Here is a 144,179-nt window from a genome sequence, read left to right on the forward strand (position 1 = left end):
CTGCACGGCTGAGGTTATGGGGCAAGTGATGCTGCTTTTCCACAATTTCAGGCCGTGCACATCGGTGGAAGCACTCTATGTAGAAGTCCAGGCTGTTTATTCCCCCCCGCCCCCGGCATTGTTCCTCAGACGTTCTTGTCAACTGCTGGAAATGGCCCACCTTGATTATCACTACAAAAGGTTTTCCTGCCCCCCCCCACTCTGTATCAGTTCCACTGGGACTTCATCTTCTCCTGACTGCACTGGGGGCTCTGCCTGTCTCTAGCATTCCAGACCCTCAGCTTCCACCACCACCTGGGAACCCCGACCGGTTCAAGCTTCTCAGAGTGGTGAGAAGCCAACTCTCTCTCTCTCTGTTTTTCTTCCCCTAGTATAAACTTTTTAACTCTGACTTGTGTGATCGGGTATAGTTTTCTAAACCTGACTTTTGTAACCAAATTTAAGCTAGATTTAATATTGTAACTGTTTGTTATTACCTGACAATAAATAACTTTTATGGTTAGGCTGGTTGCCTCCCTCCCTCCCTCCCTTTTTTGTGTTTTTGGCTCCTCTTACCTAAGCTAAAGATCCCAGCAGCGCCCAAAAATCCTGTGGGGTTTGCTCATCAAGTGGGTTACTACCAGAACAATTGTAACATGACAGTGGGTATAGGGACGTGCTGAACCTGTGGCATAGGAGGGTGGCAGCTTGGAAGTGCTGTTCAACTCAGCCTGCTGAGTCCAGGGACCTATAAGGGGTCAGCTTGGGAGTGCTGATTGACCTGGTCCATTCAGACGCGCTCTGTCAACATACGTGTGTGCGCGCGCGCGCATCTGATTCCGGGGCTGAAGGAACCCAGCCCCGGGGCACCTACATCCTGCAGGATAGCTCCATTGAGAGGGAACTTGCAGAAGGGAGAAGTAGAGCTCCGTATGAAAACACAAGTGACACAAGCAGTTCATTGATAGAATTACAGCACCCCGCCCCTCAGAACAGTAACCCTAACAAGTGAGCATACCCCAAAGTAACAGGTAAATCTGGTAACATGCCTATGATCATGGTGATACTGAAATGTGTACATTATACGGTTTCTTTATTTCAGATTCTTCAGAACTGTAGAAAACTATTTTCTCCAAAAGCGCTGTACTAGGCAAAAAATTAACTTTACTACAAATCATTATGGCAGGTAAGGAGAGGGTTTCCATATCTGTTCTGTTGTTTTCTGAACACATCATCTTCAAGCACCCCGGCTGGTGGGTTTTGATCTTGTAGGTGATTATCTCAAACGACATTTGATCTACATCGATCTACTACAGCCAGATTTTGTAAACCACAAATACATCAAAATTATGCACATAGCTCCAATTTACTTATGTCTCTCTTGTGATTGGCCTATGAATAGAACATAAGAATATAAGAATAGCCATACTGTGTCAGACCAAAGGTCCATGAAGCCCGGTATCCTGTCCTTTGACATTGGCCAATGGCCGGTGCCCCAAAGGGAATGAACAGACAAGTTATCATCAAGTGATCCATGCCCTGTCACCCAATCCCAGCTTCTGGCAAACAGAGGCTAGGGACACCATTCCTGCCCATCCTGGCTACTAGCCATTGATGGACCTCTTGTTGATTTTGGCTTACCCTGTTTATATGTCTGCAATGTATATGTCACAGCTACTAACTGAAATGTGATTATTATATGGATTGAAACTACATGTTTGCACTTACATAACTGTTTTCTTCTGTGAACGATACTCAGGGAAATCTTTTGAGGAAAAAATTGCAAAATGTTTTTCCATAGATGAAGAGTAACACATATCCTGAAGGAATGAATAAAGCAGGCAGACTGAACCTGCATCGATTTGCTGTCAACTTTTCTTTGGAAGGCAAGGAATTTTTTTTTTTCATATAATACAGATACATTACACTGGAATCTTCAGTATATAAATGATGGTCCGAATGTCCCAACACTGGAGTGTAAACCTTACCTTCAATGGAACCGGGATTAGGATCACTGGTTTTATTCAAATTTTCCAGAAAATCTCCTTTGCTACCTATGTAGGTGGTGCAACAAACGAATTTGTCAGTTATATGAGAAATGAGTATAAATTATAAATGTTACCAAAAACCCCTATGATTTTGCTTCGTTTCTCAAGCAGCAACAACAATCACTATATGTTCACTGAGCAATGATTTCTACTTTTTTTTTTTTTTAAAAAACAACAACATCTAGTTCTAACCATACACTGAAATTCCCCCCCTTGTACTCAAGACATTCTGACCCTTACAGTATACAGATAACTTTGATATGCTTATGCCTTATAATTAATCAATGGCTTGGAAAGTAACTGGTAATACCGTAAGTGCAACACTTGATTTCATCATCACGTTTCCCTCAGTGCCATCAACATTAGGTGCTGAAAGCAGATCAGAGGAAAACACTGAAATGGAAATTGCTGTGGGTGACACTGAAAAAAAACCACCCTCAGAAGAGATTGGAAAAATGGGTGGTGATGTATCTCACAAGTCTCATGACAGCACAGTGATAAACATGGAGGTCAGAGCAATGGAAGAAGAGGAGTGCATAGAAGAAGAAGTTGAAAGCAACGATCCAGGTGATGTTGATGACATGCTTATGGAGGATGGGGAAGACAAAGAACGGTTTCCGAAAGGTAAGTGCTTACCACACCTTGTTTAAAAAAAAACAAAACAGTTTGTCAACATACTTCCATTTTTGAAATGTTAAAGGTTTCATGTAAAAAGCGGCAGCATTCACAACAGTAAAACAGAGAAAAAGGAAACTGTATTACCATGCATGTAATATGTGTTACTTTTTTTTCTAGTCAAATTTGTAATGACTCCCAAACACAAAAAGAGACTGGAGGCTAAAGTGAGAAAAATCGAATTGTATGGCTCTTTATTTTGTCGCCTGAAACCAAGAGTATGGCTGAGTGATGAGGTGCATTTAAGTAGCAGTAAACATGGATGGTGACTGGATTGATTCATCAAATATTATTTAAATTGTACCCATTCTTTCATCATGTGTTGTAGGTTATTGATGAGTATTTGAGCTGTGTGGTCAAGAAAGCAGGTGGAAAGATAGGCCACTTATTATGATGGTACATGAAAGTATCAATTATATCAGTAAGTAAACCATCCGATGAATATGTGGTACAACATATTGAAGTCTGAATAGTCTTGAAATGTCAATATAAACCTGTAATTGCAACATTTCACTGTATTTGCTGCTGCCAAACATGTATTGAAACATATTTTGAGGTGACTCAAACTCATAACTGACACAATCCTTGACATGTTGAGGGCCACACTAGTTTTGCTATATAGTTCAGTGGGGCCATGACTTAAACACAAGTATGTGCACAGGTTAGTCAGTTTTTAAAGCAAGAAAGACAAAGCACATGAACTCTTAAAAAAAACATAAAGGTGTGTAATCCATCTTACAGATCTTATTTGTAACACTAAGGATCCCTTTTATGTATGTATATATGAACTGCATTGTGTTTTTTATGTGCCAGAACGATTAATCCATTAAAAACTTGCTTGACTGTCAACACGTACAAGCGGTCTTGTCGGCAGTTTCCACTGTCATTCTGGCGGACAGAGCAACACAAACGAAAGTGAAGAAGGTAAATGCTAACAAGCTTTTATACCGAACATGGGCAAAGCACATTTTCATTCAGTCAGTTAAACACAGTGTGAAACAGCAAATACAATGCTATGTTCGGTGGGAAAGGAGTAATATTAATCATGTAATGACATTGGGAAATACAGTATAATCTACATTGCATGGTTTGCTTCACTGGCAACTATAACTGCATTTCTACATTTTTTTCCTGATGAACACAGTGTAGATTTCTGCAACGTGATATATTATTGCTTCCTTACAACGTACCAGGTCATTGGGCTATTGTGGTAAGATGTTTTCAATTGTACTTTGGGATTGTGGGCACTAAATGTGGCATTACATAACAGTTTCAAACACAGCTGCGTAGCAGTGATATAATTTCCTGTATTGTGGGTTTTCAGTAAGTTCAATGCACAGAAAGGGAAATGGAATTTTAATGTAACTCTTGACATTTTGAGGTCTGGGTTTTAAAAAATAAAATGCTAGTGTGAAGACTATTATGTTGTTAATTTAAATTTGAAGAATATAGTCTAGTGATTTGATCAAGGAATTCACAATATGCTTTTCTCTTGTGTGTTAGTGAGACATTACAAATTAATGGAATGTTTTGAGAAATCATATAAAATTGTTGAAATCATCATATTACCAATAATATTTGTATATATATTTACTCTTGCAGATAGCATTGATGGATACAAAAGAATTGTTAATAATTGACCCTTGTGTTGTGAGATGACATATGAAAGAAAATTCCTGAGGAACTGGAGGTGATTTTTTAGATACTTATTTTTCCAGTTTACTTGTAGTGTTACTGTGAAACTATATTCAATAGATGTAACAATAATGAGGCAAATACATTCCTGATTGCTACCAAGAAAAATGGAAACAGCATGTACTTGTACTGACTATACTTACTAATGGACATTGAGTGAACTTGTGTGATTTGAGCATGGCTAAGTACTTCATAGAATGTGGACACAAAACAGCAAGATGTAGCATGAGTGAGAAGGTGTTATTAGCAACACAGGACAGCAAATCAGGTGATATCTAGCGGAAGAGTGAGAAAATAATATCAAACCAAGTGTATATATATGAGCACTAAGTCGTTGCAACCATTAATTAAATAGAGAAGGAAAGGATTACTAAACATGCTCAGAAACTGTAAGAAAAAGCAGAAACCCATTTATACGATCAGCTACTGTACTCCCTACAAATTTCATATCCTTCATCTCCCGAGTAACTGGAAAATCCACAAAGTGTTGGAGAACTAAAATTGTTGAACACAAGAGACAAACTGATGGCCACAATTGCAGACCACTCATCTTAAAGGTACTGAATACCAAACTGTCATTATCGTTTGTTACTTATGTGTAATTATGATGCGTTTTCTGAAGAGAAGTTTGCAGAAACATATTTGCAGCATAAAGACATCAGTACTGTGGAAACCACACAAGACGCTATGACTTTGTCCCATATACTATGGGTTCATTAGTACGTGAAGATAACAGGAAGAGTGGAATTATGTCACATAACAAATCATAGATAGTTATCTTAATACCCCTACAGTGGGGTATGTCACAGGTTTGGTTCAGTAAGGGCAACTCTGTATGAATAATGTCTAAGTATAAAAAAAATGTGAATGGGTTGAATGGGTGCTATTAATAGCGTAATGAGATGAAATTAGATATTTTTATATCCAGCAGCAGTAAAGTAAAAGTTTGAGAAACATAGTCTGCGGTACCCAGTATAATTTAAAATATGACCCACAAAAAGAAAAAACATTTACAAACCAGTAACTGAACTGAAATAATTGACAGTAATTAATAAATCAAGATTTCTGTTTAGAGATTTGGTCATAACGTAATCCTCATTTGAGTACATTATACTGATTTTTCAGAGAGCGCGGAAGAGTACTGCATATACTGCAACTTTGTCACTTGTGCAAAAAAGTGAAGATTGCATGATGGCATGAAACACAGAATTGTATCAGAAACACACACCGTATGTTGGAGCAGATAAGCAAGCAGAATATGCTTGTGTGTAGTAAAAAGAACAAAAGTCACAGCCCAACATCTAGCCAGTTGAATACAGATCCAATGCAATAACCTGCCTAAGGATCAGGATTCTTGTAATAACTCCACAGCAGTAAACATTTTCACTAATGCTGATAGTCAAATCTTAGGTAATGCTTAATGTGGCAGGAATAGCATTTTATAAATGTTATCAGTGAATAAAAATTATGTGTAGCATTATTAATTCTGTGATTTCATTTTCTCATCTGTTACTTGTAAGAGGTGGGCACATATTCCCTGCATTCCAGATGGGACAAATGAAGAAAAAATAACTGATGAGGAGAAAGCATAAGTGCAAAAAGTGTGCATAGTTTACAAAAAATTTACATTGGGTTATGGTTTTCAAAAATATTTTTGTTTTTCCTGGAATAACACAGCTGGAATATAAATGAGTAATCGAGAAGTTAAATTTTACTGTCCATTTCGGTACAGACAAAAAGGGGTTCATAACTCTGTATCTATACATACGTTTAGATGCTTGTTTTTGAAAACATCTCGAAACAAAAAGCAAACTGTTTCTGTTCATATGCCAGCTTAAAATAATAAAGTTTTAAAAATGTTTTAAAATACCTCTCTCTATTGGTGCCCAGGGGTATACAGCGTACACCACGAGCTATCCAAAAGCAGAGGGCTCACAGCACAGCGTTACCGGCAAATCGGTAGCCCCTGGAAGACCTGGAGCAGAAGAGGCGAAAGGAAGGTCCAGGGGCAGCAAATCGTGACACCCCCGCCCCTCAGACGTCGCTACCCCGGGCCCGGAGGCTGCCACAGGTACCCCGGGCCCGGAAGACGCGACAGGCGCTTGAGACGCGCCGACAAGCGGAGCGAGAGAGCGGGGCCTACCGGGGCCCGGCTGGGTTCCGGCGCACGCGGCGCGGCCGCTCTTGCAGCGCCCCCTGGCGGCACGTTGCGGGCGCACCGCGGCCTGCGAGCCTCTCAGCGCCGGCGGCCGGGCGCGCCGTGGCCTGGTGGGAGGGGGCGAGTCTCGCGAGAGGCCCGGCGTCAGCCAGAGGCGGCGGGGCCCTCGGAGGCTGGATCAGGCAGCGGTTGAGGCACGTGACTGGGGCCGGCGGTTTGGTCCGAGGGTGAGGAGAGGGCCCGGTGCGAGGCGGGGGAGTTGGGGTGCAGATCTGGCTCATGACGGGGGGGCTAAAGGGTTCCCGCCCCTCTGCGGGCTAGAGGGGGCTTGGGAGGTTCTGGGTCAGGTGGGGGCGGGAGTTTGGGGGAGAGGGATTGCGGCTCAGGAGGTGGCCGGGGGGAGGGGGGGTTCTGGGTCAGGTGGGGATAAGTTAAGATGAGTTGGGGTTGGGCACCTGCTGCATGGTTCCAGGTCTGTCACTGGAGTTGGATGTTGTTCTTAGTTTCTGAACAGAGAAGTGGGAGGTTTTAAACATTAGTCCAATGGGGAGCAGATAAGCAAGGCTAAATGTTGATATTTTGCCCATAATCACAGTTTACCATTATTTCTTAGGTTCGATGTTCTGAGGTATCTACAGGGCTTCAGATATTTACCAGAACATCTACTGTTTGGAGAACTAAACCTACTAGTCAGAGGTAAATATAAAAGCTATAGGTGATATGTGAGGGTCTCCACCAGATTAGTCCAGGGATATAATCCTAGTCTGTTACTCCTGGTGATTACCACTATATTCCTCCTTTAGCTATGGCAGTCATCCTATCTTCCTTTTTTTGATCACCTTATCCAGTGAATAATTTCAGTGCCTGCCTCTTCTGCTCAGAGCTTTCCAGGGCAGCAAACGTGAAAATGCATCATTACTCACAGCGTCACTGTTGTCAAGAAGTTTCTTAGAAAGATCTTGCAAAACTAACTAGATACTTGCTAATTTCACTCTATTGCTGTTGCTTATAGCTTTACCTAACAGCAGAAGTGTTGAAGGTGTCTTTCAGCACGTTATACGTGGTTCATGTTTGTGATGTTACATTTGCATGCATAAGGGCTGAAAACTTATCTTAAACAATTCTACAAAAATTGAAGACGTAGCCATAACCCGCACATTCCCCAGGAAAGGCTTCCCGCTCACAAGTGTATTTTTAAGCCCCATTTATGTACTCACTTTTAAAATATTCATCTTTATAACATCTAGGATGATCTTAGGACCATGGACCCAATATTATATGAGACCTGAACAAAAACAATGCATCTGTATTACATAAAATTGTGGTACAAAGTACACATAATGTAGAGAACCCATAGGAAATTTACTTTTACTATCCCTCTCCCTTAATCTGATTATTTGGGAAGGAGAGAAGAGAAATCAAATCTCATGGAGCAAAACCCCTTCCACACAATGAGATCTGAGCCTGGCTAATCTCTCTTTTCTGTCCTACTAGTTTTTGTGTACTACACTACTGTCTTCTTTCTTGGTCTCTGTCCAGTATGAAGGGTACGCATATGCCATAAGGTCCCTCATTCAAAGTCTTCAGATGAAGAAAATCCAAAAGGTAATTCTCATTTTGCCCCACTCCATCATAGGCTGTCATTTCTCGTCTTAGGCTGTGCCCTTGGTACACACATTCAGCCTCTCCGGCAGTAGCATATACTTACCTTTCTGTTTTGTAGTTGCTTCAGCCTTTAGGTTGCTCCTTTTATGAGACATCTTACAAATTAATTAGTTTTAAAAAATTATATCTTCTAAACGCCAATAAACAAGAACACCTGCTAATGTGAATTATATCACAAAAGGGGAAAGATTGAGGACTGCTAATCAAAGTAAAGATACTTCATGAATTCAAGAATATAAAATAGTTTGCTACAGTTGAGATACTATAGGTTCAGAGCATTGTTCTCTTGATAGTGTTTCCAAAATAGAGATGTGCAGCAGTAAAAATTAAATGTATTTGTTTCTTACAACTTCAGCAGTTTGCTTTGACTTAGTTTTTTAATCTGTAGAACCTCTAGCAGCCTCTGTGCAGTTTCAGATGCATCACTTTTGGCACAAGTCTTGACTTGTTGCTTTTTCATTAATGAATGGAGCAGGTGCTACGGTGCCAAGTAATTACTGAAGTCTAATACTACATAAGAACAGCCACACTGGGTCAGACTAATCCATTTAGCCCAGTATCCTGTCTTCCGACAGCAGCCAATGCCAGGTGCTTCAGAGGCAATGAATAGAACAGCTTCTGGCAGTCAGAGACTAGGAACACTTAAAGCATGGAGTTGCATCCCTGATGATCTTGTTCTTTTTTGAACCCAGTTATGATTTTGATCTTCACAGCATCCCCTGGCAATGAGTTCACAGGTTGACTCTGTGTTGTGGAAGAAGTACTTCCTTTTGTTTTAAAGCTGTTGCCTATTAATTTAATTGGTGATTTCTGAATGTAAAGATTTTTTTAAAAGTGGTACTGAGCTGGTGTGAAACAGGCTCTAAATCTCTTAAAACATTAGGAAAAGTACTGAGAAACACAGATCTGTTGCAATAGAAAGAGTTTGACTTGCACGCCCAAGAGAGGCACTTTTTAAAGACTGTTCACTTTGGGTATCTTTAAAATATTAACTAGTAGTTTCCTCTTTTTTCTTATTCATAGCTGAAGTGTCAAAACACAGAGAAAAGCATCAAAATGTCAGTTACTCAGGCCAGGGGTGGATCAGTCCGTAAAGCAAAGAAAATTACTGTAAAAACATCTTTAAATAACCCATATGATATCAAGTGGAATACCCTAGAAGGAGATGATATGCACTTTATACTCCAGACCTTGGAAGAAAGGATTAAACATATTGGACTTAAAAAGATTGAGACTCGAAGGAGGAAAAAGCGTTCTATTGCAAAAAGGCAAATTAAAGAAAAATGTGATGCTAGTGATTGTATTGTACTTCCACAGGAGAAGGAAACAGACCATATTCAACAAGAACAAGGATGGACTGACTTAAACATCAGGAATCAGCTTGCTATTGGAATTAATGAGGTTACTAGATCTTTGGAAAAAAATGAACTACTTCTAGTGCTGGTGTGTAAATCTGCAAAACCTACTATGATCACCATGCACCTTATTCAGCTCAGTGCCAGTCGAGCAATCCCAGCTGGCCAGGTTCCACGTCTTAGTGAAAGCATAGCACCTATGCTTGGCTTAACATCTGTTCTAGCACTGGGTTTTAAAAAGAATTCTGATACTTTTACTGAAGTAGTAGAAGCTATAATTCCACGGATACCTAGCTTGGATGTGCCCTGGATTCACCATAGAAGTGAGCAACCTATGGCGGAGGCATATACTGATCCTTTGGAAATTCAAGATACCGAGCTTATGGAGACCTCAGTGGAGGAGTTCTCCCAAAGCCATAAGTGGAAATGTACTGAAAGCAATAAGTCGGATTCTTCAAATGTAACTTTACAAGCTCTCAGAATTAAAAAGCTTGTTCCAAATCCAAATAAGATACGGAAACCCCCCAAAAAGAAAAAAGCTGCTTCAAAATAACTTAGTTTAGTACAGGTCTTTACAGTGGAGTAAAGTGATTATTATGCAGTATTGGAAACTGCCCGATGTAACTAAGTTAGATGCTTTTAAATGTCATGGCTTCACATGTAAAGCCAATTGACCAACAGAAGATGAACTCAGATTTGTTTTATTCTGACATTAAAGCATGCAGTCTATAAAAGTGTGCATAAGTGTAACCACTTTCCTAAGATGTGCTTAATTAGTGTTTAGAGAGCCTGGGCTTAAAAGTATGTGGTATAGTTCTAGAATGTGCACCTGCTATTAATGAAAAGCATCAAGCAAATTCTTTTGTTTTTAGGGAATGAATATACTTAGAACAAAACTCTAAAATTAAATGTAACTATTCAAACAAATGAATATCAAAATTGAAAGTTTATTCAAACAAGTGTCCATGCTGGTATAAACTTTGTTTTTAAAAGCTGGTCGTCTATAAGATGTTTCAAGCAAACATCTAACTGGTAGGCACACACACAGGCTCTGTTTTTGAATGTCAATACTCTGCTCTACGAGGTTGGTTTTGGTCAAGAGATGCAAGCTAAACTGGTTTCCAGATATATTTGGTCTCTGATATGCTAAAGGAAAACATTAGTCTTGATCATCATCATGAATAATTAAATACTTCTGTTGCAGGAAAAAATGCATTTTAAAAAAAGACTGCTGTATGCAAACCGTGACATTCTCTCACAGAATCCACATAATACAAAGTCGAAGTTAAGTGTCAAAACTATTTCATAAAGGGAGAGTTTAGAAACTATTTCCAATAACTTCAGATATATTTTATGTACTGTTGTATGTAAAATGGCAGGTAAGAATTGTAATCATACAATCATAGAATATCAGGTTTGGAAGGGACCTCAGGAAGTCATCTAGTCCAACCCCCTGCTCAAAGCAGGACCAATCCCCAACTAAATCATCCCAGCCAGGGCTTTGTCAAGCCTGACCTTAAAGTAATAATTCCAAGTAGCTGAAAATGGTATGATACTTAACTCTTGAAGGGAAATGCACTTTAAGAAACTGCCATAGTAAACAGTAGAATTTAATGAGTGCACACACCAGATATTTTGCAGGAAATTGTGTAAGGATGTTTAGAAGCAGGGAACAGTGAAGCAGCTCAGACTCCAATAAAAAAAAGTGTATAACTAATCTCAACAAAATAAAATAGTTTACTTAGAGCTCACATTTTACTCAAAAGCTACTCCTGTCCTTCAGGAAGAAAGCTAGCAAAAACCTCTTTCTTTAAGTGAGCCTGTGTTTATTTTTTTTAAATAGGGGAGAAACTTCCATGTTCCAGGTCAAAGATTATCTAGGCTACCTGTATTCTGGATTCCGCTTCTCCCTCCACTCATGTACAAGTTAAGGGAACAAATTAAAAAGGTCAAAAGCAGTGATTCCATCGTAATGAGGCTATCGGAAGGTTAAATGTAGCAGAGGCTTCTAATAGCAAAATGCCCACAGGCCCCTGCCTGGAAAAAAAAAAAGGCAGATACTAATTTTTAGCTTTGCTATGTGTGTTCTTGGGGCTTGTCACTCAGGAAAGTTAAGATGAATCAACTATATTAAAGCACATTACCACCCTTCCACCAATAGCTGTTCTCATTCAGGAATAAAATGGCCTTGTAGTTTAAGATCGTGTTTCCCAAGCAGTGGGTTGCCATGTCCAGGGTCAGAATAACCCATTGCTGAGCCCAGACTTAGGCTAATATACACTTTTCCCAGTTTGGTGCAGATGGGAGGCCCCAATATGGTAGGGGTGTTGGAGAGAAAACCTGCCCAGCTCTCGTCCTGTGGGACTTGGTCCAGTTCCCCATGCTGGGTGTTGCAACTTGATCCTTGTGGTTACAGTGGCACTCAAGTTTGGTGCAGCTACTCTATCATGATAGAGGAGTAGAAGGGCCAAACATGAGTGGCATTGCAACCCTGTGTGCCATGATGCAGTGCCACTCAAATTTGCTTGCCTACCCAAGTGGTACTGCAACCCCTTCACTCAAATTTAGCTTGGCCATCCCTGTCAAACTTGGGGGGCATGCAAACCTGAGTGGTGCTGCATCCTCATGCACCACATTGCAATGCTCACAGCTGGGGCCAACCCTCCTCCTCCCCACCCCCCCTGCCCCCAGGACAGGAGCTGCCACTGTGGGGTGAGTCTAGGGTGAGCTCAACTCTCCAAACCCTCCCCCCACCTCCTCTGGACCTAGATGGGATATAGGGTTGCAGTGCTGGGGCTGAGGGTAATGGTAGGTCCAAAAAAAGACAAAATGCAGTTTGTGGCTCACATTAATAAGTTCAGGAACCACTGGTTTAATCCTCAGTCTTTAGCAGAGAATTAAACTAGCAGATTAAGGCTGCTTTATTCTTGCATGAGAGCATCTATGTGAGTGGTTAATAGGCTTTAACTTATGCACATCAATGCAAGGTTAAGTTGATTTGTCAACTTTCTGGGATGTGCCTGTGCAGACAGCCTTGTGTTCTTCAGGCCAGCAATAGGCCCTCACTGACTCTAAGGTACAAACTATTTTAGCTTTAACAACATAAGTGGCCAATAAAATCTTACTATAGATAATTGGAAGCTAACTATGGGGTGTTGGAATGTACTACCTTTCAAAGTCTAATGTAGACAAGGGCAGTGTGCTTAACTTGAGCACATATTGAAGCAGACTGCACTGTGCACACTAGAGTAACTGTGTATTAGTATGGGTTAGAACACATTTAGCTAGCAATATACCTTTAAATCACAGTTTAGACAAAGCCTGAGAGCCTGTTACCCCTGTACATATGGGGTAGAGTCCCCTTCCATTATAAAAGAATGACTTTTGTGAAATAAGCTGCCATACAAGACATGTTAAGTCCAGTGATAAAGAGGTACAACTAAATATCTCTATCTACATTGCTAATTTCAGACAGCTCCTAAAGTTGAGCAAAATTTGATCTCACATTTAGAATTATGGGGGTGTTAAAGCCAGGTTTATCCATAAATATTTCACCAAATATTCAAGTAATGTCCAAAATACCTGCACAGCATGTAACCTTCACCAGTATTTGGCACTTTCAGCTAGAACTGTAGATTTTGCTCCTCATGTGACTGTAGCATACCTAAACTCTTAAGAACTGCCATCACAGTTTAAGCTGTGAGTATGGCATTATGGAGTGTATACCAAATGCTTCTGGTTGCAGAGCATTCAGGAGGAAATAAAAATCAGGTTGTTGCATTTAAGTTAAGGCCAGTACAATAGTCTTTCCAGGGGAGAAGGAGAAGCATGTATCTCTCTCGATTACTGGCACTATGTACAGTGAAACCTGTTGTTCAAAATTCAGGATAAAAACACTACCAGTAACAATTTATGAATACTTATTTACACAAGATATTTTTCGTTAGAATTACAGACTTCAAAGTAAACAAAGGAATATGTGCAATTTTGCAGAAGCATTGAAAACATTCAAAATTATAAATATTTTGATAGCATTACCAAAATTCTTAGTTTTACACACAGGCTGATGTTGATCTACTGAGGAAAAACTAAGGTTTTGTGCCACAACTATAAATTAAGTACAGTAATTTATAATCATTCTGGCAACATAGGTATCTGCACTGAACAGTGCAATACTACTGAATCAATCCACTGATCTATTGAAGATCAAAGTACAAATCTGTATTTTTATTGATTTGGCAGCGTTGCTTATGGAGAAACAAATGCACTAGTCAAACCAGCACATTTTCATACTGCGCCAGTTACAAAAACATCCAAGACTTTCATATTAGCTACAAATGTATCATAACTCCATTATTTTACCCCGAATGATGACATCCATGTGAATTTTATAAGCAAAGATACTCCGTTTGGATCCTTCATTCTGTTACACTGACAAACATACACCACCACTTAATAAATAGAAATGCAGCAGTTCATTCACATAATAGCAAGATTTTCGTACCCTAATCCACCACTGCAGTTCAGTTTGTACAAAACAGTCTTTTCTACAGAGTGGAAAAAATACCTTCTTTTTATCAAGGTGCGAGCTAAGCTTTGAAAATTAAATGAATGTGCTTTTATTCTTTTTATGGACAATAAAAGTTTCATGAACTTTTTCCATTCTATCTGAAAATGTGTAAAAGGTCAGATATGGATTTCTTCATTATTTTAGTTTTGATGGATTATTTCAATTTCACTGACGTTGTGCTTGTACTCCTCTTGAACAATACTGTTCCAAGAACGGTTATGTAGATTAAATCAATCCAAATGACAACTTCAGAGTTCTAGAAACACCAGGGTCCTCCTTATTGTAATACAAGACCAACCTAAAGGAAGGGGCAAAATGCACTAGTTAATGCAAGTATAGCAACAAATACTGGCTTTTTGAACTTAATTATGAATCTTAGATGTTCAATTTAAAAGTTTTGTCTGTTTTGACATTCTTAAGTTAATTTATTTTTATTAAGTGTGCACAGCAGCTCTTTTTTCTCTTACCTTTTCGGATTCCATACCAGGACACCGCCAGTTGTACAAATAATACTGCAAGTTCCCATCTCCTATCCCAAACTTGAGTTTTTCCAGGAATGTTTTGTTTTCCATCAAGTCTAGTGCATTGAACACATCAAATCCTTTCTGGAAATATCAAAACGTTTTTGAAATATTATTTTGATTTTCAAATGATACTTTATATATACACATAATGGGTATAAATGTGTCCAAGTGTCTAACAATTTTCACTACATAGACATTAGATCTGATCCTGCATTCTGATATGCATGCAAAATAGAAGATTTTTCCAATAGGAAGTAATTCTGTCTGCATATCACACAGAGGAATTTAGACTGAAGGTTATATCTCTAGAACAGTGGTTCTTAACCTATTTACCACTGTGGGCCACATATAGCTCTCTCTGTGTTACGTGGGCCCCATCCACAACAGGGATTCTCAAACTTCTTTGCATCGAGACCCCCTTCTGACAACAAAAATTACTACACGACCCCAGCTGGGGGACAGACACCTGAGCCCCCCCCGCAAGCCCTGCTGCCCTGGGCAGGGGGGCCACAGCATAAACCCTGCTGCCCCGGGTGGGTGTGAAGCTAAATGGAAGCTGAAGCTTAATGGAAGCCAAAGCTCAGGCTTCAGCTTCAGCCCCACGACCCAGCAAGTTTAACACCAGCCCTGGTGACCCCATTAAAACAGGGTTGTGACCCACTTTGGGGTCCCGACCCACAGTTTGAGAACTGCTGCAATACAGCTACCAAGAAAAAAAAAGATTTAGTATTTGTTATATGACAGCAATACAATTCAAATCAATTTAGCACCTTTCATTTCAATACTGGCAAATGTCTACCAAGAGCATTTCAAATTAGCAAAATAAGTCAAAACATTAACTTATAATTAATTTATTGGAGGGGTGGCATGACATGACACGCTGCTGCTGGTGGTGTGGCTGGGCTTGGTACCTGGAGAGCATGGCTGTGGAGCCCTGCCCGGTGTGGGGTGCTCACCCCAGCCAGGGACTGTCCTCCAGGCACCCAGCCCCACCACCCAGGGAATACCCCCCTATCACTGTCTCCCCAGCATCCAGGACCCCCCCCCCCCAAAACACTGGTCTGGCACATGTGCCTGCCCTGCAGAGACAGGGTGCCTGGTCCAGAGCAGAACAGCACCCCAGGGGCTGCCCCCTCCAGCATCCAGTCCTCCACCCAGAGACTCCCCCACCAGTATCTTCTCCCAGCCCTCAACCCCTCCATCCAGGGACTGCCACCAGTCCACACACCTACAGTCTGTCCCCCATACACTGGCTGCACCCGCCTTCCCACGCCCCAGCCCCCTGCACCCCCTCCCTAGGGCCCTAGCCCCCAGAACCCCACTTCCCTTGCCCACTGGTCTCCTACCTTGGTTACACATAGCTTAGCCATGCAGCCTGCCCTGCCCGCCTGCAGTCCTAGTGCCAGGGAGCCGGCTCCAGCTAGGGTCACTGGACCCATGGGGTCAGGGTGGGGTGGGGGGAGGGGCACTGAGCACCCTGGTTTCCTGCTGATGCTGCTAGGCCTGATCCTGTGCTGCCCCATTTTTGCACCCCCCTGCTGGCTCTGTGCCTGGGGCATATGCTCCTGCCATAGTTAGAGCCCTGAGAATGTCACAACATGGGCCGCAGCTGTGTGCTGATTGGTCTTCAAGTGGCCCACGGGGTGAGAACCACTGCTCTAGGAGGTAGGACACTGTCAGGTGACATTCCGGGGTAAAACATCAAAATAATCCTAATGCAGTTTCAATGTTATAGGTTTGTTTCTTTGCACAATAGTCAAGATTGATCTTAGTTTTTAGTCTACATTAAACTGCATTTGAGCACGCACAGTACTAGCTGCTATAATTGAGGCTGCATAAACATATCAATCCTAACTTGTTTTCAGTCATTTATATATTTTATATTTTCAGGATTTAATTTGTTCAAGTTTGGTCCCTTCCTAAAAGCAATGCAAGAATTTGATCTCCGTCTATGTCTTCATTGCATGTGCGCCTCTCTTGCTCACTTGCCCTCTGCCAACTGTCCCCTCCCTCCCTCCCTCCCCCAAATCCACTGCCATTACAGAAGTCTCTTTAATATCAAGATGCCACAGAAACTGAGTAGTCTTGAGTTTCTACTGTAAAACTGGCCTTTTCACATCCCCATCCACCCAATTCCTTTCCACTCTTCGTTAAACTGACTCATTATTATTATTTGTATTACTGTAGTGCCTAGGAGCCATAGTCTTTAATTAGGCTCCGATATTCCAATTTGTCACACACTTGCTGCACTTTTGTCATGCTCCACTGAATTCACTGGGGCTCCCCTCTGTGTGAGTGGAGCACACCATTAGGCACAACTGTAATACAACTTATTAGTAACAGCAAGAACAATGTTCTGCTGTTTGAGCAAGAAGAGACTGAAGCCCCCCCCCCCCCCCAAAACCCATTTCCCCATTATAAAGAAAGTGATTAAAAAAACAAAACAAAACAGATTAATGCTGGAATAGCAGGAAGCATAAAGCTGAAATTTGGCATGCAAACAGACTTCTGCCATAATAAGTACCTTTAAATATTTTGGTGAAAATATTTTTGTTTTGACCAAGTTACTGCCCCTTTAAAAAAAAACCAGACACACACCATATGTACATTTTGCACAGATTTCTCACTACGTTATGCTACTAAAGAAGTTCTTGCCATGCATACATGTCTAAGTTAGATGTGCTGTGAAAAAATGTACAGGAAGTACACAAAAAAAGAGGCAAGGCCTCTGCATCAGGGAAAGTAAAAGCTGAACTACTTCAAAATTAGCAGTACAGAGCCTTTCTCCTGCAGAAATTTCATCAGAACTAAGAGAAAAGAACAGTAAAGTTGCACAGTTAAGCTCTCAAAAGTCAGGAAATGACGAAGTTAAATCTGCACATACAACCTTAACTCTGCACCCTACACTGTAATCTAATTATCACATCATTTCACAAGATATAGAATTTTCTTTATAATTTTAGATACACACATGTAGCAACTTGTAATTCTTCATTCTTGAATATGTATACCATTTTTATTAGAATTATGTATAGTCCAGTATATTTTTGTTGATTTAAGCCACTGACTTCAATAGAAGCTGAAAAGTGCTCTGTACCTCTGAAAAAGTCTGGCCACTTGCTTAAACATAGATTTAGGTATTTAACTTTACACATCCAAGTTTGAAGCTCCTGGTCTACATGAATATATGTCTTTAGAACAATTCATATTAAAACCACTGTTAAATGAACACAGAACTTACAATTTTGAAAGTCTCATGCCATTTAATAAAGAGCTGCACTTCCTGTACCACAAATTACCGACAAAAGGACAGCTTCCTGTTTTCCTTTTATTTAAGAGTGATTTTTGTTGTAATTAGCTCGTGATTAGCTGATATTTTACATTCCCGCTCTCCCCCTTCATCTAAAACACTGGGGACCAGATTTGTAAAGGTATTTAGGCACCTAAAGATGCAGATAGACACCTAGTGGGATTTTCAAAATTGCCCGGGAATCAACTCTCAATGGGATCTGGACACCTAGATGCTTTTGAAAGTCACATTAGGCACCTATCTGAATCCTCAGGTGCTTAAATACTTTTGAAAATCTGACCCTGAACCTCCAGTAGCATGCTGGCCCCTGAACACCATGCTGGGACATACAGTATTGACTTGGATCATAAACACTACTTCCTGCATCTGATGGGTATCTCCCATTCAAGTTCCAACCCAGCCCAGTCCTGTTTAGTTTAAGAAATCCATCAGGACCATGTTCAAGGTATAATACCTCATATGATTAAAAAATATTAGAATGATCATGATACATAGTTAGTCCTTCTGTTACCATAAATCTGTCTTTGTGAGTTGTTTCTGATTTATATACACAATGTAAAATATTAAGTAACTGTACATACTGCTGGAGACCTCTGTCTTAGCTTCAAGTAAATAAAGGTACTTCACTTGCATATATATCTATATAACATTCTATTTTAAGAAGGTACTAAGTGTTTTTCTGAATGAGTATAATTTACAAAACTAAAGCAAGTTTACCCACTTTGTTCATTAAATGTGCCACTGGCTTCTCAGCAGAAATATTTGCATGTTTCAAGGAAGTTTATCATCAGTCTCTACAAAGGAACATATTATACAGTGCTCAATACTTATCTACAGCTTTTCCCCCCTTTCTTTTGCTGTCAGCAATTTGAACAGGGCACTAATTAAAACCAGACCATCTGTTCTTTGAAAAGGTATATATATAAGTTGTTAAATTTCCATTTCACTTTTCACCTTAGCCAACCTTATTTTGTTATGGTCTTCATGCATGGAAGAAGAGCAAAAATACTACACATTGCTTTCAGTTCACAGGGCTGATTTGTACTCTATATTACTTCTGAATTGTTCACCTTTTTAAAAATGAAAGTAAGTATGTGTGTATTGATTCTGTAGGTCTATATCACCAGATACATCTATATCAATCACTTACAAACATTTTACAAGGGTAATGCACGGTGTCTACTACTTTTAGTGCTAGATGGCATTGAACCCATGAGACTATGTTAAATTTACTTCTGAAAGTAATTTGTAATGGCTTCCCCTCCATTTTCCCAAACTGCGTCATTAATGTTTTTCTCTCTGTATGAGAAAGTGTGTTTAAAAATTAGAATTTGAAAATACATTATGTAAACACTTCACATCTTTTCTTTGCTTCCACTTTTGTAGCTTTAAAAGGCAAAAACTGTTAATTACTAGCTGTAATTTCAACTAATTCCCAACACAAAATAAACCCTTCCATTTTACTAAACAAATCCAAACTAAATTATTTCTGCAAACCTTGATAAGTTGTCCAAGCCCATCAATGAGTCACCATTTTAATTATACTATACACTCATCTAACATTGAATATCCAGTGCTTACTGTTAATTTGGATACTAAGGGCCAGATTTTCACTAGTATGCTCCAGATCAGTGGTGGGCAACCTGCGGCCCACTCGCAGCCTGTCAGGGTAATCCGCTGGCGGGCCGCCAGACAGTTTGTTTACATTTCCACGCAGCCCGCAGCTCCCAGTGGCTGTGGTTTGCTGTTCCTGGACAATGGGAGATGCGGGAAGCGGCACAGGCTGCAGGGACGTGCTGGCTGCCGCTTCCCACAGGTTCCACTGGCCGGGAACGGCTAACCACGGACACTGGGAGCTGCGGACGGCCATGCAAATGTAAACAAACTGACTAGCAGCCCTCCAGTGGATTATCCTGACAGGCCGCAGGTTGCCTACCACTGCTCCAGATGCTTTGCATGGCTTTAGCAACACTCAAACTGTGGGTTTCAGTTATCACATTACCAAAGAGGGTAATAAACCACTTGCTTTGAACTTACTGATAACAGAACATTGTTCAAAATTAGTGCTGTCAAGTGATTTAAAAATTAATCGTGATTAATCGCGTGATTAAAAAAATTAATTGTGATTAATCGTGCGATTAATTGCACTGCTAAACAATAATAGAATACCACTTATTTAAATATTTTGGATGTTTCTTACATTTTCAAATATATTGATTTCAATTACAAACACAGAATGCAAAGTGTACAGCACACAGTTTTATATATTTTTTTAATTCCAAATATTTGCACTGTAAAAAAAACAAAAGAAATAGTATTTTTCAATTCACCTAATACAAATACTGCAGTGTAATCTCTTTATCATGAAAGTTGAACTTACAAATGTAGAATTATGTACCAAAAAAACCCCTGCATTCAAAAATAAAACAATGTAAAACTTTAGAGCCTAAAAGTCCAATGAGTCCTACTTCTTGTTCAGCCAATAGCTCAGACAAACAAGTTTGTTTACGTTTTCAGAAGATAATGCTGCCTGCTTCTTGTTACAATGTCATCTGAAAGTGAGAACAGGCATTCAGATGGCACTGTTGTAGCTGGTATCACAAGACATTTACATGCCAGGTGCACTAAAGATTCAAATGTCCCTCGATGCTTCAACCACCATTCCAGAGGACATGCATCCATGCTGATGATGGGTTCTGCTCAATAACGATCCAACGCAGTGCGCACCAATGCATGTTAATTTTCATCATCTGAGTCAGATGCCACGAGCAGAAGACTGATTTTCTTTTTTAGTGGTACTGGTTCTGTAGTTTCCACATCAGAGTGTTGCTCTTTTAAGATGTCTGAAAGCATGCTCCACACCTCGTCCCTCTCAGATTTTGGAAGGCACTTCAGATTCTTAAATCTTGGGTCGAGTGCTGTAGCTATCTTTAGAAATTTCACATTGGCATCTTCTTTGCATTTTGTCAAATTTGCAGTGACAGTGTTCTTAAAACAAACAACGTGTGCTGGATCATCATCGGAGACTGCTATAACATGAAATATATGGCAGAATGCAGGTAAACAGGAGACACAGAATTCTCCCCCAAGGAGTTTAGTTACAAATTTAATTAATGCATTAATTTTTTAACCAGCGTCATCTACATGGAAGCATGTCCTTGGGAACAATGGCTGAAGCATGAAGAGGCAGATGAATCTTTAGAACATCTGGCACGTAAATATCTTGAGACGCCAGCTACAACAGTGCCATGCGAATGCCTGTTCTTGCTTTCAGGTGACATTGTAATTAAGAAATGGGCAGCCTTATGTCCCATAAATATAAACAAACTTGTTTCTCTTAGCAACTGGCTGAACAAGAAGTAGTGGGCTTGTAGGCTCTAAAGTTGAACTTGTAGATGCTAAAGTTTTACATTGTTTTGTTTTTGAATGCAGTTATGTAACAAAAAAAATTTGTAAGTTGCACTTTCATGACAAAGAGATTGCATTATGGTACTTCTATGAGGTGAATTGAAAAATACTACTTCTTTTGTTATCATTTTTACAGTGCAAATATTTGTAATAAAAATAATATAAAGTGAGCACTGTACACGTATTCTGTGTTGTAATTGAAATCAATATATTTGAAAATGTAGAAAAGCATCAAAAATATTTAATAAATTTAAATTGGTATTCTATTGTTTAACAGTGCAATTTATCGTGATTAATTTTTTTGAGTTAATCACATGAGTTAACTGTAATTAATCAACAGCACTATTCAAAATATATTTTGTAAAAATAGTGCAGGCTTATGGGAATTTTTTCCTTCTTCTCTAGTAATGTTCAAAGTGAAGAGAAAAGCTAGTATAGATTTTTTTAAGTTCTGCAAGTGCCTTAAAAATCCCTTTAAAAGTAAAAGAAAATGGAATGTTACACATTAAATACTTCCTTTCATTTTTTTTTTTAATTAACCTACTTTTCTCAGAAAAGTAGACAGGGAAAGTAAGTTACTTACCAATTTAGCTATAATGAGTGCATCATTCATTAGATCCAAGAGAGGAGTCTCTGTATGAATATTGTAGAAGGAATAGGCAGCTTTGAGGCTTTTATGTACAGGATGATGCATAACTGTTGAAGGTAACGTGTAGAAACTCAGGAAATCAGTTAAAATGCCATTTGAACTCTGGGGAAGAAAAAAGTCATTGAATGAAGAATCAACTTGTAATTAATTAGCTACAGTTTTAGCCATCTCCCTGCACAGCAGATATTTTGGGAAATTACAAATACTAGCTGCCAGAAGCCTACCCTTCAAGTGGGCATGGCTATCAGCACTGGTCTCTATACAGCGCATTCATCACAACTTCAAAAATGGTTAAAATCTTGGTTAAAATCAGATGCACAGAATTGATGCCCTCGGAACATCTTAATTTCATAAACAGAAAGGCAGGGCTGGAGGGGACCTTGAGAGGTCATCTACTCCATCCCCCCCATACTAATGCAGGACCGACCAAGTATGCCTCGATCTTCCCTTGCAGGTTTTTGTCTAACCTGTTCTTAAAAACCTTCAATGATGGGGATTCCACAACCTCCCTTGGTAATCTGTTCCAGTACTGAACTACCCTTGTAGTTAGAAAGTTTTTCTAATATCTAATCTAAATATTACCTGCTGCAAATAAAGACAATTACTTCTTGTCCTACCTTCCTCCGAACAACTGATCACTGTCTTCTTTTGTAACAGCCCTTAACATATCTGAAGACTTATCAGTCCCCCCTCAGTCTTTTTTTCTCAACATTTTTCCAGTTCTTTGGAAAAGGAAATTTTTTGCTTTTTGACAGCAATTTTTTTGTGGAAAATATGTAGCATATTTAGATCAGCTCTAGTGATTCACGTTAAACGAGTATACCAAATTGCAACATAGTAGCTCAAAAGGGCACTTGAAGTGTGATAAAGGGGATGTCTTTTTTAAGGACCTCTGATGTAAAGTTCAAATATCAAATATGAGGATGTCTCTGCTGAGCTCTGTATCACAGAGGTGAATTAATTATGGACCTTAAGAAAACACCTCCAATGACTCTGCACGTTCACTATTAAGGATGCTAGAAATGTTAACTCAGTGATTATGAGCTTTATTAAGGTCTCCCCTTTCATTTTGCTATGGTCTTTAGTACCAACATTTTGAATTGAAAACAAAACAAAGCCTTTGGCCATTTGTGCTGTGAAGGCAGCCTTCTTAATGTAATTGCAATCTAACTTTTCTGTAGTTTCTTTCATCCTAAAAGGATTTCTAAGCACGAGCAAACAAATTTAATATAGTGACTAGCAGCTTTCAATGGAACGTAGGTTCCTAAGCTACATGGGTCATTTTTAAAATTTTACCCACAAATAATAGCACCAAGAGGTGTGAACTTAAACTATTAAATTGAGTATCAGATTACATTTGAAGCAGATTTATCCAATACTGGGACTCTCCACATAAATAGGTGCACCTGAAACCAGTTAAGCGGGATTTAAATTTTGTGCTGGCCTGCTGTGGAGTTCCTATTTGACATCTGAAGGAATGACATCAGACCCCAATCAGATTCTCATTTCCTCATGTCAGTCATTTTAGCAGCTCCTTTCTTTCTGGAAAAGCAGATTCAAATATTAATACTTGTAATCAAATTGGTTTTTTCCAAAAAGGGGTGGTGAAAAGCAAACAAGATTTTTAAAAATGTAGAGTGCCTCCCAGATGGTCATCACTTTCAGAGTTTTAGAATTCTTATTTAATCAACTTGTTACATTACCACTGCAGTCCATACAGACTCCAAAAATAAGTGTTTTCTTATCATGCGATTAGATTATTAGAATGTACAATAATGTTTACCGTTCTCTGTTTAATATAAAGAACAAAATGGAGAAACTATGTCAAGCTCCACAAATGCTACAATGCAAGGTTAAGTATAGATCATGGCTCTGAGTGCACTAGAAAGCCCTCTTGCTTCTCATGGAAGTTATCTTGATGCCATCAAAACCCTAATGTCAATATAGCCTTACACTGAATTACTTGTGTAATATTACTGGGGAGGCAAGGGTGGAATTTACATATATCTTATTTACATTGTTAACCAATGTTTTTACCTCAACTACAAAGGTGTCAATAATATGATCCTGAGGCAGGAACCAGTGGGCTACCTCTTCTTCATCCATTACAGGAGCAAGATTAAATTGCTTCAAGTAACTGTTGATCAGTTCTTGCACTGCTTTAATGTCTTTTTGTTCCATTGGTCTCAAACCTGAAGTCTTTGTGGCCTTGTTATAACAAAAAGAAAAAAAAAAGATGTTGAAAGGAAGAATTTATTTACAAAATATGTGAAAGTAGGTTACAAAGTGCACTCCATAGAATATTCATTATTAGCCTACTTTACTCTAGCATTATAATTCATTATGCCACTTTACAAACTGCCTTCAATCAATATTTCCTACCTTCTAATTACTGAGACAGTCTGGGGCACTTCAAGCTTTACGTACTAATACTACTTCATTTCTCCAGGGAATCAGACACTGTTGCCTGTAGCCTAGACTTCAAACATTGTGTGTTCCTTTTTTAATTTGATCATTTCTTTTCTTCTAAATTACTTAGGGCCCAGAAAAAACCCTGATCATCAGAAACTGACCAGAAGACAAAAATATGTTGGATACGAGAAAGTGATTTTTACTTGGTGTGTGTTTATATTTGGTCAGCAAATATTTAACATGAAAATTTCCAGCTACTTTTACCCCTCCAAACTAGCTTGTTGTCTAAATTTTCTATGCAGACATAACCATTTTTCTATTCATGAGAAAGCCCCTCTCATATAAATTAAGGCCACCCTGGAATTACTAAGCTACAATATATTTTAGAAAATAACATATTTTACAGAGGGACTTTATACAATGGAGAAAAAATATTTCTAATATATTGTAATTAACGTTTAGATATGTGGAAAGCAACTGAATCTTATTTTCTCCAACAAATTTTTGTTGATTATCCAATATATTTCTTCATTAAACAAAGGTTCATTCTCTTTCGGAGCTTATCTGCTTCATCATTCAATGAAGTCATATAATGAATTTGTTTAACATGTTAGTCATTTTCATGGTAATGTGGCAAGGTCAAATACAGGGGTCCCCAATTTTCAGGCTGGCTCTGACAGCTTTGCCCAATTCAAGCAAAGCAGTCAGAAAACTAGCTTACCGGATCCCTGAGGATGCCCCTTGTGGAAGATGGATCACTGGGTGGTGTAGAACTAGTGCAGCTGCCCATATAGGGAGTGTGGCTGGGGGGAAGGAAGCCTGGCTGGGGCATCCTTAAGTCCCAGAAATCCTGAGCTGCCAGAATAGCCTGAGGCAGTTTGGACATGCTGGGGAACAGTCCAGTACACAGCCAACTCCAGGACTAGGGAACAATTTCTGGCTTAAAGCCACTTGCCTCCTACCCCAATCAAGCTGCTCTGAGCGTATCCCAGGTCAAGCAGCAGCTCTAGCCCAGGATTTTGATCTCCTGGCAGGATCAGGCAGAAGAATGTATGAAAACAAATGTCTGAAACAACAACAGATTGGCAAGATACGTTCCTTTTGGTATACTTTTTCCTCAGTTAAATTTGTCTTAAAAGTCCCCTATTAAGTAACTATATACTTGGAAAGTGAAAAATACCCAAGAAGCTTTGTTCAGAGTAACATTTTGTTAATATAATCACAATATTCTTATATGATTTCAAATAGATCTTCAGAGTAGACAGCAAAAAATTTCAAGAGTTGTGTTGCTAACTATGCTGAGGTCCAGGCCACCACCACATCTTCACCGCTCATTTTAGCTGCACTAGTTAGATTAAAGCTAGTGCTAGACCTATCTGAGCTGCAATCAGATGTCCAATTACAGCATAGACATACACCTTTAGGTACAAGGATCTTAAGTTCTCTTGACTTTCTGAGAGACATAGGCTCCTAAGTGCTTCTGTCACTTAGGTGCTTTGGAAATTTTACTCAGAAGTTATTGTGTACAGTGCTGCATACAAGTCCTACTCTCTTCCTAGGTGTGTTTCTGGGGCTTATTTTCCCCCTCCCCATACTTTATTTTTCTTCTACTGTAGTCTGTAACTTATGAATTAGCAAAGATTGGTTAGAATAAGAGTTGTATATTTTCTAATAAACCCGGTTCATTTATGAACCTTGTGCTTTAAATCGTACTAGGTAGAGACGGCAAATTTTCTTTTCCTGTATTGGCTCTATGAGACAGAACAGAACCCTATATCTGAATTATCTACTAGATTTTTAGGATCTAAAAATTATTTCAAATTTGATTAAAGTTAGACTTAGTTTTTTGGGCCTAAAAATTAAATTAATTTAGTTATTCATTTTAGGCTCTGCCAACTACTGCACAGTATACAAGTGAGAGAGCATGTGTGTGCAGCATGGGAAGTGGGTCACACTGATAGCATTTCGTACTGAGACGCAAACAATGGACTGTGCTGTGCAGGGGAGCATCTAGTATGGTGTTGAAGCTATAAAGGTAACGAGCATCTGAGACATCAGACCAAACAACGATGGCAGACATAACTGTCCAAAGGCAGGTAAGTCATTATGGAAAAACTTGAAGGGAGGGAAGGGGGGGCAGATTTTTATCTGAATAAAAGACATGCACAGTACATAGCATTTCCTGAGTTACAATTTGCTGAAGCAGGTCACCGTATGGAGAAAACGTTCTCTGGCAGACTGGGTTAAAATGCTTCTCGGCATTGCCTTATCAACATTTTAGGATGCCTTCTTTGTAAGAAAGGTCATAAACTGTGAATTTCCTACTCCATTAAAAATGATACATTAATTGGATGAAAAATTAACTGTATACAATTGTAAAAAGTGTCTCTCTTCAGTTTGTGGTTGAATGGGATTGAGTTGAAGTTTACTTGGGGAGTTTTGTGAGTTTTTTAAGGTCTCTGGTATTTCTAAATAAACTCATCTACACTCTTGTAATCCCCTTCCCAATCAACAAATATGTTTTTACATCGTGTAAATGCTTTCCTTCCAAAATGAAAAGCTTGCCTCGTCAGAGACAGATGGAAGGGTATTTTGGGCCTCACAATAACTGTGAGGGTTCTCTAGGAAGATACATTGCTTACATCGGGAAGTCTGTAGAGCTTCATTGTTCTTTGTAAAGTCATATTTCTACTCAAATGTGAAAATTTCACCTCTACCAATTTTCTGGGGTTCAGTGATCGATGCCAATACCTGGAAATACAATTTAAAATACATTAATATAATTACTAATTTCAATAATATATGTTTTATAAATATTTCATCCAATCCCTGCCTCCCAAAATTAAATAATTGCATCTAAGGAGCAATCCTATACTGCTATCTATAGGGGGCTTGAGCAGTAGCTAAACAGGCCAATAAAATGTTGACACTACACCTTTTAAATTTGTTACTGACTATGGTATGGTTGGCTATCATAGTTTGTACCCACACACATTTTTAATATTGAGATTAGTAATCAGAGCAACTGTACTTCACCCTTGTCATAGCCTTGGCTGTCTTCACAACACTCATTTTGCTATACGGACAAGACCCTCTGCTTGTCTGTGTAAATAGTTTTTTGGGACGGCCTTCTCCTGCCAGCTGTCTCTGTGATAGAACATCCTTGGATACCCAGCATTAAAGGAGGGAAAATTATGGTGAGGGATAGAAAAACCTATACCTACTCTTCCCCCGAAAAAGACTCATGGTATTTCTGATGTCCATAAACTGCAAACAAGATTTCAGCTTTTAATATTTAATCCAAAGATTCAGAGAACTGCACAGAGCTTGGTTATCTACCAGAAGGATTAAGGGCTGAACCAACCCTACAGTGATTTGAACTTGTGGCAGCATAAGCAATATTGAATCCACTCCACGCAAACAAATTTATACTGAACTTCACACAAAACTTTTCTGACAGTACAGTTTTCCCATCACTATAAGATGCACAACAAACCTCCCTTTCTGCAGAGAACAGACCCTACAGAAGGTGTTTAAAAAGTAGTACCATATTATTCCCAGAAACTCTGTTCACCCCACCAGTCAAGAAATAGGTCACTTGAAAAATGTATGTACCTAAGTATACAACCTTGTCAATGCTAGCACAGTGCAGGCAGTGCCCCAAACAGAACTACATGTTACTGCAAAAAATGTCTTTGTCCAAGGCATCACAAAGAAGTTGGTCATGTCCTCTGCATTAGAATCAAGTCCACAATGTTTACCAGAAGTTTACAGCAGAAAAATGAACATTTTTATTAGCTAGTTTGTGAAAATGACAAGGAATCCTCTTTAAAATGATCATTCTTGGAAGCAATGTTACTATGAATACCACCTAGGTTACCTGCATGTGGCCACAGGCTTGGGGAGTACCACTCCTGCAGTGTAAACTGCCTGAAAAATCCCTTCCAGGTTTACTCTTCTGGTTATTTCCCGAATCAGTACAGGTGCTACTCGTTTAGATCTCAATTTCTTGTGGACACAAAGAAAATTGATTTCTACCATTTTCTTCACACTAAAAGCAATTTAAATAACAAAACAATTAGAAAACCCACTAAAACGTAGTATAGTCTTATTTATATAGTTTTATTTTCCATGTTGATAGTAGAATTTCAGGTTATACAAGATAGCTTCTCAAAAACATAAATAACGCTCATTTTAAAGTCTTCAGCAGAAGGACTCAATTATGTAACAAAGGACTCAGATAAATCATTGAGATTTCTTATCCAGTGTTGGTATACGCTCTTTGTATTTTACATACTTCTAAGCATATAGATCCAAATTTTTAACCTGGCTGCCTTAAGTTGCATCCTCAAAGTATACAACAAATGTCAATATTCTGTACTGCATCTGGCAAGATGCCTAGGTTGGAGAAATTGCTTTTAATACCCTTTAGATCCGCACCATGACCTGAATTGTGGCCTGGATTTAAGAGCCTGGAAAGCAATCAAAGCAGGAGGAAAGAGGTATCAAAAGGTTCCACAGCTCATATTCACTGATTAATTATTCCAGTGCTCCAACCCTACTGAGAGAGCCCTGGTAACCAGTCTAACTGACTGAACATCCACTTTACACTTTCCAATAGGCCAGATAACATCAAGCAGCTCTCCACACCTTCTATCAATAGAATGTTTCTGAGGTGGACATTTGATTGCCATTAGTTTTAATTGGAAACTTCCAAAAGCCTTGTGAAAAATTTCGGACCCGTGTAAGGTTTCTTCTCCCTCTACGGTCAATGAGGCCTAGCACTCAACTCTTCAATCAGATAATCCCCACCACGAAAGGCAGTTCAATATTTATCATTTGTTTTTATTTATCTTTATATTTATCTATTTATATTTACCTGTCATAAATCCGAATGTGTGCAGGGATGGCGCTTATGAACCCTACCAGTTTTTTGTTTGAAGTTACTCTAACTCCACAGTGCCACTGGGGTAGCCAGCCTGGAGGACGTAGTGCCCTAGAATCAGTGGCAGAAACAATTACAGATTAGTGCCCAAAAGAATGTGATCAAAACACCCTTCTTTGCAATCCAGCGCAGAAATTGCTACTCACCACATAAGAAACTCAGGTGAGTAGTCAAACCTAAACATGTTATCATCATCTTCTACGTAATTCTCATTTAATAACGTGTACAGTTCCTTTAGCTGAAAACACACATCAAAAAAGGAAGAATTTTATCTCACACATATCAGCCAGAATGTTTCATCAAGGACTGTGCGTACACACACACACGGTTTTACTTACAACTTCAGCATTGCTCAGGTCCAAAGTGTCCCACATAAAACCCTGTGGCAAAGAGTATGGCTCTAGGCGGACATTGTCCTTATCTGGTTCAATTGCACCATGAGAAGTTATAACCTCATCTGTTATAGAAAGGGAGAAAAAAATTACATTGCTAGCTAATTTTAAAATTAATAATTTTTGAAGTCACTTTACACAAGGTGTAATGTACAATTATGAAATCAGAATCTGAAGCCTTTTTAAAGTGTTGAAAATAAGCTTTTGTTTGCTTACATTATTTTTCTGTTTTACAACTCACTCAAGTCAGCTAATACTTCAGCAGAGCTATTGTACAGAGGCTCAGAGCTATTCTACTGCAGTTTATATCTTAACATTTCATAACAGAGCACAACTGAATAGCACATTATCAGCATGTATGTATCACTTAATCAACTACTGAAAGCTATGTCTGGGGAGGAGTTCTGCAGTTCAGCAGTGAGATTCACAAGCTATGGTGCTGATCTTGCAAACACTGACTTATATGAACTCAATGGCACAACTCACATGCATCAGCGTCTGCAGGATCAGGGCATTTTACAGAATGGCTGCTGATGAAACGAAAAAACTTTTATTTGTAAATTTTAAATTAAAATTGTGGTTACATCTATAGTTCTAGACTCGCTGTTGGGTAATCTTGTCTTTCTTCACAACTTCAGAAGCAGGTAGACTAAAGATACTTTTAAAAATATAAACAGGAGCCACTCTTCCTCTGTTGGACGGCTATTACACAGCAGCCAACCAGCTCCAAAAGAGGATTCCAAAGCTGAACAACATTAGGAAATATATTAGAACATGTTAATCATGTTTGCACAAATTATTGATAGCATGTCAAGACTATTGCAATCTTAGTTCTCATTAATACACCTGAATGACCAGTAGGGTGCACTATGCAGCTTCTTTTGCAGAAAGAGCTTCTGCCAGGAGATTGCTCAATAGTGGTAAAAAGAACAGGAGTACTTGTGGCATCTTAGAGACGCTACAGCCCACTTCATCGGATGCATAGAATGGAACACATAGATATAGATACATATATACAGATAAGTTGGAAGTTACCATACAAACTGTGAGAGGCTAATTAGTTAAGATGAGCTATTGTCAGCAGGAGAAAAAAACTTTTGTAGTGATAATCAATCCACACACGCAGTCTATTTCCTGGACACTACTGTGCTAATAAGCGATGGTCACATAAACACCACCCTATATTGGAAACCTACTGACCGCTATACTTACCTACATGCCTCCAGATTCCATCCAGGACACACCACATGATCCATTGTCTATAGCCAAGCTCTAAGATACAACCGCATTTGCTCCAATCCCTCAGACAGAGACAAACACCTACAAGATCTCTATCAAGCATTCTTAAAACTACAATACCCACTTGCTAAAGTGAAAAAACAGATTGACAGAGCCAGAAGAGTACCCAGAAGTCACCTACTACAGGACAGGCCCATCAAAGAAAATAACAGAATGCCACTAGCTGTCACCTTCAGCCCCCAACTAAAACCTCTCCAGCATATCATCAAAGATTTACAACCTATCCTGAAAAATGATCCCTCACTCTCACAGATCTTGGGAGACAGACCAGTCCTCGCTTACAGACAGCCCCCCAACCTGAAGCAAATACTCTCCTGCAACCACACAACAAAAACACTAACCCAGAAACCTATCCTTTCAACAAAGCCCGATGCCAACTCAGTCCACATATTTATTCAAGTGACACAATCATAGGACCTAATCACATTAGCCACGCCATCAGGGGCTCGTTCACCTGCACATCTACCAATGTGATATATGCCATCATTTCCCAGCAATGCCCCTCTGCCATGTACATTGGCCAAACCGGACAGTCTCTACGCAAAAGAATAAATGGACACAAATCTGACATCAGGAATCATAACATTCAAAAACCAGAAGGAGAACACTTCAACCTGTCTGGCCACTCAGTAAAAGATTTAAGGGTAGCAATATTGCAACCGAAAAGCTTCAAAAACAGACTCCAATGAGAAACTGCTGAGCTTGAATTAATATGCAAACTAGATACCATTAACTTGGGTTTGAATAGAGACTGGGAGCGGCTGGGTCATTACACATATTGAATCTATTTCCTTAAGTTAAGTATCCTCACACCTTCTTGTCAACTGTCTAAATGGGCCTTCTTGATTATCACTACAAAAGTTTTTTCTCCTGATAATAGCTCATCTTAACTAATTAGCCTCTCACAGGTTGTATGGTAACTTCCAACTTATCTGTATGTGTGTGAAAAATATATATAATCTATCTCTTACTATATGTTCCATTCTATGCATCCAATGAAGTGGGCTGTAGCCCATGAAAGCTTATGCTCTAATAAATTTGTTAGTCTCTAAGGTACCACAAATACTCCTGTTCTTTTTGCGGCTACAGACGAACACGGCTACTACTCTGAAACCTGTCAATAGTGGTAAGTTAGTATTGCCTGCTGTCCAGGTTGGAAGGCCAAAATCACCAGCAGCTCCATGAAGACTCTGGGTACAGAGAACCCTCCAGCTACCATTGCTACAAAATAATAGTCTTGATCCATTATGGTATACTACCTATAGGACTGCTGCTGGCAGTCTCGTACAAGGAGGGAAAATTTTGAAGTTTATGAACGCAAAGATTCCTGCAACTATTTCCTGAAGCAGAAAGACTAAATGCTTCTATCTGAAGTCATAATCTTCAACACATTGAAGAAAGAGCTTCCTTCCCCAGTCCACTCACTCAGCACCTCAGGAGGAAGCTGAAAAATGTAAAGGTGTAGGCCATTTCCACTTCTCACAAATAGGAAGTAGAAATGATTCAGACAGGCTGCTTAACAGAATATTCAAACACCACTTATATTCTACAAACCCTATTTCTATTAAGCAGCCGTTCAGAATCTCTTCTAGATTCTATTTGTTGGTAGTTGCCCACACATTTTTTTCCTCATCCTCCTAGACTGGTGAGTGACAGGACCAGCAAGCTCTCCTCTCTCAGCTGGTGCTGAAGGACGGTCAAGGTATGACCTCACTAATTGCTGCCTAGCAAAATACGTTCCCGTGGCGCATGTAGAGTAAAAGGACTACTAGTTTGAGGTGTTCTGAAAAGATGGCTAAAATTCCAAAGGCTGGATTTAGAGTCCCTTGGGGAACAATGCTGTGACACTATTTTGTTAAGTTCTCAAGAATGCTGGAGAGCTTTACATACGCTACTTGGAGCCATCAAACAGCACTTTGGGGATGAAGTCTATGGACTTGTCTACACTACAGAATTAAGTTGACCAAAGTTATGTCGACATAGAGCCACCACAGTAATTATTGTAGTTTTTCCATGTCCATACTAGCTCCTTCTGTCGGCGGTATGCATCATCACCATTTGCGCTTCCACTGAGTGAAGTGGGGCATTGACAGCTGGAGCCTCCCCACCACCATGGCTGACAGCCCAGAGTCCTGCCACTGCGTCTTGTGGGGGATGGAGAGAGGAAGGAGAGCCTGATACTGCTCCCCCGGTAAGGGATTGGGGTAGAGGTGGGGGGGAAGGAGAGCCTGATCTTGGCCACCTCCTGGTTATTGATGGGGGCAGGAGGAGAGCCTGAGCTCAGCTGCCTCTTGGTGAGGGATTGGGGGAAAGGAGGAGGGGAGGTGAGCCCAGGCCCGGCTGCCTTCCAGTGAGGGGAGAGGCCAGGGAGAAGAGCCCAGGCCTAGACGGTGGCCAGGCTCAGGCTCTTCCCCTTCTCAATCCTTCACTGGGAGGCAGCAGCAGGACTCTGGGCTGTCAGTCCCGTGCAGGTCTTACAGACAACAGGCGATATCAGTAACACAGTGTCTACACAGATACTGCATCACCCTAACTACATTGACCTAAGTGTGACGCCTTTTGCAGAGGTGGAGTTATTAGGTCGATGTAGTGGGTGTCTGACATTGGTGGGAACACTATTATAGTGTAAACAACTACAGTGTTAGGTCAACGTAAGCTACCTTACATCAACCTAATTCTGTAGTGTAGACAAGGCCTATAACCAGCTCCCTAAGTAAGCTATTAGTTTAACCTGGAAAGTGCAGTGAATTTTGTATTGTCACATGGATAATCATAAATAAAAGAGTTCCTGGGTGTTTCTTCACCTTTCCTGATTCTATCCTTAACTTCCCATTTTTGGAGTGCACAACTTGAGCAGACCATGAGAGCAGGTGTTTGGACTGTGGCTATTGGGGCCAAGAGGCTCAGAGGCCATTGGAGACTAATTCAAAGCCTTATTTTCTTAACAGTAAATTTTTTTTTGCTCACAACCATCTAGAGTTAAGCACCAGAAAGGAGGAACTGAGCTTGAGGACAGGAAAGAGTTTGTCAGCTTTGCTTTAGTGCAGTGTTTTTTGATGCTCTGCTACTTAGATGTTTGTGACCACCATGAGTCCATGTGGAGTAGACTATTTTCTCAAAGGACTCAGATGTTATGATGCTTCATCCTGAGTAGATTTTTCTTAGTCTGAGGGCAAACAAATTCTTCAAATCTCTATGGTAGTGTGGACCAGGTCAATTTAACACATCCATTTTACTGGAGTTAAAATGTCTTCCTAAGTCGTGTGATTCTGGGAGATTTTGCCCTTCTTAATGGATGAGGCACCCCTGGTATGCTAGAGGTGGCCCCACAGAGGAGTGGGATTCCTAAAGGATGGTGATGTAGCCTCTTGACATTTCTAGTTTCTGTTGGATTAATTTTTCCTGGGTGCAGCAGCAGGGAGGAGAGAGGTGCTTGGTTCCTTCTCCAACTGTGAGGTGACTTCCCTGGATCGCAGTCTGTGATGAGAGATCCTAAAAACTCTGTTTGGGAAGGAGACTCATTCAGTGTAAGAAGTCTAGAAAATTCTGTTTAGGTTTATGAGGGAGATGTTATCCCAAAGAAGAAAGGTCTTCCATACTTCCTAGGATCCAAGGCCTCCGAAGTCAGACATGGTGCTAGATTAAAGATTCAAATATTTGAGTCCTTTTAGTCTGTGTACATTTTGGGTCCGTGCCCGTGTGTTCCTACTGTGTGTTCTGTACACCATGTAGCTCATTTCTGGGTGGTACTGTAATATAAGTGTGACACAGGGTCCCACTGGTTACACTACTCTGCGTCAGCAACTCTTCTCAGGCTTGACATACTCACTACACCTAACACACTGTTGTCATGATATATACCCAAAAGATGGCCTGTAGTATATCACTGGAAATCAAACAACTCACTGATCATTAATATACTTGCATGATGTCTTTACAAGGTGTGAACAAAGAGTTATAAACATGTAGTAGAATTACGTTCTTAAAACGTGTTTGGCAAGCAATGAATAAGCCCAGTCTGCCCTACACAAACGGATGTATACTTGCTTATCTGAACAGCCTGGTTGTCAGGCAGAAACAATGAAGATATATTTACATAAAAGATAAACAAAGCCATCAAACTAGCAACTGGGGAAGATAGCCTCTTAACTATAAAGACAGGAGAACTGAATCTCAAAAAATAAGCAACTGAATTAGCTGATTGTTTATAATATTACTATATTATAAAAGTGTATCGAGGAAGGTCTTTTGTGAAAGCCTGTGACACACTGGTGATTAATAACATTGTGAAATGTATGCATTAATACTATATGAGCAATTATGGGTACTCACTGATACTACACTTTAAAGTTGGTGACGAAACACAGGGAGAAAAAGGTTTTCACCAAGACAGGAGTGAAGGTAACTATCTACCTGTCTCCAGTGTAAATTAAACAGTGTGGAATCAAAACAATGGAAGTCCCATTTACATATGAATCAGCAGGAGAATAGAGACTGCACTCCCAGGAAGCATTCCTGCCTCTGAAAGGAGGGTCAATGAACATTGGAAAGACAGCATGGCATCTACATGCCAGCAGGAGCGAGAAGTTTTATCTAGGCTTACTTTTCACAGAATACATTTCAAAGGTTTACTGGACTAAAAAAAAGAAAGAGGAGAGAACCCCATAGTTGTCTATCACTTGGGGGATTCAGAGGGCTGGAGCTCTTGAAATCACAGAATGTTGGATCCTTCAGTCAAGGGTGTTGAAATCTCTGGGAATTGAATATAGGAGAGAAACCTGCTTAGACAAAGATTATAACTTGCTGACATTAAATACATCTTTGAAGTGTATTTTTACTTTTGTTTGCTTGTAACCTTTTCTGTCTTTACTACTTATTCTTGGTATCACTTAATCCTACATCCTTTTGTTAAATAAACTTGTTTCAGCTTTATTATAAAATCAGTTTAGTGCTGTGATTGAAATAAGAATGTTTGTCAAACCCCAGTTAAATGAATACATTGCTGTTACTGTCTCCTTAAAGGAGTAGAGAACATAATTTCTGTGAGTGTTCCATGAGAAGGATGGACACTGCAGGGAGACATCTCTGGCAAGATCAGAAGACGGGGTTCACTGTTGTTTACCTGCAAGGCAAGGTTTGGACTGGCAGAGTCATGAGGAGTTTACCGGCAAGGTAGACAACCTAGTATGTCAGGGCAATTGTCACACAGCTTAGCAGTAACAAAACTCTCACTTGCAGAGGCGGGGGGGGAGAGGGGGGGGACACAATAAAAAACAGTTACCCACCTTTTCGTAACTCTTGCTCTTTGAGATGTGCTGCTCATGTCCATTTCGTTCTAGGTGTGTGCACGCCCATGTGCACGGTCATTGGAGATTTTTGCCTTAGCGGTATCCATAGGCCCAGTTGTGGTGCCCCCTTGAGTGCCACGCTCATGCACTGGTATATCAGGCACTGTTGGCCCTACAATCTCTCAGTTCCTTCTTGCCGACAACTCTGACAGAGGGGCAGGAGGGCGAGTAATGGAATGGACATGAGCAACACATCTCGAAGAACAGTTACGAAAAAGGTGGGTAACCATTTTTTCTTCTTAGATTGCTTCTCATGTCGATTCCATTCTAGGTGATTCACAAGCAGTATCAATGGAGGTGGGCTCAGAGTTCACGGTCTTGCAGCTTGCAGCACTGCTCTGCCAAAGCCAGCGTTGTCTCGAGCTTGCTGGGTAAGCGCATAATGAGACGCCAACATGTGGACAGATGACCAGGTAGCGGCTCTACAGATCTCTTGGATTGGTACCTGTGCCAGGAAGAATGCCGATGACGCTTGTGCCCTAGTCGAGTATGCCATCATGATCACCGGCAGAGGCACTTTCGCCAGCTCATAGCAATAGTGGATGCAAGCCGTGATCCAAGACGACATCCTCTGAGCAGACACTGGGCGACCTTTCATTCTGTCTGACACTGCAACGAACAACTGCACTGACTTATGGAATGGCCTTGTTCTATCTCTGTAGAAGGCCAGCACCCTCCTGACATCCAGGGTGCATAGCCTGCGCTCCTCATCTGATGCACGAGGCTTTGGAAAGAAGACGGGCAAGTATATGTCTTGGACAGTATGAAACTGGGAAACAACCTTGGGCAGAAACGCTGGGTGTAGTCGCAGCTGGACCTTATCCTTGTAGAAAACTGTATAGGGTGGCTCTGAAGTAAGCGCCCTGATCTCGGACACCCTGTGGGCCGACGTTATCGCGACCAGGAATGAGACCTTCCAGGAGAGAAGCAGGAGAGAGAAGAAAGCCAGAGGCTCAAATGGAGACCCCATGTGCCTCGACAACACGAGATTCAGGTCCAGGGAGAGGAGAGGGGGAAAATGGGATCTCGGATGTGCGGGTAGAGACGCTTTCAAAAACTGTGCCGTCATGTCGTTAGAGAATATTGACCTGCCTTGGAACGTAGGAGGAAAAGTGGAGGTAGTGACCAGGTGGACCTTGATAGATGACAGGGACAAACCTTGGAGTTTGAGATGCAGTAGATAATCCAGGATATCCTGCAGCGGGGCCTGCTCAGCCTGAATACACTACTCCGAGGCCCAGCACGTGAATCTTTTCCATTTGGCCAGGTAAGTCGCTACCCAGCAAGACCTGCTGGACACGGGCTGAGCATGCCCATTCATACGCGCTTAGCCATGCAGCAGCCAAGCCGTCAAGTCCAGTGCCGCCAGGTTCGGATGCAAAAGGCTGCCATGGTTCTGTGAGAGCAATCTGGCCAGAGAGGCAGCTATCGAAAGGCTCAGCAACGTGCCAAACCAGTGCTGGCCAGGCCATGCGGGGGCTATTAGCATAACTTTCATCCCATCTTACCTGATCTTCACAAGGACTCTGTGAATCAGCGGCACTGGTGGGAAGACATACGTCAGCGCCCCCAACCATGGAATGAGAAAGGCGTCTGACAGGGAGCCCCAGTCCACTCCCCGGATCAAACAGAACACGTGGCATTTTCTGTTCTGCCTGGATGCAAACTGGTCCACCTGGGGAGTCTCCCACCTCTGGAAGATTATGCTGACCACCTCCGGATGGAGCGATCACTTGTGGCGAGAGGAGAAAGTCCTGCTGTGGTTCTCGACCTCTTGAACGAGGAGTTGCTTGTGAAAAGGGTCCCTGAAAAGGGATGGGAAAGAGGGGTGGGTGAGAGGGAGGGATGGCTGAAAATTGAAGGGTATAGCCCCGAGATACTATGTCCAGCACCCAGCGGTCCAAGGCGACCCGCAACCAGGCCGAACAGTAGGGCTGAAGACGGTCGAGGAAAGGACAGGGTGGATCCGGGGAATTGACTAGGGCGTTGCTCTCGAGTGCACCTGCAAAATGAGCGCTTCTGGCTCCCGGGATGCTTCGCCGGGCTGGGCTGCACATGTGAGTGAGAGGAGCCTTTTCAGCCCTTTTGGAAGTGGGAGGGATGGAAGACGGGGTTTGCCAGAGGGCCTAGGCAATTTTGAGGACCCCGTCATGCACTGGTAGTGCCTCATGGGCCAGGGTAGAGTCCAAGAGAACATTGAACAAGGTGTCCACCTGCTCAGCTATCTCCTCCACCTCTAGGCCCAAGTTCTTGGCCACCTATTGAAGCAGGGCCTGGTGTTCTTTAAAATCATCCGGTGGGCTGGAACCTCAAGGGTCCCGCGGCCGCCTCATCCGGGGATGAAGACAACAACTGGACCACCGGGGGAGGCCCCAGGGCATCGTCCTCTGTGGGGGAGGGAGGTTTGCTCCGTTGCTCTGAGGCAGCGACAGATGAGCAGTGTGAAGGGGGCATCATCATGGCTGGCATGCCCCACGCTCTCCAATAAGGCCACTGCGCTGTCCACTGGACATGCTGCCAAGGCAGTGCCATCAATGTTGACACGGCCTCAGGAGCCCAATCGTGCCAGTGGAGTCCGGGTGAGGGGCTGAACTGCCCTTCCGTGCCGGAGGAATCCCCTTCTGGTGACCACGGTGGGGCCGTCAATGCCTGCGTCTGCCCGCTGACCGTTGCCGCTGGAGACGGATTCCTGGAGTGAGAGGATCAGTGCTGGTATCGAGAGGACCAGTGCCGGGGCTGGGAGGACTGGATTAGTGATGGGGAACGCACCCACGGGGTGGCGACTGAGATCTGCGCCAAGAAGATGACTGGCGGGAGGGCGAACAGTGCCGGCAACATGGACACCAGCGCCTCCCCTTAGGAGATCCACGTAGAGATGGTGGGGATCGTGATTGTGGTGTCGGTGATCAAGAGCAAGCCCCAGAGGATCTGGGTTTCGACTCTGGAGATCTGCGGCATGGAGGAGAGAGCTGCCTTGTCTTGGGGGATCGGCAGCGCTCCATTGCCCCCGAGGGATCTTAGCGGATGGCTTGCCCCCATGGGGAGCCTTTGCCATTTCCTGCAGCACATCAGTGGTGCCGGGGAAGGCCTCTGCTCTCTCGGCACTGGGGGAGCTTGGGAAGGTGTCGATGCTGCCAGGAGTTTGGGTCCCCTAATACTCCCAGGAGTCAGTGGTAGATCTTTTAGGGGGCTAAGGGCCCAGACCAGGGAGGTATGTCCACATGGCTCTGGAGTGGCCGGGTGGCCCAAACTGGATCCTTTGCCCAATGTCCCATGGCCCTTGTTGCTTGGTGCTGGGGAGCCATGCTTCTTAGTTTTCTTTTTGGGCATCGGTGCCAGGGGTGCGCTGTGCAGCGAGGCTGAAGTACTAGGCGAATCTTGGCGGGACGGCTTGGAAGCCAGATAAAGGGCAGCCTCCATGAGGAAAGCCTGCAAACTAATATCCCTTTCTTTCTGAGTCCTGGGTTGAAAATTTTTACAAATACAACACTTGTGCACATGTGATTCTCCCAAGCACTTGAGGCAGCTACTGTGGGGGTCACTTATAGGTATAGGCCTGTTATAGTCCGCACAAAGTGTAAACCCCGGAGACCGAGGCATGCCCTGCCTGGGGCAAAGTCCCCTCTGGGACTCTAACTTCTAACTACACTTAAAAACTACTTACCACTAACTACAATAAACAAACTATTTACAAGGCCCTAAGTCTCAAAGTCAGAAGAGACGAAACCTCTAGACCTTGCTATTCAAGGAGAGGCGCTCCAGCTAAACACCACAAGTGGTAAGAAGGAACTGAGAGGGCATAGGGCCAGCAGTGCCTGATATACCGATGCATGAGTGTGGCATTCAAGGGGACGCCACAGCTGGCCCTATGGATACCACTAAGGCAAATATCTCCAATGACCGCGCACATGGACGCGCATGCACCTAGAATGGAATTGACATGAGCAAGTGCTCGAAGAAGAACTCACAATTCTGGGAACCTCTGCAGATTGTCCAATTGGCTGACAGTTTTGGAGAAATTTAGGACTGGAAGGATGTTGGGTTCACTCTGCAAAAAAGTAACTGGGTGGCAGAAGCCAGGGTGTGACCTGCATGCTTGTAAGGCTGGCTGGTGGTGTCAGGACTCTGAGACACAGCAGCATAGCATTTAAGGCATGCAGAGTTGCAGGGCAGGCAGTGATACAACCCCTTACTGGTCTGGGTTGAACCCCTAAGTGTTACAATAAGTAGTAATTTTAAGAGGGGTCTTCTGCATCATGCCATTCGGAAGGAGAAAAGGGTCAAAATACCAGTCAAAATAACAAGGCTATTGAAATAATGAACTGTTGGGGAAGAGGGAGAACAGTGTGTGAGGAGAACTCATTTAACCTGTAGCATAGGGGTTAGAGAAAAAACCCTTCCTGCCTCAGGCACTAACCTTTTTGCTGGGCTTCCACTCCATGCCTGTGGGAGCCTGGTAGCCAGGACTGGTGACATTAACTTACTGCACTGCTGCCTAGAGGGGATCTGGCTGGAGAGGTGCTGAGGTGGTGCAGTTCAATCCCTCAAGAGCGCTGGAATGGGGAACCAGGCTCAAGAGCAGGAAAATAGTCAGTGGAAACCACTGCTGAAAGAGATGGTAGGGACTGCTTCACTTGCAAGGTCCCCAAGCTTCCCTCGCGCTGAAGAGTTCCTGGTATTACCAGTATTGTCTTACAGGAGACTAATGAAATAGAGCTTTCCTCCAAGGGTGGAGGAGTCAGCAACTGCACTCACCCACGGCAGCATTGAGTGGGTGCTGGAGATAGGCAAAACCTGTGCAGAAGACAGACACTGGATCAGTTTAAAGAAGTCTTCAAACTGTCTCCAAAACCATGAGGAAGGGAAACACTGTCATATATAGGATGGACTACGGATAAGAATTGTATGCACTGGAGGAACGCATGAATTGTATGCAGTGGAGGAAGCGGGTGAACAAATAGGAACAAAAATAGTTATGCATGGGAGAGATGTGTAATTAGCATCAATTTATGCAAAAACAGTGCATCTCACACCAGCATAGTGTGGGTCTTTGTTCCTCTCGGACACCTGGCTCATAACAGTTTAAAAGTCTACTACTGCTACCAACTAATGAAGTTATCCCTTTCACTGAAGTGGTAGAGACCTTTCTTCCCTGTAGTTCTCACGTTCAAACCCCAGTTAGCCCAAGTGGGATCATTGTAATAGCACATTTCCTGTTTTCATACATGAAACTCATTCTGATATTTCATTTCATGACATACCCTTTTTTCCCCCAAACCACCCACCTCAGTAGTTTATCAGTAATTTCAGATGGCTGCAAAGAACAGAAGTGACTACTGAATCCTAACACATTTTGAGAAAGAATATATCCAAGCAGTCCAATTTATATCTCTGTTACAGAACACTCAGTAAAATGTCAACATGCTCCTTTTAGCTACTGTTAAGGTCAATTTTGTACATAGGCCCAGTTAAACTTACTAAGTTTGGGTACAGGTTGCGTATCCCAAAACTGGTATTTACGTTTGGTCGCTTCATCAATGTTCTTTGCTGGTCCCTGGCATGCAGACAGCAGCTCCATAGCTCTCTGAATGTCTTGCAGCTTCTGCATTGGAATGGCTGGATTCTGTACAGAGAGACAATAGGGGAAAGAGGCTTGTTTACTACATGCACACTGAAAAAGTAGTGCATACACCATATTCACGTCACTTGCTTCAACGATATTTTGATAGTATTTTGTATATTTGCTCCCACCTTAAGCAAGGCACTGCCAGGGAGTTCAGGCCCAACATGTAGGTTTTGTTGGGGGAAAAACAGTTTTATAAACTTCCACTGTTTTAAAAGTAGTTTAATTATTTTTAAACTTCCTCAAAATAGTTTGTTTACATTTAATAATGAACTTGCAGTGTTTGTAACACAAATACTGCATCATTACGCTACTGTAGGAGGACCACAGCGTGAAGCTAACCATTCTTTTTTCCCCGCTGCTCCATCTGAACAAAGCTGAAATGGTAAAACAGAGTAAACCGCTAAAAGCAAAGATGACTTTTAAAATTCCTTCAGGTTTAAACAATCTAAGGTGTTATTAGTAATGCACATAAGGGTATTTAAAGTATATATAGATATAGATGTATAAAATACATACTGTAAAACATCACTTTAAAAAGTCAGCACTATTCCATATTTGTTATGCTATTTTGCTACATATTGCGATGTTTACTGAAGTTCTATCAGATGTTGTTTTTATTAATTCTTGCTTTACTTTTCAGTGTACAGAAAATGCACGTGTTATAAGTCCATTCTGCCAAGTGCTACAGCTAATGTTGTTTTCCAGATGTTAGCAAAGTTTCAAAATGAAGAGAGCATTTAAGAGTAAAGATAAAATAAGCTAAAATTCTACTTAAAGAGGAAAGAGACTTTTACAGAACCATCTCCCCATCCAGACAGCCTAAAAGTTAGGGCTAAACTTTCCCAACTTTGGTGGCTAAAGGTAGGCACCTAAACCCTCATTTCAGAGATAAAGCTGAGCACCCACAGCTTCAATAAGAATTTTGCCTGTGTAGTGTATACAGACTGCAAACCAGTGATAGGCACAGTGAGTCATAAATCTGAAGGGATATTTCTATTTTTGTTTCTTAAGAAAAGTCCCATCCTGGAGCAGATTTGGGAGTTTTGCCATCAACTTCAGGAGGCCAGGATTTCACCCTAGGTTTTCTCCAAAGCAACAGATACATTCTTTAGACTACATTATATTACATATATTATTTAAAGTGTTCTATCCCAACTGTTGAATACACAAGCTCCCTGCTTCTCAGTTCCATATTAATTTGTCATCCTTTGATTATTTCACTTCCTTTCTAGGACTCATCTAGAGAAAACACCACAAACTACAGCTAATATGGACAAGCAGCAGGCTTCAGTACCATCCATCTCAAAGGCAGATCTACTGCATGTAGTTTAAGAACTTTCAACTTCAAAGAAGCCTGCACGTCTTATCATTTATATATATTTTTATTCTCTAAACATTATGCAGTTTCTCTAGTTAACTAAAGTATTGCAAGATTTCCCTATAAAAATAATACTATGAACATATTAATAAAACTGTTCTCTGGCCTGAGAGGTCAGTGCATTAACATTTATTTACTTATGGGCTTTGGTTCACCCAGTTATGTCAACACTGTTACAGCAAGAAAAAAAACAGCCTATTTCTAGATCCAAATCATAGTGACACGGGTCAGTGTTCTCAACTAAAAATCAATATATATAGTTCCCATTGGTCTAGTATGAAGGTTTCTAAGGAAGTAGAGAGATTTTTAATGCTTACCAGTACATGGACTAATCAAATATTAATTCTGATGTGTCAATACTAGTATTTTGGATATTTTTAATTTTAGCAGTGTAAGCAGTTCCACTCACCACTGTAGCACCCCTTTGGTAACAGAAACTGCTACTGTGTGCAGTGGCGGCCTCCTCTTAACCACTGCTTTAGCCTTGTGATGGCCTAGCTCTGTGGCCAGGTGATCTCTTAAGTTCAGTTCTGTCCCATTATGGGGTAATAAAGTCCAACTACAGAATCTACACCATTATCCAAGCAAAAGATCCTCCTGCTCCCCTCAGGCTACACTGAAGTTCCCTGGTCTTCACCTGTACTCCTGGGGACTGCAGATTTCTTTCTTTGCTCCTTTGGCTGAGCACTGCCTCCCAGGTCTCTTCACCGGGAAGCCCTTCTTCCTAGCCCTTCCCCTCTGCTTCCCTTCCTACTCTAGCAGCTTCTTTCAGGGTCTTCCCTGCTTCTTACAAGCTCTATCTCAGGGCCTCTCACAGAAATCTAACCTGCTCCTCATGGTTTTCTCCAGCCTGCCTTCATTAGGCCCTTTCCAGAAAGAGGGGGTTCCCCAGGATCCTCTCTCCTGGGTTTCTTCTTTCACTGAGTTCTCATCCCTCTCTGCGTAGTTCTCTCTGAGCCTTTCACAGCTTAGATCTCTAATTGTAATTGAGCCACCAGATCAGGATCAGCGGGGGGTGAACTGCTAAAGTCACAGGCAAGGCTGAGCCCAACTCCTCTTGACAGGCTAGCCAGCCTGTGAATAGGGGATCAAAATATTATTCTATTTCTATGCCAATAACAAATGACCATTATAAATAAAGCATCTGTCCACATAATATAGAAGAGAAGGGGAAAAGGTATATATTATTCCGACGTTAACCATGACTAGTCTATGGATGATGGTCCTTCTTCCTGAGGGAGAAGGGTTCTTCATTCCTTGCAACTAATTCAGAGATAGGTATGTGGTATGAAATTTGTTTTCAGTTCCTTTTTATTTCTCCAAAAAGAGGAGGAAAATTTTCTGAAGAAACACACGTAAGCTGGAAAGCAATATTTGCTTTCTCAATTTAGAGTGAGTTCCTGCAGTTAAGAGGGACTGGCTAAACCCTCTGGAGGAATGGCACAAAGACTGAAAGAATAAAAGAAAATGTACAATTTTATGTGCTCCAAGGGAAATTTATCTGATGTATAGAGGGAGCTGGTGGCCTTTTCTGCATAAAGTGAAGCTTTGTCAGTACCTAGAGTCCTCTCTTATGTCACAGGAGGAGTTGTGGAGGAAGTTCATTCTGTTACATGTGCAGATACGCTGAACAGATGAGGGACTAGTTGGAAAGAATAGGGAACCAGAGACATTTTAAAGAATATTGATATCACACTTCCTTTTGATCCGTAATGGCTTTTTTTGGCGAGACTGTTACCAGGGGGAAGTTTATGCATTATCCAAAATCCAAGTAGCCACCTGTCATTGATGGAATAAATGGGCCAAAATTGGAAGAGGGCTACCACAAGGCAGCTGTAACCATAAGTTCAGTTACCTGACTATTCAATTTAAGGTGTTCCATCATTTAGAAAAGGCCTCTAACTACTTACTATCTAGATAGTTGTTCAAATGCCATTATCCTCAAGTCTGACATTTTAAAACACAGAAAACAGCTGTGGAAATGTCTGTGATTAGAACAAACACTGATAATACTTTAAGACAAACAGATTAAGACAAAGACCATCCTGGACTAGAACATGGACAGGGCTTACTTACAGCAAAGAGACTATGTCCAATTTTGCTTGGCAAGTGAAGACAGAACAAAGATGTAGACCATGGAGTGGAATTACCAATACAGAATATACACACTATACTTTACGTTTACACTTCAAAACAGACATTTTTGTTTTTTTGCCTTTGCTCACACATGTATTAGTTCTTTGTGGCTCTCCATTTGTCTGTTGGGGGGAAGGGGGAAAAGACTGCCTTTTGCCATGCTCCCTGTCTGTGTTCTATGATATTTCCTCCTGCTGCTTTGTTTCTATGTGTTCGCACATACTGCAGACTGAAAAATAAAAGACTACAAAGTTAATTTCACATTGTAGCCTGCAACAGACACAGAGTACAAGGATAGACACACTGTTTGTAGGTTAGAGAGGCAAAATGCAAAGATGAGATTTCAGAAAGCAAGGCGAGCTGTGTAAGGATTGCTACATATATGTCTAGACAGCAACTGCTGGGAAAATGTCTCTGCTGTACAAAAGTTCCCGGATGGAACTGACAATATTCTGTCAATGCAGAGAGTTTGAAAACTGAGTTTCATGCACACATGCCCTTTCCTGTTTGTATTTGCACCAATAGGATATTAAACAAGATATTTTCCACGTCACATAGTTGTTTACAGAATTAATTCATACTACAAATGAGAGACCAGAGCATTCAAAAATATTTACAAACACAGACTGTCTCAAACGTCAAGATATAACCTAATCATTAGCTGCCTGGGGTTAGGAAGAAACTCACCCCACAGGCATGTTATTGCTTAATTATCCAGTTATAGGGGTTTTATACTTTCCTCTTCAACATTTTCGTCAATGATCTGGAAGTAAATGTAAAAATCACTGCTGATTAATACTTGTGGACGATGCATAGATTGGTGGAGTGGTAAATAATGATGAGGATAGGGCAGTCATACCAAGTGCTCCAGTTTTCTCTGTAAATTGGACAAAACACATTTTTAATATTAATAGTAATTATTTTCAGGGAGTTCTATGGCCTTGTGTTACACAAGAGGTCAGACTACATGATCACAATGGGCCCTTCTGGCGTTGGAATCTATGGGCATGGCTACACTTGCAGGTGTAGAGCGCTGGGAGTTAAACCAGCCGTCGGAGACCGCAGCAGGGAAAACGCTGCACTGGCATGGCCACATTAGCAGTTCTTGCAACGCCACAAAAAGAGCAGTGCGTTGTAGTAGCTATCCCAGTGTGCAAGTGGCTGCAAAGTGCTTTTCAAATGGGAGTGGGGGGGTGGAGTGTGACAGGGAGCGTGTTGTGTGTATGTGGGGGGGGAGAGAGAGTGGGTTTTTGGAGGGCTGAGAGCATGTCAGCATGCTTTCTTGTAAGTTAAGACAGCAGCAGGACCTCCCCCCCCGCCCCTCAAAACAATGTGGCCACTTGACTTCAGGGGATTATGGGACATTTCCGGAGGCGAATCACAGCGCAGTAATGCAACACCTCATTCACACTGACGTCCGGGAGTTTCAGCCAGGGCGCAGCAAGCTTTATGGTTGTCTTGGAGGTGGATTACCAGGAGCGCTCCAGCTGCAGAGTCCAGGCACTCTACGCGCCTTGCTAGTGTGGACACATTGGGAGTTAGGGTACCCAGGGAGGCTTTCATGTGCTCTAACTTGCAAGTGTAGCCAACCCCTTCGAATATAGCCAAATGCAAAGTTATACATCTAGGAACAAGGAATGCAGGCCATACCTACAGAATGGGGAAGGGGGAACTGTATCACAGAAAATTGTGACTCTGAAAAGGATTTAGAGGTCACAGTGGACATGCAACTTAACATGAGCTCCCAGTGTGATGCTGTACAAAAAGGGCTAATGTAATCCTTGGGTCTATAAACAGGGAACTAGTAAGTAGGGATAGGGAGGTTATATTACCTCTGTTTACAGCACTGGTGAGACTGATAATACAAAACTGCATATAGTTCTGGTGCCCATATTTTAAAAGGGAGGTTGAAAAGTTGGAAAGGGTGTAGAAAAGAGCTGCAAAAATTATGCCTGGGTCTGAGACTTGGTGCTGCAGGTTTTCTGGTTTTTTTGCAATGCAGACATACCCCAAGAGTCCCAAAGTCCCAGTGAAATAAAATAATGCCAGATCCACCACATATTTTACTTAGGCAAATCCTCAACTAAAACCAGTCAGAGCTTCACCTAAGAAGTTATGCAAGATCAGTTCAGAACTCAGAAACTTAATTCTCATTATAGGACAGGAAAGAGTTTTCTGATTTTGGGGAAAACTGGCAGCAATGTCTTCGCTTCTGTCATACATAATCTAGATTGTACTGATTAGACCTATTCAGAATTGCTGTTAGCTCCACATAAATTATATTATTTGCTCTTAAAAGCCATGGTCCATGCCGGTAGCTCAATAATCTCAGTCTGTCTTCAAGTCCCCCTTGGCTGTAGCTGTCTTTGTATTCATGTATTCACAAATACAAATGCCTAGCAGAATAGGATTCCTGTAAATGTCAACACCCTGTTTGCTCATGAGAACAGCGAAGGCAGGCACAGTGAGAGTGAACAGGGAAGTGCTATATGTATACTTTAGGTCACAAAAAACTAATACAATGGGGGGGGGGAGGAGTTATTTTGGTTTTACTAGTTTCACCTGAAGTCTAATTTTTAAATGTAGACGATGTTGCAACCCTTGCACAGTTCAAGAGGACAATCTGCATGTTAATCTGCAATTTTTAAGTAGTATATTAAAATTGAAGCCATCTGTATCTCTGGTCCTTTAAACTTTTAAAGTTCACTGGAATATTTATTAATGCATTTATAAAACAGGGAGAATGGAAGGAGAAATCTGAGTAACTGCAGTTTATCCCCCTGTGATTATGGGACACCAACCATCAGACACAATTACTTAATCTAAACGTTTTTCCAAGTTAAAAATGACAGCAGTACCTTCCTGTAAGTGAAAAAACATGACAGTTCTAAGATAATGGTACTTCTCAGATCCTAGAAATGGCCATCAGCTTCATTACATGCCTGAGATGAGTAGTTATATCATGACCACATGCCTTGCTATGCATTATTCCCTACATAAAGAATGTACTGAATTCAAGAACCTGCATGTACTGATATTCAAAGCATATTCACATTTATTTTCAGGCAGAAAATTTCAAACGCACCTATGGGAGTTAGGCACCCACCTTCAATAGAAAACCAATGTGAGTTGGGCACCTAAATGTTGCCAGCCTCAAACATGTTACTACTGCCAATCATTACTGGTGGGAACCCACCTGCATCAAAATGTTCAAAAGGTCAAATGTGTCAGTCAAAAGAGGAAAAAAAGTCATAGGAGACTCAGAAGTCTTGTATTCCTGTGGTCTCCTGACAGCTGAAGCTGCTTACATCGCTGTCCCACCTCATCATCCACCTTCAGCCCCCACCGTCATCTACACCCAACAGCACTCTCAGATGATCCTGTATGTTTACCTTCGAGGAAAGACACACAATACCCATCTCAGCTAAAATACCTGCAAACTCCCTTCACTTAAGAGTGAAACAAATGCCAAAGGTCACAGTATAATTTATAAAACTCAAGAATCACAAATAAGGAGAAACACACATTTTCCATGACTAGTAAAGAAAATTAATATTGCTCAGCACTTGACCAGCTTGACAGTCCAAAACAGCTCAGAAATCTAGTTAGAAAAGCTCCATTTACTTAGTACTTGTGTGGACAGGAACAGAGCTGGTGAATGCAAAGGCAAGTGAACTGGGTACCTGTATGTTGAATCTGAAATTAAGGCCTCTTGTTTTAATCACTAGAGGTTTGGAGAGGGGCTTTTTATTAGCATATATATTTAAATAAAAATAAAATCTCACATGTGAGCTACAATAAAAATGGCTACAAACATAGTGGAATTAGCGAGGCTTTGTGCCTGTGGTGACCATCATATCATCAGGTGTTTCAGTGAGCATAAGTAAACAACATATGACAGAGGTGTGCATATCACACCTGCAGTATAATGTGACCCTGTTACATTTGCCAGAAAAAGTGTGCATACAAAACTGCAAATGCTGAGCACCCCCAATTCCCATGAACTTCAAGAAAAGTTGAGGGTATTCATCAGCACTTTGCATGATCCATCCAGTTCTCTGGTGAATAGTGAGCAAACATAATTCTTGGCAGAAAGGCAATTATCCACTTTCCCTGGCCATCATACACAGGGCTTAACTGTGCTTGCTACTGATATAAACCAATTTGTGAAACATGGTGCTACAGATTTGATGGACACCTAGCATCTGGCTATTCTGATTAAAGTTAGTTTCCCTAGAAAGTGGAACGAGAATCTATGTAACATGAGGTCAAAGGCCAACTACTTCCTGACATCCTAAAAGTGAGGCTGCCAAGATTAGTGAATTTACAGAATCTTTATTTTATAGTTTAACAAACGAATTCTGATCCATGGGTTATAGTGTCAATGACAACTCATACTCCCTGGTTTTGAATCAGATTACTCTCCCCAATATCATTTTATTATAAAAAAAGTGTTAAATCTTTCAGTTACTTCTGTGCTATCCATTTCCCCATTTGAGGTAGAGAGCAATTTTTACTTAGTTGACATTTAAAAAATATTTTGTATGCACTGAAATGTACTTAAAATAGTTTTAAAGGAAGATGCTCCTGGAAGAGTCAACGGAATGAGAAAAAATAAAGCATTTTCACATTAACACAACCATTAAACCCTGCTTGGAGTAGCTGAAAAATTAACAGCTGGCCAGACTTACCAAAATAGGAGTATTAATGACTGGCTAGAGATTCTCTTTCTTGAGGGGAAAAAAGTCTATACATTAATTTGGATTAACGAAGTATTATTGTAATTCATCAAAAAGGGATTTAAAACTTTATGTATTTTAAAATACACAGTTCAAAACATAATAAAAAGGAACTACATCTTTACTTCAGAAAGGTAGTAAAAATTCTAACATCCTTTTAGCTGACCTTACTATAAGCAACTAACTTCAAATCTGTTTACTGTCTATTATATTGCAGATCCATGCCAAATAGCCCATATTCTTTAAAGAAAAGCAAAATTAAAGAGCATGAGAAGTCTAAAAAGTGATCACTCTTGGTCATACTGTATGTTCTTGCTACACATTTAAAAACGTGACCTAATGCAAAAGCAGTACACACATAGCACTGGAGGTGACACTGAAAAAGCCCTAGGCCAGGGGTTCTCAAACTTCATTGCACCACGACCCCCTTATAACAATACAAATTACTACATGACCCCAGAAGGGGGAACTGAAGCCTGAGCCCAAGGGCTTCAGCCCCAGTCAGTGGGCTTTGGCCTGGACAGTGGGGCTTAGGCGTCAGCTTGGCCCTGGGCTTCAGCTCAGCCCCAGGCTTCAGCTCTGGGCCCCAGAAAGTCTAAGCCAGACCCGGCAACCCAATTAAAATGGGGTGGGGACCCACTTTGGGGTCCCGACCCAGAGTTTGAGAACCACTGCCCTAGAGAGCGGATAATACATAATGTATCAGCATGCCAGCAAAACAGAACACAATTTCTCCCCTGAAATAAACAGATTACACTATTACACTTGACAGATCTTACAGGGGGACTAATGGCATGAGGATGAGTTTCTCTGCATTAATCAGATGAGACAACCTCCCTACTTGGGCACAATCAATGGTCGTGCTATGAAGCTCACTCCTCAGCGTAAGGTTTCTAAGTTGTATCACTTGGAATTCTTGACTGAAGCCACATATTTTTAAGAGTCATGTTTTTCCCTGTTTACTTAGAATAAGGTGGTCAAAGCATGGTCGATAGCCCAAATGTGCCTCACAGCCAATATCATATTTAACAAAGAGCGTCTGGAGGATACATATCCCATTGTGTGACGGGACATTCTGATTTAAAGCAGAAGCCTTTCAGGTGAAAATGGACCATCACATCAGAGGCGGATTAAGATGTATTGGGGCCCTGGACACAAACAACATTTGGTGCCCCATACCCTGGGGGCCTAGGAGTGCCAGAACTGGGAACTTTTTAAAAATGGGAGGGCCATGCCTGCCCACTTTTTAACATCGGCATAGTAGCCTCGGGCAGGCGTGGCATGGCAGCGGCATGGGCGCAGTTTGGGAAGGGCAGGAGGGCACTGCCCCCCCCAAACTGCAAGCCTTGGGCCAGACACAATAGGAGGAGCAGTGCCACACATGATTGCTGCCTTGGGCTCAAAGCCCAGGTGGCTGCAGGGGCAACCTGCCACCGGAAGCAGGAGGAAAGCAACAGGAGCAGCCTGGCATTGGGAAGGGAGGGGGCAGGAGGCCAGACCAGAGTCCCTTCCTCTGGGTCCCACCGGCAGCAGCGTGCCCTGGAGGGTGGGGACACAGGCTGGGAGCTGCTCTTGGGTACCCTGGGCCCGACACAGAGCAGGTGGAGGATCCAGGGTTCCCCCTACAGCAGCCCAGGCTCCCTGGAAGGCTCCTACCACTGTCCAGCACTGGCTTCCGGCCTGGCCAGGGGCAGTGGCCCGGGGGAAGAGGAGGAGCAGGGGGCAGGGCCACAGTTACAGCACCGGTGGCCCCCACACTTCTACCCAAGTTACGGGCTCCTGCAGGGGGCCCCCAAATTGGGCCCCAGGCACAGATCTGGATGGATCTGGAGCCTCCCCAGACAGTATCTTAGTACTAAAGAGGACAGGTGCAACTCGCTCCATTTTACGCCAATTAGGTGTGGACTTCAAGGCAACAGGCTCCTTGTTTCCACACCTGAGGCTTGCATTATCAAAGTGTGGATGCCCATGACACAGAAGTTTCCTCAGACCTTTTGTTTGGTATTTCCTCTCAAAAATAAAATCATAGAATCATAAGACTGGAAGACACCTTGAGAGGTCATCTAGTGCAGTCCCCTGCACTCATGGCAGGGCTAAGTATTATCTAGACCATCCCTGACAGGTGTTTGTCTAACCTGCTCTTAAAAATCTCCAATTATGGAGATTCCACAACCTCTTCAGCAGCAGCTGCTGAAGACAGATCCAATTCAAAGTGCAGCAGTCAGCATAGACTTGCCTCCCTGCTCTGAAATCCACTACCAGATGGCACTGTACTGTTCAATAAATTGGGTATAAATCCGGACAAGTTAGAATGAGACTAAATTAGAGGCAATTTATCAAACACAAAATATGCTACTAAAACATTACAAGTGCAGATTAAAATTCTCTGCTACAAGGCCACCACCAACCTGAATGTTAACCGACTGAAAAAGCTGTCCCCTCCTCCCTCCACAGAACACTGGTATCACCAGCATATCAAAGGCAGATTTTTAAAGGCTGCCAACTACTGAATGTATTTACCTTCTCACATAGTTCCTTGTCCTTTCGTTTCTAATCATGACAATAACCCAAACTACCCATGCCCGATTCAAATGAGTGTTAAGGCAGCACTACCCACTTTCACAGGAAACCACAGAAGTTAAAATAAAATAAGGCTCTCACTTTTGAAGGCTGTTGAATTTTAATCTCCTGGGAGTCAGATGCAGAATCTGATTTGGTGCCACCGGAGTTTGGTTTCTCCTTTTTTCTCTTCTGTTTCTTTTTCTTCTTTTTAGCTCCCAAATCCCCTCCAGGACTTCTGTCAGGAAATTCAGAGAAGGTAAAATGAGAAAAATCAATACCACAAAGCTTGAAGTACATGAAAGTTAAATTTAGAAAAACTACTATTCCTACATATGAAAACTAACAACAGTCTGACATGACACAAGGAGGGGAAAAAAATCAGGACAAACAAAGGAGTAAATTGCAGAAAAGTTCTCTATGTTAACTTGATCATTTGCTTTCCATTCAGTCCCCTAATTTACAGGGCATTTGGGCACCATATAACAGTCAATGCCATCCCCATGGCTTTTATTTCGCAGAAACATGAAGTGGCAGTTTTTACATATACAGCAGAAGTTGTAATGTCTCGCTGAACAATTTTATTTAGCAGGAGTCATTTTGCAGAAAGAAAGGGGCAAGAGACTTCAGGGAGGAAGAGAAATATAGTACTGTAATGCACTAGAGCTAAAACTTGCCTTATGTATGTCTGCAGAAGTAATAATTGAAATTTCAGAATATAACTCTGCATTGAACTAGAAACAAACACTACATGAACATTTCTGATATTTCCAGCAATGAATCATGGGTGGGATTTTCTAAAGTGCCTTTGGGATTTAGGCGCACAGGCTACACTGAAAGTCAATGGGACTTTGTTCCTAAATACCTTAAATGCTTTTGAAAATCTTTCCCCATGACCTCAGATACTCTTGATGTTTATCAATGGCCCACAAAAGGATTTGGGAAGAATGAATTAGAGGGAAGGTTCCAACCAGAAAACACTCTGTGCAATTTTTCAGGGAACTTTGTTTTTAACATATGATATGTATCTTGCTCAAATCTCACTGAGTAAAAGGAGAGTTACTATCAATGACTATTACTGGATCAAGTTTAATGGAAAACACATAAAACCCAACCAACTGCACCCTACACTTGCTGACTCCAAACATTTTAGCTGATGACACCGTGAACCCTTTTTTCCTTAAGTAAAGGGAGCAGTCAATTAGCAAATGACCAAATACAAGAGTAGAGCCTGTAGATATTAAGGGAGAGCTCACCATTGGATGGTAGTAACAGCCAGCAGACAAACAGGAAAAAAAACAAAGAGAGAGACTCTAGAACACAAGCTGAATACTCTCCAAGAGAAGTTAACAGTCAGGAAAAACCATATGTACATCATGGGCTCCACAGCAGATGTTAGATGCTTTTTTGCACTGGGCAAAATAAAAACTTTGCTTATTTTATTTCTACACGAGAAACAGCTTTGATCATGAGGGACATTGACAAGCATACAAGAGACATCATTTGGCTATTCTAGCAAAGTCAGGTCATGGGAACAAGTGGATTAGCATAGAGAGTTGCAACCATCATGAATCCTTATGAAAAATATATCTATAAAATCCATTGTCATCTTTATTGCACTCTAATTTCAAAGGTTATAGTGTCCACAGTCTTGGCAATTGCATTGCTGGTCAATTCTTGAGTCCCCAAAGCCTGAGAAAGCTCCACATGCCCAAATTGAATGCTGAAAGCCTGTGTTTAAGCAAGTACCAACCAGTCACTGTAAACACTCATCTCTATGGTAATATCATTGTTCTCTAAATCCATCCTTATATGAAAGATCAATGCTGAGAAGCACTGAACCCTACAACTCCACAGGAGTTCAATGGAAGTTGCAACAGAAGAAGAGAAGGAAGGAGTACAGGGGTGGTGCTCAGCACCCTCTATGGATTAGGTCTCAACAACTATGACAGACATAGGCATAGAGAGCTGGGAGAAAAGGGGGAGATGAGAGAAGGTGGAATGTTTCCTTGAGCTCTGCAAATGAAACAGTTATTTACTTTAACTGTGGTTCTTTGAGATGTGATACAGATGTGTATTCCTCTTATGATGCGCTGGACACACATATACCTAGCTGGAGAATTTTGCATAGCAGTACTTGTAGAGGGACAGAGCTTGCACTTCGTGGCCATAACCCCTTCTCCTGAGGCTGCACCACCCTGACCCCCCCCTCAATCCCTTCACACCGAACCACCAGAGACTAGACACCAATGCAGAAGCGACAAAGGTCAGGTCTTGGAATATGTCTGCATCACATCTTGAAGAACCAATTACAGTAAGTAACCATTTCTTCTTCTTCTTCTTCTTGTAGATGCAGCCGTGTATTCCACTTAGGTGATTCGTAAGCAATACTCACAGGAGGTGGGGCTCAAAGTCTATTTAAATAAGGACTACAGGACGGCTTCCCAAAGTTTGCATCTGCTTTGCATGCCACAGTAACTGCATAATGGTTTGTGAACATATGTATCTATGACCACATGGCTGCCCTGCAAATACTCAATATTGAGACATCATTTAAGAACGCTATTGATGTAGCTTGCACTCTCGTAGAATGAGCTCAAACCTGTAGAGGAGGTGTAGCCAAAGCTGTTTCGTATGCAGTCTTGATGCAGGAAGTGACGTACTTAGAGATCATCTGTGAAGAGACTGCCTGTCCCTTCATACACTCTGCATACAAGACAAACAGACAAGGCAAAGCCTAAAAAGGCTTAGTCCTGTCCAGATAAAAGGCCAGACATTGTCTGATGTCCAACACATAAAGACACTTCTCCTCTAGAGAGGAATGAGGCTTAGGAAAATATACAGATAAATATACTGCCTTGTTTAAATGAAACCGAGAGACCACTTTAGACATACATTTCAGGTGGGGCTGCAATATCACTTTGTCTTTGGAGAATTGTGTGTAAGGAGGCTCTGCCATCAGAGCCTGCAGCACTCACACTCATCTTGAAGATATTATCACCACAAGGAATGCAGTTTTTTTTTTTTTTTTTTTTTTAAAACAGAGGAAAAGGGCAGGATGGAGGTCCCATGTGAGCCACTAAGACTGTGTTAAGGTCCCAATCTCTGGTTCCCACACCGGAGGCTGGAGACAAAGGGTTCCTTTCAAGGATCTCACCATCATGGCATTGGAAAACACCAGTCTTCCATGAATGGGTCGACACATGAGACTGCCACTAGATGCACCCTCAACCAGCTAAGCATAAGGCCCGATGATTGAAGATGCAGCAAATACTCCAAGATGTTTCAGATACTAGCTAGTGTGGGTTGACCTCCGTGGGCCAATGACCACACTAAAAAATGCTTCCACTTGCTGAATAGGCCATCCCAGTAAAGGGTTTTCTACTAGTGAGTAGGACCCATCAAACAGCTGCCGAACATCACTCTGCATCATTCAACCATGGAGCAACCACGCTGTGAGATGCAGGGAGCTGAGTGCGAGGTGCAAAGTACGTCTGTGATTCTGTGTGAGCTGGTTGGGATGGAGAGAAAGTGATATGGGAGGTTGAACTGACAGCACAAAAAAGGTCAGAAAGCCAACCCTCCTTCAGCCATGCTGGGGCAACGAGGATGAGTTTTCAGCTTGAGGATGATCTGGGGAATGATCAGGATCAGAGGAAAAAGCGTACAGGAAAACCGACTGCGAGCCAAGATGGAAGGCATCAGTCAGGGAGCCTGGACTGAAGCCCTCTTGAGAGCAGAAGAGATGGCATTTCCTGTTGTCCCATATAGTGAACAGGTTGATCATTGGGACGCACCACGCTGCAAAGATGACTTGCAGAATGCTGGGCATCAGAGACCATTTGTGGCTCAGCGAAAAATTCCTGCTAGGTGGCCCACGAGATGATTCTGGATCCTGGCAAGTGAATGGCTATTGGAGTGATACTCTAGTCAATGACAGGTTTCAGAGTAGCAGCGTGTTAGTCTGTATGCGCAAAAAGAAAAGGAGTATTGTGCACCTTAGAGACTAACAAATTTATCTGAGCATAAGCTTTCGTGAGCTACAGCTCACTTCATCGGATGCATTCAGTGGAAAATACTCTCGTCAATGAAGAGCTGCCACAACCTGATCGCTTCTTGGCAGAGATCCCTGAGCATGCTCGCCCTTTCCTGTTCACATAATAGATTATGGTGGTACTGTTGGTAAATATGTGAACTACCAACCCCTTGATGTGGTCTATGAAAGTGAAACAGGCATTATGGATGCCTCAAAACTCCAGGACACTGATATACAGTGGAGCTTCCTGCTCTGACCACAGGCCCTGAACTTTCAGTGACCCCATATGTGCTCCTCAGCCTATCAGGGAGGCATTGGTGACAAGTCCTGGTTGGTAAGGGCTGGGCAAAGGGAACACCTTGATATACATTGCCCTGAACCAGGCACCACTGCAAGGAGTCCAGGATCAATGGAGGAAGGCAGACCAACTTGTCTAGGGGGTGAAGAGTTGGACAGTGAACAGTCCTGAGCCACATATGAAGAGGGCAAAAGTGTAAACTCGTGAACTGAACCACCTGCATACATGTAGATATGTGGCCTAAGAGCCTCAGGCATATGCAAACTGTCATGGAAGGTTGAGACAAAGACAGCAGACCGAGACAAAGACAGCAAGATGTCTGGAAATGGTCGGCTGGCAGAAACGCTCTCTAACTCGTAGAGTCTATTAGGGCCCCAATGAGCTCAATTTTCTGAATGGGTACTTTCTGGAATTTAGGATGAGACCCAGATGGTTGAATAAAGACAGTGTAATGCATAAACAAGAAAGGACTTCTTCCCTGGGCCTACCCTTGAGTAGCCAGTCGTCCAGATCTGGGAAGACATGGATTCCATTCTTCCTGAGGTACGCAGTCACCATGACCATGCATTTGGGAAAAACCCAGTAGGCACAAGACAGACAGAAGGGAAGGTCTGCCTCCTGAAAATGACAGTCTGCCACAACGAACTGGAGAAATCTTCTGTGGCTTAGGTGAATCACTGCATAGAAGTAAGCGTCCTGAAAGTCCAGAGCAGCACCCCAGTCGTTCAGACAACGTGAGGAGGTTAGCTGATAGGGTGACCATATGTAACATCATGGGTATGATATATTTGTTGATGATGCGGAGGTGGAAAACAGGTCTTATCCTTCCCTTGGATTTGGGAACCAGGAAGTACCAGGAATCGAAGCCTGACCCCGGTGTTCTTAAGGTAAAAACAGTCCTGGTTGGTAAGGGCCTGGCAAAGGACACTGCTCCTATGGCCAGTAATGAGTAGACCTGCTCAAGGAGGGGATCCTGTGAGGGGATCCCTGAAGAGGGACAGGGAGGGAGGTTGCGGGGGGAAGAGTAGAAAGGAACTGGGCAGCATAGCCCAATCTGACAGTGTTTAGGACCCAGGTGTCAGTTGTAATCAAGCCACAAGCATCATAAAAGCCAGCGAACCTGTTGCTGATCAGAGATGGGTCAAGGAAGTGATGATCGGACCACCACTCTGGACCAAGGAGTCAAAATCGGTGCTTGTGGGCAGGTTGACCGGCCAGACCTGACTGCCTCCTCCTCTAGGATCTATGTCCTTGTCTGGGGTAATCCCACTGTCTCAAGGGAAGAAAAGGCTACCCAAAGATGCGTTATGGATGGTATTGTTGCTGCTGCTGTTGGCCAACGAAGTGGCGCCTCTGCACTGCCAGTGTATACACCCCCAAGGAACATAGGGTGGACCTAGAATTCTTGAAGGAATCCAGGGTCTCATCCGTCTTGTCTGAAAACACCCAGCCATCAAAGGGTAAATCGTCTATGGCCTGCTGCACACTGAAAGCAATGCCTGAATTCTGCAGCCAGGACACCCTTCTCATGGTCACTGCAGAAGCCATCACTCGGGCCGAAATGTCTGTGATATCCAGCATGGACTGCAGTGACATCTTGGCCACTAAGCAGCCTTCATTGATAAATGCCCGAAGTTCCTCTCTGGAGGTTTCAGGGCAGCTGGTCCACAAACTAAGACATAGCTGTCCAATTTAAAAAGTCATACAAGAATGCTTGCTGGTTCCCAATCTGCATTTGCAGAGAAGGAGGAGGTGTAAATCTTCCCGACCATTAAATCCATCCTTTTGGAATCCTTTGTGCTTAGGAGTGGTCTTAAACCTGCTCTGACAGGCCTTATCGTTCACTGCAGTTGCAACTAGGGAATTTGGGTCTGGATGGCAGTAAAAGCTCTCAACCAAAGATGGCGTACTCCAGAGGATCTTTGCAGCTCTAGGAGCACATCGTTGATAGGGAGAGCTACTCTCCCAGGAGCAGACGGCTGCAGGATATCCACTAATTTATGGGTTTCCTCCTGCAGGAATTCTGCCTGAATGCCCAGGGAAGCAGACAAATGCTGCAAAAGGTCTGCCGCAAAAGGTCTTGATAGGCCTTGAAATCTTCTGGTATTGGAGAAGAAGAAGAGCCAGACTGAATCACCTGGGGACGAAGAGAAGGTGGTTAATGGGCTCTCATTCCAGGACTGGTGGAGCTGGAAGGGGCAGCTCCATACAGGGAAGGCTCACTGGTGCCTGAATCTGCGGTGGGTCCACAGTTCCCACCACCGATCTGGCTGGCGACCTTGTCTTAGAGCAAGCTGAGAAGCACGACCTCCACAATCCAGGAGTGTCCCATGGATTCCATAGAGACCATGGGTAAGGATAGGGCATTGGTGGCCAGTAGTCACCCCTTCCCAACTGTGAGATGAGTGCCAATCCCAGTGCCCATAGTACTCCATAAATGGTCTCCGAAGTGGGTCAGGTGATGAAGAATGGGAGGAGAAAGATCCCAACCTCAATGCCGAGGCACCTCAGGTTTCCGGGCACAAAGGTGGATCCGGTCTTAAGGGAGCAAGTAACTGGTCTGACTCGTCCATCACCCGGAACGAGGCAGGGACCAGGACTGATGATGGAAGCACTACTGCTGGCACCAAATACACCAGTGCCAGAAGTGGCGTCAACCCCCAAGTCAGTGGCAGTACCGAAGCAGATGATGGTGCCCAAGTGGAGAGTGGTGAGAGCCGCCATGGTAACATGCACCGATGCCAAGGAGTTTTCTGATACCGAGTCTGGTACCGGTCCTTCTTCCACAGGCTGTGGAAGGGAACATTGGGGTGCAGTGCCAGCAGACCCAAGAGTTTAGAAGCCTGCCCAGCCAACTGGGTTATAAACAATGCAGACTTGGCAAAGTCCTGGACCAAGGGAGAGGAAGTCTGTAGCTGCCTGGTATGCTGCTAATGTGGAAAGAGTTGGTGTCAGCATCACCCTTGTCAGTACCAGACCCAATGGACCCCCAGAGCCAGAACCAGAGTAGATGGTGCAGGGTCTCTACCTCCCTACTGAATACTAGGCACATCCTGAGAACTGGCACTAGCCTCGTGCCGGTTCACGCTCTTCCTGGGGGAGTTGGAAGAGACCCCACAAGACCTGGAGTGGTCTCAATTGGTCTTATGCAACCTTTTCCTCAGCGCACTCAACAGGGAACAGCTCCTCCATCTCTTTGGAGAGGCACCTGCTCCAGAGTGCAAAGCGGCACCACCCCCAGAACCTGAGGGTGACCTCTGATCCAACAAGGGCCTTGTGCCGAAGCCGGCTACATAGCCTATTTGAGCAGGTGCTGCTTTAGGTGAATGTCCCTAGCCACCTGAGTCAGTTTCATGAACAATCTACAGATCACAAACCACTCCTTGACGTGGGCCCTCGCCAAGCACAGCAAGCACCGTGTGTGGGGATCGTCGCTAGGGGTCGCTCCCGCACAGGACATACAATGTATAAATCCCAGTGAGGGCTTCACAGGGAAATACTTAACTAAAGTGCAACTAACACTAACATAACACTAATGGTACTACTAACTATATACAACTAGAAGACACTAAAATAGTGAGAAGTTATGAAGTTAAGACCACACAGAGTTCTGACTCCTGCTACAGGTGAAAAGAAGGAACTGAGGAGGGTCAGGACAGCGCCACCGCGTCATATAACCAGGGGAGGGGCTGTGGCCACAAGGTGCAAATGCTGCCCCTCTATGGGTACTCCTTGGCAAAATTCACCATGTCCAGTGCCCGAGCCATACACACACCTACGTGTAATACACGGCTGCATCTACTCAAAGAAGAAACAGGAATTTGAGCTGCATAAGTGAGGCACAGAAAGAATTTTTAGTTCTGGAATCATGTTTATAACCTGCACCAGCCTAGACAGTTAAAAGATATACTTGTTTAAAAGAATCACACTTAAAATTACTTAGTATGCCTGGGTGCTAACTTGTTGGTACATGTACGCTATAATAAAAGAACAGTCCTAAAGGTCCACATAGAGGTTATAGCTATGAGTCAGTTGAAATGTGTGCAAGCAGACCTAAGTTTTCAAGGACTTCACAAACTATGGCAAAAGCAAAACATTTGAGTGCCTTACAGTTTTAAACAAAATTAAGTCATTTTCTATATTGTTTATGTTAATAAACACACTCAACTAAATCTAATGTTTCTGTTGGTTTGATCTTTTCCACTAAACTTTGATTTTCCCCTCAGCACCTTACTGATGACAGAAGAATGATGCTAGTTGATCCCTAAGCTGAACTGCAAAAGTGGCATTACCCCTGAATATAGCTCTGGTACGTGGGACTACAAACACTGTTCTTCTAACATGCACTTCCACTGGGCCCACTTATCCCAATTCAGCTCTGGGATAAGTGGGTGCAACTCACATACTTTTCAATGGGAGCTACTCTGACTTACACCACGGTGGAATTTTGCTCATTAAGATTGTTAAAGGGTCAATGTTTTATTTGGTTTAGTTAAATAATGAAATTACTACACTTCAAAAATGTCACTTTGGTAACGATGGGAAAGAATGGTGCTTTGTCAAGTCTAACTAATGTTCTCCCTGTGAAATCATGTTTATACCAGGATACTCAATTTGGTTTTTGGCCAGGAGAGGGTTGCTTTTTTTCTTCTTAAACATGTGTGACTCTATATGAAAAGTTAGACAGCTGAGAACAATACTTTTTGGTGGTGTTCAGACCCATCTTTTTAAAACTACTTCTGATTTTGTTTATGATTTCAGCTGAGGGGAAAATAAAGCAGATCAGCAACATTAAAAGTGCTAACACATTTTGTTTGAATAATCCCTCTCCCTACCATTTCTAAAGTATGCCTCTACTCAAATCCCAGTTTTGGTTCACAACCTTCAATTTTAAAATGTTCACAATGCTTGGTCCAAAAGAAATATTTTTCTCTCTTTGACAGGGTGTCCACTCAACAGGAATGTTCAGAAGCAGAGATGCTCTGTAGAGTCAGCTGCTTAAATCGGCCTTTCATTACTGTTACATTTCACAGAATATGAAACATTTTAAAAGACAGATCTGTTTGTCCTTCACTTCACTTTTCTTTAGGCATGTTTGCCCTTCACTTCACTTTTCTTTAGGCATGTTTGCGGCAGAAAGATTCAGCAGTGGTCAGCGACTTTTATTGACTATGGAGTCAAGTTAGAAACAGTGACTGTGCAGAGCTGAGGGCAAAAGCAATAACAGACAAGCCCCAACCTTCAATATTTCTAACTCTCTTCAAAACTACTGAACTGAAAGGACTATAGGAGTTTTACAGCTGGGGTTGGCGGTGGGGAGAATATTAGACTTTCCTTCACTAGTCCAGCACATAAATCACATTCAGATTGTAGTAGCTGCATGTGGGCATAAGAAGGAAGAATATCCTATAAGGTAGACGTTCAAAGGGCATGCTACACACACAACATATTTGTACCTGAACAATTGGTCATTTACACACCATGTTTAACTATCCAGTTTTTGTAGTCTCGTAGGGCTTGATTCTGCACCCATTCAACTGAGACACCAATTAGGAGGAGTTGCAGGGGGTAAATCCCCCCCTCCCAAGGTTTTTGCACTTGCTTATGGTTCCATAGGCTACAGAGACAGGCAGCCATGGCCCTGACCACTTTTAAACAGGGGTCCTGCTGCCAGAGCACTGCTCCAGGTACACAGTCACAACAGCAGTGAAATTTGACCTGGTTGCCCCTCCATACTGTACCTGCATAGTTAAAGAAGTACAACTGTGTGGACACAGCTATACAGATATAAAGGGGAAGGGGAAATAGCAATTCTGGTATAAGACACCATTAACTACATCCACATAGTGGGTTGTACTGGCATATCAGTTAAAAAAAAAAATGGTATCCCTAACCAAAATATTTATACTGCTACAAAAACTGTGTAGACCAGGCCTTACTTAAAGTAAAAGCAGAGTCAAGAGACCTGGCTCTGCCTCAAGATACACTAACTTTGCCACAGAAACAGACTATGTGTATGACCTTGGGCAAGTTATTTAGGCCTACATTTTTACAAATGTCTACAACAGTTATGCACGTAAATCTGTAATTCCACCCACACATTCCTTTCTACTTGTGGACGCACATCTGCTGTTTTACATGAGTGTGAAAAAGTGCACTCACATTTTTATAAGGGTGGGTCTTAGCCTCTCTGAGCTTCTGTTCCATCCTCTCAGAAACAGATTTACTTTCCCTATATGGCTGTTGAGAAGATTAATTCATTAAAATCTGTGCAAAGCTTTCAGATTCTCAGATGGAAGAGGCTAAAGAAGTGCAAAGTATTATATATTATCCCCAGTGCAGCAGTTGCTGTTTTTCCTTTTGTGTTTGAACGGATCTTAACATCTTTCCCAAAGCACATCATTGAGTGTTATTTTAAACTGTATTGCTGAATACCCAGTATTCCTTGAACAAAACCAGCTTTTTCAAACACCAACATCTCTATTAAAAGTTGCCACTACCCATAAATCTAAGTAAAAAAATTCTGAACTTCAGAAACAAGCCCATCTTTCAGGTGTTTAAGGTCATTTTGGCTGCCAAGCTCTTTACCTGCACAGCTCTTCCGAACAGTGGTTTTTGGCTCTGCATCTGTCAATAACAGTGTACAAAAGCATTTTTTCAGGGGACCACAAAGATTTTTTTAAATGGTTTCTGCGATATAAGACCAAATTCAGATCTGATGTAAATGGGTTTGATTTCATGGAACTCAGGAGTTATAATATTTACACGAGGGCTATATTTGGCTCAGAGTTTCTATATTTTAAAAAAATCAATATTAAGATTCTGGACGTTTCCCCTCTCCTATTAGATCATAACTATATCAAGAGAGAAAATATTTTGAACCAGAAAGCCTTGATAACGTCCTTTGAAGTTCACTGTTAACACAACAGTAGCTAGGTGAACATTTCTGGGCTAATTTTTGGAAACACACTGCTTTCTTCAAGAATTATAGTTTAGTAATAAACCAAAAGTGCCATACTTTCAGCATGCCAACATTCAGAATGTTAAACTAATGTGTTTCTTCTGTCCCTTTGCTCTACAAATCTCTTTTTAAGAATGTACTTCAGGACTCAGACTTTGTATGCCAAGTTCTGGACTAAAACAGTTACACATTTCTTTAAAAACAATTTTGAAAAAATTCTTAGACAAAAACATGTTTATAAAGCTGCCATTCAACAATGCTATATCTTAGTGTTCTATTACAGTGTTTTTAAAAAAACTCATACAAGCATTTCATATTGATGTTTACAATCTTTCTGAAGCTGTCTATTGAAAATTCTCTGTGCCCTTTCTATCACAGAATTCCTATGCAAAGAGCCATTGAGAATTGACTGAAAGACCCTACAGAGAAAGGGAAATGCGGGGGCGGGGTCAAGTAAACTGTATTTAAAAACACTGAGTTAATTTATTTAATCCTATTTTAAAGTACATTTACTAATGGAGCCGTTTTGGAAACAGTCTTTTCCTATGAAGTGGAACAGAGTGTAGCAGACAGCAAACTTAACAGGAACAAATTTCAGAGATGAGGGAGAAAAAGGAGACTAGCACATGAGAATCACAAAACATACATGATCTTGCATCCTGAAAATGGGACCAGATGTGTAGGGCACAGACACTCACATCCTAGAGAGTTCTGTATTATTTTCTATTGAATACTTATCCTGTCGTCTGCTGTCCACAGCACATTAAACACACACACACATGCACACACACACACACAATCCACCATCACTATGTCACAGCACTATTTATGGTCAACAGTGTATGACCCAATTTTAAATGTCAAGCTACAGTTTGAAGAAGTGATTTAATTTACATAGTATTCACACCAAAGACTGACACACGATAAACAATACCTCTCCCTATAAGAAAAGTAAAGCCTGAGACAGAATAAAATTAAATATTCAGTACCACTAATGCAAACTATTCCAACCTTAGCAAGACACTTGCCATGACCATATTTTAAAGCACCAAGTTAGCCTGTAAATACTCCATGGCATATCTGTGCAATAGGAACTAATCTGAAATCTCAAAGAAAATTTTAAAGTAACATCAAAAGCAAAAACATCACAATGGGAGCAGAGGAGGGAATTTGTACGGGGATGTTGAATTTTTCAGTTCTGGAGCAGAATGCTAAAATGTTGTTATGTTTTGCTGTAATCTACTTAATAATATTCCAGGATTGTCATTCTGAATCCTATACATTCTGTAGAGTCAGTGTGATGCAATGGAAACAGCTACAAGCATGGCTATTAGCTCTTTTTGTTCAGAAAATCACCAGGTTCAATTAGTGGGATTCATGATATGTTACTGTCCAATTTTTAAGTTCTCTGCCATTTTGACTTTACAAATTACATCCATGTGACAGTAAGACATGTATCTATGCCATGCCAGGAATCCTAGACCTTTGTGATATCAGAGGTAACTCAACCAACTATCACCCTTACTCTACAGCTAATTTGCATGCAAGAGTGTCATTTGTTGTATGAGTGACATTGCCCAGATGGCCCAACTGCCGCAATTCTTCAAAACCACCCACACAACAGTACAACCAGCACATACAAAAACCCCAAATGCATGTAGTGCCTCACGTGTCATTCACCACTCACATAAATCTCCCAGCACAACACAATCCATACACAAATCAACACAACCACCCACACAACAACCCAGAACATTGCTCTGAAGCACAGAATGTCTGTTGAATCAGTGAGGCAAAGGAAACAGCTACAAGCATGGTTGACAGCTCCATTTAGAATATCACCAGGTTTAATTATCACTGGAAATCACTGTTTGTTACTCTCCAATTTTTAAGTTCTGAGTCATTTTCAGATTGTTTTACATACATGACTTTACAAATTACATCCATGCAACAGCATGGGTTTTCAGTTACTAGTTTCTGACATGGCTTTTCAATATAATAACTGTTGGAATTTTTGATTGAGTACCTCAACTGACAAAAAGGGCCAACCTTACACAAAACTTCCAATTAATAGCAGATACTGTGCCAAGAAAAGATGATAAAACACAGCAGTAACTCAGAATTTCATACCTGACTTTGTATATTACAAGTCCTATGAAACTAACACCACCCATCATTTGTTTGTCTGGAGTGATCTGGATTTACTGGAGTGATCTAGCCACTCATTTTGTTAAACTTTATAGTATCTGAAAGTATCCTTTTTTTCATTTATTGCTCACCCATAAAAACTGGCTTCTGTGGAGAACTCATCATAATACTTAACAGATTGCAAAAAGAATTGTGTATAGCCCATGACCATATTACTTCTCATTTAAAGACTGCAGTCACCTTGCTTTGCAAGTATTGCTGCAAGTTATGTATCACCATGTAGGGATGCGTAATTGTACCCTTGCTCCTTCTTAAACACCGCTTCTTGCACTCGCTATGCCTATGAAGAAGCCTAGTTCAATGGCTTGGAAGGCTGGACTTCTATTATAAGGCAGAAATAGACCAATCAAGGAAAAGTAATAAAAACAGAAGAAAAGAAGAGAAATTGGACTTCAAACACTTAAGTTACCAAGCATAAATTCTAGACAACCATTAGCAGGCTATTGAACTGGCCTGGAATGTCAGTGTGACCCATTGGTGACAATAATGTAAAATCATACTGTATTTTCAGTGGTATTAATTTAATGTATTTAGAAATTAAGAAATGCTGGAATTTTCTTTCAAACAAACAAAATTAAAGCTCCAAGTTAGCACAGCACAATTTCTTCCTTTTTTAAATATTCCAAATTTATATTACTATAATTATTTTCGACACAGCTATTTTAGTATGCAAGGCATGAATATGCTGAGGAAGTTGCAGTACAAGAAAAACTGGAGTCAGTCTTTCTAAATCTTAAATTAAAGACTTTTTACATCACACTTAAGGTACAGAGCAGTTTGTTGCCAAGCAAGTCCCGGGGGACAGCAGACAATAAACAGCATACATTCTCAAACATAATCACCTATGGAAGTGAATAAGTCTCCCTAATGAATAAGAAATTAATGACTAAGAAGATATTTATATAGTTGTTTATAAGCTAACCTATTTCTATTTTAGGTCACCATGGCCACTCCTAGTTGCGACAGTATTTTCCCTTTGCTAACATATTTGTAACCCTAAAGATAAGAATATAAATTTGAATGTAATTGACTCTTAAAACATTGTTTCCCCCCAGTGCCTCAATCCAGCAGCGAGATCCACAAGTGGTCCTTTATGTCCACACTCAGACCCACTGAAATCAATGGGACTCTGAGCATGTGTAAGGGGGTCAGACATTTGGATCCCTTTGCAAGATCAGGGCTGTATATAAGTGGACAGACTGTCCTGTTTCTCATCCAGAAACAGGAGACAAAGTTTAATCTACAGTAAAATGAGTTTTTAGAAAGTGATTAAGAATAATAAGGAGAAGGGACTACTACTAAAATATACTTGCTGTATTAATGACTTGAGACACTCATGCCCTACTCCAATTACAAGTAGATTTATACACGTTTCTTTTTGGACAGTAGGTGGTGTTGAGAAGGAGGAATATTTTCATTTAATGAATGACAAGACTGAGGTGGATAATTCAAGAGTCCTTAAAATATCTTCCTATTTTCTCCATAGAGTCTATCCTGATCTTTCAGGAGATCTGTATATTTGCCATTCGTTTGAAAGCTATAAACAAAAAGACTTAGGGTAAAATAGAGGGGCATCTTTTAACTCCACAGAAATATAGTGAATTAGAACAGGTTTGGAGAGGTCCCAAGTAGAAAAATCATGGTAAATAAAAACACAATAGATGCTATCCCATTCCTTCCTAAGCAGGAAGGCAATAAAATGCCACCTTTTACCACTCTGTTTCTCTCACAGGGCTCTTGTATATATGGGGAAATGTCTGTGGTATCAGGCTGATTTTTAATGGGGGGTCGCGTGTAAGTACGGATTTGCCAATATGTGACCTCCTTCCCCCGAGAGTTATCCTAGGGACAATGCTTCTTCACAGACATGCTGCTGGCTACACCCTCTACTCAAGGCCTCCTCTTGCTGGAAACAAGGGCATCTCACCGCGCTGGGTGAGTCGGGGCTTACATACACACAAAAAGCTGCAGCTCACCTAACTCAGGAGACGCTGCCGCCAGCTACAAACAGGGTGATTGATCTCCAAGCACAAGCCCTTCGTGCCTCCACTGAGGGCTGGGACAGGAACAGAGCCAACCCCCCGCCAAGGGTCTCAGCCGGCCGGACGCGATGCCCGCAGAAGACCGGCCCGGCCCCAGAGGAAGCTGCGGGTGGGGGCGCTCCCACAGCCAGGCTCACACGCTGGCGCGGTAGCAAGCATCACCCAGCAGGGCAGCAGAGGGGGGCTAGGCACCGATTCCTGTCACCTCCCTGGAGGCCCCGCAGCGCGGAACCTGCCCGCTGACAGCTCCCCGCCCCACGCCGCCGCCCCCTGCAGGAAGGCCCCGCTTCAGGCTCCCAGGAGGCGTGGGGCGAACGGCTGCCTCCCGCCTCCCAGCGCCCGGCACAACAGCTACGGCGATCCCGCGCTGCTCCAGCCCCGCCAGCCGTAGGGCCCCTCTCCGCACCTGGGCCGCCGCCCCTGCCGCTCAGCCTGGCCCCGCGCTGCCTTCCCCGCCCCGCCAGAGCGGCCCCGGGCCCCGCTGCAGCAAGGGGCCGGGCCGGAGGGAGCCCAGCGCTTTTCCTCGCCCCCGCGCCCGCGGCCGTGCTACAGCCGGGGCCGGGCGCGCCGGCTCAGCCGCGAGCGCTGCCGCCTACCCCTTGGCGTGCTCGGCCTCCTCCTCATTGTCGCCGTCGATGCCGCAGGTGTCCTGGTCATCCAGCTCCAGGCTCTGCTGGCTGGCCGCAGACTCGCTGTCCTCCGCCATCACGGGGGAAGGAGGGCGGGGAGGAGGGACTGGAAGCCTATGAAAGGAACCGGGGCGCATAGGCAGAGGCGGCCCGGAGGAGCTCCCTCTAGCTGCTGTCCTCCCCCTGCTCGGGGAGCGGGAGCCCCCAGCCCGGCTGCCACCCCAGCTTCCCTGGCCGGCAGGTAACGGCCGCACGAGCCCTGCTGACTCATGGAGCCCACACCGCTGGTGCCACTTCCTAAATAACTGATTCACCCGGCTCAGCCCCACAGCAGCCCTCAGAGGGGGGCCTGAGCTGGACGCAGGCCCCGGCCAGTTGGGGGCGGATGGCAGCCAAACCTCAGGCTGGAGCTGGAATTCAGACTGACCTGAGCTGGCAGCACCGAACACCTCCAAACTGCTGGGAGAGCCGGGAATCGGGATCTTGAGGTTGGCCACTTGGCCTGGCTCTACCTGCCCCCCTTGCATGGAAGGGGCTGCATACTGCACCTGGCTGCTCTGACTGTTTGAAATGTACCAGCCTGAGGGTCAGTGGTAGCTGGGCCTCAGTCCTGCAGCAAACTCAGGCAGGGGAGCAGTGTTCTGCCCCTATGGAGCTCATTGCATGTGTGACATTTTGGGGTTCACTCAGGCCAGTAAAGGGTTCAGTCAGCATCTTGTAACTTGTGCAGCTCGGGGCCAGCGCTCTGACCCTAACTGCCTGCCGGGAGCCCACAGCCTCACCCTGGCTTTGCCCAACCTGGTTACTCCTTGCAGGCTGACCTTAGTACCTTTCCAGCCCTGAATTTGCCTCTAAATCTTCCTACTGCAGGGACCAACCTCTCCCTGGCACTCACAGAGAAAGTGTTACGTTAGGTGCCTCTACAGAGACAGTAAAGCACTCCAACCTATTAGCTTTCTAGAAACCCACATTCCCTTGTCTAGGACAGAGGTGTTTATCATCACCTTTATCTAGGCTAGACTGTTTGGTTGTAAATGTGTTTAGAAACATCATACAGAGGAAGTTCATAACTTCACACATAAAGTTAACATGTATTTGGCAATGATATTAATAACCAGCATGTTATTAGCTTTCATATGATACTTAACACAGTGTTGGATGTAGTGAGTTGGTTGGGTCTGATCAGAGACAGTATGCCCTATGCTAGTGGGCATTAAGGACTCTTAGGGTCACAGCAGGATTGGAGTCTTGCTGCCTACAGCCATCCAAGAAGTGCCCCAATGCCTGAACGATATACTGTCTGATATGGCTTAGTGCTATCATAGTGGCTCATGAATTTTATAGTTCTGTTTTAATAATATCAACCCAGATACCCCTATACTAAGCCCAAAGTCTTTAGTTAAGACTTTTCAGTCCTCAGGAGACTAAGGGTATGTCTACACTAGAGGCTATGATACTGTAGCACCTTACTGTAGATGCTTCCTACGTTGACAGAAGTGTTTTTTCCATTGATGTAAGTAATCTACCTCCCCAAGGTACAGCAGCTAAGTCAATAGACAGATTCTTCTGTCAGTCTAGCTGCATTCCACACCTGGGGTTAGATTGGTTTAGCTACAGCTCTTGGGTGTGAATTTTACACATTCCTGAGCAACATAACTAGATTGATTTAAATTTAAATGTAGACCAGGGCTAAACTGTTGTGTGTCACTGAAAAAGAACAGGGGAGACCAAGGTGCCCCTAAGAACATAAGAACAGCCATATTGGGTCAGACCAATGGTCCATCTAGCCCAATATCCTATCTTTGACAATGGCAGTGCCAGATGCTCCAGAGGGAATAAACAGAAGAGGGCAATTTTGAGTGTTCACCCCTTCTTGCAGTCAGAGGTTTAGGGACACCTGGAGCATGGGGTTGCATCCCTAACCATCTTGGCTAATAGCCATTGAAGGACCTATCTTCCATGAATTTATCGAATTCTTTTTCTAACCTACTTATACTTTTGGCCTTCACAACATTCCCTGGCAACGAATACCACAGACAGTGCATTGTGTGAAAACGTACTTCCTTTTGTTTGTTTTAAACCTGCTGCCTATTAATTTAGCGGGTGTTCCCTAGTTCTTGTGTTTGGTGAAGACATAAATAACACTTTCCTATTCACTTTCTTCATACTATTCATGATTTGATAGACCTCTATAATATCCCCCCTTAATCAGGGCCGTCCCTACCCATACGCAAAGTACGCAGCTGCATAGGGCATTAGGAATGGGGCGCCAAATTTCCTGGTGCCCTACGCAGCTGCGTGCTGCTCCAGCCCCTGCTTCGCCTCTTCCCCATGGCCTCTGCCCCATCCCCACCTCTTCCCACCCTTGCTCCGCCCCAGCCTTGCCCCTACTCCCCTAAGGACTGCAGCAGGGGATGGGCCTGCACTCACCAACAGCGGTAAGTAGAGTGACCTGGCCCCAGCCCGCTCTGTGCCACCGGTGAGTGCTGGGGGGGGTGGTTCCCCCCGACCCAAAGCCTGGGAGCCAGGGGAGCAGAGCGGAGCAGGCTGGGTCGGGCCACTCCACTTCCTGCCGCCTCGTGAGTGCGGGGTCGGACCTGACCTGCACTCACCAGGCGGCAGGAAGTGGAGCGACCTGGCCCCAACCCGCTCCGCTCGCTCATGCTGGGGGGCAGTTTCCCCACTGCCCCCCAAGCCTGCTTCTGCCCTCTCGCAGAGGCCTGGGGCCCCACACAACCCCGCCTCCCATGGGAGGGCTGCGTAGGGCCCCAAAATGGCTAGGGACGGCCCTGCCCTTAATCTTTTCTTTTATTAGCTGAACAGTCCCAGTCTTTCATCTCTCCTCATATGGAAGCTGTTCCATACCCTTAATCATTTCTGTTGCCCTTTTCTGAACCTTTTCCAATTATAATATATTTTTTTTGAGATGAGGTGACCTGAACTGCATGTGGCATTCAAGGCCCTGCAATGGCAGGGAATTCATTAGGACAGCAGTTTTCAATTTGGGGTCCACAGACTCTGTCTAAGGGGTCATAAGAACATAAGAATGGCCATACTGGGTCAGACCAATGGTCCATCTAGCCCAGTATCCTGTCTTCTGATAGTGGCCAATGCCAGGTCCTTCAGAGGGAATGAACAGAACAGGTAACAGAATGGGTGTCCCCAAAAGATTGTTGTTACAATAGAACAGTGGTTTTCAACCTGTGATCCACGGATGCCTGGGGCTCTGCAGATTATATCTAAGATTTCCAAAGGGGTCCACACCTCCATTCAAAAAATTTTAAGGGTCCATAAATGAAAAAAAGGTTGAAAACCACTGTAATAGGGAAATGGCAGGGAATTGATATGTCCAGATGATCCTAGCAGGCGAACCATGCCCCATGCTACAGAGGAAGGAAACTCCGCTGCCCCCAAGGTCCCTGCCAATCTGACTTGAGGAAAAGTTTCTTTATGACCCAAAATATGGTGATCAGTATGATCCTGAATATGTGAGAAGGACACACCAGTCAGGCATCTCTACCTCCTCAGAGCACTGGTCCACCCCATCCAGTGTCCCTGTCTTCAGCTACAGCCAACCTCTGAAGCTTAAGAGGAAGATGAAGGGAGGGGGAAAGACTATAACTGGCCAATTGTGCGTCAAGGAAAATATTCCTTCCTGACCCTGTAGGTGACCAGAAAAGTCTGAGATTTGATTATAGTTATCATTACCTAATGCAGAACTACAAGTGTTATGAGCATGTTGAGGGAAATGCAGGAAATCCTCCCCATGACCCATGCAGGAACATAAGCTATTTGGGGATATTTACTTTTCAGCTTTTCAGTAGGAAAAGGAGTTTACTTTTCAGCTTTTCAATAGGAAAAGGAGTTCTTAGAAAAAATAGCATGAAAAAGGCTTTAAACACCATTGCCCTACCCTATATGGAATATGTTTGATGTTTATTATATTTTAGGGTCTTTGACCCATTTAAGCCCTTTGTCCCTCCTTTTTTTCTTCCAAAGTCCAGCTGTGCCTTCACAAGAGCTTCACCACCTACTGCTCTCCAACTCGGCGTTGCTAATTTTTGCAATAGTTGATGTATTTCAGAAATCCCCAGCTCCTGAATTCATGTGATTAAATCAGAATCTCAGATTTTATTTTTTTTAAGTAAGTTTCTAGTCCTAGTGGTTGTAGAGAAAAGCTTGAAAATGAGAAGCTAGTGCATTCTAAAGTTCAGAAACCAGAAAGCACATAAAAAAACCCTCAACCTTTATTGATTTTTTAAAAACCTCTTGATTTTTAATCCACTTCATAATTTTGGGGAGGCTGACTTGTGATGTTTGAATACTCAGGTTTGGCAATGTTGCCAGTTGCCTTATAGAATCATAGAAATGGAGGACTGGAAGGGACCTCGATAGGTTATCTAGTCCAATCCCCTGCACTCAGGCAGGATTAAGTATTATCTAGACCACCCCTGACAGATATGTATCTAACCTGTTCTTAAAAACCTCCAGTGACAAAGATTCTACAACTCCCCTCAGTAATTTGTTCCAGTGCTTAACTAGACTTATAGTTAGGAAGTTTTCCTAATGTCTAACCTAAATCTCCTTTGTTGCAACATTATTTGTCTTGTCCTCAGTGAATATGGAGAATAATTTATCACCCTCCTCTTTATAACAGATTGTCCTCTGATTGCTCCTCTCTGTTTCTTCCAGATAGAAAATGAGTGTGTGGGTGTGTGGTGGGGGTGCAATGGTTCTAATGGGGCTTCATCTCCAGTCTGCCCCTAAAGGCCTCTGGCAGATCCTCTCTTCCTCCTGCAGAGGGAGCCATTTTCCATAGATACTCTGGGCACGGGGCTTTTCTCAGCCTCCACCACGACTATCATTCTTGATGGTTATTGTCACAAGCATTATAATAGTATTTTGCAATTTTATAGCACCTTGCATCTCAGGTTCTCAAAACACTTTACAAACACTGCTGAAGTAAGCCTCAAAATACTTAGCTGAGGTAGTAATATTATTATGAAGAAGTGGTAAGGATAGAAGCAGCTTTCATTATAAAGCCCTGTTTTAGGACCCCCTTACTGCCAATCTTGTCTTAGAAAAATGTGGTGTGCTGGAAAATTGCCAAACTTGCTCTAAAACTGAAGGTGAATGTTCCAGCAAAGTCTGAGGCAAACTTATCAAACCAAACCAATTTGGAGTTACATGTCCTTAATGAATTACTCTGATTCAAAATTTTGACTTTTGTCTAAGATTTCTGCATCTTCTGACTCCCATTCCCTCACTTTAATGATGAGAAAACAATTGATTTAAAAGAACTCTGAAGGGAGGAGCTCAGAAAAAGAACCTCTGCGACTTCTTTCACTGTCCTATGAATGTGTGCACCATGTCCTTGCTTTGCTGGTAAAAATTAATTTTACCATAATGTGTGACTGTAGCTCATTCCAGGTTGCTAGGAGGGCAATTAAAGAAGAAAGGGAGGCAGCAAAGAAGGTGTGGGAGCTTTTGCTTTTTTTTTTTTTTTTTTGGCATTGACATTTTCCATCTCCCTTGAGGATAATGAAAAAATTTATGTTCTAAAAACATTTTTTAATGTAAAATTGAAGTGTGGCTTTAGTACACTTATGATCAAATAGAGTATTAAGAACAGTAAACTCTGGTAATATCACCTGTGAGGGACTACATCCTATGCTTGCAGGAAGCTGCACTTAATAGTCTAGGTCTCCTCCATCTCTTCATCTTGTAACTCCTCCAGAACAACTGGAAAAAGTCATAATAAATCACCAGTACTAGAAAGTATTCATCCAAGGCTTCTAAAGAGGAAGTGGGAAATAGCAGCGATATTGACAAGGAATATATCTTTAGAAAAAGCAACTATTCCTGAATATGGGGAAGTTGTTCATGTGGCGCTTATCTTCTAAAAAGGAATTGAGAGAGATCCAGAGAATTATCGACAGAGGGTTTAATACTTCCAGCAAAACTGATGAAGTGTGTAATTAACACTTGGACAAGTATAACCTGATAGAGTCAAAGCATCACTGCTGCTGTAAGGGGAAAATATGCCTCACTAACCTGTTAGCATTCTTTGGAAAAGTCAGACTATACAGAGGTGATCCTCTTAACATTATTTATTTGTATTTTTTTAAAAGATCCTGTATGAGAGAGAAGGGAAAATAAGTACAGGATAAAAGGACAAAACCCTGTTGTGAATTAAAAACTAGTTAAACAACAGGAGGCAGGTTCTAGTGAACAGCTTCACCTCAGAGTGGAAAGAAGTTCACCCCATGGTTAGTAATAGACCAGTTTTATTCATTATGTTTACTAATGATGAGTGGGAGGAAGTGAAAAACTGTAGGTGAGTCATTTGGTAAAAATACCCCTGGTTCTAACCATCTTCTGTTATGTCTGATTTTTCTACTCTTCCACATGATTTTCTCCACTTCACATAGAAAACTGGAGTGCAGGTAAATACTACAGCCATGTAGATCCTTAGCTAGGACACTGTGGATTTTGCCAACAGGAGGCCCAGATACTGACCCCACATGTGACTCCAGCAGCATACAGGGTCCATAAAGAAGCTGGGATGAATCCCTATGCTGTCATCCCTTGCAGTACTGAGCTTAGGGCCATGTTGGAGAGGGGAACCGGAGGGAGTGCAGCTGCAGTGCTTTGTGCTACTGCTATTCTAGACAGCAGAGCAGCTGCATGGAGGCTGTCCTGGGGTGCTCTAACTTGTCTCCTGAGAGGCACAGCATAAACTCTGGTCCAGCCGTAAGGCTGAACTAAGGAAATTCTGTAGCTACAAACGGACTGTTGTGTTTGATGAATCCGTGACACTTGAATATACCATAGGCAGGTCTTTTCTAATAATTTACAACTGGGGAGGAATCGGACACTCCAGCTGGGTTTAATCGTGGTTTTGCAGAGCAGGAAGCTATAAGAAACAGCATGATGGCAGATGACATTTACCTTAGAGAAACATGAAGTTGGGCAGAATAGTCAATGGTAGTTTCTCATCCACAGTGATGGTTTCTGATGATGCAGGATCCTATCTTGTGTAAACTGGCTCCATTTACTTCAGTGGTGCTGCATCAGTTTAAATTAGTTGCAGCTTGGCCTTCATGCTTTGTAGCTGGCACAATTACAGATGCTTCCCATCCGGAGTGCAGCAGTATGATTAAAAAAAGTACACAAAAGGGAACCTGCACTCCAGGATAGTGATGGTGATTATGAAATGCGTAGGGAGATTAGAGAGGCTATAAAAATAGAAATTAATAATAAGGGATTTCAACTATCCCCATATTGACTGGGTACATGTCACCTCAGGATGGGATGCAGAGATAACATTTCTAGACACCATTAATGACTGCTTCTTGGAGCAGCTAGTCCTGGAACCCACAAGGGGAGAGGCAATTCTTGATTTAGTCCTAAGTACCACACTAGATGTAGTCCAAGAGGTGAATGTAGCTGAACTGCTCGGTAATAGCAACTATAATATAATTAAATTTAACATAATGGAGGGGGGGGAAAGAGGGGAAATACCAAAGAAGCTCACCCCAAGAGTAGCATTTAACTTCAAAAAAAGGAACTACACAAAAATGAGGAAGCTAGTTAAATAGAAATTTAAAGGTACAGTCACAAGAATGAAATACTTGCAAGCTGCATGGATACTTTTAGAAACACCATAATAGAGGCTCAAATTAAATGTATACCCAAATAAATAAAAATAAAAGAGGACCAAAAAAATTCTACTGTGGCTAAACAATAGAGTAGTGAGGCAATTAGAGGCAAAAAGGCATCCTTTAAAAATTGGAAGTTAAATCCTACTGAGGAAAATAGAAAGAAACAAACTGTAAGCCAAGTGAGGTGCTAAAGGAGCACTCAAGGAAGACAAGGCCGGTGCAGAGAGACTAAATTATTTTTTTCTGATTGTATTCACTGGATGTGAGGAGATTCTCACACCTGAGTCATTCTTTTTAGGTGACAAATCTGAGGAACTGTCTCAGACTGATATGTCTCAGACTTTAAGGTCAGAAGGAACCATTGTGATCATCTAGTCTGACCTGTACATTGCAGGCCACAGAACCTCACCCACCCACTCCTGTAATAGACCCCTAACCATTACTGAATTCCTCAAATCATGGGTTAAAGACTTCACGTTACAGAGAATCTATCATTTACACTAGTTTATACATGCAAATGACCCCTTCTCCTTGTAGCAGAGGAAGGAAAAAAAACATCGCACAGGGTCTTTGCCAATCTGACCCAGGGGAAAATTCCTTCCCAGACCCAAATATAGTGATCAGTTAGACTCTGGGCATGTGGGCAAGACCCACCAGGCAGATACCTGGGAAAGAATTCACTGTAGTAACTCAGAGTTTCTCCATTTAGTGTCCCGTCTCCGGCCATTGGGGATTTTTGCTACTGGCAGCTAACTATGAGCCACATGCCACTGTAGGCAGTCCCATCATACCATCTGTTAGGATATAGATATTCAGGTCTGTGGGTAAAGGCCTGTACTCGAAGAATTTAGGTGTATTCTTATCACTTGGCTAGTTAGAGGTATAAAAGAAAGAATCAAAATCACTGTCTGCCAGTGTAAGGTCTTTCTCTTACTGTGACAGTCTGAGGCCCTGTTCTTAGATTAAGGCCTTTGGCTAAGCAACAGAGGCAGCCATAAGCTGGGAAGCGACCGGTCACATCCTCACATTCCAAACTAGTCACATTGAAATAAGGTGCTATTGGGCTGTTAGGAATACAATCCTGTCCTGATAGTGCCTATCACCTCCAGAGAAAGGGAAGTGCCTAGAAAATGTAAAAGGAAACTTAGTTTGATAGCATCCTGTCTGGCAAGAACTCACTTATCAATAGCTGGGATGTGAAATCCTCACTTCTGTATTGTTTTGTCATTATAGTTCCCACTTTGCTATTGTTTGTCTGTATAATCTCTGTCTGGTTCTGTGATTGTTTCTGTCTGCTGTATAATTAATTTTGCTGGGTGTAAACTAATTAAGGTGGTGGGATATAATTGGTTACATAATTATGTTACAATATGTTAGGATTGGTTAGTTAAATTTCAGGAAAATGATTGGTTAAGGTATAGCTAAGCAGAACTCAAGTTTTACTATATAGTCTGCAGTCAATCAGGAAGTGAGTGGGTGGGTGTGTGTGGGGAAAATGGGAACGGGGAACGGGGGTGGGGAAATTGGAATCATGTTTTGCTAAAGGGGGAAATGGGAACAGGGAATGGGGGTAAGGAAATTGGAATCATGTTTTACTAAAGGGGGAAATGGGAACAGGGAATGGGGGTAAGGAAATTGGAATCATGTTTGGCTAAGGGCAGGAATGGGAACAGGGACACAGGTGTAAGGCTCTGTGGTGTCAGAGCTGGGAAGGGGGACACTAAGGAAGGAAACTGGAATCATGCTTGCTGGAAGTTCACCCCAATAAACATCGAATTGTTTGCACCTTTGGACTTCTGGTATTGTTGCTCTCTGTTCATGCGAGAAGGACCAGGGAAGTAAGTGGGTGAAGGAATAAGCCCCCTAACACCATCCCCTCCATAAATTTATCAAGCTCAGTCTTGAAGCCAGTTAGGTTTTCCTCCACTGCTCCCCTTGGAAGGCTGTTCCAGAATTTCGCTCCTCTGATGGTTAGAAACCTTTGCTTAATTTCAAGCCTAGACTTGTTGATGGACAGTTCATATCCATTTGTTCTTGTGTCCACACTGGTGCTTAACTGAAATAACTCCTTTCCCTCCCTGAAATTTACCCCTCTGATGTATTTATAGAGAGCAATCATCTCTCTCCTCATCCTTCTTTTGGTTAGGCTAAACAAGCCAAGCTCTTTGAGTCTCCTCTTATAAGATAGGTTTTCCATTCCTCAGATCATCCTAGTAATCCTTTTCTGCACCTGTTCCAGCTTGAATTAATCTTTCTTAAACATGGGAGACCAGAATTGCACACAGTATTCCAGATGAGGTCTTAACAGTGCCTTATATAACGGTACTAACACTTCGCTGTCTCTACTGGAAATACTTCGCCTGATGCATCCTAGGACTGCATTAGCCTTTTTCTCGGCAAAATCACACTGATGCCTCAGTCGTTCTGTGATCAACCAATATGCTCAGGTCTTTATTCTCCTCTCTCGCTCTCTCTTCCAACTGATATGTCCCCATTTTATAGCAAAAATTCTTGTTGTTAGTCCCTAAACGTATGACCTTGCACTTTGCACTATTAAATTTCATCCTATTTCTATTACTCCAGTTTACAAGATTATCCAGATTTTCTTGTACGATATTCCAGTTTTCCTCTGTATTGGCAATACCTCCCAACTTTGTGTCATCTGCAAATTTTATTAGCACTCTCTTTTTGTGCCAAAGTCAGTACTAAAAATGTTAAATAAGACTGGTCCCAAGACTGATCCCTGAGAAACTCCATTAGTAATCTCTCTCCAGCCTGACAGTTCTCCATTTCAGTATGACCCTCTGTAGTCTCCTCTTTAACAAGTTCCTTATCCATGTTTTAATTCTCATGTTAATCCACATCTTCTCCAATTTAATTAATAATTTCCCATGTGGAACTGTATCCAGGTAGATTAGATCTACTGCATTTCCTTTGTCTAAAAATCAGTTAATCTTCTCAAAGAAGGAGATCAGGTTGGTCTGGCATGCTCTACCTTTTGTAAAATTATGTTGTATTTTATCCCAGTTACCATTCATCTATATGACCTTAACTACTTTCTCTTTCAAAATTTGTTCCAAGACCTTGCATACAATCCAGGTCAAACTCAGTCCTGTAGTTTCCTGGATCACTTTCCCCCTCCTTTCTTAAAAATAGGAATCATATTAGCAATTCTCCAGTCATAGAGTACAACCTCCTGGGTTTACAGATTCATTAAAAGCCTTGCTATTGGACTTGCAATTTCATGTGCCCATTCCTTTAATATTCTTGGATGGAGATTATCCAGGGTCCCCAATTTAGTCCTATTAAGATGTTTGTATTTGACTTCCACCTTGGATGTGGCAATTTCTACCTCCATATCTTCATTGCCTTTAGTCACTCTGTCACTACTCCTAAGCTCTTCATTAGACTTATTAAAAACTGAGCAAAGTATTTGTTTAGGTGTTGGGTCATGCTTAGATAATCTTTAATCTCCACTCTGCTCCATCCTCAGTGCTTAGCAGTCCCCCTTCTTTCCTTTCTTATCGTCACTATAGGAGGTTTTGGAACAAATAGATAAATTAAATAGTAATAAGTCAGCAGGACCAGATGGTATTCACCCAAGAGTTCTGAAGGAATTCAAATATGAAATTGCAGAAATACTAACTACGGTATGTAACCTATCACTTAAATCAGCCTCTATACTATATGACTGGAGGATAGCTAATGTAATGCCAATTTTAAAAAAAAGACTCCCAAAGCAATTCTGACAATTATAAGCTAGTGAGAGTAACTTCAGTACTAGGGAAATTGATTGAAACTATAGTAAAGAACAGAATTATCTGACACATAAATGAACTTGATTTGTGGGGGGAAGAGTCAACAGGGCTTTTGTAAAGGGAAATCATGCCTCATCACTCTATTAGAATTCTTTGAGGTGTCAAAAGTGGACAAAGATGATCCAGTGAATATGGTGTTCTTGGACTTTCATAAAGCATTTGGCAAGGTCCTTCACCAAAGGCTCATAAGGAAAGTAAATAGTCATGGGATAATAGGGAAGGTCTTCTCATAGATCAGTATCTGCTTAAAAGACAGGAAACAAAGTGTAGAAATAAATGGTCAATTTTTACAGTGGAAAGAGGTAAATAGTGGGGTCCCCAAGGGATCTGTACTGGGACAAGTGCTATTCAACATAGTCATAAATGATCTGGGAAAAGGGGTAAATAGGGAGGTGGCAAAGTTTGCAGATAATATAAAATTACTAATGATAGTTAAGTCCAAAGCAGACTGTGAAGTGTTACAAAAGGATCTCACCAAACTGGGTGACTGGGCAACAAAGAAGGAGATGAAATTCAGTGTTGATAAATGCAAAGTAATGCACTTGGAAAATAATCCCAACTATACATATAAAATAATGGGGTCTAAATTAGCTGTTATCACTCAAGAAGGAGTCATTGTGGATAGTTCTGTGAAAACGTCTGCTCAATGTGCAGCATTAGTCAAAAAAGCTAACAATGTTAGGAACCATTAGGAAAGAGATAGATAAGACAATAAGTATCATAATGCCAGTATAGAAAGCCATGGCACACCCACACCATGAATACCGCATGCAGTTCTGGTTGCCCCATGTCAGAAAGGATATATGAGAATTGGAAAAGTTACAGAGAAGGTGTAGCGAGGCAGCGTGGCCTCCCTCAGATGCAAACACGGAGGGAACACAGCAAGTCACCCAGTGGGTGGAGCCTGGAGGGACACGCCCTGCATGCCAGAAGCAGAGGGGCAGGGCAGGAAGGGGAAATATAAAAGGCCAGCCCAGCCGCTCAGCTGGGAGGAAGCTGCTGGAGACAGATGCTTCTTCCCTGCTGCTTGAGTGGAGTCCCAAGGAGAACTGCTGTTGCCCCAGGGACCAGCGTGAGCTTCCAGGGAGCCCTGGTGCTCTTGATGTGAAGGAACTGCTACCCTTGGCAGTGTACCCCAGGGAGATTGAGGATGACCCCTGTATCCTGGTATGCCCGAGGAGTAGTTAAGGAAGCAACCCAGGGGAACCAGGCAATAATCTGGTGGAGAGAGAGCCTGAAGTCAGGTCAGTGTGTTGTGGGTGCATCCCTGCTGACCCCTGAGTAGTGGCAGACTACTACACCACTGTTAGGGCCCTGGGTTGGAATGTGGTGGAGTTGGGTGGGCCTATGTTCCCCCCCCTGCCACCATCCCACCCCTGGGGTGGTAGTACTCCCCCTCCATACGCCAGAAGGCCTGTGCTCCTCAGCACACCCCAAACCTGAGTCCCATAGACTGTTTAGCCCCATAGATAGTTAAGCCACTTCACTGTTAAATTTAAATAGTAAATAAGGTGTTTTTGTCTGAGTTCAGCTTCCAGCCATATGTTCTTGTTATGCCTCTCCAATTGTTCAACATCCTTTTTAAAATGTGAAAACCATCCCTGCAGGCAGCATTCCAGTATCTGTGTCACCAATGCTGCATACAAAGGTAAAATCACCTTCCTACTCACTACTCCCCTGTTTATACAGCCAAGGATCATATTAGCCCTTTTCGTACAGCATTTAGCTGGGAGCTTATGTTGAGTTGTTCGTGCACCAGGATCCCTAAATCCTTTTCAGAGTCACTGCTTTCCAGGATACAGTCACACATTCTGTTGATCTGCATTCCTTATTCTTAGATGTATAACTTTGCATCTGGTTGTATTTAAAAACGTTTTGTTTGACTGGATACATCTTACCAAATGATCCAGATAACTCTTTGTGGTGGCTCTGTGCTCATCGTCATTTACCACTGCACCAATCTTTTGGGTCATTCACAAATTTTATCAGCAGTGATTTTAGATTTACTTCATAGAATCTTAGGACTGGAAGGGACCTCAAAGTCATCTAGTTCAGTCCCTGGCACTCATGGCAGAACTAAGTATTATCTAGACCAGTGGTTCCCAAACTTTAATGACTGTGAACCCCTTTCACTAAAATGTCAAGTCTTGCAAACCCCTTCCTAAAAATGAGTATTTCCAGGGATTTTCTCCTTTACCTGAGTATAAATTATAAAAGCAGTGATCTTGGAAATATAAAATTTGTTTTTATGACAGGTTTATTACACGCTATATTTTTATCATTACAGTATTTTTATTACATTATGAAAACAGCAACACTCTTCCAAGATCTCACTTTCGTAGCTTGTATCACTTTGAATAAGCCTGTTATAAGACAAGGCTCCTACGTTTCATCCAGGAGTATCAGATGTGAAACAGCATGAATGTATTTAAGAAGTCAACTCAAAGAGTTCCTCCTACAAGCATTCAGGTCTTGAGCAGTCCCGGCAAACAAACAAAGATTAAACTTGTTCTTCATAATTTTAAAAACAATACTGCCTAGTTAATTTTAAAAACAGCAAAAAATATCCACCTCCCTTTCCATTTCTTATAAGGAGTCTTGAAGTTTACATCTCCTTAGTGTGACAGATATGCTTGCTTTGATCTGCTTAGCTCTTGGAAGTCCAGGGCTCCGAGCTGCTGGCTCCATGCTGCCCAGGGTTCCTAGGGACAACTCTGTCCGCCCTTAGGGAATTTTTTCCTGAGAACCCCCTGTAACATTTTGCAAACCCCCGTTTGGGAACCACTGATCTAGACCATCCTTGACAGGTCTAACCTGCTCTTAAAAAATCTCCAATGATGGAAATTCCACAATCTCCCTAAGTAATTTATTCCTGTGCTTAAACACCCTGACAATTAGGAAGATTTTCCGAATGTCTAAACCTAAACTTCCCTTGTTGCAATTTAAGCCCATTGCTTCTTGTGCTATCCTCAGAGGTTAAAGAGAACAATTCACCTCTTTCCTCCTTTTAACAACTTTATGTACTTGAAAACTTATGTCTCCTCTCAATCTTCTTGTCTCCAGACTAAACAAACCCAATTTTTTTTCCAACCTTCCCTAATCTATCATGTTTTGTAGACCTTTGAACATTTTTGTTGCTCTTCTCTAGACTTTCTTCAATTTGTCCACCTCTTTCCTGAAATGTGACACCTAGAACGGAACACAATACTCCAGTTGAGGCCTAATCAGCATGGAGTTGAGCGGAAGAATTATTACTTATCTGTCTTAGAACACTCCAGGTAATACATCCCAGAATTGTGGTGGTGGGTTTTTTTTTTTTTTGCAACAGTGTTAGCCTGTTGACTCCTATTTAATTTGTGATCCACTGACCCCCAGATCCCATGCTGCAATACTCTTTCCGAGGCAGTCATTACTTTCAGATCATAGATGAAAAAGTTGAATAGCATCAGGCCTGGTACCAATACCTGGGATACCTCACTAGAAACATCCCCATTTTTTTTCAACCTTCCCTAATTGGTCATGTTTTCTAGACCTTTAATCATATTTGTTGCTCTTCTCTGGACTTTCTCCAATTTGTCCATCTTTCCTGAAATGTAGTGTCCAGAGCTGGACACAATACTCCAGTTGAGGCCTCATCAGCGCAGAGTAGAGCAGAAGAATTACTTCACGTCTTGCTTACAATACTCCTGCTAATACATCCAGAATGATGTTTGCTTTTTTTGCAACAGGGTTACTGTTGACTCATATTTAGCTTGTGATCTATATGACCCCCAGATCCCTTTCCGCAGTACTCCTTCATAGGCAGTCATTTCCCATTTTGTATGTGTGCACAAAGAGGTGGGGAGACAACCTAAAGAGCTCGGTCATGCCAAGTAATAGAGCAACCTCTTGAAACTAGATCTAAAGTATGTAGCTTCTTTTCTCCCAGCACCAAATGTGGTTTCAGGAAGAAGACTGGCAGGTTAATTGATTTAGGTGAAATTCTGAAATCACCTTAACAATGAACTTAGGGTGCGAGTCTCAGCACCATAGGCACTGACTCAGTGGGTGGCTCCAGGGCTGGAGCACCCATGGGGGGAAAAAAATTAGGTGTTTAGCTCCCACTGGCAGCGAGCTCCTCCTTCCCCCAGTACCTCCTGCCTGCTGGCAGCCCTGCCGATCAACTCCTCCCCCTCCCTCCCAGCTCCTCCATCCTGCCACGGATCAGCAGTTCTGTGGCATGCAGGAGGGAGGGGGAGGAGCAGAGAGGGGGTGTACTCTGGGGAAGGGGACTGAAAGAGGCAGGGAAGAGGTGGGAAAAGGTGGGGTGGGACTTGGGGGAAGGGGTGGAGTGGGGTCTGGGGATGAGCAGGAATTGAACACCCTGGGGGAAAATTGGAAGCTGGCATCTGTGCTCAGCACCATCTTACCCCTTTTCATAGGAACATAAGGAGATACCACAAGAGCTTGTAGCTCATTGACGCACAAAGCCGAAATGATAGCAACCAGAAAAATGTCTTGAGCAATCAGGGGCTCAAAAGGCGGCTCCATGAGTTTCTGGAGGACAATGCTGAAATGCCATGTAGGAATCTGGTCTTTAGCAGGTGGGTAAGTATGGAAGAGGCCCTTGAGAAACTTTGATACCGTTGGATGTGCGAAGACTGAGCACAACTGTATCAGTGCATGGATGGGAGGCTGATTGGATATTTGCAATAGGTCCAACAGCCAAAATTGCCCTGACCAGTAAGGAACTATCAGGATCAGTGTGGCCCCATCCCACCTGATTTTGGATATTTCCTTAGGGATCAAGAGAATCTGTGGGAAGGCATATAAGTGGCATTAAGTCCATTGTAGCAGGAATGTGTCTGACAAGGAGCCTGGGCTCGTGCTCCCTTTGCAGCAGAAGTTTGAACATTTAGTGTTTTCCTCTGTGGCAAATAGGTCTATTGTGGGAATCCCCCATTGGATGGTGTATCAGCTCTATGATGGATGTCTGCAGTGACCACTCATGGCTGGCTACTGCATGTCTGCTTAAGAAATCCAGTAAATTGTTGCTAGCACCTGGAAGGTACCAAGCCAGTGTGATTGCCCTCTCCATCATGTGATAGTTTCCTTGCAGACACGGCGAGAACGAGCACCTCCTTGTTTGTTTGCAGCACATTACTGATGTGTTCTGCAGAACAGATTGGCTTGCACAGAATTCCTATCTGATAAGCCTGAGCTCTGAGTTTCATATGGTGTTTCACGTTATCCTGGGACCATGTCAAGTGCATCTGCTCAAGATTTTGCAAGACAGAATGCTTTGAGAGTGATGAAGGTTTTAGGAACACAGGAATTTTCATACTGGAGCTAGACTGTCTATATTTCATCTAGTTTTGTATCCTGTCTCCAACAGTAACCAGTACTAGATGCTTCAAAAAAAAAAAAAGGGGGTCAAGAAATTCCTGAATGTGATAATCTGCCCATAGGGGAAAAGCCTTCCCTAGCCCTGTCACACTCAATGGTTGCCTTATATCCTGAAGGATAAGGGTTTATATTTTTAAAACACTTCTTCTTAATCCTATCTCATGTAACTGTGAATGTTCTCACTGTGCATTAAGTGTATAAGCCCTTTCCCAGCCCTCCTAAGTTCTTGGCAGTAGCGAATGCAGGCACTGGTGTGGGGCAGTAGATGACCGCTTCATGGCTGAAGACAGCATAGAAGAGATGGGTTGTGAGCTGCATTTTAATACACAATTGAGGGTCAGTGGGAGTGTTTCAGATTGCTGCTACACCAGCTAAAAACCTACCACCAACACAGGACAGAAGAGCATGGAAGACTGAGGAGGTTACAATCCATGGAGGTGAAGAGTTCAGAGGTAGATTTAGAGATGCAGCCAGTAGGGAGCCTACTCACAAAGAGCAGTGATGCTGCTTCACATTTAATATGGTATATCAGATACAGGTCGTAAGCTCCTTTCATTTAGTAACTGTCCATACATATTCTAATACTAGTTTTCACAAGTACATCAGCTCTTTTCAACATTTTTGCTAAAATATTTCATGTGATTTGAATCTGTCTTTTCATCAGTGTTTCTGCAGGTGGGCTCTCCAATATACCTTGACGTGGCTGTGACAAGTGTCATTGTTGGGGTGGGGCAAGGAATGGAACTCCTTTTTGTATGTTCTCTGGGTCCAGCCACTGACTTCAGATGACTTGGGGTCGCAGACTCTCCTGCTCTTGTGGTGTCTGGATGGAGAGTACACCCACCTCAGCCATTGCTGTAGCAGCCACAGGTAAAGTCTGGCAAGCAGCATCTCTCATGTAAATGTCCACACATGACCCAGTAGCTCTAAATAGGTACACACTTGTCATTGGGTTTGATTTTACATCATTTGCCATGGACTTGAGAGACTGGAATCTGTCATCTGGGAGATAGGCTCCTGCTGATCAATATCTCCTGTTACCTCAGTCTGTGACTGGATAAGAGAGGATTTCTTCTAGTTCACAAGGCATCCTAGTTGGATCCAGCCATGGTGTCTGAGGCATCTATTGCTGCTTGTAGGGGTGTTTCACCAACTATCTCCTTGAGATCTTCCCTGTTCTCAGGCATAATCTGTGGTAGAAAGGGTGTCACACTGTCCCAGGTCAAAAAATTATATTTGACCAGCTGGGCCTGGTGATTTGCCACTTGTAGTTGGAGGCAGTGGAGGAGTAGGATTTCCTTCTGAACAGGTCGAGCTTCTTTAGGTCCTTGTCTTTTGAGGTGCTTTTGTTGGATGTGGATTTCACCTACACCATTGAGGCAACCACAGAACCTGGGTTGGGATGGGCATAGAAGTAATCAGACCCTTTTTGGAGGGATTTGGTACTGCTTCTGTAACCTCTTTGTAGTGGTTGGTGCTTGACACGTGCCCTTAGGGACAAACAGTCCTTCATTTATTGGGAGGGCAATCCTGGCTGAGTCTGAAGTTAAACATGTCAAACAGCTTATGCAACATCTTTTGTCTGAAAGGCATCTCTATTTCTAGAGCATTTTCAATGCTCACAAGCAATTCCTGAAATGACTTTAAGTCAGTCATTGGTATCATTGCAGGACCACCCACTTCATCAGATGATGAAGATGGAAAGACCTGGGTGGTGAAGCAAGATGCTACTGATGCTTCTCAGGTGCCATAGCCAGATCTTCTGGGCATTCTTTCCTATCAATTGTCAGCGGTCTGGCCAGGGATGTCCCTGGGGAGCGCAACCTCTTCCAGGAATTGGACAGGGATTGGCTCCCAGACGTGTGTGAAGGCAGACCCCAGTAAGCTCAGTAAATAGTATGGCTGGCTTGTCTGATATTGGCCAGCCCAATGTCATTCCTGATGGGTTGCAGTTAAGCTCTATAAGGAGAGCCACTTGTTCTTTCTGCTGGCTTGCCCATGGATCTTAGGGAAGCGGGTTTTCTGCTGGTTGGAGGTGAGACCTTTATAGATGATCCAGCAAGTGAAGCAGTCAAGTGGCCCATGACTCGATAGTTCTCAATGAGAGATGCTCAATATACCAGTTATCTGGTAGATGCTGCTTCTGTTTAGGCAAGAATAATCTGCTATGCCCATCCCTTAATGAGAATCCCGCTGTAGGAAGGGTAAAGTTGAAGCTTGCAGGCTGAGAGTCCACCATGATAAAAGGTTAAAAACCTATGAAGAAAAGGTTAAAAACTAGGCATGTTTAGTCTTGAGAAAAGACTGAAGGGAGACCTGATATGCTAAGAGAATGGGAATCAATTATCCTCCATGTCCACTGAAGGTAGTATAAGAAGTAATGGGCTTAATCTGCAGCAAGGAAGATTTAGGTTAGATATTAGGAAAAACTTTAAGGACAGTTAAGCTCTGAAATAGGCTTCCCAGGGCAGTTGTGGCATCCCCAACATTGGAGGGGTTTAAGAACAGGTTGGACAAATACCTGTCAGGGATGGTGTAGGTTTACTTTATCCTGCCATAGCACAGGCAGCTTGATGGGTTTGATGACTTCTCAAAGTCCTTTCCAGCCCTACATGTCCATGATTTTATGAAAATTCCCTGAACAGATGGGTATGTATGGAGGGGGAGAGGGTGTCTGGGGGAATCTGAGTCAGAAATCAGTTCAGGCAGATCTAGTTTGTTCACTGCAGTCTTCATAAGGTAAAACAGAAGAGTTCTGAAGACTTTTGAAGAGTTTTATCTAGAGTTCAAGATTAGTGAGACAAACACTCACCAGGTTCTGTCTCTGCCATGGATGGTAAGCAGAAACGGAGGGTCACAGCCATTCTGCCCTTTATGCCATTGCATGGGACCATGTGGAGGCACATAGTATATACACAGCCTCAGCCAGTTCTGTTCAGAAGAATCCAATCTTTTGTACACAAGGTGAATGCACATCCACCAAAGGATCCACAGTGACACATACTTGAAAAACAAGAAATCTCATACCAATTAATTCTGTAGGGCAGAAACTTTATATTGTAATACATAGTTACATAGTAACTACAGATTTATTGTTACAGATTTACATATAGCAACTGAATCTGAAATTATGAACTCTAACTCTGTTATAATTTTATCAGGAAACTTGATCCCAAACTAACAAGTTTCAGTGACAACTGCTTCTTTCAGTTGCTAGGGCATGTCACACGGCTTTGAGTTTGAGAGGGTTTCTATAACATCTTTTCTTTGGTAACCTCCTTGGGATAGTTGATGCCATAAGTGATTGAATTTGAGATTGCATCTGTCATGTAGGGGTCACTGCTATATCTGGGTCTTGTCATGACCGTGCACATCTATATTACTGACAAACCATTTAAAAACAATTCTTAAAAATGAGTGCTGTCAAATAGTTTCCTCCAGCTTCAATCATCCAAGGTGCTGAACATCTCACGGGTAAGGACCAGCTGATCATTTTGGGAGAAGAACTCAACATCCACAGCAGACTTTTGAGTACCATTCCGCACCTTTATGGTGCTATACGGGCATCCCCACCCCTCAACAAGGCTCGAGTCAGCACTGTGTGTGCAGCCACCTTTCCTTACATACAGTCTCTCTACCATAATTAGAGAAACTCATAACAAAGAAATTAATTTACACCTGCCTTTATTATGGAGGTTAAGCCCAGCCCACCATTTCTATGATTCTATGAAATTCTATTCCCCTGATTGTGTAAATGTTCAAGGCATCTGGGGATATTTAGTGATTAATCATACTATCACTAAGTCAAAAAGAAATCATGGCAATAAACCAAGATGTACCTTAATTAAGGGATAATAGAGCAAGTGCCACATTTTACAAGATAATAACCTGGTTCTAGGTGGACAACTGAAGGTCACTGCCGAAGAAAACTGGGCTCCCATCCTATCATCATCATTAACTACAAATGATGTCCCTGATCACAGTTTCTAGGTCAGCATGAAATCAAACAATATAACCACTTCTTTATTCTTACATTAGCACTTGTCTTCAGCCAAGTGCCAAGTTCAAACAACTCCTAGGGCTTTGCAGCTCTGAGGTGACAAGATCAAGAAAATGATGAGCTGGCTAGTGCTGAACACGTCAGGTTTAAAGTGACAGCAGGCAACAGAACTGGAAAAGAACAGAGATTACAATGTTTTCTCTAAACTGATCTTGGAAAATGAGTAACTATATTTACTGAAGGAAAGAAAGCTGAAAATTAAAAATAGGATGAACGTAACAAGCTGAGAGAGGAAAGTGCAGAAAAATTCACTTTAATGCATTAAAATGCTGTTAGTGATTAAAATGGAAAGTGAGCAGGTTGGACTGTATCCCAGCTATTCTATTCAGCAGGAATCACTTTAACTGCCAGGTTTCAGAGTAGCAGCTGTGTTAGCCTATATCCGCAAAAAGAAAAGGAGGACTTGTGGCACCTTTTTGTCAGTCTCGAAGATGCCACAAGTACTCCTTTTCTTTTAACTGACAGTAGCTCTGTGCTTGGTTTGGCTGTCAACAATCAGTTTTGACAGGGTTTCTGTTAAATATCTGCTGCTCTGAAAGGACAGATTTGCTGTGTCTATATAGGTTTATCTGCTTAGATTTCTCCACCTCCTAAATTCTTACAAAAAATGCTGTCTAGTGCTGATAGCTTAGTCTCACTAGTCGATAAAACTGTTTGCCACTAGGTGGCAGGCATCCAACTTTATTTGAGAGCACTGTAGTTTGTGGATACTTTTGATCCCCCACTGACTCAAGATTACCAATCTATTGTACATTACTGTTAGAAAAACAAGGTTATATTCTTTTCCTCATTCAAACATGTCTAAGGATATTCTCAGAATTACTTGGCTGGTTAACACAGTCAGGGCTAGAGCCTGTGTATGCAGTTTAATTGGGACTATGTTATAGCAAGGTTTAGTCTTATCTATACAGACAATACGGAGCTGCCATGGAGGGAAGGGAGCTACCTACGTTGTTCAAGTGAATGTTAGCTGGTTACAAATCTCACCCTCCAGTTCCACTAAGGACTGCAGCAGAAACAGTGAATATCATCATCTGATCCATTTACATGAGGAAAGGGTTCCACATCCATCTCCATTATCTTGCATGGTGAAATCTGTACCTGCTAGTTCAGTAAGATGGATGCCTGTGACATGTAGCCTTCGAGGATAAATTAAAAGAAGAACCTAAGGAGAAAATTTGAGGACTCCTTAAGACAGAAAACATGCCCAAGGCTATTTTAACTATGTCATTTGCTTGACTCACTTTCCAATACTGGTCAACTCTGTTACTGCCCTGATAAAGAGGGTCACAGCTTTATCTCAACTATTTAAAAAAAAATTTTTTTTTTTTTGCAAACCAACTGCACTTGTTACCAGAATATCTTGTACTTCTAGAATGTGTGTCAGACTGCAAGCTCCTTGGGGCAGGGACTGTCTTTTGGTTTCATGTTTCTACTGCACCTTGAACAGTGACATACAGACTGAGGCTCATGAGTCGCAAGTGTCTCTAATATGTCTCCTGTGATGCTTTGCAGCACATGATATTAAAAGTGTATGATTTAATTATTAATCAGTTATTAACCAATCAAGATGCTTTTACTTTATTATTAACCAACTGCAATCACAGACTCAGTGACATTTTTCCGCTTCAGCCCCAAGGCAACAGGGGGACCCCACAGCTCCCAGCCACTGTGGATGGTAGGTGCTGGACCCCACCCTTCCTCCCACAGCAGGACTTGGGCTCTCATTCCCCGCACAATCAGCCCCACATTGTCACAGTTATTTTTAGTAAAAACCAGGGACAAGTCATGGGCTTTGTGAATTTTTGTTATTGCCTGTGACCTGTCTGTGACTTATTAAAAGTAACCATGACACAATCTTAACTTCATTTATGAACAATTTAAATAAGTTTGAGAGCTGGACAGCAGAATGTTAAGGGAGTGGGAATTTATGGGCAAACCATGAGATCAGTGCATACTCAGTGAGAACATTAATTCCAAGCATGATCATGAGGTTTCCTTGATCCTAAACTAGGTTATATGTCATGCACATATAAAACTGAGGAGTTGCCATCTTTATCCACCTATCAGCTCCCTATATTCTAGATACCTTGATGTCTGTACAATAGCAAAAATGGTTATATTGGGTGCAAAACGATGGCCATATTTTTCAATTATTGTATTTTTTCATTACTTTTTCACTTTGTCATTACTACCGTCTTTTAATGAAAAAATCACAATCTTACACTAATCTTCTCAGTCATCTGCTACTTGGACTAGAATTGCTTCAATCCGCAGATGTCAAGTCATATTCTTGAATTTCAGTGTGGTTCTACATATTTTAGGACTTTTAATCTGTCTCTGTATCACTGTGCAGCTGCAAAATATAAGCAAGTGACTTCACATTTTACCAGATCTGGGTTAGTGTGGGTTTGAGTATTAAAGAAAGTCAGCACAGGGTTAGTGTCACTTGCCTGTGAGATTATGGGAAGAGTTAACTTTTTATAATGGAAATGTCATGACAAACCAGCCGGTAACCAAGAAACCTACCTGTCATCTGATTTGTATTATTCTTTTCTAATTTCACTTATGTAGTTCAGACATCTGATTTACTAAGGCTCATATTTTATACATGTTCTGACAATCAAAATATTATATTACCACAAGTGATCGCCATATTAAAAACATTAAACACTATTTTTAAAGAGGTCTGCAAGTGCAAATATCCATCTTGGCTTAGTTCACTTCAAGTAGAATTTTTATACAATACAATACTATAAAAAAATTGTTAACCATCAATATGCTTTTCCTTTAAATGTAAAAGCAGCACAAATTTAAAGTCAGTTTTAGAAATAAATTTCTGCAATTTAGTTTAGTAATGCTTGCCTTTGTCTTTACAAGATAATGTAATAGAATTTTTGAAAAGATTAAATCTAAATAAGCATGTACTCCAAAAAAAGAATTGATAAAGTTTTAAGAAAACCCATATCTGAAAAATAATTACCATAGTAATTCTAATAAGCTCAATGTAGGTTTAATCAAAATCTATTTTACACAGTAATCAAATTAATCATCAAATGTTACCAGTGGCTTTAGAAATCCTATAGCCCACTGATTTAAACAGAATTATTCCTAAAACTGTGGTGACCTGGCCACACAATATATCTCATAGGCCCCAATCTTGTTTCCCTTGAAGTCAGTGGCAGAACTTCCACAAACATCAAAATGAACAGGATGGGCCTAGAATGTGATTAATAATATCTTAGCACTTACATAGTGCTTTACATATTCAATGCATGGTACAAACAGTAGTTTAGATTTCTGGTACAGTATATTATAGCTCATCTCCAGGCTTGAAGCATAACAAGAGCATTCAATGTGAAATATTTAATATAAAGTTTCTCTAAAGGCCTCAAGAGATTACATAATGCATAACTACTAAGATTTGCTGCTAATGCTATGGGAAATGATTGAACTAAATACATACACATCCTCCACTTTTGTGGATTTATTCCACTACATTCCATTTATTGTATCTTCTTTTCTTTACCTTTACCCTCACCCTTAGGAGCTAGTTCAGAAAAGCAATTAAGCACATACTTAACTTTAAGAACATACTGAAGTCCTGGGGTGAAATCCTGGCCCAACTGTGGGGCCAGGATTTCACCCCACTTGCCCTCAATGAGACCTAAGCACATGCTTAAGTGTTTTTCTGGATAGGGATGCTTTCCTGAATGGGGGCCTAAATGTGTGGTAAATTAATAGTTAGAGATTTTTTTAAAAAAATTAATCCCATAGGAAGTTTTGTACTACAAAAAGTGAACCAAAATAGTTTTGCCTGCTCAACAACATGAAGACTCCCGATAGAGAAAAACCCCCACAAAGTTAATTTTTTGAAGTTTATTTTCAATTATAATTTTTGGATAACCAAGCAGCTCTGTAAAGAGAAAGCACAGAAGAGTAATTCTGGCACTTTTGGATAGTACATAATTTTCCCCCAAAAATTTAAAGCACATTCAGTCCACTTGCTCGGTCCATAGTCCATGGTATATGAGCTAGATTCACTCATAGGATTCCAGAGGAAAGTAACCACATATACAGTCAATGAAACTATCTTCTTGGCTTCATCAGGGCTGGGCCTTTAAAACGTCCTCTAGTCTACCTTAGCTAAACAGAATCCACAGTACACATGATAACTAGAGAATACACTGTATTGAAATGAGAAATGCTCAGCACAAATGGGACACTTGGTGGCATGCAGTTTAAAATAAAAGGAATAATTTCAGAAATTTATAAAATCCAAATAGATCAATTAAAAGCAATTAGAAAAAGAAGGGACTGTTCACTGTTACTGTAAAAAAGGCACTTGGAGTTAATGAGACCAGAACTGGAGGGCTTGCAGCTGACACAAAGTTCAATTTTGTTTCATAAAAAGATTCCAATACCAAGGGATGCTACTCAAGTTTCCTGCAGTTTTACATTAAAACAAATTGCTGAACAGATTATAATAGACATAAATGTTTACAACCAACTTGTAAAAATAAGAAAAGCATAGTATAAGCAAAATATTAAAAAGCAGCAATGCATAGCCTTCCTTTGAGATAATGCATAACTTTAGACACCAAGTGTCAGATTCTTGTGTTTAAGATACCCTTTCAGTAGCATTATCATGATAAAATTGGCTTAAGAAAATGTAACCAAGTTTCACCTGCTCCTGTGTAAAGGAGATTTAAACCTGCCAAAACAATGTCAATATTTTCAACATCCTTGATGATGAACATCAAGTAAATGGAATACCAATCACACTCTTCTTACAGCTGTCTCATCGGAGGCATCCATTAAATCACTTTTCAGAGTAATGATTTAAATTCTTCTCTAACATTTACACAGTAATGCATTTAAAGTTCTTTCAATGTTGCCCACCACAGATTTTCCTTTTCTCTTCCATAAACAATTAAGCACTTCCACAGAAAGAATATTTGGCAATTTCATACTCCACAGAAAGGTGGATTTGCAATAGCTCACTTTATATTGAAAGCCATCAGTGGTCTTTCCTCTCGTTTTTGCCAAGGGCTCTTTTTATCTTCTTCTTGGTCATCTTCATCGTCGTCGTCGTCGTCGTCTTCATCATGGAGGGATGTTCCACGTTCAGGACTAGTTAGTGGGTCAGGTGTGGTTTCAACAGTTCTTTTTAATGTTTCCTCCTGCAGGCTAGGCAACTGGACACCACTTCTCCTGCTAGCTCCATCCAATAGGCTTCTTAGCGTACTGTCCTCAGGGCTGCAAACTGCTGTTCCACATTCACTGACACTTTGGTCCATATCATCCAAATACACAAGCTGTGTGTAAGCTGTGCTATCTGAAACTTTCTGCTCTCTTTGATTGTTCGCCTGCTGTGGCTGGTGAGTCTGTTGCAGGGACAAATGATCTCCTCTTCCCCTTCGGGCAGATTTTGGTTCATTCATATCAACACCAGAATCCAAACTGGCATCATTACTTCCATTCCTTCCAGCTCTTTGGAGATCAATATATGAATGTCTAACATGAGCATTTGAACGTCCATCTAGAGAAACGAACCATGCCCGAGGATGAGGCAATGGCTTTCCACCTCCTAGCTCCATCAGAGCTTTTTCTGTAAGGAGCTGCACTTCACTATTCATTTGAGCCAGAGATGCATCATTAAGTGAGGCAGGAATGGATATGGACTCCGACATAGAAGCATTTTGTGGACTCCATTCACTTGCACCCGCATCTTGCAAATGTTGCTGAGATATTGCTTGTGATGGTAACTGTTGGGGTTGTATCTGCTGCTGAGGATGTGGAAAAAGCTGCACATGAGGGTTAGAAAGCTCAGCCTGAAGTCTTTCAAGATCAATCTGCTGGTCAGCTGGGACAACCAGCGGCTGGCTAACAAAAGGATGTTCTCCTGGTAACTTCATGTAATGACCTGGGATGACCAATGTAGGCAATACTTTTCTATAAACGCTGTCATTAACTTGGTCAACAGAATTGCAGCAGATCAACTGACCTGGTTGAGGAAAAGATGTAGGTCGTTCAAGATGATCGACAGAACGAGACATCGTACATTCAGCAGGTCTGCAATCTAGCAGCTCTTTTTCAGGGGCTGATGGGGAGGGGTACATTTGTTCCTGAATATTGTATTTACTTCCTGAAGAAATATGGTTTATGGATGCTAGAATCTCTCTCTCTTGCTTTTCAAATAAAGGCTGAGACAGCATAGCATTGTAACTGCTCCTGTAATCTTCTTTTATAGGGGACTCATATCCTTCTGATGTTTCCATGGAATTTCTTAATTTTGAAGGAAAACTATCCACTGACTTATGGTAGTCTTTTCTTAAAGTCCCACTAGGAGTAAGTTTCTCCAAGGAGATTCGGCTCTTGTCTTTCTCCTTATGAGAAAGTAGTTCCTCCCGGGAGCTAAACTCCTGTGAGGTACTGTACGAATGTTTGAGCATAGGAGTGTGCAAATCTGCTTCTCCACTAGAAGATATCATCTCCATGTGGACAGCACTGATTAACTCATTAACGCCGGAGTTTTCAGTGTGCCCATTGCTGGCAACAGACATCCCACCAGGAAATTCTGACTCCCGTCGGGAAAATATTAAATTGATGTGGGACATGGAGGTTGATTGATCCTTCTTAGAACCATCCAATGCTGTAGAAAGCTGCAGTTTCTTATGGTGCTGACGTGGTTTCAAACACTTCCTCCTATAGTATGCCATAACAAAAAGTTACATATGTTTATGACTGTTGTACATAAATAAGATCAGGCGTGAAATAATGGGATTTTCAAGCAATGACTGAAAGCTCAACTCTCAGTAGCAAAGTTCAATTAAAAAGGAATCTGTGTGAGTTAAGTAAGCATTAGGGAAACACCCCAAGCACTTAATTTTAAACTGGGCTAGTGTTTGGAACAGGAAAACCTAATGAGAGCCAACAACATGTATTCACTGACAAAGGCTTACAATTTGTTTTAGAATAGGAATTGTTGAAAACTGATTACATACAGCACTGAAACAAGCAGAGTTATGGCTCAAGGTATACACACCTTCTCTTTCATCTACAGTACTAAAACATCTTCTACAGAAAATTTGTAAGTTATGAAGGTGCCATGCTTCACACAATCCCTTTCCTAACAAACATGGGGAATACAGCTTGCACTATATGCAACCAGCAACATGAGGAAGGACTTTATCTCATTGTCTCTTTCCTTTTGAAGTCCAGTGAGGTACTTAATTCTTGGTTTTTTAAATGTAAAATTTTTTCAATAGAAAATTGTACATAATTTCAGTATCATGCGAGCAGGGATGTTTACATTCGAAATGCAAACTGAATGACCAAAATGGTAAACTTTACCTGCAATAATACAAAAGAAGACACAGCAAAACCATAAGTATGAGAGCCATCCCTCCTAGAATTGCCAAAAGGAACATTGTGTGATAGGTGGTAATGTCCTGTGTTACTATGGGACCTAGAAGGCAAGAAAACAGAGTTTAGACTTGTGACAACCTTTAAACAAAGAGGCAAATTAGCTGACAGTCATGACACCTTCTTCCATGCTGTCAGGATGCTAAATGAGCAAAACTGCCATTAGGTGCTCCCCACCTGCAGTGCCTGCTTATGCCCTATCTGAGAAAGATGTGGCGAGAGTGACTGATGGTTCTGCTGGCAACAACTCCAGTTTGTTCTGTGGAAATCCATCTGACTGCAAGAACAGCATGCCATGCTAAGCATTGCTTCCTGGCTCCATCCAATACCACAGTGCCCCAACCTAGACAAATTAGAGGATTGGGCCAAAAAATCTGATGAGGTTCAACAAAGACAAGTGTAGAATCCTGCACTTAGGACGAAAAAATCCCATGCACCGCTACAGACTAGGGACCGAATGGCTCAGCAGCAGTTCTGCAGAGAAGGACCTAGGGGTTACAGTGGACGAGAAGCTGGATATGAGTCAACAGTGTGCTCTTGTTGCCAAGAAGGCCAATGGCATTTTGGGCTGTATACGTAGGAACATTGCCAGCAGATCAAGGGACATGATCATTCCCCTCTGTTCGACATTGGTGAGGCCTCATCTCGAGTACTGCGTCCAGTTTTGGGCCCCACACTACAAGAAGAATGTGGAAAAATTGGAAAGCATCCGGCGGAGGGCAACAAAAATGATTAGGGGACTGGAACACATGACTTATGAGGAGAGGCTGAGGGAACTGGGATTGTTTAATCTGCAGAAGAGGAGAATGAGGGGGGATTTGATAGCTGCTTTCAACTACGTGAAAGGGGGTTCCAAAGAGGATGGATCTAGACTGTTCTCAGTGGTAGCAGATGACAGAACAAGGATTAATGGTCTCAAGTTGCAGTGGGGGAGGTTTAGGTTGGATATTAGGAAAAACTTTTTCACTAGAAGAGTGGTGAAGCACTGGAATTCGTTACCTAGGGAGGTGGTGGAATCTCCTTCCTTTGAGGTTTTTAAGGTCAGGCTTGACAAAGCCCTGGCTGGAATGATTTAGTTGGGGATTGTCCTGTTTTGATCAGGGGGTTGAACTAGATGACCTCCTGAGGTCCCTTCCAACCCTGATATTCTATGAACCTCACACAGCTGAAGTGCAGAAGCCACTGCAGTGTCTTCAGCCAGTGGCATGAATGCCACAGAACTACTGCTTTCCCTCTGCTGCCTGTTTTGAGATTTCTTTTTAACCATAATTTGATCACTTTGCAGGAAATAGCAGATGTGGCACACTAAGGGCTTCATCTTTAGAGGTACTGGTTGCACAGATCTCCAGTTCGAGTCAATAGGAACTGTGGGTTTGAAGCACCTCTGAAAGCCAGGTGCTAAATGCAGTAGAGTAAAAACTAAAGATTTTAAGAACTGTTGATAAACACTTTACTCACAGAGAAAGAGACATGTATACAATTTCTACTCCGTTATGTATGTGTAATCCCATTGGTTTATCAGATCCTTCTCACAGTTTGAAATACAGAGCCAAATTTTGTTTTCAGATAGAAAGGTGCAATTCCCAGTGACAGGGTTACATGGGTATGTACTGTGACTAAACAGAATTTTGCCTGTTTGTCTGAACAATTAAGGATCTAACCTAGAGGTTTCTAAATAGTGGTCTATGAACCACTTGTGCTTCAAGAGCCACTGCTGGTGGTCCTTGGAGACCTGGCTGGGAACACGGTGCTGAGTATCCTTGTTTCCAGATGTGAAACAGAGAGGGGATGCGAAGATGAAATGAAGAACAAAAATAGAAAGTGTGATTAACCTGTTCTAAAAATAAATAAAGGAAAAAACATTGCATTAAAGAGAGCTAAAAGCACATTAGTTCTTTCTTTCCTAATGTTACTTTTCCATGTAAACTACTGCTTAATTGCTACAAGATGTTATGTGAATGGAAGAGGAGATAGCCCATGAAAATCTCAAATAAAGAGTGGTTCCACTGTGACAAAGTCTGAGAAACGCTGGCCTTGACTTAAAAAGAAAGGAAAGTCAGAGCACAAGCAGAGTCTCTACCCTAAAGGAAGAACTACAAGAACAATCAAATCTCCTGATAAGGTGAAATATTTTAGACATATGGGGCCAAATTCAAGACTGGTATAACACCATTAAAGTCAGAGACAAGAAAGTCACACAAGCAAAACATCTGCCCCCTTTTTTTAAAGTACAATTAATTTTACAAGATTATTTTGAATTCAAACCACAGTTTGTCCTTGTCTACACCCATAACTAACCTTTGTTTCAGCCCTGGGTCAAGCTGGATCTTTCAGCAATTGTATTTTTTTGTAGCATGAACTTAAATAAATCGTTTAAGAAAGCTGCCAGAAGGAATCCTTCTACATATACTGAGGAAGCTCAGTGGAATCTATTTGGGCAGACTTAAGAACTAATCCTTACACAGTCGGCTGCTTTGTTTATGTGTTAGAAATTGTTTGGTTTGTTCGTGTAGTCAGGGCAAGGCATTTTCATCACACTACCTCTCTTATGAACTTATCAAAACCCAGTGACTGAAGACTCTCTGAGGAGGTGGTTTTTGTTTGGTTTAAACAAAGAAGCCTGTGTTTATTTGAAGCTGGGAAACTGGAAAAAAAGAGCTGGCCACAGGAAAAGAAAAAACTATCAAGCCACATCATGAATAGTCTCAACAGGAGTACAGGTACACATCACAGCTAGTTTACATTGATTTCTGTATTATTTAAATAGCTTTCTGAATACCACCCAATGGCAATCTACAAAGGGCAGTCAACCAGTACAGAATCTGGAATGTTGTTTATTTAGGGCCAAATTCCACCCTAAATTACACCTGGTGCAAGCTCAATGAAATCAATGAGATTATAGCAGGTATCCGGACAAAACTTCAAAATGCAAGCTTTCAAAAGCTATCAAAAGAATAATTAAGACGACTCTAAATTGTGATTGTATTAGCTTCAGGTGAATCTATTTCAGAAACTTCATAACAGATGTTTTAGTAATTGTTGGAACTGACAAGTACATTGACATCATTACTCCCCTCACTTTCTAGCATTAATTCACCAGATAGTGGTGACAAGTGACACCAGTGCAAGGAATACTTCCTGATAATGTTTCATGTATAAGTGGTTTTGAGTACAGGGATTCCTCCCCACTCCCCAAAAGATTTTAACCCTTTACTTTCAGATTTCTCTTTTCTAATAATCCATTATTGATCAAGATGGGGCATCTCAGATGAGGTCATCCTGAAAAATATAAAAGTGTTATATATGAATACATTAATATTTATCGTTGGAAATACTAATACATTTCAATTCAGTCTTACCTAGGTTAGTAGGAGACATGGCTGCAACCCAATAACCTAACTGCGGGGCAATGTATGTCCAGGTCAGCTGATTTCCTTCTTGTTGTACAAACCCTAAACTACTCTTCAACCATGTCCCTGTAAAATACAAGATCCAAAATAGGGCATCTTATTTTTTAATATGAGATCAGTATATAACTAGTGGGAAAAAAAACTGTAACAAAACTTTTGCCTTAAAACTTATCATTGAGCATGATAAGTCACACATCACTCTAAAGACATGGGGAACTTGCAGGTCTTTAACACATCTCTCTTTGACCATCATCACTGAGTCCTTCCATGAGAAGTCATTTGAGAAGCTTTGTACTAATAAGAAGCTGTTTAAAATAAAGTAAAGCGATTAAAGCTTCTAAAATGGATGTGGGAAATCGTGGTTGCCATCCTGGATTCCCTTTGTTGGAGGAGGTTATTCCTGAAGCTACTACATAGTGACTTCAAATATATTGTTTTAAAATTTATAAAGCCCCTTTTAGAATTCTCGCTGTTTGAAGAGGCATTGTGGAATTACAGCAACTCTCTCCAAGCTTCTATTTTGGCTGCAAAGATTTCCTTCGAAGGAACATGGATATACATATACTGTATGCACACATGTATTCAGCATACCACATTCCCATCTCCCTTACTTGCAATCGCCTTTTAGAAGCATAAATATTTTTATTTCCCTACAGACAGTCTTGTTTTTTCATCTAGAAAACTTTGATTCGTTAACTCCTGTGTTTCCAACAGAGAGGAAACTATTTGGTGTTTAGCAATTTGTTTCAGCAGCACCATCAGAGGGTCAGTCGAAATGTACATAGTTTTGTGACTAGTGTTTACTAGGTAACAGCGCAGAATATTTTTAAAACATGCTTTTCAGGGGAAATGGTGGATATATATTTTAAACAGGTTTCGATAATCCAAAGGAAATTAAATTGGTCAGGCTTTCATCCTGAAGTATGCAGAGTACGAACTTTAAAAAAAAATTGTGCTTCTATTTTCAAAAGATACAGTGCATTGTAAACCACAGGTTTATGAGAAAGCTTTAAGATTAGATAATTATTTGCATTTTGTTACACATTAAGGTTCCAACTCTGGGGCCAAATAAAAAATTAGTTTAACTTCTGAGCCAAAGCATCTTAATAATGCTCGTAGACTACTCCATTCTCCCTGAATGATATACTGGGTTACTGTGCTTCAGACTACTGAAAATTAAAACATTGTAAGAGGATGTTCTCAGGCTTCTGAAGGGCTATTGCAAGTAGAGGAAATTGCTGTGTGCTGTGGTGCAGCTAATATTCCTTAGAAATAAATTGTTGCAGTTCATACAGAAAATTTAAGAGTTTTGCAGTAATTTTAGAATGCCTCTCGGAACAGTAAGGCTCCCAAAAGACATGTTTAAATTTATGACAGGTTTCAGAGTAGCAGCCGTGATAGTCTGTATTCGCAAAAAGAAAAGGAGTACTTGTGGCACCTTAGAGACTAACCAATTTATTTGAGCATAAGCTTTCGTGAGCTACAGCTCACTTCATCGGATGCTCTAGCACTTCTGCTTTACTTCCACCAGTGGGTGCCAAACTAGACAACAAATAAAAAAACCTAAATAAAATTGGAGTTCTTCATACACTTCGCTACTATCAAAAATATATCAAATTAGTATACATAGTATCCCATGTACTTCAACGGATAAACACCTGCCATTCTCAAAGGTTAGATATAAATTTCTGCTACAAAGGGGAAGCTGAAATTACCTAACATGTTTTCAAGAAAGCTATATACAGTACAGTATTGTATTCTGACAAGCCCTCCTTCCAAACGGTCAGCAGTGACTCTGGGCTGAAACTAAGCCCTTTTTACGATGTCACTAATTAATTAGAGGAGGAAGTGGTGGTGGAGGAAAGGTGAAAATCTGAAAATGACTGTAAAACACATTAAAGAGATTTTTATTAGTTATATGTAATACCACAAAATTAACCTCAAGATTCTGATGATTTCCACTGTAGTTCTTAAATTATCCACATGAGCAAATCATGGAAGTGTAAGATGCATGGCTTCTTTTAAAGAACATATTTTAATATTCATTTATTTTTGTCTCCTACATAATCAAATCCTTGTAAACTATAATTTTTTGTCTCAGCATAGAGCTTGTGTTGATATGATAAAAGTTTTTTGCATGACACATAATATTTGACAGACGGCTACACAGAGGTGAAAACCATCGACATATACTGACTTGGCATTTGAAACCTGGTTGAACGTGTAGCCAGTAATCACATTCAGTATTGGTGTGGAGTGTAGGGGGTGGAGAGGAAAGTATTTTCTATGTTGTAAGGGAGATATCCAATAGGTATAATGTGTCATTTCACACAACATCAGTATCAACATTGTAATTTGAGCACCTCATCTACTGTAATGAATTTATCTACAGAACAAGCCTACAAAAGTAGGGAAGTATTATCAGAGGCAGAGACGCTGAAATGACTTGGCTAAGGTCACAAAAGAAGTTTCTAGTAGGCCCAAGGAATAAAATGAATCAAGAACTCCCAAACAGCCATTTTTCCTCTAGATCTTCCACCAGGTAATTTTCTATAGCAGAAATTTGTCCCTCCAATAGCCTTGAATGAGAAGCTGAGAACATAGCCAACAATTGCTCATGTCCTTATTCCATCAACTTTTAGTACAGTGACTGCTGTCTGTGACTGACATGACAATCAGCATGAACAATGTCCACAGCTGAAACCCCAATTTTCTACTATCCTCAGCAGGATCAGCCTTGATAATAAAACCACCTTGGCTTGGAAAAAGCCCTGTTTCAAAGACATGATGCTCAATGCAAAATGAATAAATATTATTAAAAAGTACAGCATAAAAGAGCAGCTGGAGAGTGTGCTGCAGGTCTAAAAGGGCAGATAGAAAAACAGAAACCAAACAGGAGAGAGAGAGAGAGAGAGAGTCTGTGTGGTAGGGGTGATGAGTAGACTTATTCTTCAAGCCAAGCTTCTTTTACAATCGCAATACCCCCGAAGACACAAGCACATTCCTACCTTGTAGCAAGGCTGACATCTTTGGTATTTTATAGGTTACACGATAGCAGTGGGAGACATTTGGACATTAACATAAATGGATTAATTTACCATTACTTTGGATCAAGTTAAAGGATAAGGCAGGGAGGCTTTCAGGACTAATATCTAAGACAATAGAAGAAGAGAGGAGCAGATGCCTGTTCTCTTAGGGCTTGAGACACAAACTAGGGCAGAAAGTATCATCATCCTTTCTGGTGCGAGTTTATTTTAAAATATATTTCACACAGGCAAAAGTGTGACACAAGTTTTGTGATTCAAAAATTACTAGGTCTGACTGCTCGAGAAATTCCTTAAAATGCCATTTATTTCAATCTTTGCAACCAGGCAAGTTTAAGAGGAGTCAAAGAGTTACAAAAAAATCTAGGAGCTGAGGTCCTGCAGTTCTCAAAGACTTCAGTGGGTCTGAGTGCTCAGCACTTCTGAGAATCAGGATCTTCAAGTTTATACATGAACCCCTCATCACATTATTACTGGATAACTATAGAGTATGAGGAATTTTATATCTGCAGCCAAATCCACGTTTATGGCAGGAGTCATCATTGCAGTTATTCACTAGGGGGAACATGTGTCCAGCTTGCCTTACTCACACTGCTCTGGAACAAACGGAATCCTTGTAGTGCCTCTTTAAAAAGCTCTTCTGCTAATTATGTGCCTGCACAGCACAGTGATCAAGAAGCTAACAGAGACTGCACTCAAAACTCACTTTTCATTCCAGCAGAACAAGATTGCTCACATTTTTCCAACAAAAGGAAGCTCTGTACTTGCAGAGAAAGCAAACAAAAGGGCGTACAAAGCATAAGGCTAGCCAGCCTTCTTGCCTGTCCTCCACTCAGTTAGCTCGCCCACCAGTTTTTGCTATCTGCTGGCTATCCTTCAGAACACTAACTGGTCAGCATAACACAAAACACCAGCAGGAAAAGCTAGCGCTCTCTCTCTCTTAAGAGAGGGCCAGAGCTCTAGAAATGTTCCAGGTACCTAACACATGGGTCACCACTGGACAGTTATACACTTATTTCCTATTTTAAATACAGAGAAAGTGGTATCTGATGTACCAAAACTATGTGGTGACAACTGGAAAATGCTGAGTTTTTAATGGAGATCACTATCCTCAGAGAACGAAATACATTGCCTCAAGCCAACAACAAGGATGGGTCCTCCAGGGCCCTAATGGGAAGCCCAGTGCGTACTCCTCCCTGCTCCAAGACTGTGCTAAAGGTCCCTCTCATCTTTTATATCTATCTGTCATTTCTCACTAATAGCTATTTGACACATTTGAGTCTCTCCCCCAAGCAGTGGCCAAAGAGTGAAGTACTCCCACCTTCCATAGCAGCAGCAGTAGACTGTGTCAGTTCTTCTACTGGTCAAAGTCATCTATTTTTTTTCTTGTGATAAGCTAGCCACAGATGTATACAGTATTCCCGGCAAGGGTGCACCATCAATGTATATAACTGCTGTGACATGGTCGGGCTGGATGGCTACAGGAGAGTAATAGGAGGCAGATATATTAGCCCCAGGTTAAGTAGGTCCCTTTTCCCTGGGTAAGGTAACAGGGAAGGTTCCAGAACAATCAGGAACCTTCTGGAGACAATTAAGACAGACAGGCTGATTAGAACACCTGCAACCAATCAAGAAGTTGCTGGAATCAGTTAAGGCAGGCTAATCATGGCACCTGGGTTTAAAAAGGAGCTCACTTCAGTTTGTGGTGTGCGTGTAAGGAGCTGGGAGCAAGAGGCGCTAGGAGTGGAGAGTGAGAATGCATACTGTTGGAAGACTGAGGAGTACAAGCATCATCAGACACCAGGAGGAAGGTCCTATGGTGAAGATAAAGAAGGTGTTGGGAGGAGGCCATGAGGAAGTAGCCCAGGGAGTTGTAGCTGTCGCACAGCTGTTCCAGGAGGCACTCTAGACAGCTGCATTCCACAGGGCCCTGGGCTGGAACCCGGAGTAGAGGGCGGGCCTGGGTTCTCCCCAAACCTCCCAACTCCTGGTCAGACACAGGAGGAGTTGAACTGGACTGTGGGTTCACGAAAACGGCCAAACTGAGGGCTGCCGTGAAGCTCCAAGGCGAGAAAATCCGCCAATAAGCACAAGACCCACCAAGGTAGAGGAGGAACTTTGTCACACTGCATTATAATATTTTCACTACTAGTACAGTGCTCACTTTGCAAATATTTGTAATAAAAAATAATATACTGTAAAAAGATTAAAAAGAGATAGTACAATCTACAAGTCAAAGCATGAAGGGGCATACCAATGTTTAGCATATCTGGCATGTAAATACCTTGCAACACTGGCTACATCACTGGCATGGAAACACCTGTTTTCACTTTCAGATGACATTGTAAATAAGAAGTGGGCAGCATTATATTGCGTAAATATAAAAAAAACTTGTTTGTCTTAGTGATTGGCTGAACAAAAAGTAGGACCGAGTGGACTTATATGCTCTAAAGTTTTATATTGTTTTGGTTTTGAGTGCAGTTATGGGGAAAAAAATTTCTACATTTGTAAGTTGCACTTTCACAATAAAGAGATTGCACTACAGTGCTTGCATGAGGTGAACTGAAAAATACTATTTCTTTTATCTTTACAGTTCAAACATTTGTAATAAAAATAATATAAAGTGAGCACTGTACACTTTGTATTCTGTATTGTAATTGAAATCAATATTTGAAAATGTAGAAAACATCCAAAATATTTATAATAAATTTAAATTGGTATTCTATTATTGTTTAACAGTGCAATTAAAACCGCAATTGTGACTTTTTAACTCTAGTTAATTTGTTTTGTGTTAATCACTTGAGTTAACTGCAATTAATTGACAGCTGTAATAATTACCCAAAGGAAAAAAATCTCTCTAGTCTAGATTTCAACTTTTCATTCTGTACTGGATAAGCATTGGTTATAATTGTGCTGGACCAGGAACTGCACAGATAATTAGTCCCCATCCCAGCCCCATGCTCCCTCTTTCTTGCATGAGGATGGGATGTGGAACAACTTATTTCATTCCTTTTCATAGAGCAGCCCACTGTCTTTAAGCATGCCCAGCTAGATACTCTGGCCTGTGAACAGGGAGTTGGAGTGCAATGGAGCCAGGGCTCTGGCTGAGTGAGGGTTATGAAAAACTAGTCCATTGCACCCAACTTTCTCCCTCCCTTCACAAAACCATAGAACAAAGACAATCACAAATCATCCACACCACTAAGTAAGCTTTAGATGAAGTGCTACAGTTGTTAGCCACTAGCATGCATAGATAGATGAGAATTTGTTGGATAAAAAGTTGACAATTTTTAAGGCTCCAGTCCTACTGCTCAAAAGAATATTTCACAGTGCCGGTGTGTATCTTAAGCAGAAACAGTAAGTTTTATATAGTATGTGTGTAGCGTATGGTTTGGGCCAATTCACCATTGCCATTAAATCTATAAAGACTAGCTGGTGTTTCATGGAAAACTTCTATATGGAGAGACAATTCTTTGTCTTTTCCCCCCACTACTATTGTATGGAGTCTCTCTTTGTCGTTTCCCCCCATTACTGTTCCATGGAGCCAATATGCTGATCCAGGATTAAACCATGTTGGCTCAAATGAGCAGTTAGAGGGAATGTTATAGTTTTCTTATAACTCTTCCCTCACCAAGATTTCACAGTTGTCAATGGTACTCACGCTCTGAATAAAGAGAAAATTGTATTAGGCAGTAAATACAAAAAAGACTTTCTTTTAAAGGTAAACCTAAATAGTTTGATAAAATATTTAAATATAAACTACATATGGGGGAGAGGGGGAAAGCACAAATTGAGGATCAAGTGACTGCCAAACAAAACCTTGGACACAATGTCAGAGGCCAGACAAAGACTTCAAGAAAGCAGCAGAAAAAGTTCTGCTAGGCAGAAAACATGACACTACACTGCATTACTTGGATTTTGGGGAATGTGCTCACTTATCCCAGACAAACTGTGGGCTTGATACTGCAACCACCTACTTGCATGGCTAGTCTTCAAGTATGACTTCGAAGGCACTATTAACATAAAGGTGTTGACAGGTCCTGGCCCTTAGGGCTGGTTCTGCTTTTACAGGGAAGATATGCATACATTATTTATAGTTTTTCAAAAAGCCCCAAACCCTATTATTTTAGATGCATTCAGAGTGAAACACAAGCCAATCTAATCCCCGGCAGAGTCTGTGTGCGTGCATGCATGCATATACACAGGCTCACAATTACACAAGGCTAGATCGTGCTCCCATTGAAGTCAATGGCTTCAATAATGCAGATTGTGTCCATACAGGCAAAAGGACTTCTGCTCACAGGTGTACTCATTACTCCTGCGCCAAAAATTAAAAATGCCGCATACAATATTTAAAAATTCTGCGTATTTTATTTGTCAAGACAACACAGTATAATCACACCAGTTTCAATTATTCTGGTAACTTCTTTCAAAATACCTGTCAGAAAGTATGTCTGACAACAAACAAGATTCCCTCCAAGAGTAGAGAGCTAAAGAAACCCCTACGACAACCTAATTCCTGTTTTTCTATTATGCTTTTGTTGGGCACCTGAATCTGGGTGTGTCACATGCCAGCTGGGCACATCTTGGGGCAAAACTTTGCCCCTCTGGTCTCAGACACCCACACCCTCTCCCCGCAAGAGCCGAGCCATGGAGCACCCAACTGGCTCAGACACTCACGTCCCCTACCCCTCACAACAGAGGGATCGAGAGAAACAGCCTGATGCAGGGTCCTGAGCTTTACGGAGTTTCCTGCATCCCACCTCTTTCATTCAGGACATGTTGGGAACTGCAGCTGCCCAGAACCCTTCAATTCCCCCTTTCCCCTGGCAGTGTCCTGTATTTGCGAGCTGGACAATGGGGCTCTGCTGGGTCCAGCAGACCCTAATGGCAGCCAGCAGCATCAATGCTGCAGGGAAAAAAGAAATTCTGTGCAGAACATTAATTCTGCACAAATTCTGCATTGGGCAGTGGAGCAGAATTCCCCCAGGAGTAATGCATGTAACTCTTAGTACTCTGAGTCAAGAATAGAGGAGATAAATTCCATTCTTAGCTGCATGCACTCTGACTTCAAGGGGAGTTGCACAGCAACATTTGAGAGTTGAGCTCAGCCATAATGGAGAAATTTTAATTCTGGTTATATTGTATTAAGCATTCTCATCTGACCATTTCATTGTGTCCTAGGATACACCCCTGACTTTTGTTGATTAAGTTTTCTTCTTATCACTGATCAAAACAACCAGGTATGTGACTGTAAGAGGAGTATACCAGTGGTCTCCAAACTGGGGTGCGCACCCCCTATGGGCTACATGAGATGATCCCAGGAGGTGTGCGGCACCAGGAGTGCCGCCGGACAGCACTCTGCCGTTTTTTTTCTTCTGCAGCAGCTCTGCACGTCCACGGCTGGTGTTCCCTTCCGGCGGCCTGCCTGCGGTAAGTCTTCCGTTCTTCTTCCGTCGGTGGCGCATCTGCAGCAGGTCTTCCGTTCTTCTTCCATCGGCGGCGTGCCTGTGGCTGGTCTTCCAGTCTTCACCCTGGGGTGCGCGAGCCAAAAAGTTTGGAGACCACTGGAGTACACTATCACTAGAGCCCTATGTATTTTGCAAAGGAAAAATATCATAAACCAAAAAAAAAAATGTAAAAAGATAAAAATAAAAATAAAATCACAAAACAAAAGCCTCACCCCCCAGCAGCAGCTTCTGACCCCATGGTATGGGCCTGGCTCCCAGTGACAGGCATTGCAAACCAGTGGCTGGGATCCAAGCGCTGCTCAGATTTGGCCTGGTCACCCCTCCATCATCATGTAACCCTCCTCCCGCCAGGGGCACATCCTGACCCTCCCCAGGGCTACCCCCAGGGGGACTATTGGGTGGTTGGGTTCAGTTGGAGAGGGGGATATTTAAGAGCTATTGTTCTGTGCTTGCTTTTAATTCCTAAAACCTTTCAATACCATGGAATAATTCTTAATAAAATGATGTGTATAGACAGACTGGAATTTATACACTATTCTTATTTATATATGGTCATTGAGGTATTTTATTAATCTAAATGTAATTAAAAAAATGAAACAAAATTTTTAATGACTAAAACAAAACACCACAAAATTCCCCCAAAATCAAATGAAAAATAATAAAAAATAAAAAATTTCACAAAGCTTTTACTATAGCTTGTATGCAGCGAAGTAGCACTCTTTAATATAAAAAAGGAATGTCCAAACTACACAAACATTTAGTTTGAATGTAGCTAGATACATTTTTGTCTTGGATCTTCCTCTTTTTCACCCTCAATCTGAAGTTTAGGTATGTTTTTTCCTCCTCAGAGAAACCCATTTTTTTCCTCCTCAATTACTTTTCTACGTGACCTTTCTACAGGAAGCACTCCCTAATAATTAATTAGAAATTATTTTTTAAATGACCAGTGATGAAATTATCCAACCAGATCTGCTGAAGGCAATCTAAGTAAGAGGATCAAAGTTGTGCTACTTACAATGCAGATGATTTGTTTCCCTTGTTATGAACAAATAAAATGGACGATTTAATGAAACAGAAATCAAATTAAGCCCACTATCCTGATTTACTTTTTATGCATAAGATTATCTGCACTGGACAGAGTCTTGGAAATAAAATGGGGATGATTTTTAAAATTACCACTCAATAGCCTAGTTGTAATAAATACCATTCTTAATAAAAATTAGTTTTCATTCAGCTAATGATTTCTTCTGCAGTGGCTGTGATTTCACACAGGATGGCACTGTCTATAAATGAAGATGTAGGGTCCAAAAGCAAAAGCATGTGTTAGAGAGAATGGGATAGGACATTAAGCTATTAAACTATAAATGTGCTGTATGTGATATTCAAATATAACTAACATGGTTATTTCTAAAACTAATTTCTTTAGACACTTCAAAAGGCACTTGCTCTCACTGAGAATTAAGTCCACAGCACACTTATGAAATTAACCTTTATATTCTTCTTCTGAGTAAAGAAGCCCCAATTTTCTTCAAGTGTGTAAATGGCCACTTTTTATTCTGATAAGTGAAAAACTATAGGATTTTCTTGAAACTGGCAGCAAAAATTACTAGGCTGCAACCAGCATAAGAAATTTAAGTCTAACAAGAAGGTGGTTTTTTGTTTTGTTTTTTTTAAAAGGAAAAGCCATAAGCCATGAAAATACAACTTAGAAAATTCCTATTTGACAATCAATATAACATCAGAAGTGCCATTCTATAATACAGAAATGCTATTTTTTCTTGCCACAAATACACAGGAGTTTAACAATTCTTAGGAATAAGTGAATATTACAATACTCGTTTTGAAGTTGCTAGGCAACACCAATAATTGAATGTCCATGCTCTGAGATCATACCTTCATTACTCTTCCACTCTTACAGCATTTGTTGTATGGCATTCAGAAGTAGCGTAGTTAAATCCTGCCACTATTTTAGTAACGTCATCAGTATTTGGCAAAGAGAAAACAATTTGATGTGTTTCAGACCACTGACTATCAGAAAAATACACATTTTATTACATGGAATCTAAAATATTTCTGCCAAAAAAAACCCCAACCAAACAAACCCCAGCACCACAAATGTTATTGTTCAATGCATGACTGAAGTTTGAACAGAGTGCTGTGGTTTTCCTTTCAGAGTAACAGCCGTGTTAGTCTGTATTCGCAAAAAGAAAAGGAGGACTTGTGGCACCTTAGAGACTAACCAATTTATTTGAGCATGAGCTTTCGTGAGCTACAGCTCACTTCATCGGATGCATACTGTGGAAATTGCAGAAGACATTATATACACAGACACCATGAAACAATACCTCCTCCCACCCCACTCTCCTGCTGGTAATAGCTTATCTAAAGTGATCATCAAGTTGGGCCATTTCCAGCAAAAATCCAGGTTCTCTCACCCTCTGCCCCCCCACAGACAAACTCACTCTCCTGCTGGTAATAGCCTATCCAAAGTGACCACTCTCCCTACAATGTGCATGATAATCAAGGTGGGCCATTTCCAGCACAAATACAGGTTTTCTCACTCCCCCCCCCCCCACACACACAAACTCACTCTCCTGCTGGCAATAGCTCATCCAAACTGACCACTCTCCCCACAATGTGCATGACAATCAAGGTGGGCCACTTCCAGCATAAATCCAAGTTTAACCAGAACGTCGGGGGGGGGGGGGTAGGAAAAAACAAGGGAAAATAGGCTACCTTGCATAATGACTTAGCCACTCCCAGTGGCTTCCTACCCCCACTTCCTACCCCCCCCCCCAGACGTTCTGGTTAAACTTGGATTTATGCTGGAAGTGGCCCACCTTGATTGTCATGCACATTGTGGGGAGAGTGGTCAGTTTGGATGAGCTATTGCCAGCAGGAGAGTGAGTTTGTGTGTGTGTGTGGGGGGGTGTGTGTGAGAAAACCTGTATTTGTGCTGGAAATGGCCCACCTTGATTATCATGCACATTGTAGGGAGAGTGGTCACTTTGGATAGGCTATTACCAGCAGGAGAGTGAGTTTGTGTGTGTGGTTTTTGGAGGGGGGTGAGGGGGTGAGAGAACCTGGATTTCTGCAGGAAATGGCCCACCTTGATTATCATACACATTGTGAAGAGAGTGGTCACTTTGGATGGGCTATTACCAGCAAGAGAGTGAGTTTGTCTGTGGGGGGGCAGAGGGTGAGAAAACCTGGATTTGTGCTGGAAATGGCCCAACTTGATGATCACTTTAGATAAGCTATTACCAGCAGGAGAGTGGGGTGGGAGGAGGTATTGTTTCATGGTGTCTGTGTATATAATGTCTTCTGCAATTTCCACAGTATGCATCCGATGAAGTGAGCTGTAGCTCACGAAAGCTCATGCTCAAATAAATTGGTTAGTCTCTAAGGTGCCACAAGTCCTCCTTTTCTTTTTGGTTTTCCTTTGTTACTTTTGTCTTAATTATATAAGGGAGAAACTGAATAAAATTACCTGCCTAATATTTAACAAAAGCACATACCATTTTTCTTTACTTAGTAATTTTAACAACATCTGAGGTGGGGAGGGGCACACTGTATACAAAAGTTATTTCCATCGTTTCTTTCACCCCTGAAGCCCAGAACAGAAAAGGCTTAAAGAAAATCTCTATTACACATAAATCAGTTATATTTCAAATGGGAAAGCTTGGCTCTGCCTTCCCCATCTCAATGTCTGATTCTGGGTTTATATGAAACAGTCCCTTTAACATTTGCTTTATCACATGTTATTGACTAATTTCAATAAATAATACATTATTATATAAATAATATTAAGTAAATACATAAACCCCTGAAACTCTAACTCCTCCAGTCCAAAGACCTCAAAGCACTTTACATCCTTTAATCCATTCAGCTTCACACCACACCTGTGAGGTAGTTATGCATTATCTTTATTTTACAGATTTGGAAACTGAGGCAGAAACACATTAAGAGATGATTAGCACCTGAAACTCCCTTTGATGTCAGTTTGAGTTGCAGGTGATCAGTGGTTTCAGGATCAGGCCTAGAGTTTGTAGTACCATTGGCTAGAGTACCATATTTCACTTAGAATTATTAACTGATAGTTTGACACAGGAAGAATGTCCTCATACTCTGAGACCCTTCCAGCTTTACCCTCGACACTTCCCCAGCTTCTATCCTCAGGCAGCTCCGCTACTCAGCTCCACTCCCTACCCTTACAGCTTCCAATACCTCCCCACAACATAACACCTCTGCCCCCGGCACCACCCCCCTCTCCCAGTGTCAAATCCAATGTCTACCTCCCCTCTCTACCACACACGTGTGTTGGGAGGCAACTAGGGAATAGGGAAACTGGAAGTCTGGCATCCTGAAAGGGGCAGACCTATTATTGCTGTGTACTGGCTGCAGTGTACAGCGGTTGTGCATTAGTGAAATCAGTATTGCTGTATGGAGGAATACAGTGTATATGACATTCCTGGTCTTAAAGTTTATTTCCTTGCTTTTGCAGTTTTGCATTAGATACGTTGTGTTCACCAACTTTACCACCACATTGTTTGGGCATATTAATATATTTTAGCATCAACTTTGTTCCTTGTCTATCTTCTTTCTCATCCCTCCTTCGCTATACATCACCATAACATTCATGCTTCTGACTCATTTGCTATGCCACAAAATCGCGGTCACTATTGTTCCAGCAATATATATGGTATATCAGTGTGTGTGTGGGGGGGACCTTTCATATCACTTCTAGTTTTGAAAGCTCTACTCTGTACTTTAGAAAGTACAATAAAACACACATTGCATGTTAATAAAACACAACCACAAATGCCTATGACCCATGGTCTTAATTACACTCCTCCAAAGGGATCATGCTAGCCAAAACCTCCCTCAGAGAGCTAAACATGTGAAGCATCAGCAAAGAACTTCTCCCCTCTTCCCCCACTGAAGCAGAGATCTGTCTACTACTCTGCAATTATATTTGCATCTATTATATTATGTAGGCTTCTTACACGATTAAAAAGCTGTTTTTGGTAACTGCCATTTCTATGGCAACACTCAGAAAGAACAGAATTCTTTGAAAGCAGTTAAACTGTATTCCTTAGTGTATTTAATCTTTAAAAGAGGAATTTAACCTTGACAGTTTTGCAATTAAAAAGAAAGTCAAAATCAAATTGTCAAAGAGCCTGTAAACTAGAGAAGTAATACACAGTGTAAGCTGGGAACTTTATAGAGGCTGATTTCCTCTTCACAATTTGCAAGAGAATTTCCATATGCTCAGCTAACCTGACAGTTCCTGGCGATACAGTAGCCAGAATTTTGAATCTGGCTATACAGACTGATTTAGATTATAAGCTATTTGGGGTAGGGAACAGGTCTTCTTGTGTGTGCGTGCAGTACCCAGCACCATGGTGCTCTAATCCTGGCTCGGGCCTTTGGGCACTACTATAATACAAATAGTTACCATAATAAGTGGACTATATTATAATCACATACAGAGAGGTTTTGGTATTCAGTGGGTTTTGTTGGGATGCTGAAAGACCAAAGTGTGTGAAATCCCATAGGAAGTAAACCACTGTATGTGCAGTAATTATCTCTTGCAGTCCAATTATCCTTGATTTACGGTACGTCTACATAGCAACTACACACCCGTGACTGGCCCCGGACCAGCCGACTCAGGCTCGCAGGGATGTTTCATTGCTGTGCAGACTTCCGGACTTGGGCTGGAGCCCAGGCTCTAGGATCTGTGAGGTGGGAGTATCCCAGATCTCGTGCAGAACCTGGAGGTTTACACAGCAATGAAACAACCCTGCAGCCAGAGTCTCAAAAGTCTGGCCCAAGTCAGCTGTTATGGGCCAGCCGCACGTTTTTCTTTGCTATACAGCAGTGGTCCCCAACCTTTCTGTTGCTATAGCATATTCATGTTCCCAGAAGAGCATGGTGGGCGCCGGACGACTAGCCGCCAAAATACCGCCGAGATGTGGCGGCGGCAAGAAGTACCGCCGCTGAAATGCCGCTGAGAAGCGGCGGCATTTCGGCGGCTGGTTGTCCGGCGGCAGCACTCCTTGACAGCAGGTTGTCCAGCGGAAGCGCTCCCTTCTCAGTAGGCGGGCACACAAAGGCCCCGGCGGGCGCCATGGTATTGGGGACCACTGCTATATAGACATACCTTTCAAGACTATTCATATAAAATCAACAGAGACTTTCCAGAGAACTGTAAATTATCAATCCCACCAAAGATTACAAATAATTCACGTTAAGAGAAAAAAATTCTAGATTCCTATCTTAATGTCTGAGATATTTTCTAAAATATTCCCCCAGGACCTATGCCTCACCAGATGTTCCCAGCTGTTCCTCTCCCAGTCACTTATCACACCAAAAGCTCACTGCATCCACCACAGCTCTCACTAAGATAACTTTTGATTGGTCAGTATCACAGTAAATAAACCTGCCAAATACGTAAGACCTTATGTGGACAGTGTGATTTGCCTATACCTGTCACAGAACATGTGAATGCGGCAAGTCTCCTCTCAGTCCAGCTGAATCTCCTAGACTCCCCATAAGATGTTTAATCAGGGGATTCACCAGTTGATTGCTTTAGAATAATTTGCAGTATAACAGACAGCTGGAATCTACAATAAGCTATTTTAATTCTTCAATGCTCTAGAATCTTCCTCAGCATGTGACAGTGTTCACAGTAAATAAAAAGTAAGAATTACTTTACTTAGTAAAAACAAATAAAGGCTACTTCATATTTATATTTAATGAGCTTTTCTGTGGCACTCAGAACACCAGTGTCTGTGCATTCATGTATTTATCAGCATAACACCCATTTGAGGGTAGGAAGTATTATCCTCATTTTACAGATGAGGAATCAAGACAGGATGAAACCCTGACCCCACTGAAATCAACAGACATTTTGCCAATGACTTAACTGGGGTGAGATTTTCAAAGGTATTTAGGCATGTGAATATGCAGATAAACACTTAGCAGGATCATATGCAGTCAAAGCACTAAGCACCATACCAGTGTATAAAACATCTTTCTTTGTAAAACCATAAAGAGATCCCCAAGATACTTTTCTTCCTTTCACATTGCTATCCTTTACATTAATGCATGGTTGAGTTTTCATTCATCGGGGAATGCGTTCTGTTCTATGCGTAGAAGCTGGTAAGTTAAAGACAACAAGGTTATGTCCAAGGTGTATGTTAAGTGTTCAGGGAAAAGGAAATACACTGAAACAGGACACTGAGATACATTCAGTTTCATTTAAACATTAGTGCATGAAAGAACAAATATTTTATTAAGGGAAAAAAGGAAAAAAAGTTTTAACCTCCTCACCCCTGAATCCTTTGCCATTACATCCAGGACAGCCACATGTGACAATTTGGGGTTAAGGTGTTAATTGGATGTACCAAAAACTTCACTGAGGGATCAATCCTGATCTCTACATTATGAACTCTGGGATATCTACTTATGCATTGCCACATACTTGGAAAAATTAGACACCAAACACACATTTACAAGCACTTTCACATCACACAGAGAATAGGACTTAGTACAGGGTGGGGCAAACTACGGCCTGTGAGCTGTTTTAAGCTGGCCCGCGAGCTCCCGCTGGGGAGTGGGGTCTGGTGCTTGCCCCGCTCTGGTGCTCCAGCCAGGGCGCCGGGTCGGGGGCTGCACCACATGGCTTGGCCCTGTTCTGGTGCTCCAGCCGGGGCACCAGGGCAGGGGCCACACCACACGGCTTCTGGAAGCTGCGGCATGGCCCCGCTCCAGGGCACAGGGTCGGGGGCTGCACTACGCGGCTCCCAGAAGCAGCATGCCCCCGCTCTGGTGCTCTAGCAGGGTCAGGGGCCACTTGATGCATGGGAGCCAGAGAAGGGAAATGTCACTGCTTCCAGGAGCCACTTGAAGTAAACACCGCTCTGAACCTGCACTGCTGAGCCTCTCCCCAACCCCCTGCCCTGATCCCCCTTCTGCTCTCCAAACCCCTCGATCCCAGCACAGAGCACCCTCCTATACCCCAAACCTCTTATCCCCAGCCCCACCCTGGAGCCTGCACCCCCAGTCGGAACCCACACCCCTGCCCCAGCCCTGATCCCTCTCCCACCCTCCGAACCCCTCAGTCCCAGCCCAGAGCACCCTCCTACACCCCAAACTCCTCATCCCCAGCCCCACCCCAGAGCTCGCACCCCCAAGAGCCCTCACCCTCTCCCGCACCCCAACCCCGATTTTGTGAGCATTCATGGCCTGCCATACAATTTCTATTCCCCAATGTGGCCCTCAGGCCAAAAAGTTTGCCCACCCCTGACTTAGTACTTGAAATGTAAACTGATTGACCCCAAGGATTCCTCACTGAAACAAATAAAAACCAAGCATGTTAAAGTGAAGCAGAAGCCAGTCAAAAGGTAAGAACATAAAAATGGCCATACTGGGTCAGACCACTTGTCCACCTAACCCAGTACCCTGTTGTCTGAGAATGGACAATGCTAGAGGCTTCACAGGGAATGAATGGACCAGGGCAATTTCAAGTGATCCATCCCGTCATCCATGTCTAGCTTTAGGGATACCCAGAGCAAGGGGTTGCGTCCCTGACCATCCTGGCTAATAGCCATTGATAGAGCTATTCTCCATGAACCCAATTATACTTTTGGCCTTCTCAACATCATCTGGCAATGAGTTCCATAGGTTAACTGTGCATTCTATGAAGAAGTACTTCTTTTTGTTTGTTTGAAACCTGCTGCCTATTAATGTCATTAGGTGATCCCCAGATCTTGTGTTAGGTGAAAGGGTAAATAACACTTCCTTATTCACCTTCTCCACACCATCATGATTTTACAGACCTCTATCATATCCCCCCTTAGTCATCTCTTTTCTAAGCCGAACAGTCCCCGTCTTTTTAATCTCTCCTCTGGAAGTTGTTCCATACCCCTAATCATTGTAGTTGCCCTTCTCAGTACCTTTTCCTATTCTTTTTTAATGGGGCAATCAGAACTCCATGCAGTACCATGGATTTATATAGTGACACTATGATATTTTGTTTTATTATCCATCACTTTCCTAATAGTTCCATTGCACATTGAGCAGATATTTTCAGAGAACTATCCACAATGACTCCAAGATCTCTGAGTGATAGCAGCTAATTTAGACCCCATCATTTTGTACGTATAGTGCATTACTTTCACTGAATTTCATCTGCCATTTGGCTGCCCAGCCATCCTATTTAATGAGATCCCTTTGTAATTCTTCTCAGTCAGCTTTGGACTTAATTATCTTGAGTAATTTTGTGTCATCTTCAAGTTTTGCCACTGTTCACCCTCTTTTCCAGATCATTTATGATAACAGCACAGGTCCCAGTACAGATTCTTGGGGATCTCGCTATTTACTTCACTTCATTATGAAACCAATAATTTATTCCTACCCTTTGTTTTAACCAGTTACTAATCCATCAGAAGACCTTTCCTCTTATCCCACGACTGCTTAGTTTGCTTAAGAGCCTTTGGTGAGGGACCTTGTTAAAAGGCTTTCTGAAAGTCCAAATACACTAGATCAACTGCATCATCTTTGTCCACATGCTTGTTGACACCCTCAAAGAATTCTAATAAATTGGTGAGGCATGATTTCCCTTTACAAAAGCTGTGTTGACTCTTCAACATATTGGTATTCAGGTGTGTCTGACAATTCTGTTCTTTATTATAGTATCAACCAATTTGCCTGGTTCTGAAGTTAGGCTTATCGGCTTTTAATTGCCAAGATCACCTTGGGAACGTTAAAAAAAAAAAGTCAGTATTACATTACCTACCCTCCAGTCATCCGGGGCAGAGGCTGATTCAAGCAATAAGTTACATACCACAGTTTGTAGTTCTGCAATTTCATGTTTGAGTTCCTTCAAAACTCTTGGGTGGGTATCATCTGGCCGTGCTGACTTATTACTGTGAATTTATCAATTTGTTCCAAAACCTCCTCTATGGACACCTCAATCTGGACAGTTCCTCATATTTGTCACCTAAAAAGAATTTCTCACGTGTGGTGACCTCTCTAGCATCAGCTGCGGTGAAGACTGATGCAAAGAATTCACTTAGCTTCTTTGCAATGGCCCTGTCTTCCTTGAGTTCTCCTGTTAGTGTTCCGATCTCCAGTGGCCCCCTACAGTTCTGCCTGTCTCTCTCTCCCTGTGTGTGGAACTGGAAGCTTTTCAGAGAATGCTAACATGGAGGCCTTGGACTTTAATCTCGTAAGCAGCAGCCTAAATTTGGCCTTTCTCCTACCTTTTTCCTATGTCATTTGTACCTACATGTACCATGACCACCGGCTCCTCCCCAGAACTGCATATAAGCCTGTCTAAATATCTCATGAAATCTGCAACCTTTACACCCGCTAGGCAATTTACCATGCTGTTCTCACAGTCATCACAAACCCAACTATCTATATTTCTAATAACTGAATCACCCATTGCTATTACCGGTCTCTTCCCAATAACTGGGGTATCCTCAGTGCAAGAGGATACCATGCCACCATTTGGAAATAGGGTCCCAGTTGTGTCCAGTATGCACTGGATATAACCGACTGGGAGTAACTGGTGACACAAAAGTGGTGTTTGAGCCGCCCAGTCCTTTAGCTGGTTCTGTGTTTGCTGCCTATTGCCACAGCTGTGCCATTAGGTTAGCAGGGTATTGCTGGAGCACTGTGAAGCTGGAAGGGGGATGATGTTCAGACCACTACACAACCTAGGGATTCCTCAGGTAGAAGAGTACCAGCATAAAGCAAGAGGAGGCAGGGTTACAGATCTCGCACAAATACTTTAGGCTCACTCCTCAGCTGAGGCCAAGATCTGCTCTGTGCACCTGGGCTGAGGGAATAAAAGGTGGCTCTAAGCCCTCTTTGCAACTTTTCAGTCCTAGTACGGGCTGGGGTCCTCTTTGGCCCCATCCCCACAAGTAGGTTCAAGCCTGCCCTAACTTGTGCTGGCTGCATTGGCTCCCAAGGGCCGTAGATCATAGAAGCACAGCAGCACTCTGTCATACCCCTTTCCTCCACCCCTGCTAGAGGCTGCAAAGACAGGCTCATCTGGCTCTCTGCCATCTAGGTTTTTCCTCATGCTGGTGGAATCCCTCAGCTGGCCAAGTGAGCTGGCTTGACAGGCCCTTTGCATCACCAGAGCCATAATGAACAAAGGGGCCGTAGCAAAGGCCAGGATCTGACCCTCTAAATTCAGGAGATGGATTTTTGTTCTTGTCTTTAGTTTCAGGCACCCAGCAGTAGTTTGTGTTATAGACTCTCTTTGGAAAATTTTCAGTAGCTAATTATTTTCACACTGATTTGGAAATTGGGGTATATGCCAGAGATGAAAATTATTAAATATATTACAATACAATAATTTAAATGGTCCTTTCCTGACATTCTCAATAGAAGAAAACAGCAAAAATTTGCTAGGGCAAGGCTTAGTTTTTGTTCCACATTCATGTGTTTTGCATTATTACTGTATGCAATATAGTTGACTCTAAAAAAGCTTAAATACTTCTCACTTTTCTGGCAGGGGGAGAGAAATATTAGACATGTTTCATCCTCTGGATTCAATAAATTTTGCTGGGAAAACGCTGTCCTAATACAAATCCAGTGGCTTCTAGACTCGAAACACAGGAATTTTCATGGCTTCTTCAGAGTGGAGATTGGAGAGATGACTCTCTACATATCGCAATGGCCAAAATTGACAGTTTTTTAGGTTGTTTGCCATGGGCAGTCTGCATTTTTGTTAACATAAGCTCTACCTGTGGAGGGATTGGGGGGAAAACAGAGCATAGTTAAGTGAAAGCTGTTCCAGTGACACTGGTGGAATGGGAAGTCAGAAAAACCATTCTGATAACAATCTGCTTTATCTATTTCATACTGTCCAAATAGGATCATAGAATATCAGGGTTGGAAGGGACCTCAGGAGGTCATCTAGTCCAACCCCCTGCTCAAAGCAGGACCAATCCCCAATCAAATCATCCCAGCCAAGGCTTTGTCAAGCCTGACCTTAAAAACTTCCAAGGAAGGAGATTCTACCACCTCCCTAGGTAACGCATTCCAGTGTTTCACCACCCTCCTAGTGAAAAAGTTTTTCCTAATATCCAACCTAAACCTCCCCCACTGCAACTTGAGACCATTACTCCTTGTCCTGTCCTCTTCTACCACTGAGAATAGTCTAGAACCATCCTCTCTGGAACCACCTCTCAGGTAGTTGAAAGCAGCTATCAAATCCCCCCTCATTCTTCTCTTCTGCAGACTAAACAATCCCAGTTCCCTCAGCCTCTCCTCATAAGTCATGTGTTCCAGACCCCTAATCATTTTTGTTGCCCTTCGCTGGACTCCCTCCAATTTTTCCACATCCTTCTTGTAGTGTGGGGCCCAAAACTGGACACAGTACTCCAGATGAGGCCTCACCAATGTCGAATAGAGGGGAACGATCACGTCCCTTGATCTGCTGGCTATGCCCCTACTTATACATCCCAAAATGCCATTGGCCTTCTTGGCAACAAGGGCACACTGCTGACTCATATCCAGCTTCTCGTCCACTGTAACCCCTAGGTCCTTTTCTGCAGAACTGCTGCCTAGCCATTCGGTCCCTAGTCTGTAGCTGTGCATTGGGTTCTTCCGTCCTAAGTGCAGGACTCTGCACTTATCCTTATTGAACCTCATCAGGTTTCTTTTGGCCCAATCCTCCAATTTGTCTAGGTCCCTCTGTATCCTATCTCTGCCCTCCAGCATATCTACCACTCCTCCCAGTTTAGGATGTTTCATTACTAAACAAATGTACTGATTTGAATGCATGGCGCATCAAGCAAATTAATGCAGCAGTACCTTTGAATACTTAATAAAATAAACAGCAACTAATTATGCCCAACTTTATTTTCATGATGGTACTCTGTACTCTTCAGCAACTGTTAGTACTGGGAATAGCAGGCACAGGTGCATTAACACTATGGAGTCATGTCTTCTAAAGATATGCCAAAATGGAGGTCCATTATCTTGCTGTGTTAGCGAATGTGTGTTTGGTATTTATGGGGATTGTAGGTTTCTTTCTTTTGAATCTCAGACAACACTGGGAGTTACTTTTACTTAATATTACAGATTTATATTATAACTTTGAAAGTAAGGGATATTTGGAAGAAATTTATCAAAGTTGTCTTGCCATTTCTCTTCTAAGATTTTCCTTGGTCCTGTCAGAATCTTACAGATTGCTACATTTTTCTCTCTTTATACATTAAAAAACCTGAGACTTTAGACTGATTTCACTCCTGATGGGCAACCCCATACAGCTCCTTGATTTCAACAGGATGTACACCCACATAACTGAAGGAAGAATTGGGTTCCCAGTGTTCTTGGCCACGATACTTCTGACCCAGGACTCCTTCCTGGAGTCTATTAAATGATGTTCCTATTCAGCCAGAAGTGGTGGGGTTGTGTACTATGGTCCTTGTCCCCACTACCCAAATGAGCTCTTGATCCTCCTTCTGTACCACTTCCAGTCTGCCAGCTAGAGAGATGAAGGAGTAGGACTTTAAATTCCCTGATTGTTCTGAATGACCATCAGTGCAGGAGCACTTTTCTTATGGTTTGTAAGTCATCCCCCCACCAGCTTCAAAGTCTCCAGCAATACTCTACTAGCCTCATGGCACATCTGTATAGGCAGCCAATACAGAATCAGCCAAAGGATTGAGAGGGCTCGAACAGCCCCTTTTTGTGGCACAAGTTACCCCCATTCAGTTTGAGTCCAGTGCGCACTGGACTCAGCTGAACATAAGAATGGCCATACTAGGTCAGACCAATGATCCCGCTAACCCAGTACCCTGTCTTCCGATAGCATCTGGTACCAGGTGCTTCCGAGGGAATAAACAGAACAAGGCAGTTATCAAGTGATTCATCCTCTGTTGTCCAGTCCCAGCTTCTGGCAGTCAGAGGTACAGGGACACCAAGAGCATTGGATTCCATCTCTGACCATCTTGGCTAAAAACCACTGATAGACCTATCCTCCATGAATTTATCTAATTCTTGGTGGAACCCAGTTATACTTTTGGCCTTGACAACATCCCTGACAACGAGTTCCAGAGACTGACTGTGTGTGTTGTGTAGAGAAATACTTCCTGTTGTTTTAAACCTGCTGCCTATTAATTTTATTGGGCAACCCCTGGTTCTTTGTGTATTCACTTTCTCCACACCATTCATTATTTGATAGACATCTAGCATATTCCCTCATAGTGGTCTCTTTTCCAAGCTGAACAATCTCAGTCTTTTTAATTCCTCCTCATATGGAAGCTTTTCCATATCCCCATTCATTTTTGTTGCCCTTCTCTGTACTTTTTCCAATTCTAATATATCTTTTGAGATGGGGTGACTAGAATTGCATGCAGGGTTGAATGTGTGTGTGTACCATGGATTTATATAGTGGCATTATGACATTTTCTATCCCTTTCCTAGTGGTTCCTAACTGTCTATTAGCTTTTCTTTGACTGCCACTGCACACTGAGTGAATGTTTTCAGAGAACTATCCCCAATGACTCCATGATCTCTTTCTTGAGTGGTAACAGCTAATTTAGACCCCATCATTTTGTATGTATAGTTGAGATTATGTTTTCCAAGGCACACTACTTTGCATTTATCAACAATAAGTTTCATCTGCCATTTTGTTGGCCAGTCACCCAGTTTTGTGGGTATTTAGTCCTTTATATGCAATAGTGAAAAACAGAGTTTTTACTGCCCCACTGTTGAGACATGGAAGTTTAGTCATAAATCAGCAGTCACCTTTAAAATCAAAATCATAATCTTTTACAGTAACTAGCAGTGAGCCATGCTATAGTTATAATGCAGCAGACAGGAAGGATTAGGGATGGACGGCTTCTTGTGTGGAAAGTGAATGAGTCAGTCTTCCCATTCTTCTTTTGAACAAGTGAAAAACAGAACAGTTTCTAGAATCACAAATCAAAATCAATTTCAGAAAGAACCTGAATGTGTTGTACTACTGCTAACTGTGCCATAAAAAGCAGGTCAAGTAGAAGTTAAGAGAAGGATTTTCAAATTAGCTGGGGGTAAACAGAAAACTAGCTATTCCACACCTTGTGTAAAAATCCCAAAGCCTTCTCCATTACATTCTTTGCATTTGATCTGAACATTCTACGGAAGGCATATCATTCTGTATTAAGTTCTACAGATCGTTCAGAATCTTTTCTAAATAAATCCTCTAATAAATTTTTTCCTAACAGATCTTCTCTAACTGATTTTTTTCTATTAGGAACGACACTTGAAAACCCAAGATCCATCTTCAGTTAATAGAGGCAGGAGATAAGCCAAATGCTCATTTGAATTAAAAATGGTTTCATGCTTGTTCTTCTATTTCTGAAATCTTCTACAAGATATCATAATTTAAGACAAATCTCTCACCTGCCAGGAGCACCTAAACAATTTTACAGTCCCTCCAACTCAGACAGGACATTGGGCACCTATCCCACAATGCACTGCACCTGTACAGAAGTTGACTGGGCCAATCTATTTTGGTTATACTGGGTCTATTTGGTCACACAGAAATAGGCAGCTTTGAGATGTCTGGGTCCCAGCACACATTTATCTCTCTCCAGAAATCCACACTTCTGACTTCCCACTTTTCTTTCTTTCTAATCTCTACTTTTCTCCTCTTCCATTCCTCTTTCTCCTCGTCCTGAAATTGCTTCTCAATCAGATAAACCCTTCAGGAGCCAATTAAATAATTCAAGGTGAAATTCACCCCTGTACAAAGTTCCAGCATAAGGCACAAACTCTCATAGTTTGAAGCGGTACAAATCTTAAGTATGGTTTGCATAATGTATATGCCTTCTGCTGGCTTTCTGTCAAGGGATGAATTTCATGGAGCAACAGACAATTCAGTGCATTTTGTTTGACAGTGTAGGTTCATGGCATTCCTCATCCTTTCAAAGTGTTCAGTGGCTCTCATTTGCTCACAACTGATTTTTGTTAATCTAGATGTACAAAACCCTTCCAGATGTTGAAATCTACGTTAGATAACTTAAAAGCAGATTAATTTTTTATTCAAAACACTGAATATTACACAAAAAAGTTGTATATGGAAACAATATACATCATACGCAACTGTTTAGCTTTTAATATCTAATCATGTAGCTTTATTAATAAATTCTACTTTTAGACACAGCAAGAAAACAGATTTATACTCTCTAGAAGAGACATTAAATGAAAAAACAGTGAGAAGCAAGCTTCAGAGGAATGAAAATGATTGCAGGATCACTACAAAAAGTGTTGCTTACCAAATTTTTGGTCAAACCTCCATGCTGGAACATGGCCATTGTGCTTCAGGTTGCTGTTTGTTGGCAGAGGCACTGTTACGTAGATGGGGCCATTCACTGGGATTGCAGTCCCATCGCTGTTGAGCAAATGAACACTGACTGCAGTGACAGGGGTAAGGTCATACCTGGTGCTATTTCCTATCAAGTGAAAGGATAATGGTATGTTACATATTTGTATTAATTATTATACATTATATTATCTGTTATCAAGGGAAGGTGAAATTAAAGCTAACCTGTTAATATTGCCAGAAAACTCATTTAAATTTCTTAATTTTCCACCTGATAATCTAGAAAAGCTTTGATTTGCAAGAAGTATTTTATATTTTTTTAAAATACATTTTCTTCTTTCCATTCTTCTTTAAGAAGATTTGCACAAGCACAGTGCAAATGCATATAGCCTATAATTTAAATGCACTAATGGCCAACATTTGCAATAGTATAAGAGAGGACGTTAACTATTGTTTTAAAATTCAAGAATGCTTTTGCTTTGCTTCTTCACTGAAATTAAAAGCCAAACCATATACATTTTTATGATCTGTAATAATATTTTTTCTTAGATCCATGTATATTAAGAGAATTTATTAGACACAGTGAGAGATAGTTTATGTTTAAAAATGATCACCCACCAAATTACTAATCAAAATTTGATTTTTTTAAAAAAAAACACTATAAACCCATGCTTCTATGACCATAGAGAAGAAAGTGGAAAAGAGCTACTAATGAAAAGGAAAGAACAAGAGAGGGCAGCACCTTTGGGATATAAAAGTTTTGCAGGGAGGTATGAGATTAAGTGAGCATCTCAAAAACACTAAACCTAGAGACTGCCAGAGCACAGACATGATCATCTACTAATCTAAGACATGAAATGGGATCTCAAGACAATGGGTGGTATCACAATGCAGGTATCTGTTAGGATGAGGTTTCAGTATAGCCAGGGCTTACAAATAGGCATACAAGATTTTTACTATGACTCCTAAAAGTCAATAAGACTTAATGGATGGCCTTTATTGAACACTGTTTATCTCACTGACAGAGTCAGCTGACCAAAGTCAAGGCCTTACCAAAAATAAATAAAAATATAGCACTTACAAAAGATGCCAGACTGAGAACTCCCATGATCTGAGATGTTCCTTTTTGGTTATTTACTAGTACTTGAAAGCCTGTGCTTTTGCACAGATAGAGCTCAAAAAGTTGTTTATTAAAAAGCCAAAAAAAGGCTGAAAACTTAAAAACTGGTCACAGACCATGAATTCCCATGATAACTGAACCTGGTGATATTCTAAACACGAAGAGCTTTCAACCAGGCTTGTAGCTGTTTCCATTGCTTCACACTGATTTTACAGTCCTTTTAGGCCTCAGAGTGATGTTTGGGGGGTTATGGTATGTGCTTGTTGTATTGTTGTGTGTGTGGCTGTGTTGATTTGTGTGTGGGTTGGGCTGTGTGGATTTGTGCAGCTGGTGAATGGGGCTATGCTGTGGTGAGGGGCTGTGTGTGCTATTTGTGGTGTTGATTTGTGTCTAGGAGATTTGTGTTGCTTTGTGTGGGTGGCAATTGGGTGCACAGGTGTGGCAGCTAGGCCAAGTAATCCACTATCTATCAGTGCAGTCTCATACAAACAACAAAACTGTTGCCTGCAAGTTAGCTGCAGAATAAGGGTGGTGATTGGTTGAGTTATATCTGATATCAGAATGGTCTAGGACTCTTGGCATGGCCTAGATCAGGGGTGGCCAACCTGTGGCTCTGGAGCCCCATGCAGCTCTTCAGAAGTTAACATGCGGCTCCTTGTATAGGCACCGACTCCGGGGCTGGAGCTACAGGCGCCAACTTTCCAATGTGTCAGGGGCTGCTCACTGCTCAACCCCTGGCTCTGCCACAGGCCCTGCCCCCACTCCACCCCTTCCCGACCCCTCTCCTGAGCCTGCCATGCCCTTGCTCCTCTCCCTCCCACCCAGAGCCTCCTGCACGCCACGAAACAGCTGATTGGGAGGTGTGAGGAGGGAGGGGGACACGCTGATCGGTGGGGTTGCTGGTGTGTGGGAGGCGCTGGGAGCAGGGCGGGGGAGAGCTGATGCGGGGCTGCTGACGTATTACTGTGGCTCTCTGGCAATGTACATTGGTAAATTCTGGTTTCTTCTCAGGCTCAGGTTGGCCACCCCTGGCCTAGATATATGCCTGGCTGTACCGGACACTGCATGACACCACCATTTCTCCAGATGCACTGACAGCATAGGCTTCGGTAGTGAAAGACAACCCTCACATTGCCTTGATGCAAAAAAGTTTCAACTTGCCCTTGAAGGAAAACCTTAAGAGGGAGAGTAGGTTGTTCCTTTCTACATACTGGCTCAGACTCTGGCCTCTCCAATAAGCTTGTTAAAGGTGCCTACCTCAGTGGTAGTTTCTGTCATGTAGGCCTGTGTCCATTAGTAACCGGACTCAGACCACCACCTTGTTTCACACAGGCCATCACACAGACACACAAGGGAAATGACTTTCAATCACTACTGACCTAGACCATATAAAAACCAGTGACCTAAAAACATAAGGCAACACATGTCATTTTCCTAAATCATCCATTCTGCACCTTAAACACAACAGTAAGGGCATGTCTACACTAAAAACTTAAGTCAATCTATATTAGGTCGACTTACAGCCACCACAGTAATTACTGCAATGGTTCATAGCCACAATGCCCTTCTTCCGTTAGTGGTATGTGTCCTCACCAGGAGCACTTCCGCCAACTTAAGCGGGGCGTCGTGGGGGACTGATTGCCTGGGCTCTCAGCTCTGCACACAACTCTGTCCCTGGGCTCTTGGTTCCCCACTGGGGAGCCTGGGTGCTGCCATGAGGCTCCTGATTCCCCATTGCCTGCCTGGGAGTTGCCTCGAGGATTCTGGCTCCCCGCTCGGGGGACTGCCTCCCTCTGCTCTTTGCTCCCCGCCCCTCGCAGGGAGCACAGCAGCTGCAGGGGCTCTCGGCTTCCCACCAGAAGCACAGCTGCCTTCCCCACCCAGCTCTCAGCTCCCATGCTCCTGGTGGGGAGCAGAGAGCCCCAGGTGCCTTGAGGAAGCAAGGACCCAGAAGCCTCGGGGTAGCACCTGGGCTCCCACTGGGGTGTGGGGAGCCCAGGCAGGAGCCTGGCAGAGAGTCTGTGGGCAGCAGGCTTGTAGCTGGAGCCCTCCACCCACCAGGCTCTCTTGTCAATTTCATGCTCTAGCCTGGAGCTGTGAAATTGACAAAAATGAGTCAGCAGCGCTATAAGTAGCCTGCAGTACCCACACTGACCCTGCCTTGCTCTAACTACATTGACATAAGCCCTACGCCTCTCATGGAGGTGGAGCTATGATGTTGGTGTAGTAGAGCACTTATATTGGCAGGAACAAGGGTGCAGCATATACACTGACATAATTACGTCGACATAAGCTGCCTTACATCGGCCTAATGCTGTAATGTAGACCAAGCCTAAGTAATTGTGAAATATCACAGTACTACAGACTAATTTGTCAAGAAGAATGTATTTACATGAGCTGTTTGTTGAAATACGAGAGACAGCTATGCGAATTTTCCCTTGGCAGAGAGCTTGCTGTAAGATAGAGACTGGGTTTTACTGAGCGGCAGTCACATTACGAGAAACCATATCAGAGCATTTTAATTTACAATAACCACATATGTTATCTGCGTTAGCACAGAATGCATTGCTTCCTCAGGAAGACATGAGTTGTCAACATTTGATAGAGAAATAACTTCTAATTGCTAAAGGAGGTCATGACCTGGTCAGTTTTTTCAAATTCAAATCCCTAATGAAGCATGTTATCACCTAAAGGTTTATAAAATGCAACATTAATATCTGAAAATAAATTATGTAATACATTTTACTTGACTATTTCTCCTTGTTTTGAATTTTGCTTATATTTGTGCGTATGACTGGAAAAATCAATAATTAGCTCGGGGGGGGAGGGACAAAAAAAAAAAAAAAAAAAAAGAGAGAGAGAGTTCTAGTGGAGCTTTGTTTGCCTCTATTCTATTTAAAGCAACGTGACTGTTTCTGACACTATGGTCAAGCAGTCCCAGGCTGAAGAGCTTACTTTCTAAGAAAGCAGGCAGATTTCTAAAGTCCACTGGCTCATAAGAAAGGCCTAGGATATCTATTTCCATAGAATCTAAACTTTCATTTAAAAATTAAGTTTCTGGCTTACCTTCACAACACAACACAACACACAGTAAGTTAACTGAATGCTCGTGAAACAAATGCTGGGGGGTTGGTAAGTATATGCATATATTAAATGACTATGTTTATATGCTTATGTTTTGACACCTGGTGACCTCAAATCTATGAGGAAAATACATGCTTTTAGTGACTTTGAATTCACCCTTTATAAATAAGCCAATATTACACAGCAATAGCCCCAAATGCTGAGATAACATTATTGCCTGATATAGGATTTTGATCCATTACTGTAGAATACAGAGGTTTTTGTGTTTGTTTAGAAACCAGCCTCGTGTTCCACAATATGCTACTAATACAAGCAATAAGCCAAGACACAACAGGCTTATCATTATTTGCATACAAAGTGCTTTATATTTTTATGTTTAGAATAGGCTGATTAATGTATTGGGTTTTAATTGTACTGCTCCTAACTGTACATTGTTAGAACTCCTTGGAAAGTACTGTTGAATGCAAAGGGAAAGTTTCTAGCTAAACTACTACAAAGTTACAATGGATAAACACTCACTATCAGGTGTAACACATTTAAACAATGGGAGGACCAGATTGCAATGCTCCTGAGTTCACTGTACGCAGTTAAACATGACAGAAATTTAGCAGAGACACAGACTAAGAGAGCAAGCTCTATTCAACAAGAATCCCTTCCTCCCATGCAAATTATCGGTTTATGCTCAGGTAAGTGAAAATTATAATTTGCAGGTACCATTTTTGTTCCCTTTCTCAAACAGAAACATGAAAAAAAAAATCAGCAATCGCCACCAGCTGGTGGTGATCTTCTATTCAACAGCTATTGGAAGAAGGGTCTACTGACAGAGATTATATCTGGTGAACTTTAAATAACGAAGTAGCCTATCCAAGCCTAAGGTTTGATAGTCGAACATTTCTTCAAGAGAAGCAGTAGTATGAGTAGAAGGCAACTTGCCTGCACTGTAATTCTGTATCAAAGTCTCTTCTCAGACCTCCAACCTCTTTTCATTTTTTTTCTTTTAAAGTGATATGGATACTTTTGCATGATTGTTAATAAGGGCCATATACATCTCCCACCTCCTCAACCACAGCTGTTCCCCTGAATGGAAGGTCTACATATGAGAGTATAAGTGTGTGTGGCACAGGGTAGGTGGGTAGAGAAAGTGTGTATTCACAAAGCCATGCCCAGTTTGACACCCAGGAGGGAGTCCAAAGAATGTACTCTACTTGGGTCTTCTCATACAGTGGGGCTACTTAAAAGTCTGTGGAGACTATTTCAGGCACTTTACATTCCCGGCAAATAGTATTCATACAACCACCTCCTTTTTATTATTTATAATAAATCATTTGTATCATCATCATGCCTAAAAGCCCTAGTATTGGACCAAGATCCTATTATGCTAGGCACTGTAAGACAGAACAAAAAGATAGATTGGAAGTTCTGTAAAGCAAAGACTAAGTAAAAGACAAGAGACAACTGATGGGTGCAGAGAGACCATTTGGAGGGTACAAGGAAACAGTAAGACAATACTGGTAAGCGTGACAGGCAGTGTTCCCAGTGCATCAGAAGCCTAACCATTGTTAAGTTTTTTGTAGGCCTTGTGGCAAAGAAGAGTTTTGAGAAGGGATGTGGAGGAGGGTAATGAGGTAGCTTTGTAGATATTTATGGGTAACTCCTCCCAAGCGTGAGGGGCAGCATGGGAGAGAGCACAGCGATGCTGGTTTGAAATTTAACAAGTGGGCAACGTAGGCTACCATAATGGGCTGAGTAAATGAGAGCTGATTGGTAGGGTGGGGATAGGCCATCAAGTGTCTTGAAAATGAAGACAAACAGCTTAGGTTTGATGTGATAGAGAAGGGGGAGCCAAAGGATGAATGTAAAGAGAGGGATGACAAGTGACTGGCTAGGAAACAATCTTTGCAGCACCATTCTGAATGGATATGAGTATGGCAAGATTACATTTGTCAATTCAGAGAGAAGGATGTTGCACTAAATCGACAGATGAGTTGGTGAGAGCCTGAACGAGAGTTGTAGCTCTCTGGATGGATAGGAAAAGAAGTACCTTAGATATGTTATGCAAGAATCTGCAAGATTTAGTCATAGCCTGGATGAAAGGACCTAGAGAGAGGTCTGAGTCTACACGATGCTCAGTTTAGGGGCCTGAGTGACAGGCAGGCTGGTTGTGTTGTGCGCAATGATGGAGAAAGGAGGTTGCGGGGAGGAGAGACTTGGAGGGGGAGAGATTAAGAGCCATGTTGAGCTTGAGCTGACAGGTAGACAACCATAAAGCCATGTAATAGAGACGGACTGAGATTTTATGTTGGACAAGAGACAAGTCAGAGTAGAGAGTGAGACCTGAAAGTCATCAGCATAGAGAATAGAGCAGAATTTGTGTTTGTGGATGAGATTACTCAGAGATAAGGTGTAGAGGAGGAAGAGAAAGGGACCAATGACAGAGCCCCATGGAGCCCTCAGGGAAAGTTGGAGGTGGGATGATGAAGATCATCCCAAGGACACACTGAAGGAGTGATGAGAGGTAGAAGAAGAACCAGGAGAGGACAGAGACGTGTAAGCCAAGGGAGGACAAGATTTTGAGAAGAGGAAGATGGTCAACTGTGTTAAAGGCAATTGACAGGCCAAGGAGGATGAGGATGGAGTACTGGTTCTGGGCTCTGACTAGAAAGAGATCATTAGAGACTTTGGTGAGAATATTTTCAGTGTAATGCAGGGAGCAGAAGCTGATTTGAAGAGGGTCTAGGCTGGAACTGGACAAGAGGAACTCCAGACAGCAACTGTAGTCCCCGTTCAATGAGCTTAAAAGGGAAAAAGATGATAGGGCAGTAGTTGAAGAGGAGAGTGAGGTCAAAGGTGGGTTTAAGAAGGGAGAGACTACCCCATGCTTGATATTGTGAAAGGAGAGGAGACAGAGGTTTTGCAAATGAGTAAGAGGAGGAGATGAGCATGGGTGAGAGAGAGATCCAGAAATGGAACAGGACAGGATCACTGCGGCAAATGAAGGGGTTAGAGGAGGAGAGCAGGCATCTGCGAATGAGGAGAGAGTTGTTAGAGGGGAAAGAAAGGAAAACAGAGAGAAGAGGGAAGGTCACACCATTTTCTCTTGGAAGAAATTCACAAAATCCACTAACACACACCTTACACACTTGAGCATATATTTGAAATAACTTAAATTAACTAGGAGAAATAAGTGCATCCAGAGAAGACTAAATTAGAAGAGTTAAATTGCCTCACCTGCTGCCATCCCAAGATGTAAGAATGTAGACAAAATAACTCAAAACTCAAAGTTCAAAGTCCACTGGAGGCTGTTTCTATTAAAAGTTCTTCACAGCTTTCTTCTTTGTTTCAAAAGAATCTGAACATTTTTGGCCAAAGCAGGATCCAAAATTACTGTGCATTTAACAAGACTGTTGAAACAATTCTTTGTTGGCACAGCACAATGCTGCAAAACATTACATTCTTAGAATGTGGGCATTGTACAGATTGCCAGGCACAGGAATAATTAGAGATGACGAATGCTGTAGAATCTCAAAAGGTTAAATCTTTTCCCCTCCCCACATCTCTCAATTTTTTAATTGAAGATAAACATAGCATTTGTAAAAGATACCCAAACTGATGTGCTAGAAAGCTAGTCTTCAAATGACAGGTGCAACATGAGAAAGCTATTCACCCACCAATGTCAATGAGCCTCCAACTTTGTCCTGCAGGGACCATATATAAGGGACAAGAAGGACATTCAGTCTCCGTGCTGATTCAACCCAGGGCTCTTATCTAACGATTGCCAACATGGAGAACTATTTGTGCCAGTTGCACAGGAATGTTGTCATGTGGCCCTATTGCTTTTTTTGGAACAGTACTTTGATCAGAGAGCTGAACCTATATTTTCGAAATTAAAAAGGTATGTTGTGGGGGGAAGGGAGAAAATGAGAGAGAGAGAAAGAGAGAGAGAATAAACCCAAAACTACTTTCCAACAAACATCAACTCAGAACAAAAACAAAGAGACTCAAAATTACCAGTTCCATTTCCATCTAATCCTTGTAAATAAGGAAAACTGTCCACTTCCCAAGGTGAACTGGCTGCAGTTAGAAATGCTGTCAGATCACTGTAGCTGGTGTTCTCAGGCAACTTTAGGGCTCTTCTTTGAAAATGAACTCGAGGTTGAATCCGTGCACCTGTGAAAATTAAAGGTGACATTATCCAAGGAGGGTAGATTGTTTAGGAGCTTATATTTATATCGAACTGCCCTTTAAAAGTGCATTTAAAATTTCCATTACAAATTAAAATCTTTCTGTGATGGATAGATGGAACAATGAGCTACTATGAAGGTGAAGATAATACCATATTTTTTAATTAACTTTGCAATGGGTGATATTTTGTCACAAAGTGTTACTAGGTAAAATGTACAAAGATACCTAAATACATTAGGGGTTTTTGAAAATATTTCCTCGTCTTACTTTAAGTTTCCTTGCACACCTCCAGTAATGAATACTGGTAAAAACTAAAACTAAATATAGAGGTAATGCATGTAAAGTCTAAGGAAAGTTTGCAATTTACTATCTATGCTTTATTTCTTATAATTTCACTTGAAATAGAAAAGTTAACTTCACCTAAAGTCTTCTAGGTAATAGTTTAATAAACTAATACTCTATCTGTAGTTCCAATTAATTTGTTCCATAATTCCTTACTTTGCTTGGATTATAATGGCTTGGTCCAATCATCACCTCACTGCGTGTACAGTAAAACGATTATTTAAATCACACTGCAAAACACTGCTAAATACAATTTAAGGAAAAACCAGGATTATACTATATGTAACAAAAGTAAATGTCATATGGGATAGCTTCACTAAAAACAACCTGGGTAAAATCAAAGGCCAAGGCTAACAAAATACACACCAACAGATTACACACCTATCATCTGAGATGCTACTCTGTAAGAGGCAGGTCAGAAAGTGTAGAGAATGACTGAACAAATAAACAAAATTCAAATGAAGAATCTTCATCAAGCCCTAGACTCTGCTCAATTCTTCAGTATCAGGAATCCCCCTTAATTTCCGATAAACATGTGACCCAAGCTACCATTCATCCTTCCTACCCAAAAAAGCCCAAGCAATCTTCCATGGAAGGAGAGTTTCACAAGTGTATAGTTGTAGCTAACTAAGGGAGGATATGATGGATGTGGGACGCTTGTAACCTTGGGCAGCCCTGCAGGCAGTGGGTCACTATTCTTTCTAGAGAAGAGAATCTGGAAACTGGGTGATTTTATAAAAAGTTGTCCCCCTACCTCTCAAAAAGTTCGAGTTACTTAACCAATGATTTATTAATTAAAACATCATATGTTCACTCAGGCTCAAGTTCACCAGTGGTGTGAGCCACAGGAGAGCAAAAAAACCCCCCAAAACAGTTACTAACCTTTCTGTAACTGTTGTTCTTTGAGATAATGCTGCATATGTCCATTTCAAGTTAGGGGTGTGTGCACCCCATGCACAGTTGCCAGAGATTTTTCCCTCAGCGGTATCTGTTGGGTCAGCTCTATGGCCCTCTGGTACCGCGTGCCTATGATGCAGTATAAGGAGTCTGGCCAACCCTACACCCTCTCAGTTCCTTCTTGCAGGCCAACTTTGACAGGGGTAGGAAGGTGGGTCATGGAATGGACATGTGCAACACATCTTGAAGAACAACAGTTACGGAAAGGTTAGTAACCATTTTTCCTTTGAGTGCTTGCACATGTCCAGCGACCAAAACTAGCTTGCCGGATGATGGCATAGTGGCAAGAAAATGTATGCACCGATGACCAGGTTGCCACTCTACAAATGTCGTGGATCGGTACCTGGGCCAGGAACACCACTGAAGAAGCAGCTTGTGCCCTCATGGAATGGGAGGCCCAAATGGTTGGTGAAGGGACATCTGCCTGCTCATAGCTGTGATAGATGTGATCTAGGATGAAATCCTCTGAGCCAAAATGGGTAGGCCTTTCATTCTGTCTGATATCACCACAAAGAGCTGCGTGGATCTACAGAACGTGGATCTATGTAGGACTCTAGGGTGCGTCCAACGTCCCATGTGTGGTGACACTGCTCTCTATTCATGTGAAGTTTTGGGAAGAAAACCAGCAGAAAAACAGCCTGATTATTGTGAAACTGCAAAGCTACTTTCAGGAGGAATGCAGTGTGAGGGCAGAGTTGTCCCTTGTCCTTAAAGAAGATCATGTTCGGGCTTTCTGAAGTAAGGACCCTGACCTCTGAGACCCTCTTGGCCAAGGTAATTGCTACTAGAAAAGCTACCTTCCAGGAAAGATACAACAGAGGGCATGATGCCAGGGGGTCAAAGGGAGGGCCCATGAGCTTTGATAAGTCCAATTTTAGGTTTCACAGGGGAACGGGCTCCCATATCTGTGGGTATAGCCTTTCTAAACACTTGACGAAATGAATGGCCATTTTGTGCAAGAAAAATAGTAGGTCATCCACCAGAGGGTAGAATGCTGAAATCACTGTGAGATCCTCTTTAACCAATGAAATTGCTTGACCTTGCTGTTTCAGATGAAGCAGATAATCCAGCACTGTCTGAAGAGATGACTGAGTGGCTGAAAGGCCATGTTGCAATGACCAAACAGAAAAATGCTTCCACTTAGCAAGGTATGTAGCTCTGGTGGTTGGCTTTCCACTGCCTAGCAAGACCTGGCAGACATGCTCCAAACAGGCCAGCTCCGCAGGATTTAACCAAGGAGCTTCCATTATGTTAGGTGGAGCATTCGGCTGTGCTCCTGAGAGATAAGGTCTGGGAGAGGAGGGGAGGGAGCGGCATCAGAGTCACTACTGACAGGTCTACCAGTGTGCTGAACCAGTGCTGACGTGGCCAGGATGGGGCTATAAGAATAACCCTCACTCTGTCCAGCCTGACCTTCAGCAGGACTTTGTGCATGAGTGGAATGGGGAGAAAGGCGTACAACAGATGCTTTGTCCAAGGGAGCAAGAAGGCGGAAGGCATCCATGAGTGAACCCAGGCTGTGGCTGTGCAGAGAACAAAACCAGTGACATTTTCTGTTCTGCCTGGTTGCGAACAGCTCTACAAGGAGTGAAGAAAGACCTGCTGAGGTGATCTGCCAGCTCATTCTTGTCTCCCGGAAGGTGAGAAGCTTTGAGTGCTTTATGCGAAGCTCCCACAAGCGAATAGCCACCTGACACAGGGGGGAAGAGCGAGCCCCTCCCTGCCTAAGGTAGAACTTGGCGACCGTGTTGTCTGTAAGTACCCTTATGTCCTTGTTTGCAATGTGGGGTAAGAACACCTAACATGCTAGATGGACTGCTCTGAGCTCTGTGACATCTATATGTAAAAAGAGCTCTCTGGGGCTACAGACGTTGAGTCCTGGGGTGTCCTAGGTGAGCCCCGCAACATAGCTCCGAAGCATCCGAAACTAGGAATATCAAGGACTGGGGCCTGACAAAGGGAACACCTGAGCCCACCAACCAAGGGTCCCTCCACCAGTTGAAGGAGGTGAGGACCAGAGCGGGTACTGTGAGCACAGAATCCAAATGATGCTGGCCTTGATGTACTCACCAAACCGCCAAGTCTAAAGGAGTCTGAGGCACAGTCTCACATGCTGCATTACATATGTGCATATGGCCTTGTGATCTAAAAATCTGAGGCAAAAATGGGCTGTCATGACAGAGTGGGCCTTGACGTGTGCCATCAGTGACACCGTTGTCTGGAAGCATGCTTCTGGGAGGATAGCCCTGGCTTGTGTAAAACTGAGCACCACTCCAGTAAACTCTATCCTGTGTACGGGGATGAAGGTTGACTTCTGATTGTTTACCAGCAGGCCCAGTGCTCGAAAGGTTGCCCGAATGAGGTGGATACTGGACTTCATCTGGGTCTCAGGCTGGCCTTTAATCAGCCAGTTGTCAAGGTACGGGTTAACCTGCGCCCTTCGCCTTTTCAGGAAGGCCACCACTACCGCCATGCATTTCATAAAGACCCATGGGGCTGCTGACAGGTCGAATAGGAGGACAGCAAACTGGCAGAGGGTCTGGTTCACAAAGAACTTGAGAAACCTTCTGTGGACTCAGAAAATGGAGATATGGAAACAGGCGTCTCTCAAACTGAGGGCAGTGTACCAGTCCCTGGGATCCAGGGAGTAAATGTTGGAGGCCAGGGAGACCATGCAGAACTTCAGCTTTTTCAGATAGCTTTTGAGGTCGCAGAGGTCTAAAATGGTTCGGAGACCACTTTTGGCCTTTATAATAGGAAATAACGGGAGTAAAACCCCTTCCCTCTTAAGTCCTGAGGAACCTCCTCCACTGCTCCTAGCTGGAGGAGGGCTTGCACCTCCTGGACTAAAAAGTGCTTGTGAGAAGGGTCCCTGAAGTGAGATTGGGAGGGAGGGTGAGGTGGAAACAAACTGGAGGGTAAACCCCTCTTCCACCATGCTCAGGACCTGACTATCTGTGGTGATATGCGACCATGCCGAGCTGAAGTGGGATAAATGGTTTGAAAATAGGGGGCAGGATCTGGTATGGGAACTGATACAATGCCCTTGGGCCCCCAATCAAAAGATCTCTTTGGGCCCCCGCCCCCCGCATGTCTGGGAGGGCCAGACAGCAATGCTGATGAGGATGGGGGAAGTTGCCTGTGACTAAAAACACTACTTCACTTCTTGTGCGGGTCCTGACAGGGTGGCAGAGCTGAGGAACAGGTGGACTGTTGGGTTTGAAATGTTTCCTTGAAGGTACCAGGGTATACAGACCCAGGGACTTGATCATGGCTCTGGAGTCCTTCAGGTCATGGAGCTTCACATCTGTTTGTTCTGAAAAGAGTAAGGACCCTTCAAACAGGAGGTCCTGAAGGGACTGCTGGACCTCTGCCAGTAGGCCAGAGGACTGGGGCCAAGAGCATGGCCACCACAGACACCATAGATCTATCTGCTACATCCAGGGCAGCTTACAAGGAAGCCCTGACTATCACTTCCGCTTCTTCCCGAAAAATCCTGCCTGGATTCCTGAGGGAGAGTGTCCTTAAATTTTTGACATCAACTCCCAGATGTTGAAGTCGTAACGCCTTGTTGGTCAGAGATGTGAAACTATAAACTGACAATAGAATAAACTTTTCTATCTAAGAGGTCTACTTTCTTTGAGTCTTTTGCCTTGGGGAGGGATCAACCCTTGCAGCACCTGCCTGTCCCTTTCATTGGCTGCTGACACCAGCAGAGACCCCAGGGAGGGGGGCTAGGAAGTATAAGTACTCATAACCTTTGGTGGGGACAAAGTACTTCTTTTCTGCCCTCTTCGAAGTAGGGGGCAGAGAGGATGGGGTTTGCCAAAGGGTTTTAACTAAGGAGGGAGAGCCATCTTTGATGGGGCCACTGCAACCAAGAGGTCTGCTAGGCTATACTAGGCTGTGGGAGGACCCTTACTACCTCCATTTCCAGTCCTAGGTTTGAGGACACCCTCTTCAACAGCTCCTGATGAGCTTTAAAGTCGTTCAAGGGGGATAGGGGGTGATGCGCCTGGCCCTGACACTACCTCATCTGGCCTGGAGGAGGAGGTGGCCTGCACAAGCAGGGGTTCCTCCTCTTCTTCCTCTGCACCATGCTGATCCTGCAGGTCTAGGTCCTGAATGTTGGTATCAAGGTAATTACCGGAGTCTGGGTCAGGTGCTGTTCAGTCAGATGGAGGAGCCCTTTCTCAGACACCACCAAGTAAGAGCATCTGCGGGGGGAAGCCCCCCACGTTCCAGAACCACCATTGCATTTGCATAGGCCAGTGCCCATGTGTAGATACCCCCACACCGAGAGCCTGCATCATGTAGGACTTGTGGGGGGGGGGGGGAAGAGGAGGTAATTGGTAGGGATTCCTCAACTGGGTGCACAACTTTGACTCTGAGCCTTCCTCTAGGGATCACGGAGGTGTGGTACCCATCAATTCCAGGGGTCGGTGCTGAGGATCTAGGGATTGATGCCAAGGTGGGGAATCCCGCATTGACACTAGTAGGGATGGCACCTCTTGATGCTAGCTAGAGGTTGGTACCTCTAGATGGTACCAATGGCCCCAGTACTGAACAGGAGCTCAGGGCAACATGCTCCCTTCTGCACACTGACCGAGGATGCTGACTTTTGGACTGCCGGTACCGACAGTGCCAGCAAGTCTCTGGCCACAACAAATGCCTCCGGAGTGGACAGCACCGCTATCTCGTTAGTGCTACGCTATCCCTATGATGGCTGATCCAGGACCAAACTCAATGGAATCTGCAAACAGGATGGTGTCAACCATGCAGCCTGTCGAGTGGTGGCAGAGGAGTGGCCAGACTCAGGTTGCACTCCACTGCTTTCCCCATGCTTGGCCTTTTTTAGAGTGGGGGAACGCCCCCTATCGGCCAGTGACTGGGAGTGGTGCCGAGAGTCCCTTACAATGAGCAGAGCACTCCATACTGATGCAGAGGTACTGGGTGCTGAGTCTGACCGGTTCAGCTCCGAGTAGGGTCTGAGCACCACCACCATCAGGAGTCACTTTAACCTGGTCTCCCAGTCTTTCTTCATAAGTGATCTGAACTGGTGGCAGATCTGACAGCGATCCTCGATCTGAGTTTCACCCAAGTACTAAAGACAACTGGAGTGCGGGTTGCTCAAAGGCATGGCCTTGCCACAGGAAGCGCAAGGCTTGACGCCTGGAGACCCAGGCATACCCGGCTCCGGGAGCAGGGGAAGCTCCGCTAATGCAGTGAAAGTCCAATAACTATTTACAACTACTAACTAAAGTTCAAACTGAGAAATAACTACTGGGAAGAAGAAAAAGAAGGGACGGAGTGACAAATGAGAGCTACTGAGAATAGCCTGCCAAAGCAAAAGGAACAGAGAGGGTGCTGGGTCAGCTGGACCCTCTATACCGCGCCACAGGCGCGTGGCACCGGAAGGCACGAGAGCGGACCCAACAGGTACTACCACCGAGGGGGAAATTTCCAGCGACGGTGCATGGGGTGCACGCACTAAGTGTTGCCAACTCCACATAACAGGAAGTCACCAGCTGTTTAAGCACTCTAAATGAGTAAAGAATGTCACTAAACAAAATTTCCAGAGAATTATATATATGTGTATGCACCCAGGCAAGCTCAGGATTTGAGCCACAAGCTTAGTGAAAGTGAAACCCAGAGTCAGGAGGAAGAGGACATTCACGTGGCTTGAACTCAGCGCTGCAGGGAGCCAAGAAAGTAGATTTAAAAACAAAAATCCGCTAGCCAGACCCTTTCCCAACCCTGTGCTTCCAGGGTTTGATTTCTGAAAACAGCTGGGCAGCTAACCCCAGGCCAAGACTGGGGAAGGAGTAAAGGGGAGCTGAAATCCAGCTAGCTTTGATCCTGTAGTAAGGGCTTCATCCCTGGAGGCACAGTGCCACTAGTCCCATTGGGGCACATGGCCCTGTCTCATCCCACCCCACCTTCCATCCATGTGGCTCTCCTTGCTGGCTAACCTGCTTCCCACACGCTGCCTGCTTCATTAGCCATCTTCCGCTGCATCACAGGGTTCGCTACCTACTACGGAACAGCAAGAAAGAACACATCTGGGTTAAAAACAAGCCCTGGCTAATGTGCTGCTCTCTCCAAAGTGCACCTCGCGTTAGCAAAGTATCTAATTAGCCTCCACAAACTTCTTTTCCTTGCCTGCAGATTATGGTGATCTCAGCCCAAGAAGCCCTGGAGTGGGATACCTTCCGAGGACATGCTCAATTGACACGTAATGACATACACTTGGCGTGCAAAAGAATGTAGTAAGAGCAGCATAGAATGGATTTTATGAACACTATTGAGCTGCTTGTGAATGATTTTGTGACTATAGATATTGGTGACTTCTTTCTCTGAATGTCACTGTAATTGACAATGAAAGTCACCAGATTTGACACTTATTTTGCTAGAGAAACCAAGAAGTCGCTAAATCTAGTGAGAAAGTAGCTAAATTGGCAACATGTGGAACGGACGTGAGCAAACACTCGAAGAATAAAAGGGTTAGAAAACCTGATCTATGAGGAAAAGGTTAAAAAACTGGGGTATGTTTAGTTTTATGAAAAGAACGGTCGGGGGAAACCTGATAACAGTCATCAAATATGTTAAGGGCGGTTATAAAGAGGATGGTGGTCAGTTGTTCGCCATGTTTACTGAAGGTAGGACAAGAAGTAATGGGCTTAATATGCAGCAAGGGAGATTTAGATTAGATATTAGGAAAAACTTTCTAACTATAAGGGCAGGCTTCTAAGAGAGGTTGTGGAATCCTTATCATTGGAGGTTTTTAAGAACGGAGTGGACAAACATCTCAGGGATAGTCTAGGTTTGCTTTGTCCTGCCTCAGTGCAGGGGCTGGACTTGATGACCTCACAAAGTTCCTTCCTACTCTACGTTTCTATGGTTCTAGTGCAAACACCTCCATACCACTTAAATCTTGCATAAGGACTCCTTTTGGGCACTGCTGCTGGAGGGGAGTATGGGTGTACGCATCAGACCTACACAGCCACCACACAAGGCTGCAGTGAGGGGACAGGGAGGGGGAGGGATAGCTCAGTGGTTTGAGCATTGGCCTGCTAAATCCAGGGTTGAGTGTTCAATCCTTGAGGGGGCCATTTAGTGATCTGGGGCAAAAATTGGGGATTGGTCCTGCTTTGAGCAGGGGGTTGGACTAGATGACCTCCTGAGGTCCCTTCCAACCCTGATATTCTATGATTCTATGACAGATGAAGTGAAAAATGTACATAGATCTTTTGGCTCTTACACTCCAGCCCACGGACAAGGAAGAGCTACAGTTACTATACCAGCCCAATTCACTTGCCCAGAGTTAGGAGAAGATTAGTTTTATATGGGTGGCGTCTTAAGGATCTGGGGAAACCAGATTCCTTAGACTCTGTGTTCAAGATTTCATCCTTATTGTTATCCCATTGTGTGCATTATTAGACACTCATCTGCATTTGTTCAAAATCAATACACATGAACTGCAGGTTTTCCAATGCACCAGGATTTAAGACAACTCCATGTAGTAATTTACATTTTAGTCTTCTTTAAACATCCACTTTAGGAAACCAATAGCCGTTTTCAATGGCTTCTCACCATTCACACTGTTTTGCAGCATACAGCAAGGCCCCATCTGCAAGCTTTAACACAACAAGCAAATGGAGATTTAAAACAGCTGTTGAAGGCAAAGCTACTCTATTCCCAAGAGCTCTTTTCCATATTCAAAGGATGCTCCTTAAGTGACACAGGATCAAGAGCCAAACAACGCTCTGCTATGACTGTAAATTATGACCGTTCTAAGATGCCCAAACCATAACATGGATGGGCTTGTTCCGCCACTCTGTTACACCAGTTTTATACATGTCACTTCACTGAAGTCAACCAAGTTACTTCACAGGATAACTGATGTACAAGTGATAAGTCAGGCGCCTTATTTTCACAATTGCTTAAGCCACTAACCAGGAGACTAGTCCCTCCTCTCAGTTTTCTTTAATTAGGTTTCCAGACATGAGTTATTGTTACAACAAAACACAGAATTTCACACAATTCAAGCATTGCCACCGAGCAAAGACTGCAGCATCTGTACACAGATGGATCTAAACAGTTTAGCTTTAATTTCATCCGCCTATGAAGCAAACACCGATCAGGTGCACAAAGCTTTATTTGTCCAACACAACTGTATTGAACCTTTTTTTTTTTTTAAAGCAACATTTTGAAAGTTGATAATTTTGCAAGGAAAGCTGTAATGATGAGTAAAAAAAGGGGGGGGGAGAGGGTTTAATCACTGGAATGTTTTTGAAATAATTGTACCAGTTTCTTAAAACTAATACTACTTTTAAATGGTTAATACAGCAATTAAACACATTTCTGAAACAGGAAGAAACCTCTCTTAGCCAGTTTTCAGGCCTAAATGGAAAACTGCAACATTACAGACGAAAGACATTCACTTCAATGAATTCAAGGGAAAAAAAAAAAAAACTTATCTCCCCAGTGCTGTGCAATATGATAATAGTTGCTGCACCTCAGGGACAGATCTGTTCAAACATTCAACAATCTCTGCCTGCACTGCTTTGTATATGTATATGTTCCATATGGACAAGCATCCACAACAAACAACAACAACAAAAAAGAATGAAGAATTAGGATTATCTCTATAACAGTTCAATGCAAAAATTGCAGGATTTTAGGCTGCAGTGTATGGATATAATTAAGATTAATCAGTCAAGTTGCCAAGTACCAGTATTATATTTCTGAAGGTTCACATAATTAAGAATTAAAAAACAAAGTAATTCTTTGTTGAGCCTGTTAACAATAATTTACTGAGAATAATAAAT

The 144,179-nt window shown here is 42.3% G+C and overlaps 3 protein-coding genes across 6 annotated transcripts in view; 1 reads left to right on the forward strand and 2 right to left on the reverse strand.

Moving 5' to 3' along the window:
• The first annotated feature begins 6,669 nt into the window (after nucleotides 1–6,669).
• Nucleotides 6,670–10,683, forward strand: RPP38 (ribonuclease P/MRP subunit p38). Of its 3 annotated transcripts, none has more exons than XM_074945990.1 (4): nucleotides 6,670–6,782; nucleotides 7,169–7,251; nucleotides 8,050–8,160; nucleotides 9,244–10,683. In XM_074945990.1, exons 3-4 carry the CDS (start codon nucleotides 8,143–8,145, stop codon nucleotides 10,126–10,128), a joined length of 903 nt encoding a protein of 300 aa, XP_074802091.1. In that variant the 5' UTR covers nucleotides 6,670–6,782; nucleotides 7,169–7,251; nucleotides 8,050–8,142; the 3' UTR covers nucleotides 10,129–10,683. The 3 variants fall into 3 exon arrangements, with proteins under 3 accessions (XP_074802091.1, XP_074802092.1, XP_074802093.1); XM_074945991.1 differs by having other exon boundaries at nucleotides 8,095–8,160; XM_074945992.1 differs by lacking the exon at nucleotides 8,050–8,160 and having other exon boundaries at nucleotides 9,244–10,681.
• A 1,610-nt stretch (nucleotides 10,684–12,293) lies between these two features.
• Nucleotides 12,294–69,306, reverse strand: NMT2 (N-myristoyltransferase 2). Of its 2 annotated transcripts, XM_074945986.1 has the most exons (12): nucleotides 69,012–69,158; nucleotides 52,973–53,108; nucleotides 41,911–42,055; nucleotides 29,732–29,850; nucleotides 29,540–29,631; nucleotides 29,328–29,444; nucleotides 28,329–28,499; nucleotides 27,091–27,199; nucleotides 24,074–24,244; nucleotides 21,971–22,138; nucleotides 14,613–14,750; nucleotides 12,294–14,443 (listed from the first exon to the last, which is right to left on the reverse strand). In XM_074945986.1, the coding sequence occupies exons 1-12, from the start codon at nucleotides 69,119–69,121 to the stop codon at nucleotides 14,423–14,425; spliced, it is 1,497 nt and encodes a 498-aa protein (XP_074802087.1). In that variant the 5' UTR covers nucleotides 69,122–69,158; the 3' UTR covers nucleotides 12,294–14,422. The 2 variants fall into 2 exon arrangements, with proteins under 2 accessions (XP_074802087.1, XP_074802088.1); XM_074945987.1 differs by lacking the exons at nucleotides 12,294–14,443; nucleotides 14,613–14,750 and adding an exon at nucleotides 20,884–21,008 and having other exon boundaries at nucleotides 69,012–69,306.
• Nucleotides 69,307–93,775: 24,469 nt separating this feature from the next.
• The window catches only part of FAM171A1 (family with sequence similarity 171 member A1), a 137,456-nt gene continuing 87,052 nt past the window's right edge, over nucleotides 93,776–144,179 (reverse strand). The window contains exons 5-9 of the mRNA XM_074945994.1: nucleotides 133,876–134,034; nucleotides 125,617–125,793; nucleotides 100,759–100,875; nucleotides 97,328–97,442; nucleotides 93,776–96,679 (exon numbers count right to left, since the gene is read on the reverse strand). Of these exons, the coding sequence (XP_074802095.1) occupies nucleotides 94,972–96,679; nucleotides 97,328–97,442; nucleotides 100,759–100,875; nucleotides 125,617–125,793; nucleotides 133,876–134,034 (2,276 nt within the window). The 3' untranslated portion in view covers nucleotides 93,776–94,971. The remainder of the gene's footprint in view (nucleotides 96,680–97,327; nucleotides 97,443–100,758; nucleotides 100,876–125,616; nucleotides 125,794–133,875; nucleotides 134,035–144,179) is intronic.

This window comes from Natator depressus, chromosome 2 (assembly GCF_965152275.1).
Source record: "Natator depressus isolate rNatDep1 chromosome 2, rNatDep2.hap1, whole genome shotgun sequence".
Classification (NCBI taxonomy): Eukaryota; Metazoa; Chordata; order Testudines; family Cheloniidae; genus Natator; species Natator depressus.

What these genes read in the sequence shown, in the direction of transcription:
- NMT2 (XM_074945986.1), bottom strand. Translation starts at nt 69,121, where the DNA reads ATGGCGGAGGACAGCGAGTCTGCGGCCAGCCAGCAGAGCCTGGAGCTG. An exon ending in AGCTCTACAGACTTCCCGAT is followed by an intron (nt 24,245 to 27,090) that starts GTAAGCAATGTA and finishes TGTTATAACAAG; the next exon opens with GCCACAAAGACTTCAGGTTT. An exon ending in CACTCATTATAGCTAAATTG is followed by an intron (nt 14,751 to 21,970) that starts GTAAGTAACTTA and finishes TGATATTTCCAG; the next exon opens with AAAGGATTTGATGTGTTCAA.